We start from the raw sequence: 144,179 nt of genomic DNA, 5'->3' as shown, positions 1-144,179 counted from the left end.
TCTCTACCTTTTATTCTGACATTTCACATTCTTAAAATGTGGTGATCCTAACTGACCTAAAACAGGGAATTTTCACTAGGATTAAATGTCAGGAATTGTGAAAAACTGAGTTTAAATGTATTTTTCTAAGGTGTATGTAACCTTCTGACTTCACCTCTACATAGTAATAAAACTCAAATAGTTGACATATGGAATGAGGGCCTGTAATTGTTCACTATAGTTTCAGAACAGGTGCTAATCTCTATTTAGAAGTTATTATGATTGGCTAAGACGGGGACATTTCCCCCAGGCCGTATTCGGTCTTCAACTAGGTACAGAGGGCCGCACTGAAAATTGCATGTATTTCCTCTGCAACAAAATGTTTCTAAAAATCCTATATACTCTGTTTAGATGTTATTATAATGGTCTGATGTTCTATTTAGATGTTATTATGATGGTCTGATGTTCTGTTTAGATGTTATTATGATGGTCTGATGTTCTATTTAGATGTTATTATGATGGTCTGATGTTCTATTTAGATGTTATTATGATGGTCTGATGCTCTATTTAGATGTTATTATGATGGTCTGATGTTCTATTTAGATGTTATTATGATGGTCTGATGTTCTATTTAGATGTTATTATGATGGTCTGATGTTCTATTTAGATGTTATTATGATGGTCTATTTAGATGTTATTATGATGGTCTATTTAGATGTTATTATGATGGTCTGATCCTCTATGTAGATGTTATTATGATGGTCTATTTAGATGTTATTATGATGTTCTATTTCGATGTTATTATGATGGTCTGATCCTCTATGTAGATGTTATTATGATGGTCTGATGTTCTATTTAGATGTTATAATGATGGTCTGATGTTCTATTTAGATGTTATTATGATGGTCTATTTAGATGTTATAATGATGGTCTGATGTTCTATTTAGATGTTATTATGATGGTCTGATGTTCTATTTAGATGTTATTATGATGGTCTGATGTTCTATTTAGATGTTATTATGATGGTCTGATCCTCTATTTAGATGTTATTATGATGGTCTGATGTTCTATTTAGATGTTATTATGATGGTCTGATGTTCTATTTAGATGTTATTATGATGGTCTGATGTTCTATTTAGATGTTATTATGATGGTCTGATGTTCTATTTAGATGTTATTATGATGGTCTGATGTTCTATTTAGATGTTATTATGATGGTCTGATGTTCTATTTAGATGTTATTATGATGGTCTGATGTTCTATTTAGATGTTATTATGATGGTCTGATGTTCTATTTAGATGTTATTATGATGGTCTGATGTTCTATTTAGATGTTATTATGATGGTCTGATGTTCTATTTAGATGTTATTATGATGGTCTGATGTTCTATTTAGATGTTATTATGATGGTCTGATGTTCTATTTAGATGTTATTTTGATGGTCTGATGTTCTATTTAGATGTTATTATGATGGTCTATTTAGATGTTATTATGATGGTCTATTTAGATGTTATTATGATGGTCTGATCCTCTATGTAGATGTTATTATGATGTTCTATTTAGATGTTATTATGATGGTCTGATCCTCTATGTAGATGTTATTATGATGGTCTGATGTTCTATTTAGATGTTATTATGATGGTCTATTTAGATGTTATAATGATGGTCTGATGTTCTATTTAGATGTTATTATGATGGTCTGATGTTCTATTTAGATGTTATTATGATGGTCTGATGCTCTATTTAGATGTTATTATGATGGTCTGATGTTCTATTTAGATGTTATTATGATGGTCTGATGTTCTATTTAGATGTTATTATGATGGTCTGATGTTCTATTTAGATGTTATTATGATGGTCTAAATCAAATTAAACATTATTGGTCACATACACATATTTAGCAGATGTTATTGCTGGTGTAGCAAAATGCTTGTGTTCCTAGCTCCAACAGTGCAGTAGTATCTAACAATTCACAGCAATAAACACAAATCTAAAAGTAAAAGAATGGAATTAAGAAATATATAAGTATATTAGGAAGAGGAATGTCGGGTTGGCATAGACTAAAATACAGTAGAATAGAATACAGTATATACATATGAAATGAGTAAAACAGTATGTAAACATTATTCAAGTGGCCAGTGATTCCATGTCTATGTATATAGGGAAGCAGACTCTAAGGTACAGGGTTGAATAACTGGGTGGAAGCCAGCTAGTGATGGCTAATTAACAGTCTGATGTCCTTGAGATAGAAGCTGTTTTTCAGTCTCTCTGTCCCAGCTTTGATGCACCTGTACTGACCTCGCCTTCTGGATGTTGCCGGGGGGAACAGGCCGTGTCTCGGGTTGTTGATGCCCTTCAAATCTTTTTGGCCGTCCTGTGACATTGGGTGCTGTAGGTGTCCTGGAGGGCAGGTAGTTTGCCCCCGGTGATGCGTTGGTAAGCCCTCACCACCCTCTGGAGAGCCCTGCTGTTGATGGCAGTGCAGTTGGCATACCAGGCGGTGATACAGCCCGACAGGATGCTCTCAATTGTACATCTGTAAAAGTTTGTGAGTGTCTTAGGGGCTAAGCCAAATTTCTTCAGCCTCCTGAGGTTGAAGAGGCACTGTTGCGCCTTCTTCACCACACTGTCTGTGTGGGTGGACCATTTCAGATTGTCAGTGATGTGTACGCAGAGGAACTTGAAGCTTTCCACCTTCTCCACTACTGTCCCGTCAATGTGGATCAGGGGGTGCTCCATCTGTTGTTCCCTGAGGTCCACAATCATCTCCTTTGTTTTGTTGATGTTAAGGCAGAGGTTATTTTCATGGCACCACTCCGCCAGGGCCCTCACCTCCTCCCTGTAGGCTGTCTCATCATTGTTGGTAATCAGGCCCATTACTTTTGTGTCGTCTGCAAACTTGATGATTGAGTTGGAGGCGTGCGTGGCCACGCAGTCACGGGTGAACAGGGACTACAGGAGGGGGCTGAGCACGCACCCTTGTGGGGCCCCAGTGTTGAGGGTCAGTGAAGTGGAGATGTTGCTTCCTACCTTCACCACCTGGGGGTGGCCCGTCAGGAATTCCAGGACCCAGTTGCACAGGGGGGGTTCAGACCCAGGGCCTCCAGCTTAATGATGAGCTTGGAGGGTACTATGGTGTTGAAGGCTGAGCTATAGTCAACGAACAGCATTCTTACATAAGTATTCCTCTTGTCCAGATGGGCTAGGGCAGTCTGCAGATCTGTGGATCTATTTGGGCGGTATGCAAATTGAAGTGGGTCTAAGGTGTCAGGTAAGGTAGAAGTGATATTATCCTTAACTAGCCTCTCAAAGCACTTTATGATGTCAGAAGTGAGTGCTACGGGGCAATAGTCATTTAGTTCAGTTACTTTTGCTTTCTTGGGTACAGGAACAATGGTGTACATCTTGAAGCAAGTGGGGTCAGCAGACTGGGATAGAGATAGATTTAATATGTCCGTAAACACTCTAACCAGGTGATCTGCGCATGTTCTGAGGACGCGGATAGGGATACCATCTGGGCCGGTAGCCTTGAGAGGGTTAACACGCTTAGATGTCTTACTCACGTCGGCCACGGAGAATGAGAGCCCACAGTCCTTGGGAGAGGGCCGCATCACTGGCACAGTGTTATCCTCAAAGCGGCCGAAGGTGTTGAGCTTGTCCGGAAGCAAGACGTCGGTGTCCGCGACGTGTCTGGTTTTCCCTTTGTCATCTGTGATTATCTGTAGACCCTGCCACATACATCTCATGTCTGAGTCGTTGAATTGAGACTCCACTTTGACTCTGTTCTGACGTTTTACCTGTTTGATTGCCTTTTGGAGGGAATAACGACAATGTTTGTATTCAACCATATTTCCAGTCACCTTTCAATGGTCAAATGCGGTGGTTTGTGCTTTCAGTTTTGCCCAAATGCTACCATTTATCCATAGTTTCTGGTTTAGTTAGGTTTTAATAGTCACCGTGGGAACAACATCCACTACACACTTCCTGATGAACTCAGTCACCGTGTCTGTGAACACGTCAATGTTATTCTCAAAGGCTACCCAAAACATATCTGTCAGCGTGATCAAAACAATCTTGAACTATGAATTTCGCTTGGTCAGACCAGCGTTGAATAGACCTTAGCACGGGTACTTCCTGTTTGAGTTTCTGCCTATAGGAAGGGAGGAGCAAAATGGAGTCATGATCTGATTTGCCAAAGGGAGGGTGGGGAGGGCCTTGTAAGCATCTCAAAAAGGTGAGTAGCAGTGGTCTAGTGTTTTTCCTAAGCAAGGACTACAGTCAATGTATTGATAGAGCTTCTGTAGCGTTTTCCTCAAATTAGCTCTGTTAAAATCCCTAGCTACAGTTAATGCGGCCTCAGGATATGTGGTTTCCAGTTTGCATAAAGACCCGTGTAGTTCCTTGAGAGCCGTCGTGGTATCTGCTTGAGGGGGAATATACACGGCTGTGACTATAACCAAAGAGAATTCTCTTGGTTGTCTGACCTGAAATAATGATCCTTTTCCTGCAGGCTCAAGATCCATCCTCTCCAACCAAGAGAGGAGGGAAACCATCCAAGGTAGGCAGAGGAAACTGGAGTCATATTGTGTTCATAAACTCCCAGAGTTGGCATGGCAAAGTGCAAGGTGTGTTTTACAAGGATTGTTTGTTTTGCTTGCAGTTAACGGTGGGTTGTTGTGGATGTTGTTCTTGTTGTTGCTGTTATTCAGGGGATAACATGGCAATATAACCATAACAATACAAACATTGAAGAATGTGGACATGTCTCCTTTCTCCGAGGACTGTGACTTATGGCACGGATTGTTTTGGAGTTCAGCAAACACATTGTTCTGGAGTTAAGCTAACAAAATGTTTTGAGTTCAGCAAACATAATTTTTGGAGTTGAGCTTATAGAATATTTGGAGTTCAGCAAAAACATTGTTCTGGAGTTAAGCTAACAAAATGTTTTGAGTTCAGCAAACATAATTTTTGGAGTTGAGCTTATAGAATATTTGGAGTTCAGCTAATAGAATGGGCAGCAGGTAGCCTAGCGGTTAAGGGTCAGTAATCTAAAGGTTGCTGGTTCAAATCCCCTAGGTGAAAGATCTGTCGATGTGGCCTTGAATGTCGCTCTGGATAAGAGCGTCTGCTAAATGAGTAAAATGTAGAATGCAACTTGGTTTATGGAAAGCTGTTTGCAAGCTGACCAACGGTAATGTATAAACCCCTTCAAGCATGGCTGTCCTCTCTGCGCATGGTTTTCTTTGAATTGGTACTTCCCTCAATGGAGACAATGACAACAATATCCCCTTTTGCTTTCCATCTAAGATGGCAGAGGTTAGCCAACAGAGGAAAGATGGTCTTCTTCAACCTGGTCCATCCAGACTTCACCAAGAGGCAGGACCCACTGTGAGAACATCCACCCAGCCATCCATCGCCTCTCCCACTCTTCCTTCCAAAGAGGCATTGTCAGCATTGTACCAACAGCGACAGAAAGTTGAGCTGCGGAGGCTCCTGAAGCACACCCACCCGGAGCTGAGGAGCCTGGAAAGCCTAGATGGGGTGGTGGATCAGGAGCTGGCTGAAGTGCTGTGTTTAGAAACCCAGCCGATAGCTGGCGAGACCGGATACGAGGGAGAGGTCCTGTCCAGGCGGTTGATATTCGAGAACTGTGTACAGAGCAATACTGTGGATCCCCACACTTCTAAAATGCACATCGCGGAGGGGGCCGGGAATAGAGTTGGGGCTGGTGTTGGTGTTTGGGGAGACGTGAAGAGAACATCAGCTTTGTTTGAACAGCCATGGTATAACCAGAACCTTCAGGAGGAGAGGGTTAAAGAAACCACAGACCAGGTGGAGAGGACTGATGCTATTCATGGGGAACTTACTGAGTGTGAGGAGGAGGAGATGGTCAGGTTGGACGTCCAGTCTGCTAGGAGGCTGTTTGAGAGCCAGCAAGTCGACACCCTGAGGGCCAACCAGGAGGACGTGACCCTGAACAAGGTTATCGTGTCAGAGGATGAGAGGGGAGCTGTTCAGAAGAGAAAACAAGTGTTTGAGACAGGAAGCAGTAAGACAGATCAGAAAGGGATCAAAAGCCAAATTTGTTTTAAAAATCTTGATGTGAGTTCTCAGTCTGAGGGAGAAGATCTGGGTGCCGGTGCTAATAGTGCAGACACTGAGGTTCAGCCACAGCATGAAGGGTTCTCCACAGTCAAACAAGTCTTTGAGAGAAAGTCACAGTGTGTTTCAAACGCAGATGTTGAAACTAGTCCAAGAATTCCAAAGTATCCGTGTACTTCTCTGCTTGAAAACCAAGCAATAAATAAAACTGGAAAACCATCACATATGCAGGAACCAAAGCCCCAGAACACTAGTTCACTCCCAGGCGACCTAGCTCCTGATAGAAGGGTCCAGGAGGACATGTTAGAGTTAGTGGCTAACGTAAGGAACAGAGCTCAATTGTTTGAGTCCACTCTGTTCGACCTGATTAACCACCATAACAGAGAGGAGATGGAGATGGTGACAGAGAGCATCAACGAGACATTGAACTCTCTCTATCACTTCAACGCCCTCCACTCCCACGGATCCATCATCAAGGCTAGCGAGACAGGAAGTGGTCAGAAGGCTAGGTACAGGCTGACCCCCGGTCTGAGACCAGAGATAGAACAGGAAAAGGTGGCTGAGGGCAGGGTTAAGAATTTTATACTCCAGCTGTTACCCCGGGCAACCCTTAAGCCTCAGGTGGTTTACCTGAAGGAGGACGCGAAGAGGAACGTGGAGGTTACCATGGTGATGGTACCTTTCCATCAGGTACGTCTGGCTTCAAACCAAGATAAAGAGTTCAGAACAGCTAACGTTGTCCAGCTCATTGAGGACATCCTCAGTCAGGACAGCTCTCTGAGGAAAGGAGTAGTTATACAGGAGGACGGTCAGGGACAGACTGAGGTCACCGTTTACTCCCTGTACAACAATTCTGAAGAAGAGGTGGAGAGGTACTATCCCCCACAGGAACAGAGGACGGAGACCAACGTCCTAGACATTGCTGCAGGCGATGAGATTAAAACTGAGACTGGTGAAGTAAGGAGAGGCGATGTGAAGTCAACCATCAGCTGTCTATTGGCCACCAGTCAGGACCACTCAGCCCCAGCCACTTACAAACATGAGGTCAATGTCATGGGGAATGTCAAGTTATTCAGGAGCTGCATTGAAAAGGGAGATCTGGAGTATCTGAAAACCTTGCAGGTCCAGCCAGAGGAGAAGGAACTCCCACTTCGGACTGATGTTGTAACAGGTGTCTTCACGGAGCCAAAGATACATAATCAACAACACCAACCAGAGGATCAGGTGGAGCAGAATGATCCGGATATAGTCCTTAAGAACATCTTCTTAGCCAACCAGAGCTGTGCCCAACAGAACGAGACTAAGGCAGAGAAGACCTCTAAAGCAAGAGTACAGGACCAGCACACCTCTGTGGAGAAGATAGAGACGTGCTCTGATTCTGTTATAAAGACCTCCACATCCCAGACATCCACAGAGCAGCACCAGGAGGAGGAGGAGGAGGTAGTGAGAGGTAATGTACAGGCAGCGCTCCAATCTCTGGAGAAGACTAGTGGCGTTAATGTCAGCCAAGGAGACTTCGAGGCTGCCATGATCTGCAGGAAATCTCCAAAATCTCAGAAAGGAAGCCATAAGAAGAAGACTAATGTGAGGTATGCTCCCCAACACAGTGAAGTAAAGACTGGGACTCTGACTGAAGCTCAACCAGCCCCTTCAGTAGTGATGAGTGAAGGACAAGCCATCTCTGTGAAGAGCAGTGACATTGTAGTAGATGTCCAGCAGACCTCTGTGCAGAAGGAAGAGACCAGCTGTAATTCTGTTATAAAGATCTCCACATCCCACTCCTCTATCACCTCAGAACATGAACCTACACCCTGCCGCCTCAAGACCGAAGAGGCTAGCTGTGCTGCTACGTCTTCTGAAGAACTACAAAATGCAGAAGCCTTGAGTGTGGAGGTCCTAGAGGGCACTGACGTGGTCCAGAGAGGACACTTAAAATCTGCCATGAAGTCGTTACAGAGTGCTACAACAGAGGAGGAGGAGGAAGAGGAGAAGGAGGAGGTACTGAGAGGTAATCTACAGGCAGCGCTTCATTCTTTAGAGAAGACTAGCGGCGTTAACGTCAGCCAAGGAGACTTCGAGGCTGCCGTGATATACAGGAACTCTGGGAAGTCTACATTTCAAAGCCAAAAGAAGAAACCTGATATGAGGAATGTTCCAAAACACAGTGAATTAAAGACTGGATTTCTGACTGAAGCTCAACCATTCTCTTCAGTAGCGATGAGTGAAGGAGAACAGGTGGCCACCAAGGAGCTGAGAGTAGCAACTGCAAACCCCCCCAGCCCAGACCAAACCACAAATAAACTAGCTACAGCCTCCACTTTGAAACATGAATCTCAGACTGGCTCTCAATCTCTAGCTCCCTCAAAGAAAAAGAAAAGACCTGTTGGCCCAAAACCAGGTCTTCTGCCGAAACCAGCAGTTCCTCCTAAACCAGGTCTTCTGCCGAAACCAGCAGTTCCTCTTAAACCAGGTCAGATGACAGGAAGCACAGCTAGTCAGTCAACAGAGACAGAGGTAGATATCAGTGACAGCCACACAATTTCTATAAGAACTACTAGTAGTATTTCTAGTATTGCTAGTACTAACAGTACTCAACTGAAAGAGTCAACCAAAAGTCAAACAAAAGAGTCAACCAAAAGTCAAACAAAAGAATCAACTAAATGTCAACAGAAAGAATCAACCAAAACTCAATCAAAAGAATCAACCAAATCAAAGGAATCAAAGAAATCAACTAAAAGTCAATCAAAAGAAGAGCAACCTCCCCAAACATTCACTATCAAACCAAAGTCCTACGCAGATGCCCTTTGCAGAGGCTTACAACAGACAGATAGTGTTCCAGAGGCACAACAGAGTAGGTACGTATCTGAGAGGCCAGCTGGGAGCTCAGTAGGAACAGCTGATACTGAGGCTGCCGAGGCCACCCAACACACTGGTGATGCAACCCAACTCAATGAGGAAATTACATTAAACCAGGAAGGTCAAGGGTCTGAGGTCATCCCTCAGAGACAGACTAGTTTTAACTTGGTTCCAGTGGAGGAGAGCAACACTAAGTCACCACAAGAAAGGACTCCTACAGAGCAGAGACAGGGACCCCAGGGGGCCCTAAAGGACAAAGAGAAGGTCAATGAGGACTTCATAGGGTTTCAAGCAGCACTTCAGAACTTTGGAGGGAAGAGTAAAGCCCCTGTGAAACCTAAACACGTGAAGATGACCCAGAGTGAAGAGAACCAGAAACACACCTCTCTCCCAGTTACACACACTGCTGTGGGACAGCAAGCCAGTGACCCTTCTCAGCCTCAACCATGCAGTAACCCAGAGAACAACATCCAGAAAGAAGAGAAGGAAAACACAGTGGTAATGAGGGAGAAGAAAGCGGAGATGAAAGCAGAGACAGAGGATGAGCGTGGCCAGAGGCTGTCGGTCCACATGGATAAGATCATGAGGGGTAACGTGACCATGGCCATGGAGATCTTTGACAACCTGAGGAAGCAGGAGGAGCTGAAAGAGATCTTGACCTGGGTGGAGGAGGTGGAGGAAGACACCAGACAGGTGGACGTCAGGGCCCTCAGGAAAATATTTGAGAATATACCTGACTGGGTCGTTGCCCCAAGAGACAAGAGACAACGTAAACAACAACAACAGACCAAGGTGGAACAGAATATCTCAGAAGTGAAGAGATCAGAGACGCTGAAAGATGATACTGAGACCTCAATGTCCTCCATGGCTCTTGTGTTCGGAAATCTGGAGAGAGCAAGTGAGGAGATCATGAACCTGAAGGAGCAGACTTTAGCCAGACTGATGGACATAGAAGTGGCCATTAAGAAGGCTTTGTACTCTGTGTCCACTCTTAAGTCAGACTCTGATATCACTGTTCTGTCTGGCCTGTTTAAGGAGTCCCTAAAGGGGACAGCAGCCCAGGAGTCCCTAAAGGGGACAGCAGCCCAGGAGTCCCTAAAGGGGACAGCAGCCCAGACCCAAGGCTCCACTAGCAACATCAGCACTATCAGTACCGGCTCCAGCAGCAGAGCTAAGACGGCCCAGGGAAAGGACAGCCCTACCACTAAGACACAAAGAGACCCAGGTCTGCCAGCTGATGAGGGACCTGTCATTAAGTCCCAGAGCAGTCCTCCATCCTCCTTCATCTCCATCCAGTCTGTAACCAAGCAGGAGTCAGAAGACAGACAACAGAAGTCTGCAGACAGACAGAAGGGTTCTGCAGCCAGACAACAGGAGTCTGCAGCCAAGCAGGAGTCAGAAGACAGACAGAAGGTTTCTGCAGCCAGACAAAAGTCCTCCCTGCAGCCTCCACTGTGCTCAGCCTGTCAGCTCAGCCTGAAGTGTCGCCCTTCTGGTAGCCCTTGTAGCAGAAGCCCTCTCAATCAGAAACATCAGGTCAGCGTACTCGAAGTGAAGATAGCCCCAGAGTGGAGTGAGGTCGTCGACACTAAGACAGTTAGGGAGAACTAGGAGAAGACAGATCAGTTTGGCAAAAAGGTCTTCTCCACCAAGACATTCACTGTGGTGATTCAGCAGACACCAGCACCTCTCCCAGGGGTTAGGTAGTGACCACCAGTCCAACCAGGTATTGGGTAGGTCAAGGTCATCTTGCCTATCAACAAACCGTCACCGCCTTTTTAAAAATGGTGCTTGCAACGGCAAGGGCAGTGGGTTCGATTCCCGCTGGGGCCACCCATACAAAAATGTATCTACTCAAGTCGCGTTGGCTAAAATGGCATATCTTATAAACTGTTTGAATGAATGAGAAAGGACACTTCAGGTTAAAAAAAATAAAATAAAAAAAATGACAGTCAGGAAGACAAGATTTTTTAAAGTGTGTGATTTCATGAAACATTTGTTTGGATAGAATTGTAATAAAATGTTGTTTGTATATTCTCTTGTTCAGCTGCCTATTATCTGTCCTGCTTATCAACAACAATCTGGATCTCCCCCCAGCCCACACACACACACACACCTCGCCCCTCTCCCTGAGGAGTTGTTCTTGCCAAAGCTACAACTGCAATAAGAGTCAGAACTCTTTCTTTCCTCTTTCCAAATATAACAAAAACACGAGATGAAATTCAGAGGCCCTTCATTGTTTTCAGTCATTAAACATGAGATGAAATTCAGAGTACATGAATTGTTTTCAGTCATTAAACATGAGATGAAATTCAGAGGACATTCATTGTTTTCAGTCAATTAACATGAGATGAAATTCATAGAGGACATTCATTGTTTTCAGTCATTTAACATGAGATGAAATTCAAAGAGGACATTCATTGTTTTCAGTCATTTAACATTTTGTCCCATTCCACCTGACAGAGCTGATGTAACTGAGTCAGGTTTGTAGGCCTCCTTGCTCTCACACACTTTTTTAGTTCTGCCCACACATTTTCTATAGTATTGAGGTCAGGGCTTTGTGATGGCCAAGTCAATACCTTGACTTTGTTGTCCTTAAGCCATTTTGCCACAACTTTGGAAGTGTGCTTGGGGTCATTGTCCATTTGGAAGACCCATTTGCGACCAAGCTTTAACTTCCTGACTGATGTCTTGAGATGTTGCTTCAATATATCCACATAATTGTCTCGCCTCATGATGCCATCTATTTTGTGAAGTGCACCAGTCCCTCCTGCAGCAAAGCTCCCCCACAACATGATGCTGCCATCCCCGTGCTTCACGGTTGGGATGGTGCTCTTCGGGTTGCAAGCCTCCCCTTTTTCCTCCAAACATAACGATGGTCATTATGGCCAAACAGTTCTATTTTTGTTTCATCAGACCAGAGGACATTTCTCCAAAAAGTAAGATCTTTGTCCCTTTGTGCAGTTGCAAACCGTAGTCTGGTTTTTTTTATGGCGGTTTTGGAACAGTGGCTTCTTCCTTGCTGAGCGGCCTTTCAGGTTAAAGCGATATAGGACCTGTTTTACTGTGAATATAGATACTTTTGTACTTGTTTCCTCCAGCATCTTCACAAGGTCCTTTGCTGTTGTTCTGGGATTAATTTGACCCTTTCGCACCAAAGTACGTTCATCTCTAGGAGACAGAATGTGTCTCCTTCCTGAGCGGTATGACGGCTGCGTGTTCCCATGGTGTTTATACTTGCGTACTGTTGTTTGTACAAATGAACGTGGTACCTTCAGGCATTTGGAAATTGCTCCCAAGGATTAACCAGACTTGTGGAGGTATACCATTTTTTCTTCTGAGGTCTTGGCTGATTTCTTTTGATTTTCCCATCATGTCAAGCAAATAAGCACTGAGTTTGAAGGTAGGCCTTGAAATACATCCACAGGTACACCTCCAATTGACTCAAATTATGTCAATTAGCCTATCAGAAGCTTCTACAGCGATGACATAATTTTCTAGAATTTTCCAAGCTGTTTAAAGGCACAGTCAACTTAGTGTATGTACACTTCTGACCCACTGGAATTGTGATACATTGAATTATAAGTGAAATAATCTGTCTGTAAACAATTGTCGGAAAAATTACTTGTGTCTTGCACAAAGTAGATGTCCTAACTGACTTGCCAAAACTATAGTTTGTTAACAAGATATTTGCGTAGTGGTTGAATAGGGAGTTTTAATGACTCCAACCCAAGTGTATGTAAACTTTCGACTTCAACTGTATCTAGGGTTGCAAAATGACGATAACTTAATACACTGTACTCCCTGTCCCACCATCTCTAAACAGGACATGTGTTCATCCTGCCTGAAACCAGTTCATGGAGAAAATCAGAAAAATGCATATATCACAACAAGAGTTTCTGCTGTATGCACTCAGAAAAGGCGAGAGACAATGAGATCTGCTCAACAGTGTTAACCAATCAAACCTATCCATCACCATATCCTTGATGAATGGAAATTCACACAAGTCACTTGTGAAGTGGGAATCAAACTCTTATTAAAATGATGTTTCCCGTAAAACTTTGAACGAAGAGTCTCAAATGGCCCTTTTAATAGCTGGTCAACAGGACACATTTCAGCAAATTAACGCCTGTTTTAAATAAATGCCTGATATAAAAAAAATAGTTTAGGGGGCTACCATGAATTGCCATGAATTATTTATGAGGTTTAATGTTTGATTTGTTACATTAAGTAATTTGGTAATGAATCTGAATACATATGGTTGTCATACGTTTTTATCGTCACAGCGAAACCGCTAGTCATTGGCTGCTAACAGCTGAGAACTGCTACCTTAACTGGCAAGTACAAAAACAGTCAACAACTTTCTGAGTACAAACCCCCAGATTATGACCGGTGAAGGTAGGAACTGCAGGAAATATAGAGGCTACTAAGACAAGAGAAACGTGACACAAACCTTTGTTTCAGTCAACCTATTTCATTCAGATGAATTACATGACTCGTGAAAAAAGTCACATCCGGGCTGATGGAAACATGAAAAAGGCTGGTACAATGTTATAATTGCAGACAGACAATTTGTTTGTTTAATTACGTGAGAAATTGGGATGGAAAGCAAATATTGACATAATAACCATAATACAGAAGTCAATGTGGAGTTTATGAGATTAGATTATTAGATGAAATAAATGATGATGTACTTCACAGGGTGGTGAAAGTGCACGGTGATGAGCTTGATGCTCCTTTCCAATAAATATTCAGGGTCTTAGTCTGGTGACATGATGATCGATGCTTGGCTGCAGTTTGACAAATACAAATAATATTGCTCTTATCCATAATAATCTCAACGTAGGTTGCCTATCTGCACTGTATGTGTGAGCTGTTGGCTAGAGTGCAGGCAGCAGACCAGACTGGGCACATTTTCTACATAAACACTAAAGTTTTTGTGACAAATCCATAAGTACAGTTAAAAATGCAATGGAAACCCATTTAACTTGTATTTTTCATTCGGTACCTGGGAATTCAACAACAAAAGGTATTTTCATATGCACTACATCATAACGCACAGTCTTTTATCCGCAAAAAATCAGTTTGATGAAAATGTGCATATTGTTTTCTACAGACATTAGAATATTTACATTAAAATCTGTCTCCAATGGAAGCCTAGCTACAGTGTGTCAATGACAACACAGAGCAGGAAATTAAGGCGTTTATTACAATCCTGGACATGAATGCTGGAATTAAACAATTAACTACGCAAATCAGCAAAATATGTATCCATTAAGGAAATAGACGCAGTGGGTCTGTCTACGTGTTGTAGCAGGAGCAACTATGCTCCACTGTGCCCGGGAGTTCTTCTGTGTATTCCACTAGCAGCAGCTGTTCAGCAGGAAAGGGAACTATGACGAGGGCTTTGGCCACAACCAATACGAAGACCGCTGGCTGCAGAGAACCAATGAGACGCTGGGGTCTAGCTGGTCCGACGTCATATAGAGCTCCTTGATGGTGAGTTTAGTGACCACACAGACACATGACAACACAGACACGTGCATATATAAAGTGTTCTTATAGCATTATCATTTCATTAAAGTAATGTAGTAACTTTATAGAAGCAATTACAGACAAATGTTATTAATGATTACTGAGAGACAAACGGATGATCCCAAACAGGATTCTCATTTCAAGTTTTCCATATCAGCAAAATGACTGTGATTTCACCTTTTTTTCTAGATCAAATCAAACGTTTATTGGTCATGTACACAGTGTTGCAGATGTTATCACAGGTGCAATTAAATACAGTCTACAGTAGATCCAACAGTCTACAGTAGCTCCAACAGCCCACTCCAACAGTCTACTGTAACTCCAAAAGTCTACTGTAGCTCCAACATTCTGCTCCAACAGTCTACTGTAGCTCCAACAGTCTGCTCCAACAGTCTACTGTAGCTCAAATAGTCTGCTTCAACAGTCTACTGTAGCTCAAAAAGTCTACTGTAGCTCCAACAGTCTACTGCAGCTCCAACAGTTGGCTCCAACAGTCTACTGTAGCTCCAACAGTCTACTCCAAAAGTCTACTGTAGCTCCAACAGCCCACTCCAACAGTCTACTGTAACTCCAAAAGTCTACTGTAGCTCCAACATTCTGCTCCAACAGTCTACTGTAGCTCCAACAGTCTGCTCCAACAGTCTACTGTAGCTCAAATAGTCTGCTTCAACAGTCTACTGTAGCTCAAAAAGTCTACTGTAGCTCCAACAGTCTACTGCAGCTCCAACAGTTGGCTCCAACAGTCTACTGTAGCTCCAACAGTCTACTCCAAAAGTCTACTGTAGCTCCAATATTCTGCTCCAACAGTCTACTGTAGCTCCAACAGTCTACTGTACCTCCAACAGTCTACTGTAGCTCCAACAGTCTACTCCAAAAGTCTACTGTAGCTCCAACATTCTGCTCCAACAGTCTACTGTAGTTCCAACAGTCTAATGTAGCTCAAATAGTCTACTGTAGCTCCAACAGTCTACTGCAGCTCCAACAGTCTACTGCAGCTCCAACAGTCTACTGTAGCTCCAACAGTCTACTGCAGCTCCAACAGTCTACTGCAGCTCCAACAGTCTACTGCAGCTCCAACAGTCTGCTCCAAAAGTCTACTGTAGCTTCAATAGTCTCCTTCAACAGTCTACTGTAGCTTCAATAGTCTGCTTCAACAGTCTACTGTAGCTTCAATAGTCTGCTTCAACAGTCTACTGTGGCTTCAATAGTCTCCTCCAACAGTCTACTATAGCTTCAACAGTCTACTGTAGCTCCAAAAGTCTACTGTAGCTCCAACAGTCTACTGCAGCTCCAACAGTCTGCTCCAACAGTCTACTGTAGCTCCAACAGTCTACTCCAACAGTCTGCTCCAGCTCCAACAGTCTGCTCCAGCTCCAACAGTCTACTGTAGCTCCAACAGTCTACTGTAGCTCCAACATTCTGATCCAAAAGTCTACAGTAGCTCCAACAGTCTACAGTAGCTCCAACAGTCTACTGTAGCTCCAACAGTCTACTGTAGCTCCAACAGTCTACTGTAGCTCCAACAGTCTACTGCAGCTCAAACAGTCTACTGTAACTTCAGCAGTCTGCTCCAACAGTCCACTGTAGCTCCAACAGTCTACTGTAGCTCCAACAGTCTACTGTAGCTCCAACAGTCTACTGTAGCTCCAACAGTCTCCTGTAGCTCCAACAGTCTACTGTAGCTCCAACAGTCTGCTCCAACAGTCTACTGTAGCTCCAACAGTCTACTGTAGCTCCAACAGTCTGCTCCAACAGTCTACTGTAGCTCCAACAGTCTGCTCCAACAGTCTACTGTAGCTCCAACAGTCTGCTCCAACAGTCTACTGTAGCTCCAACAATGCAGCAATATCTAGCAATACAATAACAATACACACATAATCCAAACGTAAAAAAGTAAAGGAAATGTATTTGGAACCGAAGCAGTGATTTATACAAACATATATTTTATCATTTGTATTTTTATTTAGAAATGTTCAACTATATCAAAATGTTTTTTGTGATATAAATAATGTATTTTATAATTTGATTAATACAAAATAAAGTAGTTATGTTTACAAAATGTCTCTCTAACAATATAGTATGAGATCTGAATAACAATCGAATGTTTTGATTGACCATTTAGTAGATCTACTTGATATTGATAATAATCAAAACAATCACATACTCTATGTAAAGCTCAAGATAATATAAAACAGTGATAATCATTTACATTTTTGTGATCATTGTTTCTTCTGTCTTATCCTCTACATGACTGAGTCCATTTTCAAGATTCAACTTCTCAGGAGTTCTAGAATCAAAAATAACAAGTAAGCAATCTACTTGCAGAAATACACCATTTGAAATAATTTATTACAGTGGATATGCTAAATCTTGATATCAACACAGTTGAAAGTACGACAATATAAGCACGCTGAACCAGACTGCTTTCAAGGAGGTCTCAAAAATATAACATCCTTCTATCCATTTGCTCTCTCATCCATCCATCCATCCATCCATCCATCCCCCTCCCCATCCCTCCAGAATGATACTCACACTGAGTCCTTCTCCTGTGGTTCAGTGTGGTCTTGTAGCTCAGTGTTGAGTGTCTCAGGCAGCATGAAACAGAGGCCTCCACCCAGGAAGGGCAGGATGCCATAGATCAACATAGGGATGGAATAGTGATACACCTCCAGCAGTCTAATCAAGGGGGCAAGGATGCCAGCCACACGGGCACACATGGAGTTCAGACCCACTCCGTTCTGTCTGCAAGACAATACACATATCAGGAAGTTCAGACCCACTCCGTTCTGTCTGCAAGACAATACACAGATCAGGAAGTTCAGACCCACTCCGTTCTGTCTGCAAGACAATACACAGATCAGGAAGTTCAGACCCACTCCGTTCTGTCTGCAAGACAATACACATGGAGTTCAGACCCACACCGTTCTGTCTGCAAAACAATACACATGGAGTTCAGACCCACTCCGTTCTGTCTGCAAGACAATACACAGATCAGGAAGTTCAGACCCACTCCGTTCTGTCTGCAAGACAATACACATGGAGTTCAGACCCACACCGTTCTGTCTGCAAACAATACACATGGAGTTCAGACCCACTCCGTTCTGTCAAAAAATTCAAGATGCTCTCCTCGGCCCGCTAGCTGTCTGAATCATCGTGTCTCCAGCTCACCTAGCTACTCACTGGACCCTATGATCACTCGGCTACACATGCATCTCCCTAATGTCAATATGCCTTGTCTATTGCTGTTTTGGTTAGTGATTATTGTCTTATTTCACTGTAGAGCCTCCAGCTCTGCTCAATATGACTTAGCTAGCCCTTTTGTTCCACCTCCACACATGCGGTGACCTCACCTGGCTTAAATGGTGCCTCTAGAGACAAAACCTCTCTCATCGTCACTCAATGCCTAGGCTTATCTCCACTGTATTCACATCCTACCATACCCTTGTCTGTACATTATGCCTTGAATCTATTCTTCTGTGCCCAGAAATCTGCTCGTTTTACTCTCTGTTCCGAACGTACTAGACGTCCAGTCCTCTGTTCCTCTGGTGATGTCGAGATTAACCCAGGCCATGCAGCCCCTAGCTCCACTCCCATTCCCCAGGTGCCCTCATTTGTTGACTTCTGTAACCGTAAAAGCCATGGTTTCATGCATGTTAACATTAGAAGCCTTCTCCCTAAGTTTGTTTTATTCACTGCTTTAGCACACTCCGCCAACCTGGATGTCCTAGCCGTGTCTGGATCCTGGCTTAGGAAGGCCACCAAAAATCCTGAAATTTCCATCCCTAACTATAACATTTTCTGACAAGATTGAACTGCCAGAGGGGGCGGAGTTAGAATCTACTGCAGAGATATCCTGAGTTCTGTCATACTATCCAGGTCTGTGCTCAAACAATTCGAGCTTCTACTTTTAAAAATGTCCAGAAACAAGTTTCTCACCGTTGCCACTTGTTATAGAACCCCTTAAGCCCCCAGCTGTGCCCTGGACACCATATGTGAATTGATTGCCGCCTATCTATCTTCAGAGTTCGCACTGTTAAGTGACCTAAACTGGGACATAATTATTTAACACACCAGCCATCCTACAATCTAAGCTACATGCCCTCAATCGCACACAAATTATCAAGGAACCTACCAGGTACAACCCTAAATCCGTAACCCTCTTAGATATCACCCTGACCAACTTGCCCTCTAAATACACCATTGCTGTTTTCAACCAGGACATCAGCAATCATTGCCTGCGTGCGTAATGGGTCTGCGGTAAACCGACCACCCCTCATCACTGTCAAACACTCCCTAAAACACTTCTCCGAGCAGGCCTTTCTAATCGACCTGGCCCGGGTATCCTGGAAGGATATTGACCTCATTCCGTCAGTAGAGGATGCCTGGGTGCTCCTTTAAATTGCTTTCCTCACCATCTTAAATAAGCATGCCCCATTCAAGAAATGTAGAACTAAGAACAGATATAGCCCTTAGTTCACCCCAGACTTGACTGCCCTTGACCAGTACAAAAACATCCTGTGGCGTTCTGTATTAGCATCGAATAGCCCCTGCGATATGCAACTTTTCAGTTAGGAAAGCTAAGGCTAGCTTTTTCAAAAATTTGCATCCTGTAGCACTAATTCCTAAATGTTTTGGGACACTGTAAAGTCCATGGAGAATAAGAGCACCCCCTCCCAGCTGCCCACTGCAGTGATGATAGGAAACACTGTCACCACCGATAAATCTACGATAATCGATAATTTCAATAAGCATTTTTCTATGGCTGGCCATGCTTTCCACCTGGCTACCCCTACCCCGGCCAACATCTCAGCACCCCCTGCAGCACCCCCCCCCCCCCCCCCCCACTTCTCCTGCACCGAAATCAAGACAGCCGATGTTCTGTAAGAGCTGCAAAACCTGGACCCCTACATGTCAGCTGGGCTGGACAATCTGGACCCTCTCTTATCCGCAGAAATTATTGCAACCACTATTACTAGCCTGTTCATCCTCTCTTTCATTTCATCTGTGATCCCCAAATATTGGAAAGCTCCTGCGGTCATCCCCCTCTTCAAAGGGGGAGACACTCTAGACCCAAACTGTGATAGATCTATATCCATCCTCCCCTGCCTTTCTAAAATCTTCGAAAGCCAAGTTAACAAACAGATCACCGACCCTTTCAAATCCCACCGTACCTTCTCCACTATGCAATATGGTTTCCAAGCTGGACATGGGTGCACCTCAGCCACGCTGAAGGTCCTAAGCGATATCAAAACCGCCATTAATAAAAGACAGCACTGTGCAGCCGTCTTCATCGACCTGGCCTGTATCTGTTTGTGTTCCAGCCAATGTGTTTTAGCAGTATGAACATCTCACCTCACTACAGTGGAATAGAGCTCAGCTGTAAAAAACATACCTCTCTACAGTGGAATAGAGCTCAGCTGTAATAAACATACCTCTCTACAGTGGAATAGAGCTCAGCTGTAATGAAAGTACCTCACTACACTGGGATAGATCTCAGCTGTGTAAACATACCTCACTACAGTGGGATAGAGCTCAGCTGTGTAAACATACCTCACTACAGTGGGATAGAGCTCAGCTATGTAAACATACCTCACTACAGTGGGATAGAGCTCAGCTGTAATAAACATACCTCACTACAGTGGGATAGAGCTCAGCTGTGTAAACATACCTCACTACAGTGGGATAGAGCTCAGCTGTAATAAACATACCTCACTACAGTGTGATAGAGCTCAGCTATGTAAACATACCTCACTACAGTGGGATAGAGCTCAGCTGTAATAAACATACCTCACTATAGTGGGATAGAGCTCAGCTGTGTAAACATACCTCACTACAGTGGGATAGAGCTCAGCTGTGTAAACATACCTCACTACAGTGGGATAGAGCTCAGCTGTGTAAACATACCTCACTACAGTGGGATAGAGCTCAGCTGTGTAAACATACCTCACTACAGTGGGATAGAGCTCAGCTGTAATAAACATACCTCACTACAGTGTGATAGAGCTCAGCTGTGTAAACATACCTCACTACAGTGGGATAGAGCTCAGCTGTAATAAACATACCTCACTATAGTGGGATAGAGCTCAGCTGTAATAAACATACCTCACTACAGTGTGATAGAGCTCAGCTGTGTAAACATACCTCACTACAGTGGGATAGAGCTCAGCTGTAATAAACATACCTCACTACAGTGGGATAGAGCTCAGCTGTGTAAACATACCTCACTACAGTGGGATAGAGCTCAGCTGTGTAAACATACCTCACTACAGTGGGATAGAGCTCAGCTGTAATAAACATACCTCACTACAGTGTGATAGAGCTCAGCTGTGTAAACATACCTCACTACAGTGGGATAGAGCTCAGCTGTAATAAACATACCTCACTATAGTGGGATAGAGCTCAGCTGTGTAAACATACCTCACTACAGTGTGATAGAGCTCAGCTGTGTAAACATACCTCACTACAGTGGGATAGAGCTCAGCTGTGTAAACATACCTCACTACAGTGTGATAGAGCTCAGCTGTGTAAACATACCTCACTACAGTGGGATAGAGCTCAGCTGTAATAAACATACCTCACTATAGTGGGATAGAGCTCAGCTGTGTAAACATACCTCACTACAGTGGGATAGAGCTCAGCTGTGTAAACATAGATGATGGTGAAGGAGGCAGCCAGGGCAAATTTCCCTGACACGGCTATGACTGTCGTCACTACTGGCATGTCTGAGGGAGGAGAAACAATCAGACAGAGAATCTGTTAAACGGATTGAATTACACAAAGTGTTACAGGTGCTTAAGAATTAAAACTAGCACATATTTTGTTTAAATAATAGTGTGTTGAGTGTCAAAAGTGTTTAGAAAATAACACTTAAAGCTAGAATCCTTAATTGGTGAAACAGTCGTTTGTGATATTACAACAAATAACTTGTTATGGCTGCAGGGGCAGTATTGAGTAGCTTGGATGAAAAGGTGCCCATTGTAAACGGCCAGCTCCTCAGTCTCAGTTGCTAATATATGCATATTATTATTAGTATTGGATATAAAACACTCTGAAGTTTCTAAAATGGTTTGAATTATGTCTGTGAGTATAACAGAACTCATATAGCAGGCAAAAACCTGAAAAATTCCACATCCTGTTTTTTTTTCTAGGGGTGGCAGATTTTCAACCAAGCTCTCATTGAAATTACAGTGAGATATGGATGAGTTTTCACTTCCTAAGCCTTCCAGATGTCAACAGTCAATAGAACTTTGTCTGATAACTCTAATGTGAAGGGGGGTCGAATGACACAGGAAATAGTCACCACTGCCACGAGTTGACCATGCATTCACCATGCGCGTTCACAGGGGAAGGACTTGCGTTCCACCGGTCATCTGAAGTCATTCTAATTCTCCGGTTGGAACGTTATTCAAGATATATGTAAACAACATTCTAAAGATTGATTCAGTAAATCGTTTGAGATGTTTCTACTTACTGTTACGGAACTTTTGGATATTTCGTCACATTATAGTGGACGCGCTTTGTGACTTTGGAATTGTTTACCAAACGCACTAACCAAAGTAGCTAATTGGACATAAATAACGGACATTTTCGAATAAATCAAGCATTTATTGTGGATCTGGGATTCCTAGGACTGCATTCTGATGAAGTTCATCAAAGGTAAGGAAACATTTATCATGTACTTTCTGGTTTTTAATACATGGCGGCTAATTTGTTACTGTTTGTTACTGTTTTTCTGGTGAGCTACTGTTCTGAGCTCCGTCTCAGATTATTGCATGGGTTGCTTTTTCCGTAAACTTTTTCTGAAATCTGACACAGCGGTTGCATTAAGGAGAGGTATATCTATGATTCCATGTGTATAACTTATATTATCATCTACATTTATGATGAGTATTTCTGTTGAAACGATGTGGTTATGCAAAATCACTTTATATTTTTGGAACTAGTGAATCTAATACGCCAATGTAAACTCAGAGTTTTTGATATAAATATGAACTTTATCAAACAAAACATGCATGTATTGTGTAACATGAAGTCCTATGAGTGTCATCTGATGAAGATAATTCAAGGTTAGTGATTCATTTTATCTTTATTTCTGCTTTTTATTAATGCTATATTTCGCTGGAAAATGGCTGTGCTTATTGTGATTTGGTGGAGACCTAACATAATCGTTTGTAGTGCTTTCGCTGAAAAGCATATTTGAAATTGGACACTTTGGTGGGATTAACAACAGCAATAGCTTTAAAATGGTATGAGACACATGTATGTTTTAGGAATTGTAATTATGAGATTTCTGTGGTTTGAATTTGGCGCCCTCTATTTTCACTGGTAGTTGTCATATCGATCCCGTTAGCGGGATTGCAGCCATAATAAGATAAGTAAACAACAACGTGTTTTACTTCCTCAGACATCACGATAGAACAGCAGAATATGTACCGCTGTGGATGCTCCTCTACTCTATTAATCAGAATATGTACCGCTGTGGATGCTCCTCTACTCCGTTAATCAGAATATGTACTGCTGTGGATGCTCCTCTACTCCGTTAATCAGAATATGTACTGCTGTGGATGCTCCTCTACTCCGTTAATCAGAATATGTACTGCTGTGGATGCTCCTCTACTCTGTTAATCAGAATATGTACCGCTGTGGACACTCTTCTACTCTGTTAATCAGAATATGTACCGCTGTGGATGCTCCTCTACTCTGTTAATCAGAATATGTACTGCTGTGGATGTTCCTCTACTCCGTTAATCAGAATATGTACCGCTGTGGATGCTCCTCTACTCCGTTAATCAGAATATGTACCGCTGTGGATGCTCCTCTACTCCATTAATCAGAATATGTACCGCTGTGGATGCTCCTCTACTCCGTTAATCAGAATATGTACCGCTGTGGACACTCTTCTACTCTGTTAATCAGAATATGTACTGCTGTGGACACTCTTCTACTCTGTTAATCAGAATATGTACCGCTGTGGATGCTCCTCTACTCTGTTAATCAGAATATGTACCGCTGTGGATGCTCCTCTACTCTGTTAATCAGAATATGTACCGCTGTGGATGCTCCTCTACTCCGTTAATCAGAATATGTACTGCTGTGGACACTCTTCTACTCTGTTAATCAGAATATGTACCGCTGTGGATGCTCCTCTACTCTGTTAATCAGAATATGTACTGCTGTGGATGTTCCTCTACTCTGTTAATCAGAATATGTACCGCTGTGGATGCTCCTCTACTCTGGTAATCAGAATATGTACTGCTGTGGATGCTCCTCTACTCCTTTAATCAGAATATGTACCGCTGTGGATGCTCCTCTACTCTGTTAATCAGAATATGTACTGCTGTGGATGCTCCTCTACTCCTTTAATCAGAATATGTACCGCTGTGGATGCTCCTCTACTCTGGTAATCAGAATATGTACCGCTGTGGATGCTCCTCTACTCCGTTAATCAGAATATGTACCGCTGTGGATGCTCCTCTACTCCGTTAATCAGAATATGTACTGCTGTGGACACTCTTCTACTCTGTTAATCAGAATATGTACCGCTGTGGATGCTCCTCTACTCTGTTAATCAGAATATGTACTGCTGTGGATGTTCCTCTACTCTGTTAATCAGAATATGTACCGCTGTGGATGCTCCTCTACTCTGGTAATCAGAATATGTACTGCTGTGGATGCTCCTCTACTCCTTTAATCAGAATATGTACTGCTGTGGATGCTCCTCTACTCCGTTAATCAGAATATGTACCGCTGTGGATGCTCCTCTACTCTGTTAATCAGAATATGTACCGCTGTGGATGCTCCTCTACATTGTTTATCAACAAAAGTGCTGGGGCAAAAGAGTGGCGCTGTTTCAACAAATGTGGATTCCATCTTCAAGTGTTAAAACAACCTTAATAATGTAAAAAGTGTTAAAATAACAGCATAAAAATCTACTTTCATAAAATACTGATTTTACCATCTGGAACAGCTAGAAGAACAAGACAGGCTGTGCCTCCGAAGAACAGGGCGATGGCCTGACACATCCTCCGTCCAAAGTGTTCTATGAGGGGCAGGGAGCCCAGTCGGGCAGGGAGCTCAGCAATGCCAAAGATCAGCTGGGTCAGATAGATGTCCAGACCAAAGTTACCCACGTTTAGACTCACCCCATAGTACACCAGACTGGTTACAAACCTGAGAGCGAGAGAGAGCAAGAGAAAGTGAGAGAGACCAAAAATTCCAAATGGCTATACTTATATATCATCCTCAGCTTTGGCATCTTCCCCAATATTTGGAACCAAGAACTGATCACCCCAATCCACAAAATTGGAGACAAATTTGAACCCAATAACTACCGTGGGATATGTGTCAACAGAAACCTTTGGAAAATCCTCTGAATTATCATTAACAGCAGACTCATACATTTCCTCAGTGAAAAGAATGTACTGAGCAAATGGCAAATTGGCTTTTTACCAATGACAGACCACGTATTCACCCTGCCCACACAAATTGACAAACAAACAAAACAAAACAAAGTCTTCTCATGTTTTGTTGATTTCAAAAAGCTATTGATTCAATTTGGCATGAGGGTTTCCTATACAAATTGATGGAAAGTGGTGTTGGGGGAGAAACATACCACATTACAAAATCCATGTACACAAACAACAAGTGTGTGGTTAAGTTTGGCAAAAAAACACATTTCTTCCACAGTGCCGTGGGGTGAGACAAGGATGCAGCTTGAGCCCCACCCTCTTCAACATATATATACACATATTGGCGAGGGCAGCACCCAACCGAACCCGACTAGAATCTGAAGTCAAATGTCTACTGTTTGCTGATGATCTGGTGGTTCTGTCCCCAACTAAGGAGGGCCTACAGCAGCACCTAGATCTTCTGTACAGATTCTGTCAGACCTGGGGACGGACAGTAGATCTCATTAAGACAAAAAAATAATGGTGTTCCAAAAAAGGTCCAGTTGCCGGGACCACAAATACAAATTCCATCTAGACACTGTTGCCCTAGAGCACACACAAAAACAATACATACCTCGGCCTAAACGTAAGCGCCACAGGTAACTTAAACAAAGCTGTGAACGATCTGAGACAAGGCAAGAAGGGCATTCTATGCCATCAAAAGGAACATAAAATTCAACATACCAATTACGATCTGGCGAAAGATCTTGAATAAGTTAAAGAACCCATTGCCCTTTATGGTTGGGTCCGCTCATTGAGACTCTGCATGCAGAATTCAGCAAAAAATATCCTCTATGTACAAGGTAAAACACCAAATAATGCATGCAGAGCAGAATTAGGCCAATACCCGCTAATGATCAAAATCCAGAAAAGAGCCGTTAAATTCTACAACCACCTAAAAGGAAGAGATTCCCAAACCTTCCATAACAAACCACAGAGAGATGAACCTGGAGAAAAGTCCCCTAAGCAAGCTGGTCCAAACACAAACTGAACCCACAGAGCCCCAGTGCAGCAACACAAAGGGGACCCAACCAAATCATGAGAAAACGAAAAGAGAATTACATGACACATTGGAAAGAATTAACAAAAAAAACGGAGAAAACTAGAATGGTATTTGGCCCTAAACAGTGTGTACACAGTGGCAGATTACCTGACCACTGTGACTGACCCAAACTTAAGGAAAGCTTTGACTATGTACAAACTCAGTGAGAATATCCTTACTATTGAGAAAGGCCGTTGAAGGTAGACCTGGCTCTCAAGAGAATAGAGACTATGTGCACATTGCCCACAAAATGAGGTGGAAACTGAGCTGCACTTCCTAACCTCCTGCCAAATATATGACCATATTAGAGACACATATTTCCATCAGACTACACAGACCCACAAAGAATTAGAAAACAACCCCAATTTTGATAAACCCCCATATCTATTGAGTGAGTGTAATGTTTGAGAGAGAGAGAGAGAGAGAGAGAGAGAGAGAGAGAGAGAGAGAGAGAGAGAGAGACTAACCATTTATAGCTAACCTCTCAGATACCAGTGAGTGAGAAAAAACACTTTTGGATTGAGTGTCAGTCATGCCATTGTAATTTCAATATGGTCAATCATGGGTAGTTACTGTAAACATTGATGATGGAGAGGGTGCCACAAACAGTCCCATACTGACCAGATACAGCAGAGAATGAGGTACTGACCAGATAGAGGAGATAATGAGGTACTGACCAGATAAAGGAGAGAATGAGGTACTGACCAGATATAGGAAATAATTGGGTACTGACCAGATATAGGAAATAATTGGGTACTGACCAGATAGAGAAGAGAATGAGGTTGTGACCAGATAGAGAAGAGAATGAGGTACTGACCAGATAGAGGAGAGAATGAGGTACTGACCAGATAGAGCAGAGAATGAGGTACTGAACAGATAGAGCAGAGAATGAGGTACCGACCAGATAGAGCAGAGAATGAGATTCTGACCAGATATAGGAGATAATGAGGTACTGACCAGATAGAGGAGATAATTAGGTACTGACCAGATAGAGGAGAGAATGAGGTACTGACCAGATAAAGCTGAGAATTAGGTACTGACCAGATAAAGCTGAGAATTAGGTACTGACCAGATAAAGCTGAGAATGAGATTCTGACCAGATATAGGAAATAATGAGGTACTGACCAGATAGAGCAGAGAGTGAGGTTCTGACCAGATAGAGCAGAGAATTTGGTACTGACCAGTTAGAGCAGAGAATTGGGTACTGACCAGATAGAGCAGAGAATGAGGTACTGACCAGATAGAGCAGAGAATGAGGTACTGACCAGATAAAGCAGAGACTGAGGTTCTGACCAGATATAGGAGATAATGAGGTACTGACCAGATATAGGAGATAATGCGGTACTGAACAGATAGAGAAGAGAATGAGGTACTGACCAGATAGAGGAGAGAATGAGGTACTGACCAGATAGAGCAGAGAATGGGGTACTGACCAGATAGAGCCGAGAATGAGGTACTGTGACGACCCTCCCACTCTGTCTGCCGTATTCTGTCTTTGTTCTTGTTTCCTTATTAGGATGCCGGTGGGCGGAGTTGGGAGGGTCGTCAGCTTCATGGGAAACACCTGGGCCAGGTGTCTCCCAGGATAAATAGACCTCTTCCACATTCATGGAGGAACTCTCTCCATGCAGACACCTTTGTAGATCGTGTTGTGGTTCTTGGTGGCCTTTTGTTTGTTTGCTTTGGCACCTTTCAATACCCTGCATTATCACATTCATGCATGCAAAACACTCACTTACACTACTGATTACTGATTACACACACCATTGTATATTTTCCTTAGTTGCTTTAGTTAATAAATATATATTTTGTTACTCCTTATCTCCACGTTGTCTCCCTTTGTTACGGGCTTTGAGCTGGTACGTGACCAGATATAGGAGATAATGAGGTACTGACCAGATAGAGCCGAGAATGAGGTACTGACCAGATATAGGAGAGAATGAGGTACTGACCAGATAGAGAAGAGAATGAGGTTCTGACCAGATAGAGCAGAGAATGAGGTACTGACCAGATAGAGGAGAGAATGAGGTACTGACCAGATAGAGAAGAGAATGAGGTACTGACCAGATAGAGCCGAGAATGAGGTACTGACCAGATAGAGCAGAGAATGAGGTACTGACCATATATAGCAGAGAATGAGGTACTTACCAGATATAGCAGAGAATGAGAGCCCGTTTTCTCAAGTAGGGGATCCTGAAGAGGTCCAACATACTGCCCGTCTTGGTCGAGCCCTCCTCCTCCAGCTGCAGAGGAAGATCAAATAAAATTAAATTGTATTAGTCACCTGACAAATACAACAGGTAGACCTTACAGGGAAATGCTTTCTTACGAACCCCTAACCAAGCAGTTTAAAAAAATACAGATAAGAATAACAGATAAAAGTAACAAGTAATTAAAGAGCAGCAGTAAAAAATAATATATACAGGGGGGTGCCGGTATAGAGTCAATGTTTATTATTTATTATTTTTTCACCTTTATTTAACCAGGTAGGCCAGTTGAGAACAAGTTCTCATTGACAACTGTGACCAGGCCAAGATCAAGCAAAACAGTGCAACACAAACAACAACACAGAGTTACACATGGAATAAACAACTGTACAGTCAATAACACAATAGAAACATCTATATACAGTGTGTGCAAATTAAGTAAGGAGGTAAGGCAATAAATAGGCCAATAGTGGTGAAGTAATTACAATTTAGCCATTTACACTGGAGTGATATATATGCAGATGAGGATGTGCAAGTAGAAATACTGGTGTGCAAAAGAGCAGAAAAACAAAAACAAATATGGGGATGAGGTAGGTAGTTGGTTGGATGGGCTATTTACAGATGGGCTGTATACAGCTGCAGTGATCTGTGAGCTGCTCTGACAGCTGACGCTTAAAGTTAGTAAGGGAACACCCCCCTGAAATGTACAAAAATGAATGGGAAGTCATTGACACTGTACAAACCATATACAGTACATGGTGTCCAATACCACTCAATTCAGCGTTGTTTCATTCAAAGTTGATTGCAAATGCCATATGGCAAATGCCAAGTGTAACACTGCAAAAATCCAACAGATGGCGAGTGCGCTCCACCATGATTTTTTATATTGCAAATGTAACACAAGTCAAGACCCAAAAGAACAATTTTGAAAAGCGGAAAAAAAATTCAAAAACTTATCACCCCCTTAAAAAAGTGCTTTCTGGACAATTTTTCGAAATTCTTTTGTTTTTCTTTTGTCAATTACACATGTGTAAGAACTGTATGAATATACTTTTGTCAAATTTTATTATCGTTATTTATTTATTTTATTTATTTTTTTGTATTATTATTATTTTTTTTACCTGTGCATAAGTCCATTTGCAATATGATTTCATAGGAAGTCAAAAGTCAAAAGTAACTTTTTGGGGGGGCCAAATGCCATAAGAAATGTCCAAATGCAATATGAAAGATTTGAAAGTGCCAAATCAGGATTTTATGTCCATTTGCCAAAATACTGCAGAAATGCAAAATTGACTGGCCTGATGAACTCGGGATGGCCGGGCAGTGACAGTGGTTCCTCTCCATAGCTCATTGTGTTGATTTCATCATGTCCATTTGGTGATGTTTTTCACTGTTGAAACATATTGCAAATGCACATGCATTTGCAATATGTTTCAATGGGCATTTACCATCACGAATTTGTCGTGATATCTATTCGATAATATATCCGTCGGGACAATTCGTTTTTCAGTAGGACCGATTGGAGTAATGGCTACCTCTGTATTTTACGCGAGAGTCACCCTGGGAGCCATCAGGTGACCACTTACGCAATGTAGCCACCTACGGCTATTCTTCAACATAAATGTGTAAAACTACGTCACAATGCTGTAGACACCTTGGGGAACACGTAGAAAGCGTTAGCTGGTTGATAGCACATTCACAGCTCAATAGGGACTTATTGGAACGCAGCGCTTTCAAAATATGGGGCACTTCCGGATTGGATTTTTCTCAGGCTTTCGCCTGCAACATCAATTCTGTTATACTCACAGACAATATATTTACAGTTTTGGAAACGTTAGAGTGTTTTCTATCCAAATCTGTCAATTATATGCATATTCTAGCATCTTGTCCTGCCAAAAATGAAAATACTGCCCCTAGAGTCGCAACAGGTTTCAACCCTTCGAAACAGCCCCTATGACACCAATTATGGCACTTCCGGTTGGCACAGGAAGCTAAACGTAAACACACATCCTCATTGGGGTATGCTATTACAGAATCCTGAGTTTTAAGTCTATACGTTTAGAATTGACTGATCTACACAGGGTTGAATGCAGTGATTTTCTTAATTGCAGGTTATGTATATCAAAACACTTTAAAGACACATATAAGGAGGGATGTCATTGTAATCTGTGAGATAAAAAAAAACAGATTTACTGTTACGGGTTAATGCCACATGGTCAAGGTTAGGCTTGCACAGATCGGGAGGACCTCAGGAACGTACCTGAGGTCGAATTGTGCTTCTCACCCTAACGGTTCTCTCTCTCTTCTGGTCAGACTCCGGAGACGGGCACATCGTGCACCACTCCCTAGCATTCTTCTCGCCAATGTCCAGTCTCTTGACAACAAGGTTGATGAAATCCGAGCAATGGTAGCATTCCAGAGGGACATCAGAGACTGTAACGTTCTTTGCTTCACGGAAACATGGCTCACTGGAGAGACGCTATCGGAGTCGGTGCAGCCAGCTGGTTTCTCCACGCATCGCGCCGACAGAAACAAACATCTTTCTGGTAAGAAGAGGGGCGGGGGCGTATGCTTTATGGTTAACGAGACGTGGTGTGGCCATAACAACATACAGGAACTCAAGTCCTTCTGTTCACCTGATTTAGAATTCCTCACAATCAAATGTCGACCGCATTATCTACCAAGGGAATTCTCTTCGATTATAATCACAGCCGTATATATTCCCCCCCAAGGAGACACATCGTAGGCTCTGAACAAACTTTATTTGTCTCTTTGCAAACTGGAATCCATATATCCGGAGGCTGCATTCATTGTAGCTGGGGATTTTAAGAAGGCTAATCTGAAAACAAGACTCCCTAAATTGTATCAGCATATCGATTGCCCAACCAGGGCTGGAAAAACCTTGGATCATTGCTATTCTAACTTCCGCGACGCATATAAGGCCCTGCCCCGCTCTCCTTTCGGAAAAGCTGACCACGACTCCATTTTGTTGATCCCTGCCTACAGACAGAAACTAAAACAAGAAGCTGTCGCGCTGAGGTCTGTTCAACGCTGGTCCGACCAATCTGATTCCACACTCCAAGACTGCTTCCATCACGTGGACTGGGATATGTTTCGTATTGCGTCAGACAACAACATTGACGAATACGCTGATTCGGTGAGCGAGTTCATTAGAACGTGCGTTGAAGATGTCGTTCCCATAGCAACTATTAAAATATTCCCAAACCAGAAACCGTGGATTGATGGCAGCATTCGCGTGAAACCCTGGGTCTCGACCCCGCCCTGTGCAACTGGGTACTGGACTTCCTGACGGGCCGCCCCCAGGTGGTGAGGGTAGGCAACAACATCTCCACCCCGCTGATCCTCAACACTGGGGCCCCACAAGGGTGCGTTCTGAGCCCTCTCCTGTACTCCCTGTTCACCCACGACTGCGTGGCCACGCACGCCTCCAACTCAATCATTAAGTTTGCGGACGACACAACAGTGGTAGGCTTGATTACCAACAACGACGAGACGGCCTACAGGGAGGAGGTGAGGGCCCTCGGAGTGTGGTGTCAGGAAATTAACCTCACACTAAACGTCAACAAAACTAAGGAGATGATTGTGGATTTCAGGAAACAGCAGAGGGAACACCCCCCTATCCACATCGATGGAACAGTAGTGGAGAGGGTAGCAAGTTTTAAGTTCCTCGGCGTACACATCACAGACAAACTGAATTGGTCCACCCACACAGACAGCATCGTGAAGAAGGCGCAGCAGCGCTTCTTCAACCTCAGGAGGCTGAAGAAATTCGGCTTGTCACCAAAAGCACTCACAAACTTCTACAGATGCACAATCGAGAGCATCCTGTCGGGCTGTATCACCGCCTGGTACGGCAACTGCTCCGCCCACAACCGTAAGGCTCTCCAGAGGGTAGTGAGGTCTGCACAACGCATCACCGGGGGCAAACTACCTGCCCTCCAGGACACCTACACCACCCGATGTCACAGGAAGGCCATAAAGATCATCAAGGACAACAACCACCCGAGCCACTGCCTGTTCACCCCGCTATCATCCAGAAGGCGAGGTCAGTACAGGTGCATCAAAGCTGGGACCGAGAGACTGAAAAACAGCTTCTATCTCAAGGCCATCAGACTGTTAAACAGCCACCACTAACATTGAGCGGCTGCTGCCAACACACCGACTCAACTCCAGCCACTTTAATAATGAGAATTGATGGGAAATGATGTAAAATATATCACTAGCCACTTTAAACAATGCTACCTAATACAATGTTTACATACCCTAGATCATTCATCTCATATGTATATACTGTACTCTATATCATCTACTGCATCTTCATGTAATACATGTCTCACTAGCCACTTTAACTATTCCACTTTGTTTACATACTCATCTCATATGTATATACTGCACTCAATACCATCTACTGTATCTTGCCTATCACGCTCTGTACCATCACTCATTCATATATCTTTATGTACATATTCTTTACCTACTTACACTTGTGTCTATAAGGTAGTAGTTTTGGAATTGTTAGCTAGATTACTTGTTGATTACTTGTTGTTATTACTGCATTGTCGGAACTAGAAGCACAAGCATTTCGCTACACTCGCATTAACATCTGCTAACCATGTGTATGTGACAAATACCATTTGATTTGATTTGATTTGACTGTCACCCAAAAGCAAATTAAATTTAGGGACATGCTTCATTTTGGGCATACTTTTTCTCATGGTCGCTGCGCTTAAACCGAGCGAGCTACGGTCAAGCGGGGCATCTCGTTGAACTCGGCACGGCCTAGAGAATATGGAAATGCCATTGCAGGCTCTGTGTGTCTTTAAGCACCGCACTTTGTCACTCCATCCTTGCTGTGTGTGTATGTGTGTGTGCGTGTGAGAGGTTTTTCTATGACATCTGTTGGGAGAAATGACTGATTTACAGATCATGAGGGTTACCTAGTCACACATATGAAGTTTTGGAAAGATGTGACTTTTTTAACCCTTCGAAACAGACACTGTGACCCCAATTAAAGGCACTTCCGGTTGGTACAGGAAGTTATAAGTAAACACATATCTTGCTTGGGCTTGCTCTTACAGAATCCTGAGTTTAAAGTCTTTATGTTAAGAATTGACTGATCTACACAGGGTTGAATGCAGTCATATAGTAATAGTGATGATAACCTGGATGCCAGTATGATAGTGATGATAACCTGGATGTCAGTATGATAGTGGTGATAATAACCTACTGGATGTTAGTATGATAGTGATGATAATAACCTGCTGGATGTTAGTATGATAGTGATGATAACCTGCTGTATGTTAGTATGATAGTGATGATGACCTGGATGTTAGTATGATAGTGATGGTAACCTGGATGTAGGTATGATAGTGATGATAATAACCTGCTGGATGTTAGTATGATAGTGATGATAATAACCTGCTGGATGTTAGTATGATAGTGATGATAACCTGGATGTTAGTATGATAGTGATGATAATAACCTGCTGGATGTTAGTATGATAGTGATGATAATAACCTGCTGGATGTTAGTATGATAGTGATGATAACCTGGATGTTAGTATGATAGTGATGGTAACCTGGATGTAGGTATGATAGTGATGATAATAACCTGCTGGATGTTAGTATGATAGTGATGATAACCTGGATGTTAGTATGATAGTGATGATAACCTGGATGTTAGTAAGATAGTGATAATAACATGCTGGGTGTTAGTATGATAGTGATTATAACCTGGATGTTAGTATGATAGTGATGATAACCTGGATGTTAGTATGGTAGTGATGATAATAACCTGCTGGATGTTAGTACGATAGTGATGATAACCTGCTGGATGTTAGTATGATAGTGATAATATCCTCCTGGATGTCAGTATGATAGTGATGATAACCTGGATGTCAGTATGATAGTGATGATAACCTGGATGTTAGTATGATAGTGATATAACCTGGATGTCAGTATGATAGTGATGATAATAACCTGCTGGATGTTAGTATGATAGTGATGATAACCTGGATGTTAGTATGATTGTGATGTTTATAACCTGCTGGATGTCAGTATGATAGTGATGATAACCTGGATGTTAGTATGATAGTGATGATAATAACCTGCTGAATGTTGGTATGATAGTGATGATAACCTGGATGTTAGTATGATAGCAATGATAATAACCTGCTGGATGTTAGTAGGATGGTGATGATAACCTGGATGTAAGAATGATAGTGATGATAATAACCTGCTGGGTGTTAGTATGATAGTGATGATAATAACCTGCTGGATGTTAGTATGATAGTGATGATAACCTGGATGTTAGTATGATAGTGATGGTAACCTGGATGTAAGTATGATAGTGATGATAATAACCTGCTGGATGTTAGTATGATAGTGATGATAACCTGGATGTTAGTATGATAGTGATGATAACCTGGATGTTAGTAAGATAGTGATAATAACATGCTGGGTGTTAGTATGATAGTGATTATAACCTGGATGTTAGTATGATAGTGATGATAACCTGGATGTTAGTATGGTAGTGATGATAATAACCTGCTGGATGTTAGTACGATAGTGATGATAACCTGCTGGATGTTAGTATGATAGTGATAATAACCTCCTGGATGTCAGTATGATAGTGATGATAACCTGGATGTCAGTATGATAGTGATGATAACCTGGATGTTAGTATGATAGTGATATAACCTGGATGTCAGTATGATAGTGATGATAATAACCTGCTGGATGTTAGTATGATAGTGATGATAACCTGGATGTTAGTATGATTGTGATGTTTATAACCTGCTGGATGTCAGTATGATAGTGATGATATCCTGGATGTTAGTATGATAGTGATGATAATAACCTGCTGAATGTTGGTATGATAGTGATGATAACCTGGATGTTAGTATGATAGCAATGATAATAACCTGCTGGATGTTAGCAGGATGGTGATGATAACCTGGATGTAAAAATGATAGTGATGATAATAACCTGCTGGGTGTTAGTATGATAGTGATGATAATAACCTGCTGGATGTTAGTATGATAGTGATGATAACCTGGATGTAAGTATGATAGTGATGATAATAACCTGCTGGATGTTAGTATGATAGTGATGATAACCTGGATGTTAGTATGATAGTGACGATAACCTGGATGTTAGTATGATAGTGATAATAACATGCTGGGTGTTAGTATGATAGTGATTATAACCTGGATGTTAGTATGATAGTGATGATAACCTGGATGTTAGCATGATAGTGATGATAACCTGGATGTCAGTATGATAGTGATAATAACCTGCTGGATGTTAGTATGATAGTGATAGTAAACTGGATGTTATTATGATCGTGATGATAATAACCTGCTGGATGTTAGTATGATAGTGATGATAATAACCTGCTGGATGTCAGTATGATAGTGAGGATAACCTGGATGTTAGTATGATAGTGATGATAATAACCTGCTGGATGTTAGTACGATAGTGATGATAACCTGCTGGATGTTAGTATGATAGTGATAATAACCTCCTGGATGTCAGTATGATAGTGATTAAAAACCGGGATGTTAGTATGATAGTGATGATAACCTGGATGTTAGTATGATAGTGATGATAACCTGGATGTTAGTATGATAGTGATGATAACCTGGATGTTAGTATGATAGTGATAGTAACCTCCTGGATGTCAGTAAGATAGTGATGATAACCTGGATGTTAGTATGATAGTGATGATAACCTGGATGTTAGTATGATAGTGATGATAACCTGGATGTTAGTATGATAGTGATAATAACCTGCTGGATGTCAGTATGATAGTGATGATAACCTCCTGGATGTCAGTATGATAGTGATGATAATAACCTCCTGGATGTCAGTATGATAGTGATGATAACCTCCTGGATGTTAGTATGATAGTGATAATAACCTGCTGGATGTTAGTATGATAGTGATGATAACCTCCTGGATGTCAGTATGATAGTGATGATAACCTCCTTGATGTCAGTATGATAGTGATGATAACCTGGATGTTAGTATGATAGTGATGATAACCTGGATGTTAGTATGATAGTGATGATAACCTGGATGTTAGTATGATAGTGATATAACCTGGATGTCAGTATCATAGTGATGATAATAACCTGCTGGATGTTAGTATGATAGTGATGATAACCTGGATGTTAGTATGATTGTGATGTTTATATCCTACTGGATGTCAGTATGATAGTGATGATAACCTGGATGTTAGTATGATAGTGATGATAATAACCTGCTGAATGTTGGTATGATAGTGATGATAACCTGGCTGTTAGTATGATAGCAATTATAATAACCTGCTGGATGTTAGTAGGATAGTGATGATAACCTGGATGTTAGTATGATAGTGATGATAATAACCTGCTGGATGTTAGTATGATAGTGATGATAACCTTGATGTTAGTATGATAGTGATGATAACCTGGATGTTAGTATGATAGTGATAATAACATGCTGGGTGTTAGTATGATAGTGATGATAACCTGGATGTTAGTATGATAGTGATGATAACCTGGATGTTAGAATGATAGTGATAATAACCTGCTGGATGTTAGTATGATAGTGATGATAACCTGGATGTCAGTATGATAGTGATAATAACCTGCTGGATGTTAGTATGATAGTGATAGTAAACTGGATGTTATTATGATAGTGATGATAATAGCCTGCTGGATGTTAGTATGATAGTGATGATAATAACCTGCTGGATGTCGGTATGATAGTGAGGATAACCTGGATGTTAGTATGATAGTGATGATAATAACCTGCTGGATGTTAGTACGATAGTGATGATAACCTGCTGGATGTTAGTATGATAGTGATAATAACCTCCTGGATGTCAGTATGATAGTGATGATAACCGGGATGTTAGTATGATAGTGATGATAACCTGGATGTTAGTATGATAGTGATGATAACCTGGATGTTAGTATGATAGTGATAATAACCTGCTGGATGTCAGTATGATAGTGATAATAACCTCCTGGATGTCAGTATGATAGTGATGATAACCGGGATGTTAGTATGATAGTGATGATAACCTGGATGTTAGTATGATAGTGATGATAACCTGGATGTTAGTATGATAGTGATGATAACCTGGATGTTAGTATGATAGTGATAATAACCTGCTGGATGTCAGTATGATAGTGATAATAACCTCCTGGATGTTAGTATGATAGTGATGATAACCTGGATGTTAGTGATGATTACCTGGATGTTAGTATGATAGTGATAATAACCTCCTGGATGTTAGTATGATAGTGATGATAACCTGGATGTTAGTATGATAGTGATGCTAACCTGGATGTTAGTGTGATAGTGATGATAACCTGGATGTTAGTATGATAGTGATGCTAACCTGCTGGATGTTAGTATGATAGTGATGGTAATAACCTCCTGGATGTTAGTATGATAGTGATGATAACCTGGATGTTAGTATGATATTGATGCTAACCTGCTGGATGTTAGTATGATAGTGATGATAATAACCTCCTGGATGTTAGTATGATAGTGATGATAACCTGGATGTCAGTATGACAGTGATGATAATAACCTGCTGGATGTTAGTATGATAGTGATAATAACCTGGATGTTAGTATGATAGTGATGATAATAACCTGCTGGATGTCAGTATGATAGTGATGATAGCCTGGATGTCAGTATGATAGTGATGATAACCTGGATGTCAGTATGACTGTGATGATAATAACCTGCTGGATGTTAGTATGATAGTGATAATAACCTGGATGTTAGTATGATAGTGATGCTAATAACCTGCTGGATGTCAGTATGATAGTGATGATAACCTGGATGTTAGTATGATAGTGATGATAATAACCTGCTGGATGTCAGTATGATAGTGATGATAACCTGGATGTTAGTATGATAGTGATGATAATAACCTGCTGGATGTTAGTATGATAGTGATGATAACCTGGATGTTAGTATGATAGTGATGATAACCTGGGTGTTAGTATGATAGTGATGATAATAACCTGCTGGATGTTAGTATGATAGTGATGATAACCTGGATGTTAGTATGACAGTGATAATAACCTGCTGGGTGTCAGTGTGATAGTGATGATAACCTCCTGGATGATAGCGATGATAATAACCTGCTGGATGTTTGTATGATGGTGATGATAACCTGGATGTTAGTACGATAGTGATGATAACCTGGATGTCAGTATGATAGTGATGATAACCTTCTGGATGTTAGTATGATAGTGATGATAACCTGGACGTTAGTATGATAGTGATGATAACCTGGATGTTAGTGATGATGACCTGGATGTTGTATGATAGTGATGATAATAACCTGCTGGATGTTTGTATGATGGTGATGATAACCTGGATGTTAGTATGATAGTGGTGATAACCTGGATGTCAGTATGATAGTGACATAACCTGGATGTTAGACTGATAGTGATGATAACCTGGATGTCAGTATGATAGTGATGATAACCTGGATGTTAGTATGATAGCAATGATAATAACCTGCTGGATGTTAGTAGGATGGTGATGATAACCTGGATGTAAGAATGATAGTGATGATAATAACCTGCTGGGTGTTAGTATGATAGTGATGATAATAACCTGCTGGATGTTAGTATGATAGTGATGATAACCTGGATGTTAGTATGATAGTGATGGTAACCTGGATGTAAGTATGATAGTGATGATAATAACCTGCTGGATGTTAGTATGATAGTGATGATAACCTGGATGTTAGTATGATAGTGATGATAACCTGGATGTTAGTAAGATAGTGATAATAACATGCTGGGTGTTAGTATGATAGTGATTATAACCTGGATGTTAGTATGATAGTGATGATAACCTGGATGTTAGTATGGTAGTGATGATAATAACCTGCTGGATGTTAGTACGATAGTGATGATAACCTGCTGGATGTTAGTATGATAGTGATAATAACCTCCTGGATGTCAGTATGATAGTGATGATAACCTGGATGTCAGTATGATAGTGATGATAACCTGGATGTTAGTATGATAGTGATATAACCTGGATGTCAGTATGATAGTGATGATAATAACCTGCTGGATGTTAGTATGATAGTGATGATAACCTGGATGTTAGTATGATTGTGATGTTTATAACCTGCTGGATGTCAGTATGATAGTGATGATATCCTGGATGTTAGTATGATAGTGATGATAATAACCTGCTGAATGTTGGTATGATAGTGATGATAACCTGGATGTTAGTATGATAGCAATGATAATAACCTGCTGGATGTTAGCAGGATGGTGATGATAACCTGGATGTAAAAATGATAGTGATGATAATAACCTGCTGGGTGTTAGTATGATAGTGATGATAATAACCTGCTGGATGTTAGTATGATAGTGATGATAACCTGGATGTAAGTATGATAGTGATGATAATAACCTGCTGGATGTTAGTATGATAGTGATGATAACCTGGATGTTAGTATGATAGTGACGATAACCTGGATGTTAGTATGATAGTGATAATAACATGCTGGGTGTTAGTATGATAGTGATTATAACCTGGATGTTAGTATGATAGTGATGATAACCTGGATGTTAGCATGATAGTGATGATAACCTGGATGTCAGTATGATAGTGATAATAACCTGCTGGATGTTAGTATGATAGTGATAGTAAACTGGATGTTATTATGATCGTGATGATAATAACCTGCTGGATGTTAGTATGATAGTGATGATAATAACCTGCTGGATGTCAGTATGATAGTGAGGATAACCTGGATGTTAGTATGATAGTGATGATAATAACCTGCTGGATGTTAGTACGATAGTGATGATAACCTGCTGGATGTTAGTATGATAGTGATAATAACCTCCTGGATGTCAGTATGATAGTGATTAAAAACCGGGATGTTAGTATGATAGTGATGATAACCTGGATGTTAGTATGATAGTGATGATAACCTGGATGTTAGTATGATAGTGATGATAACCTGGATGTTAGTATGATAGTGATAGTAACCTCCTGGATGTCAGTAAGATAGTGATGATAACCTGGATGTTAGTATGATAGTGATGATAACCTGGATGTTAGTATGATAGTGATGATAACCTGGATGTTAGTATGATAGTGATAATAACCTGCTGGATGTCAGTATGATAGTGATGATAACCTCCTGGATGTCAGTATGATAGTGATGATAATAACCTCCTGGATGTCAGTATGATAGTGATGATAACCTCCTGGATGTTAGTATGATAGTGATAATAACCTGCTGGATGTTAGTATGATAGTGATGATAACCTCCTGGATGTCAGTATGATAGTGATGATAACCTCCTTGATGTCAGTATGATAGTGATGATAACCTGGATGTTAGTATGATAGTGATGATAACCTGGATGTTAGTATGATAGTGATGATAACCTGGATGTTAGTATGATAGTGATATAACCTGGATGTCAGTATCATAGTGATGATAATAACCTGCTGGATGTTAGTATGATAGTGATGATAACCTGGATGTTAGTATGATTGTGATGTTTATATCCTACTGGATGTCAGTATGATAGTGATGATAACCTGGATGTTAGTATGATAGTGATGATAATAACCTGCTGAATGTTGGTATGATAGTGATGATAACCTGGCTGTTAGTATGATAGCAATTATAATAACCTGCTGGATGTTAGTAGGATAGTGATGATAACCTGGATGTTAGTATGATAGTGATGATAATAACCTGCTGGATGTTAGTATGATAGTGATGATAACCTTGATGTTAGTATGATAGTGATGATAACCTGGATGTTAGTATGATAGTGATAATAACATGCTGGGTGTTAGTATGATAGTGATGATAACCTGGATGTTAGTATGATAGTGATGATAACCTGGATGTTAGAATGATAGTGATAATAACCTGCTGGATGTTAGTATGATAGTGATGATAACCTGGATGTCAGTATGATAGTGATAATAACCTGCTGGATGTTAGTATGATAGTGATAGTAAACTGGATGTTATTATGATAGTGATGATAATAGCCTGCTGGATGTTAGTATGATAGTGATGATAATAACCTGCTGGATGTCGGTATGATAGTGAGGATAACCTGGATGTTAGTATGATAGTGATGATAATAACCTGCTGGATGTTAGTACGATAGTGATGATAACCTGCTGGATGTTAGTATGATAGTGATAATAACCTCCTGGATGTCAGTATGATAGTGATGATAACCGGGATGTTAGTATGATAGTGATGATAACCTGGATGTTAGTATGATAGTGATGATAACCTGGATGTTAGTATGATAGTGATAATAACCTGCTGGATGTCAGTATGATAGTGATAATAACCTCCTGGATGTCAGTATGATAGTGATGATAACCGGGATGTTAGTATGATAGTGATGATAACCTGGATGTTAGTATGATAGTGATGATAACCTGGATGTTAGTATGATAGTGATGATAACCTGGATGTTAGTATGATAGTGATAATAACCTGCTGGATGTCAGTATGATAGTGATAATAACCTCCTGGATGTTAGTATGATAGTGATGATAACCTGGATGTTAGTGATGATTACCTGGATGTTAGTATGATAGTGATAATAACCTCCTGGATGTTAGTATGATAGTGATGATAACCTGGATGTTAGTATGATAGTGATGCTAACCTGGATGTTAGTGTGATAGTGATGATAACCTGGATGTTAGTATGATAGTGATGCTAACCTGCTGGATGTTAGTATGATAGTGATGGTAATAACCTCCTGGATGTTAGTATGATAGTGATGATAACCTGGATGTTAGTATGATATTGATGCTAACCTGCTGGATGTTAGTATGATAGTGATGATAATAACCTCCTGGATGTTAGTATGATAGTGATGATAACCTGGATGTCAGTATGACAGTGATGATAATAACCTGCTGGATGTTAGTATGATAGTGATAATAACCTGGATGTTAGTATGATAGTGATGATAATAACCTGCTGGATGTCAGTATGATAGTGATGATAGCCTGGATGTCAGTATGATAGTGATGATAACCTGGATGTCAGTATGACTGTGATGATAATAACCTGCTGGATGTTAGTATGATAGTGATAATAACCTGGATGTTAGTATGATAGTGATGCTAATAACCTGCTGGATGTCAGTATGATAGTGATGATAACCTGGATGTTAGTATGATAGTGATGATAATAACCTGCTGGATGTCAGTATGATAGTGATGATAACCTGGATGTTAGTATGATAGTGATGATAATAACCTGCTGGATGTTAGTATGATAGTGATGATAACCTGGATGTTAGTATGATAGTGATGATAACCTGGGTGTTAGTATGATAGTGATGATAATAACCTGCTGGATGTTAGTATGATAGTGATGATAACCTGGATGTTAGTATGACAGTGATAATAACCTGCTGGGTGTCAGTGTGATAGTGATGATAACCTCCTGGATGATAGCGATGATAATAACCTGCTGGATGTTTGTATGATGGTGATGATAACCTGGATGTTAGTACGATAGTGATGATAACCTGGATGTCAGTATGATAGTGATGATAACCTTCTGGATGTTAGTATGATAGTGATGATAACCTGGACGTTAGTATGATAGTGATGATAACCTGGATGTTAGTGATGATGACCTGGATGTTGTATGATAGTGATGATAATAACCTGCTGGATGTTTGTATGATGGTGATGATAACCTGGATGTTAGTATGATAGTGGTGATAACCTGGATGTCAGTATGATAGTGACATAACCTGGATGTTAGACTGATAGTGATGATAACCTGGATGTCAGTATGATAGTGATGATAACCTGGATGTTAGTATGATAGTGATGCTGGATGTTAGTATGATAGCGATGACGGTGTAACTAACCTTGTCCAGCAGGGCTTCAGGGACCTCCCTTCTGTTGACTCTCGCTGCTCTGCGGACCTCCTGGCGAGCCTCCTCCTTTCGACCCTGGGTCATCAGCCACCGAGCTGACTCTGGGAGGATCCTAACAGATTATCAGGGATGGTTGAGTCAAGGATGGGTCCAGAAAAAATCAGTCATGAGTCTTTTTTTAACCTTTATTTAACTAGGCAGGTCAGTTTAGAACAAATTCTTATTTTCACTGACGGCTTAGGAACAGTGGGTTAACTGCCTGTTCAGGGACAGAACGACAGACCTTGTCAGCTCGGGGGTTTGAACTTGCAACCTTCCGGTTACTAGTCCAACGCTCTAACCACTAGGCTACCCTGCCACCCCAAAATAGATGGGTGGAGTAGGCTTCTCTAAAGCCAGACTGACGGGTCAGAGGTTAGAGGTAAAAGGGTTGGAGGTTAGAGACGTACCAATAGAATACCCCGAGGAACAGGACAGGGCTGCAGAGGATCAGCTGACAGAGTGACAGGTTAGAGGTCAGGGGTCAGTACATTCGAATAGAAAACCCAGAGGAACAAGACAGGGCTGGAGAGGACCAGCTGACAGACTGACAGGTTAGAGGTCAGGGGTCAGTACGTTCGAATAGAATACCCAGAGGAACAAGACAGGGCTGGAGAGGACCAGCTGACAGACTGACAGGTTAGAGGTCAGGGGCCAGAACGTACCAGTAGAATACCCCGAGGAACAGGACAGGGCTGAAGAGGACCAGCTGTAGGATCCTCCAGTCTCTGACCCCGTAGGCGATCCCAGACATCAGCATCAGACCAATGGCATAGAAACAGTGGGAGAAGATGGTGAACAGAGCCCTTTTGTTGTTACCAGTCCACTCAGCACCTGGTTAGAGGTCAGGGGTTAGAGGTCAGTGGTGAACAGAGCCCTCCTGTTGTTACCAGTCCACTCAGCACCTGGTTAGAGGTCAGGGGTTAGAGGTCAGTGGTGAACAGAGCCCTTTTGTTGTTACCAGTCCACTCAGCACCTGGTTAGAGGTCAGGGGTTAGAGGTCAGTGGTGAACAGAGCCCTCCTGTTGTTACCAGTCCACTCAGCACCTGGTTAGAGGTCAGGGGTTAGAGGTCAGTGGTGAACAGAGCCCTCCTGTTGTTACCAGTCCCCTCAGCACCTGGTTAGAGGTCAGGGGTTAGAGGTCAGTGGTGAACAGAGCCCTCCTGTTGTTACCAGTCCCCTCAGCACCTGGTTAGAGGTCAGGGGTTAGAGGTCAGTGGTGAACAGAGCCCTTTTGTTATTACCAGTCCACTCAGCACCTGGTTAGAGGTCAGGGGTTAGAGGTCAGTGGTGAACAGAGCTCTCCTGTTGTTACCAGTCCACTCAGCACCTGGTTAGAGGTCAGGGGTTACAGGTCAGTGGTGAACAGAGCCCTCCTGTTGTTACCAGTCCCCTCAGCACCTGGTTAGAGGTCAGAGGTCAGAGGTCAGTGGTGAACAGAGCCCTCCTGTTGTTACCAGTCTACTCAGCACCTGGTTAGTTACCTGGAGGATGGAAACACCTACAGTACATGCCAGAGGTGTCTGGCGGCCATGTCAGACATCTAGTATGGTAGTGTGCAACATGAGTCCTAGAGGGTTGCTGGGGTGCAGGATTTTGTTCCAGCCCAGCACTAACACAGCTTATTTCTGGGAAGTAAACAACTGTACCTCGCATTTCATTTCATTTCATTTGAAAGAAATTTGAGAGCTTTAGTTTTCACTACGTGAAAAGGTAGCTACGTACAGTTGAAGTTGTAAGTTTACATACACTCAGGTTGGAGTCATTAAAACTAGTTTTTCAACCACTTCACTTCTTATTAACAAACTATAGTTTTGGCAAGTCGGTTAGGACATCTACTTTGTGCATGACACAAGTAATTTGTCCAACCATTGTTTACAGACAGATTATTTCACTTATAATTCACTGTATCACAATTCCAGTGGGTCAGAAGTTTACATACACTAAGTTGACTGTGCCTTTAAACAGCTTGGAAAATTCAAGAAAATGTCATGGGTTTAGGAGCTTCTGATAGGTTTATTGACATAATTTGAGTCAATTGGAGGTGTACCTGTGGATTTATTTAAAGGCCTACCTTCAGACTCAGTGCCTCTTCGCTTGACGTCATGGGAAAATCAAAAGAAATCAGCCAAGACCTCAGAAGAAAAACTTGTAGACCTTCAAAAATGTCTGGTTCAACCTTGGGAGCAATTTCCAAATGCCTGAAGGTGGTACCACATTCATCTGTACAAACAATATTATGCACGTATAAACACCATAGGACCATGGAGCCGTCATACTGCTCAGGAAGTATACACGTTCTGTCTCCTAGAGATGAACGTACTTTGGTGCGAAAAGCGCAAATCAATCCCAGAACAACAGCAAAGTTTCTTGTGAAGATGCTGGAGGAAACAGGTACAAAAGTATCTATATCCACAGTAAAACAAGTCCTATATCGACATAATCTGAAAGGCCGCTCAGCAAGAAGCCAGACTACGGTTTGCAACTGCACATGGGGACAAAGATTGTACTTTTTGGAGAAATGTCCTCTGGTCTGATGAAACAAAAATAGAACTGTTTGGCCATAATGACCATCGTTATGTTTGGAGGAAAAAGGAGGAGGCTTGCAAGCCGAAGAACACCATCCCAACTGTGAAGCACGGGGGTGGCAGCATCATGTTTTGGGAGTGCTTTGCTGCAGGAGGGCCTGGTGCACTTCACAAAATAGATGGCATCATGAGGAGAGACAATTATGTGGATATATTGAAGCAACATCTCAAGACATCAGTTAAAGCTTGGTCGCAAATGGGTCTTCCAAATGGACAATGACCCCAAGCATATTTCCAAAGTTGTGGCAAAATGGCTTTAGGACAACAAAGTCAAGGTATTGGAGTGGCCATCACAAATCCCTGACCTCAGTCCTATAGAACATTTGTGGGCAGAACTGAAAAAGCGTGTGCAAGCAAGGAGGACTATAAACCTGACTCAGTTACACCAGCTCTGTCAGGAGGAATGGGACAAAATTGTGGGAAGCTTGTGGAAGGCTACCCAAAACGTTTGATCCAAGTCAAACAATTTAAAGGCAATGCTACCAAATAATAATTGAGTGTATGTAACCTTCTGACCCACTGGGAATGTGATGAAATAAATAAATCTGAAATAAATCATTCTCTCTACTATTATTCTGACATTTCACATTCTTAAAATAAAGTGGTGATCCTAACTGACCTAAGACAGGGAATTATTACTAGGATTAAATGTCAGGAATTGTGAACAACTGAGTTTAAGTATTTAACTAAGGTGTAGGTAAACTTCCGACTTCACCTGTTGTAGAACATCGCAGTGTACCCACCTAAGACATACGTGTTTATAGCGACGCCTGAGATGGTGGTGCCGACCATGAATCTGAAGGCTATGTAAACATAGATGTTGGGAGAGAAGGCTGCTCCCACGCTGAACAACAGCTGGACCAGCAAAGAGAGGAGGACCACAAAACGCCTACCATACCTGAGGCGAGAGAACAGGAAAAAAAGAGGGGAGAAGTGAGGGGGGAGGGGGGAGAGGAGAGGAGAGGAGAGGAGAGGAGAGGAGAGGAGAGCATCATTAACTACCTGTGGAGGAGAGGATAAAGGAAAGGAGGTGAGAGGAGAGGAGACAGGAAAGGAGGGGAGACAGGAAAGGAAGGGAGACAGCCTCTAACTACCTGTGGAGGAGAGGAGACAGGAGAGGAGAGACAGGAGAGGAGAGGAGACAGGAAAGGAGGGGAGACAGCCTCATTAACTACCTGTGGAGGAGAGAAGACAGCATGGTGGGCACTGGGTCCTCTTAAACCTGTAACCTCCAATACGACCCAGTGGGCTCGGATAACTGAAATATCTTCTAATAACCTCCAATAAGCCCCAGTGGGCTCGGATAACTGAAATATCTTCTAATAACCTCCAATAAGCCCCAGTGGGCTCAGATAACGGAAATATCTTCTAATAACCTCCAATAAGACCCAGTGGGCTCAGATAACTGAAATATCTTCTAATAACCTCCAATAAGCCCCAGTGGGCTCGGATAACTGAAATATCTTCTAATAACCTCCAATAAGCCCCAGTGGGCTCAGATAACGGAAATATCTGCGATAACTTCTAATAACCTAGAACTAGAATACCTTCTACAATTACAACTTGTGTTTGAATTTCCACAGTGAGACGTGCAATATGATACAGTTGCACTGATTAGATCAACAATCTGAGAGACGCACTGAGGGCATTGGTCCAAAGGTGCCTTTAGTTACAACAACAATACAACAGACTAGTGGAGTGATGTCTTTGGCATAACATATTGGCACTTGATTAGGAACATTCATTAACAGACAACTGAATAGAACCCATGTGTCATGTTTAAGAGCCATGAAAACAGACATTAGTCAGAGAAATGCCTAAAGGGTGAGCATGAGTTTCAGAACTCTGACAAGATGAGTCAGTGTTTCCCCAGGGGTGAACAGATGTGTCAGAGCTCTGATAGGATCATTTGAAATGAATAGTAATTGGCTCAATGGAAGTCTATGGGAACAGCTAGCTTGTAATTACGTTAACTCTAGTATCAATGCACCCCCCCACCACCACACACCCTGCTACCTTTGCCACCACCGCTGAAAAAAATCCCAAGGGAAACACTGGATGGGTCCATACCTGTCTGCCATTGGCCCAAACACCAGAGCACCGATCAGGAGCCCTGCCATGAAGATGGACTGGGACGCCTCGTTCAGACCACTGTTGGCACACACCAAGTTGAACTGAAGAGGATGGGAGGAAGAAGGAAGAGGAGAAGAAAGTAGAGGAGTCAGGGAGAACCATAATAGAGATTGCATAATAAGGACACGGCGTGCTGCAAAAAATATGTTCTGTTCTTAGAGACATATCTGTTCTGTTCCTGGAGACATATCTGTTCTGTTCTTAGAGACATATCTGTTCTGTTCCTGGAGACATATCTGTTCTGTTCCTGGAGACATATCTGTTCTGTTCTTGGAGACATATCTGTTCTGTTCTTGGAGACATATCTGTTCTGTTCTTGGAGACATATCTGTTCTGTTCCTGGAGACATATCTGTTCTGTTCCTGGAGACATATCTGTTCTGTTCTTGGAGACATATCTGTTCTGTTCCTGGAGACATATCTGTTCTGTTCTTAGAGACATATCTGTTCTGTTCTTGGAGACATATCTGTTCTGTTCTTGGAGACATATCTGTTCTGTTCCTGGAGACATATCTGTTCTGTTCTTGGAGACATATCTGTTCTGTTCTTGGAGACATATCTGTTCTGTTCTTGGAGACATATCTGTTCTGTTCTTAGAGACATATCTGTTCTGTTCCTGGAGACATATCTGTTCTGTTCCCGGAGACATATCTGTTCTGTTCCTGGAGACATATCTGTTATGTTCCTGGAGACATATCTGTTCTGTTCTTGGAGACATATCTGTTCTGTTCTTAGAGACATATCTGTTCTGTTCTTAGAGACATATCTGTTCTGTTCTTGGAGACATATCTGTTCTGTTCTTAGAGACATATCTGTTCTGTTCTTAGAGACATATCTGTTCTGTTCTTAGAGACATATCTGTTCTGTTCTTGGAGACATATATGTTCTGTTCTTAGAGACATATCTGTTCTGTTCTTGGAGACATATCTGTTCTGTTCTTGGAGACATATCTGTTCTGTTCTTGGAGACATATCTGTTCTGTTCCTGGAGACATATATGTTCTGTTCTTAGAGACATATCTGTTCTGTTCCTGGAGACATATCTGTTCTGTTCTTGGAAACATATCTGTTCTGTTCTTGGAGACATATCTGTTCTGTTCCTGGAGACATATCTGTTCTGTTCCTGGAGACATATCTGTTCTGTTCTTGGAGACATATCTGTTCTGTTCCTGGAGACATATCTGTTCTGTTCCTGGAGACATATCTGTTCTGTTCTTGGATACATATATGTTCTGTTCCTGGAGACATATCTGTTCTGTTCTTGGAGACATATCTGTTCTGTTCTTAGAGAAATATCTGTTCTGTTCTTAGCGACATATCTGTTCTGTTCTTGGAGACATATCTGTTCTGTTCCTAAAGATGTCTGTTGGATTACTGTCATTGATATTCCATTCAACCAGTTCAATGTAACAATTATAGGTTTAGGCTACAACATGATACTAGAATGTTCCTTATACCCATCATGAGGTTGCTACAACCTAGACTATGAATGAAAGTTTACAGCGTAGGTGCACACAGGTCGAGAGACAAATTTGAGAAGACAGACAGTGATACATGGACAGACAGTGACAACCAATACCACATTGTACACTGTTGCCTGCATCTAGCTGATATTGAGTGTAAACATTAGTCCAACAGTTGCAAACAATAGTTTCTATTGGACAAATTCAGGTATGTTTATCCCCGTGTTGTTCCATTTGCTTCCGTTTAAGAAATGTTTTTCAACAGAATCAGCGGAATGAATACACCCCTGATCACGTGTAAACACAGTTCACTTTCATAGCAGCCACGTTGTATTGCTTCTCTCATCTATGCGCTATCCTGTAGGGCAGGCTGTACTGTCTAGACTACATGTACTGTGTAGGGCAGGCTGTACTGTCTAGACTACATGTACTGTGTAGGGCAGGCTGTACTGTCTAGACTACATGTACTGTGTAGGGCAGGCTGTACTGTCTAGACTACATGTACTGTGTAGGGCAGGCTGTACTGTCTAGACTACAGTACAGCTATCCCCAGGTGAAAAAAAACTTTCCAAGCCAAACCGCCGCACACAGCCTATATCGTTGTCAGCATATTAGCTAAAGTAACGTCATAGTCAGCATAGCTAATATAACTAACTTGTTAGTAAACCCCCTACCTACAGTCATGCAGTAACGTTACAGTGTACAGTTAGTAAGCAGTTACACCGGCGGGTCCCAGTGGCAATACATTTGTAAAACCAAAAGCTTACCTTGACGTGGAAGAGTTCCAGTGTTGTGTTGGAAAGACATCGCCAGCTAGCTAGCATAGCATCCCCCTGTTTCAGCAGGGTATTTCAGTTTGTTTGAACTAGCTAGCTGCATTTGATAGCTAAGTAAGTGAAACTGAAAAATAAATGTCTCTCTCTCTCTCTCTCTCTATTTCTCTCTTGCTTCTCCTTCATTTTGAAATAAATGAATTTGTTCAAAACTATTCAACTATTGTCTTTCTCTCTCTTTGAGTCAACTACTCACCACATTTTATGCACTGCAGTGTTAGCTAGCTGTAGCTTATGCTTTCAGTACTAGATTCATTCTCTGATCCTTTGATTGGGTGGACAACATGTCAGTTACTGCTTCTAGAGCTCTGATAGACTGGAGGATGTCCTCTGGAAGTTGTCATAAGTACTGTGTAAGTCTATGGAAGGGGGTAAGAACCATGAGCCTCCTAGGTTTTGTATTGAAGTAAATCTATCTAGAGGAGGATGGAAGCTAGGTGTCCTCCGGCTACACCATGGTGCTACCCTACAGAGTGCTGTTGAGGCTACTGTAGACCTTCATTGTGAAACAGTGTGTTTTAATCAATTATTTGGTGACGTGATTATATTTAATACAGTTTAATATAAAAAAGGTAAACTTTTTAAATGTTTTAAAATGTATTTCTATGAAATTCACTGAGGAGGTTGGTCCTCCCAATCCTCCTCTGAGGAGTCTCCACTGGACTACACAGTACATGTAGTCTAGACAGTACAGCCTGCCCTATAGAGTACATGTAGTCTAGACAGTACAGCCTGCCATACACAGTACATGTAGTCTAGACAGTACAGCCTGCCCTACACAGTACATGTAGTGTAGACAGTACATGTAGTCCAGACAGTACAGCCTGCCCTACACCGTACATGTAGTCTAGACAGTACATGTAGTCCAGACAGTACATGTAGTCTAGACAGTACAGCCTGCCTTACACAGTACATGTAGTCTAGACAGTACAGCCTGCCTTACACAGTACATGTAGTCTAGACAGTACAGCCTGCCTTACACAGTACATGTAGTCTAGACAGTACAGCCTGCCCTACACCGTACATGTAGTCTAGACAGTACATGTAGTCCAGACAGTACATGTAGTCTAGACAGTACAGCCTGCCTTACACAGTACATGTAGTCTAGACAGTACAGCCTGCCTTACACAGTACATGTAGTCTAGACAGTACAGCCTGCCTTACACAGTACATGTAGTCTAGACAGTACAGCCTGCCTTACACAGTACATGTAGTCTAGACAGTACAGCCTGCTCTACACAGTACAAGTAGTCTAGACAGTACAGCCTGCCCTACACAGTACATGTAGTCTAGACAGTACAGCCTGCCTTACACAGTACATGTAGTCTAGACAGTACAGCCTGCTCTACACAGTACATGTAGTCTGCACAGTACAGCCTGCCGTACACAGTACATGTCGTCTAGACAGTACATGTAGTCTAGACAGTACAGCCTGCCCTACACAGTACATGTAGTCTAGACAGTACAGCCTGCCTTACACAGTACATGTAGTCTAGACAGTACAGCCTGCTCTACACAGTACATGTAGTCTGCACAGTACAGCCTGCCGTACACAGTACATGTCGTCTAGACAGTACATGTAGTCTGCACAGTACAGCCTGCCGTACACAGTACATGTCGTCTAGACAGTACATGTAGTCTAGACAGTACATGTAGTCTAGACAGTACATGTAGTCTAGACAGTACAGCCTGCCCTACACAGTACATGTTGTCTAGACAGTACAGCCTGCCCTACACAGTACATGTCGTCTAGACAGTACAGCCTGCCCTACACAGTACATGTCGTCTAGACAGTACAGCCTGCCCTACACAGTACATGTCGTCTAGACAGTACAGCCTGCCCTATAGAGTACATGTAGTCTAGACAGTACAGCCTGCCCTACACTGTACATGTAGTCTAGACAGTACATGTAGTCTAGACAGTACATGTAGTCTAGACAGTACATGTAGTCTAGACAGTACAGCCTGCCCTACACAGTACATGTCGTCTAGACAGTACAGCCTGCCCTACACTGTACATGTAGTCTAGACAGTACATGTAGTCTAGACAGTACATGTAGTCTAGACAGTACATGTAGTCTAGACAGTACATGTAGTCTAGACAGTACATGCTGGCCCAGTCGTTCTGTTATTAAACAACTATACAGTGCTGACTGACTAACGGACAAGACACACAGTCTGATTGGGAGGAACACTGATTTATGATGATGATTTATGTCTGACAGATGGCTGGCTGCCATCACTAAAGAAACAGCTGCCAAGTCTGATATCATTATGGAAACAGCTGCCAAGTCAAACATCATTATGGAAACAGCTGCCAAGTCTGATATCATTATGGAAACAGCTGCCAAGTCAAACATCATTATGGAAACAGCTTCCAAGTCTAACATCATTAAGGAAACAGCTGCCAAGTCTAACATCATTAAGGAAACAGCTGCCAACTCTGATATCATTATGGAAACAGCTGCCAAATCTAACATAATTAAGGAAACAGCTGCCAAGTCTAAGATCATTATGGAAACAGCTGGAAAGGCTAACATAATTAAGGAAACAGCTGCCAAATCTAACATCATTAAGGAAACAGCTGCAAAGGCTAACATCATTATGGAAACAGCTGCCAAGTCTGACATCATTAAGGAAACAGCTGCCAAGTCTGATATCATTATGGAAACAGCTGCCAAGTCTAACATCATTATGGAAACAGCTGCAAAGGCTAACATCATTAAGGAAACATCTGCCAAATCTAACACCATTAAGGAAACAGCTGCAAAGGCTAACATCATTATGGAAACAGCTGCCAAGTCTAACATCATTATGGAAACAGCTGCCAAGTCTGACATCATTATGGAAACAGCTGCCAAGTCTGACATCATTATGGAAACAGCTGCCAAGTCTGACATCATTAAGGAAACAGCTGCAAAGTCTGATATCATTATGGAAACAGCTGCCAAGTCTAAAATCATTATGGAAACAGCTGCCAAGTCTAAAATCATTAAGGAAACAGCTGCCAAGTCTGACATCATTATGGAAACAGCTGCCAAGTCTGATATCATTATGGAAACAGCTGCCAAGTCTGACATCATTATGGAAACAGCTGCCAAGTCTAACATCATTATGGAAAGAGCTGCAAAGGCTAACCACATTATGGAAACAGCTGCCAAGTCTAACATCATTATGGAAACAGCTGCCAAGTCTAACATCATTATGGAAACAGCTGCCAAGTCTGATATCATTATGGAAACAGCTGCCAAGTCTGACATCATTATGGAAACAGCTGCCAAGTCTGACATCATTATGTAAACAGCTGCCAAGTCTGACATCATTATGGAAACAGCTGCCAAGTCTGATATCATTATGGAAACAGCTCCCAAGTCTGACATCATTATGGAAACAGCCCACCAAGTCTAACATCATTATGGAAACAGCTGCAAAGGCTAACATCATTATGGAAACAGCTGCCAAATCTAACATCATTATGGAAACAGCTGCCAAGTCTGACATCATTATGGAAACAGCTGCCAAGTCTGATATCATTATGGAAACAGCTCCCAAGTCTGACATCATTATGGAAACAGCTGCCAAGTCTAACATCATTATGGAAACAGCTGCAAAGGCTAACATCATTATGGAAACAGCTGCCAAATCTAACATCATTATGGAAACAGCTGCCAAGTCTGACATCATTATGGAAACAGCTTCCAAATTAAATATCATTATGGAAACTGCTGCCAATTCTGACATCATTATGGAAACAGCTGCCAAGTCTAACATCATTATGGAAACAGCTGCCAAATCTAACATACCTTAAGGAAACAGCTGCCAAGTCTGACATCATTAAGGAAACAGCTGCCAAGTCTAACATCATTAAGGAAACAGCTGCCAAGTCTAACATCATCATGGAAACATCTGCAAAGGCTAACATCATTATGGAAACAGCTGCCAAGTCTGACATCATTATGGAAACAGCTGCCAAGTCTAACATCATCATGGAAACATCTGCAAAGGCTAACATCATTATGGAAACAGCTGCCAAGTCTGACATCATTATGGAAACAGCTGCCAAGTCTGACATCATTAAGGAAACAGCTGCCAAGTCTAACATCATTAAGGAAACAGCTGCCAAGTCTAACATCATTATGGAAACAGCTGCAAAGGCTAACATCATTATGGAAACAGCTGCCAAATCTAACATCATTAAGGAAACAGCTGCCAAGTCTGACATCATTATGGAAACAGCTGCCAAGTCTGACATCATTATGGAAACAGCTGCCAAATTAAATATCATTATGGAAACAGCTGCCAAATCTAACATCATTAAGGAAACAGCTGCCAAATCGAACATCATTAAGGAAACAGCCCACTGAGTCCAGTGCAGTCTGTCTGTCTGTCTGTGTGTCTGTCTGTTTGACAGAATAATAGAGGTAGTGTGGCATCACCAGATCACTGGTGGTGGAATAAGAGAGGTAGTGTGGCATCACCAGATCACTGGTAGTGGAATAAGAGAGGTAGTGTGGCATCACCAGATCACTGGTAGTGGAATAAGAGAGGTAGTGTGGCATCACCAGATCACTGGTAGTGGAATAAGAGAGGTAGTGTGGCATCACCAGATCACTGGTAGTGGAATAAGAGAGGTAGTGTGGCATCACCAGATCACTGGTAGTGGAATAAGAGAGGTAGTGTGGCATCACCAGATCACTGGTAGTGGAATAAGAGAGGTAGTGTGGCATCACCAGATCACTGGTAGTGGAATAAGAGAGGTAGTGTGGCATCACCAGATCACTGGTAGTGGAATAAGAGAGGTAGTGTGGCATCACCAGATCACTGGTAGTGGAATAAGAGAGGTAGTGTGGCATCACCAGATCACTGGTAGTGGAATAAGAGAGGTAGTGTGGCATCACCAGATCACTGGTAGTGGAATAAGAGAGGTAGTGTGGCATCACCAGATCACTGGTAGAGGAATAAGAGAGGTAGTGTGGCATCACCAGATCACTGGTAGTGGAATAAGAGAGGTAGTGTGGCATCACCAGATCACTGGTAGTGGAATAAGAGAGGTAGTGTGGCATCACCAGATCACTGGTAGTGGAATAAGAGAGGTAGTGTGGCATCACCAGATCACTGGTAGTGGAATAAGAGCGGTAGTGTGGCATCACCAGATCACTGGTAGAGGAATAAGAGAGGTAGTGTGGCATCACCAGATCACTGGTAGTGGAATAAGAGAGGTAGTGTGGCATCACCAGATCACTGGTAGTGGAATAAGAGAGGTAGTGTGGCATCACCAGATCACTGGTAGTGGAATAAGAGAGGTAGTGTGGCATCACCAGATCACTGGTAGTGGAATAAGAGAGGTAGTGTGGCATCACCAGATCACTGGTAGAGGAATAAGAGAGGTAGTGTGGCATCACCAGATCACTGGTAGTGGAATAAGAGAGGTAGTGTGGCATCACCAGATCACTGGTAGTGGAATAAGAGAGGTAGTGTGGCATCACCAGATCACTGGTAGTGGAATAAGAGAGGTAGTGTGGCATCACCAGATCACTGGTAGTGGAATAAGAGCGGTAGTGTGGCATCACCAGATCACTGGTAGAGGAATAAGAGAGGTAGTGTGGCATCACCAGATCACTGGTAGTGGAATAAGAGAGGTAGTGTGGCATCACCAGATCACTGGTAGTGGAATAAGAGAGGTAGTGTGGCATCACCAGATCACTGGTAGTGGAATAAGAGAGGTAGTGTGGCATCACCAGATCACTGGTAGTGGAATAAGAGAGGTAGTGTGGCATCACCAGATCACTGGTAGTGGACTAAGAGAGGTAGTGTGGCATCACCAGATCACTGGTAGTGGAATAAGAGAGGTAGTGTGGCATCACCAGATCACTGGTAGAGGAATAAGAGAGGTAGTGTGGCATCACCAGATCACTGGTAGTGGAATAAGAGAGGTAGTGTGGCATCACCAGATCACTGGTAGTGGAATAAGAGAGGTAGTGTGGCATCACCAGATCACTGGTAGTGGAATAAGAGAGGTAGTGTGGCATCACCAGATCACTGGTAGTGGAATAAGAGCGGTAGTGTGGCATCACCAGATCACTGGTAGTGGAATAAGAGAGGTAGTGTGGCATCACCAGATCACTGGTAGTGGAATAAGAGAGGTAGTGTGGCATCACCAGATCACTGGTAGTGGAATAAGAGAGGTAGTGTGGCATCACCAGATCACTGGTAGAGGAATAAGAGAGGTAGTGTGGCATCACCAGATCACTGGTAGTGGAATAAGAGAGGTAGTGTGGCATCACCAGATCACTGGTAGTGGAATAAGAGAGGTAGGGTGGCATCACCAGATCACTGGTAGAGGAATAAGAGAGGTAGTGTGGCATCACCAGATCACTGGTAGTGGAATAAGAGAGGTAGTGTGGCATCACCAGATCACTGGTAGTGGAATAAGAGAGGTAGTGTGGCATCACCAGATCACTGGTAGTGGAATAAGAGAGGTAGTGTGGCATCACCAGATCACTGGTAGTGGAATAAGAGCGGTAGTGTGGCATCACCAGATCACTGGTAGTGGAATAAGAGAGGTAGTGTGGCATCACCAGATCACTGGTAGTGGAATAAGAGAGGTAGTGTGGCATCACCAGATCACTGGTAGTGGAATAAGAGAGGTAGGGTGGCATCACCAGATCACTGGTAGTGGAATAAGAGCGGTAGTGTGGCATCACCAGATCACTGGTAGTGGAATAAGAGAGGTAGTGTGGCATCACCAGATCACTGGTAGTGGAATAAGAGAGGTAGTGTGGCATCACCAGATCACTGGTAGAGGAATAAGAGAGGTAGTGTGGCATCACCAGATCACTGGTAGTGGAATAAGAGAGGTAGTGTGGCATCACCAGATCACTGGTAGAGGAATAAGAGAGGTAGTGTGGCATCACCAGATCACTGGTAGTGGAATAAGAGAGGTAGTGTGGCATCACCAGATCACTGGTAGTGGAATAAGAGAGGTAGTGTGGCATCACCAGATCACTGGTAGAGGAATAAGAGAGGTAGTGTGGCATCACCAGATCACTGGTAGTGGAATAAGAGAGGTAGTGTGGCATCACCAGATCACTGGTAGTGGAATAAGAGAGGTAGTGTGGCATCACCAGATCACTGGTAGAGGAATAAGAGAGGTAGTGTGGCATCACCAGATCACTGGTAGTGGAATAAGAGAGGTAGTGTGGCATCACCAGATCACTGGTAGTGGAATAAGAGAGGTAGGGTGGCATCACCAGATCACTGGTAGTGGAATAAGAGCGGTAGTGTGGCATCACCAGATCACTGGTAGTGGAATAAGAGAGGTAGTGTGGCATCACCAGATCACTGGTAGTGGAATAAGAGAGGTAGTGTGGCATCACCAGATCACTGGTAGTGGAATAAGAGAGGTAGGGTGGCATCACCAGATCACTGGTAGTGGAATAAGAGAGGTAGTGTGGCATCACCAGATCACTGGTAGTGGAATAAGAGAGGTAGTGTGGCATCACCAGATCACTGGTAGTGGAATAAGAGAGGTAGTGTGGCATCACCAGATCACTGGTAGTGGAATAAGAGAGGTAGTGTGGCATCACCAGATCACTGGTAGTGGAATAAGAGAGGTAGTGTGGCATCACCAGATCACTGGTGGTGGAATAAGAGAGGTAGTGTGGCATCACCAGATCACTGGTAGTGGAATAAGAGAGGTAGTGTGGCATCACCAGATCACTGGTAGTGGAATAAGAGAGGTAGTGTGGCATCATTTGATTTTTCAAACTAGGGCATCAGACTGCAGGCTCAACAGATATTTAGTATCTCTACTGACCCATTGTCTGCCCCAACTACCCTATCCTACGACCCTACCTCAGTCACCAGGCTGGTGGTCCCTTGGGGAGCCTCATACTTCCATCCATCCCTGCAGGAGATGGTACTGTTTATCCCATACACTTCAATAGTCTGCAAGTCCAGATCCACCGGAGTGTACATCTTACAGGACTGGAACCCAGGGCCATTCTCCAGCGGTGGAAGGGTGAGGTTCAACAGCCTATCGTTGGTCAGGTTGGGTCCCTGCGTCCTGATCCAGTCGGTGTTACAGTGATGAGGGAAGTTCATCCCCGTAAACACCTGACAGAACATGTGGAACCCGTTGAAGATGTTCGGGAAGCATATCGCAGCCAACATTTGCTTCTGGAATGTTCCGAACTCCCCGACCGCTGTCAGTACCTGCCCGAACCCGGAGCTCATCTTCAGTCACAGGTGTTGGTGCAACACACAGGCTGGAAGTGTTCGATAGGAGATTGTTTGTCAAGTGGAGGTTTAACACCTTTCCATTGGTAGGAGGGCATTAGTGGGTAGATAAATTAATGTTTAATCTGTCATAACACACTCACAGGAGTGTTATCAGGTGTCACCCGGTCATCTGCGTGTGTAAAATAACTCCTTACTCTACAAACCTTTAGAAAATGAATAACTTCAATTCAAGGCCTCAACAAAATACTTAATTAGTTCAAGTTAATTGATCATCTAGTGCCTTTACAGTCTATTTCATCCATTCAACGCAGTTTTAGATGTTTCCCTTGTGCTTGTTTTTGCTTCCTTCAGCAGTCAGTGGGACTTTGTACCGAACGGAGAACGCAACTGCCAAATGGACCTTTAGACCTGCAGCAGATGTGTAGCCTGTTGCTCTGAGCCGGGAACCACGAGGACAAACATCTAGGACTGGGCTGTTCTAGGTCTGGGCTGTTCTAGGACTGGGCTGGTCTAGGACTGGCTGTTCTAGGTCTGTTCTAGGTCTGGGCTGTTCTAGGACTGGGCTGGTCTAGGACTGGGCTGGTCTAGGACTGGGCTGTTCTAGGACTGGGCTGTTGTAGGTCTGGGCTGTTCTAGGACTGGGCTGTTGTAGGTCTGGGCTGTTCTAGGACTGGGCTGGTCTAGAACTGGCTGTTCTAGGTATGTTCTAGGTCTGGGCTGTTCTAGGACTGGGCTGGTCTAGGACTGGGCTGGTCTAGGACTGTGCTGTTCTAGAACTGGGCTGGTCTAGGACTGGGCTGTTCTAGGACTGTGCTGTTCTAGAACTGGGCTGGTCTAGGACTGGGCTGTTCTAGGACTGGGCTGTTCTAGGTCTGGGCTGTTCTAGGACTGGGCTGTTCTAGGACTGGGCTGTTCTAGGACTGGGTGGGACAGGAACCATGAGGACAAACATCTAGGACGGGGCTGTTCTAGGACTGGGCTGTTCTAGGACTGGGTGGGACAGGAACCATGAGGACAAACATCTAGGACTGGGCTGTTCTAGGACTGGGAGGAGGGGGGCTATGAGCCCTGTTATGGGCTGAATCGTTTACCCTACATTCATGATGTAGAGATAATTCTCCATACATAGTGATGTATAGATAAGTCTCCATACATAGTGATGTGTAGATAATTCTCCATACATAGTGATGTGTAGATAATTCTCCATACATAATGATGTGTAGATAATTCTCCATACATAGTGATGTGTAGATAATTCTCCATACATAGTGATGTGTAGATAATTCTCCATACATGATGTGTAGATAATTCTCCATACATAATGATGTGTAGATAATTCTCCATACATGATGTGTAGATCATTCTCCATACATAGTGATGTGTAGATACTTCTCCATACATAATGATGTGTAGATAATTCTCCATACATAATGATGTGTAGATAATTCTCCATACATAGTGATGTGTAGATAATTCTCCATACATAGTGATGTGTAGATAATTCTCCATACATGATGTGTAGATAATTCTCCATACATAATGATGTGTAGATAATTCTCCATAAATGATGTGTAGATCATTCTCCATACATAGTGATGTGTAGATAATTCTCCATACATAATGATGTGTAGATAATTCTCCATACATGATGTGTAGATCATTCTCCATACATAGTGATGTGTAGATAATTCTCCATACATAATGATGTGTAGATAATTCTCCATACATAATGTGTAGATAATTCTCCATACATAGTGATGTGTAGATAATTCTCCATACATAATGATGTTTAGATAATTTTCCATACATAGTGATGTGTAGATAATTCTCCATACATAATGATGTGTAGATAATTCTCCATACATAATGTGTAGATAATTCTCCATTTAATTTTTTAAAATTTTTATTTCACCTTTATTTAACCAGGTAGGCTAGTTGAGAACAAGTTCTCATTTGCAACTGCGACCTGGCCAAGATAAGGCATAGCAGTGTGAACAGACAACACAGAGTTACACATGGAGTAAACAATTAACAAGTCAATAACACAGTAGAAAAAAGGGGAGTCTATATACATTGTGTGCAAAAGGCATGAGAAGGTAGGCGAATAATTACAATTATGCAGATTAACACTGGAGTGGTAAATGATCAGATGGTCATGTACAGGTAGAGATATTAGTGTGCAAAAGAGCAGAAAAATAAATAAATAAAAACAGTATGGGGATGAGGTAGGTGAAAATGGGTGGGCTATTTACCAATAGACTATGTACAGCTGCAGCGATCGGTTAGCTGCTCAGATAGCAGATGTTTGAAGTTGGTGAGGGAGATAAAAGTCTCCAACTTCAGCGATTTTTGCAATTCGTTCCAGTCACAGGCAGCAGAGAACTGGAACGAAAGGCGGCCAAATGAGGTGTTGGCTTTAGGGATGATCAGTGAGATACACCTGCTGGAGCGCGTGCTACGGATGGGTGTTGCCATCGTAACCAGTGAACTGAGATAAGGCGGAGCTTTACCTAGCATGGACTTGTAGATGACCTGGAGCCAGTGGGTCTGGCGACGAATATGTAGCGAGGGCCAGCCGACTAGAGCATACAAGTCGCAGTGGTGGGTGGTATAAGGTGCTTTAGTGACAAAACGGATGGCACTGTGATAAACTGCATCCAGTTTGCTGAGTAGAGTGTTGGAAGCAATTTTGTAGATGACATCGCCGAAGTCGAGGATCGGTAGGATAGTCAGTTTTACTACGGTAAGTTTGACGGCGTGAGTGAAGGAGGCTTTGTTGCGGAATAGAAAGCCGACTCTTGATTTGATTTTCGATTGGAGATGTTTGATATGGGTCTGGAAGGAGAGTTTAGAGTCTAGCCAGACACCTAGGTACTTATAGATGTCCACATATTCAAGGTCGGAACCATCCAGGGTGGTGATTCTGGTCAGGCGTGCGGGTGCAGGCAGCGAAAGGTTGAAAAGCATGCATTTGGTTTTACTAGCGTTTAAGAGCAGTTGGAGGCCACGGAAGAAGTGCTGTATGGCATTGAAGCTCGTTTGGAGGTTAGATAGCACAGTGTCCAAGGACGGGCCGGAAGTATATAGAATGGTGTCGTCTGCGTAGAGGTGGATCAGGGAATCGCCCGCAGCATGAGAAACATCATTGATATATACAGAGAAAAGAGTCGGCCCGAGAATTGAACCCTGTGGCACCCCCATAGAGACTGCCAGAGGACCGGACAGCATGCCCTCCGATTTGACACACTGAACTCTGCCTGCAAAGTAATTGGTGAACCAGGCAAGGCAGTCATCCGAGAAACCGAGGCTACTGAGTCTGCCGATAAGAATACGGTGATTGACAGAGTCGAAAGCCTTGGCAAGGTCTATGAAGACGGCTGCACAGTACTGTCTTTTATCGATGGCGGTTATGATATCGTTTAGTACCTTGAGCGTGGCTGAGGTACACCCGTGACCGGCTCGGAAACCAGATTGCACAGCGGAGAAGGTACGGTGGGATTCGAGATGGTCAGTGACCTGTTTGTTGACTTGGCTTTCGAAGACCTTAGATAGGCAGGGCAGGATGGATATAGGTCTGTAGCAGTTTGGGTCCAGGGTGTCGCCCCCTTTGAAGAGGGGGATGACTGCGGCAGCTTTCCAATCCTTGGGGATCTCAGACGATATGAAAGAGAGGTTGAAAAGGCTGGTAATAGGGGTTGCGACAATGGCGGCGGATAGTTTCAGGAATAGAGGGTCCAGATTGTCAAGCCCAGCTGATTTGTACGGGTCCAGGTTTTGCAGCTCTATGATGTGTAGATAATTCTCCATACATAATGATGTGTAGATAATTCTCCATACATAATGATGTGTAGATAAGTCTCCATACATAGTGATGTGTGGATAATTCTCCATACATAATGATGTGTAGATAATTCTCCATACATAGTGTAGATAATTATCCATACACAGTGATGTGTAGATTATATATAACTTTTGTTTTGTAAGGTATTTTTAGTGAACATTTTGTAAGGTTTGTAAGTGAGTAATTTGTAAGGTTTGTAAGTAAGTAAGTAATTTGTAAGGTTTGTTAGTGAGTAAATTGTAAGGCTTGTTAGTGAGTAATATGTTAGGCCTTTTTTGTGAGTAATTTGTAAGGTTTGTTAGAGTAACTTGTAAGGCTTACCAGTGAGTAATTTGTAAGGTTTATTCGTGAGTAATTTTTAAGGTTTGTTAGCGAGTAATTTGTAAGGTGTGTTAGTGAGTAATTTGTAAGGTCTTTTTGTGAATAATTTGTAAGGTCTTTTTTGTAAGGTATTTTTTGTGAGCAATTTGGAAGGTGTTTTGAGTCTAAGCTGTAGTGTAGGCCAGGCTTATCTATGAAATAGCTTGGATAAAGGTCAAGGTTAACCACCATGGCATGGATGAGTTGTATATTATTAACCCTTTATTTACCAGGTAGGCCTAGATTACACAGCCTCTTTTACTACAAAAAAACTGTGGGAGAGTTGCAGGGGAGAGGAGACAGGATGAATGAGCCAATTGGAAGCTGGGGATGATAAGGTGATCATAACCTAATGTACCAGGCATAAAAGAAACCCCTGACACTAATGCAGAGTTCATAACCAAGTGGGGTGGTGGTAATTACCAGTTGTGAAGTCATAAATACCAGTTGGGATGCATTCACGTTTTGAACTCCTTGAGAAAAACAGATTGGCTAATGGCCAACAAGCTGCATCAACCATAAACTAGAAGTACAGCTTGTAAACAAATAGTTTTTTTAAATAATGTTTTGTTTTGCATATAACTTGCTTAAGGTAATTTCAATAGTAGGTGATATCAGAGTAGAGGCCCTGGACCCATTCTGAAATGGACCTGGGGCTTTCCCACCCGGACCTGATATGCCTAAATAAATAAATAAATATAGAGAGATCTGTTCCGAATGGAACCGAGGACAAGTAGACCCGTTCCATATAGGCCTGGTCGGATTGTTCAATCCTAGTGAGGTAAGCAGCAGAAAGTCATTGTTTAAGCTACTTTATTATCCAGAGCTGATAAAGCGTGAGAGGAGGGAGAGAGAGGTGTCTAGAGAGGCTGTCTAGCAGGAGGGGGAGGGAGCGAGTGACACAGGAGAGCAGGGAGGAGCTTAGCATTCTCTCAACCAGCTTCATGAGGTAGTCACCTGCAATGCATTTACATTAACAGGTGTGCCAGATCAGTCAATGTGGAACATTTGAAGAAATTTGAACATTTCTTCAAGTGCAGTCCCAAAAACCATCAAGTGCTATGATGAACCTGTCTCTCATGAGGACCGCCACAGGAAAGGAAGACCCAGAGTTACCTCTGCTGCAGAGGATTAGTTCATTAGAGTTAACTGTCTCTCATGAGGACCGCCACAGGAAAGGAAGACCCAGAGTTACTTCTGCTGCAGAGGATTAGTTCATTAGAGTTAACTGTCTCTCATGAGGACCGCCACATGAAAGGAATACCCAGAGTTACCTCTGCTGCAGAGGATTAGTTCATTAGAGTTACCAGCCTCAGATTGCAGCCCAAATAAATGCTTCACAGAGTTCAAGTAACAGACACATCTCAACATCAACTGTTCGGAGGAGACTGCATGCCTAACCCTAATCATGCCTTCATGGTCGAATTGCTGCAAAGAAACCACTGCTAAAGGACACCAATAATAAGAAGAGACTTGCTTGGGCCAAGAAACACGAGCAATGGACATTGGACAGGTGGAAATCTGTCCTTTGGTCTGATGAGTCCAAATTTGAGATGTTCTGTTCCAACCGCCGTGTCTTTGTGAGACGCAGAGTAGGTGAACGGATGATCTCCGCATTTGTGGTTTCCACCGTGAAGCATGGAGGAGGAGGTGTGATGCTGCTTTTCTGGTGACACTGTCTGTGATTTATTTCAAATTCAAGGCACACTTAATCAGCATGGCTACCACAGCATTCTGCAGCGATATGCCATCCCATCTGGTTTGCGCTTAGTGGGACTATCATTTGTTTTTTAACAGGACAATGACCCAACACACCTCCAGGCTGTGTAAGGGCTATTTGACCAAGGAGAGTGATGGAGTGCTGCATCAGATGACCTGGCCTCCACAATCACCTGACCTCAACCCAATTGAGATGGTTTGGGATGAGTTGGACCGCAGAGTTAAGGAAAAGCAGCGAACAAGTGCTCAACATATGTGGGAACTCCTACAAGACTGTTGGAAAATCATTCCAGGTGAAGCTGGTTGAGAGAATGTCAAGAGTGTGCAAAGCTGTCATCAAGACAAAGGGTGGCTACTTTGAAGAATCTAACATATAAAATATATGTTGATTTGTTTAACACTTTTTTGGTTACTACATGATTCCAAATGTGTTATTTCATAGTTTTGATGTCTTCAGTATTATTCTAAAATTTAGAAAATAGTAAAAATAAAGAAAATCTCTCAAATTAGTGTGTCCAGGATTTTGACTGGTACTGTTTATCCAACGAGTCTCCAGCTTAACCAAAACATGGCCGCTTCTAGTCACCTTGATTGGATCCACCTTTCTCACTGCTCCTCGATATTACAAATGGATTTCCCAAATATATCTCCTTGTCCAAAAAACACAGTCCAATAAGAAATGCATTATTGGGCCGGTCCTCGTCTTCTACTACAACTTTTGCTCGTTTTGTTCCTTTCTTCATTATCACAATCTTCACTTGCCACACTTTCAGATTCAAGAGCGGTCACTATTTCCCCCCAGCTCAAGTTATCCTGCCTCTCTCCCGTCCTTAAAGGGTTCTCTGAAACCTGTGAAGCATGGGAGTGGGTAGATTTCCTCGTCCTTGATTTTGGGCAGCTCCATGGTAAGAAATGTGACTGTTCCTGGTGCAAAAACAATGTTCTATCCCGAAGCTGGAGTAAATAAACATTACTTAGCTGCTCCTGAATGTACTACACCAGGACATGGACAGTGATTCTATCGTAGTCCATGTGGGTTTTAATAACATTACTAAGCTGCTCCTGAATGTACTACACCAGGTCATGGACATTGATTCTATCGTAGTCCATGTGGGTTTTAATAACATTACTAAGCTGCTCCTGAATGTACTACACCAGGACATGGACATTGATTCTATAGTAGTCCATGTGGGTTTTAATGACATTATGAAGGGCAGCTCTGAACAGTTGAAACTGGATTTCACAGAGCTGATTGACTCTCTGCTAGATACTAATAAAAGACCCATCATATCTGGCCCTGTGCCATCTCTGAATCGTGGCATTGAACGCTTTAGCATGATTCTTTATCTTCACAACTGGCTATGTGATTATTGCAGCTCAATGGGTATAACTTTTGTTGACAATTTTGATACCTTTTGGAAACAGAACACTTTTTATAAGGAGGATGGGATCCACCCAAATCATGTGGGATCCTGGATCCTTTCACAGCACTATAAGGCTGTGTTGAGACAATGACTTATCAATGACTCAAGCCTAACTCATTTAATCTCTACCATTGTGTTGCTGAGTCATCATAATGCTTCAGGAAATGTACCAGGGGTGTTGGTAGACACAATGTAAGTAACCTAAGTTATGTCTCTCTAACTGTCCTGAATGCTTCTGCTGATCCTACAGCTATTGTATGTAGCAATCATGTGCCTATGAACCAGATGTATGCTGTTAAAACTGAGGCGGTGTGCCCTAGGAGGAAGTCCACTGTTAGAACTGAGAAAAGACAGAAATGCCAATGGTGGAGGTGTTGCTGTTTATATTCAGAACCACATTCCTGTAAAACTTAGAGGTTCTCGTGTTAAATACTGTTGAAGTAATATGGCTGCAGGTTCATCTGCCTCACCTAAGGCCCATTCTGGTGGGAAGCTGCTATAGACAGTCAGTATCTGGATAATGTTAAATACTGTTGAAGTAATATGTCTACAGGTTCATCTGCCTCACCTAAGGCCCATTCTGGTGGAAAGATGCTATAGACCACCAAGTGCTAACAGTCAGTATCTGGAAAATGTGTGAAATGCTTGATAGTGTGTGTGATAAACAGAGGTATATTTTCTGGGTGATTTAAATATTGACTGGCTTTCATCAAGCTGCCCACTCAAGAAAAAGCTTCAGCCTCCCGGGTGGCGCAGTGGTTAAGGGCGCTGCAGCGCCAGCTGTGCCACCAGAGACTCTGGGTTTGCGCCCAAGCTCTGTCAAATCAAATCAAATCAAATGTATTTATATAGCCCTTCGTACATCAGCTGATATCTCAAAGTGCTGTACAGAAACCCAGCCTAAAACCCCAAACAGCAGGCAATGCAGATGTAGAAGCACGGTGGCTAGGAAAAACTCCCTAGAAAGGCCAAAACCTAGGAAGAAACCTAGAGCGGAACCAGGCTATGTGGGGTGGCCAGTCCTCTTCTGGCTGTGCCGGGTGGAGATTATAACAGAACATGGCCAAGATGTTCAAATGTTCATAAATGACCAGCATGGTCGAATAATAATAAGGCAGAACAGTTGAAACTGGAGCAGCAGCACAGTCAGGTGGACAGGGGACAGCAAGGAGTCATCATGTCAGGTAGTCCTGAGGCATGGTCCTAGGGATCTGTCGTAACCTGCCGCGACCGGGAGGTCCGTGGGGCGACGCACAATTGGCCTAGCGTCGTCCAGGTTAGGGAGGGCTTGGCCGGTAGGGATATCCTTGTCTCATCGCGCACCAGCGACTCCTGTGGCGGGCCGGGCGCAGTGCGGCTTGGTTGGGTTGTGTATCGGAGGACGCATGACTTTCAACCTTCGTCTCTCCCGAGCCCGTACGGGAGTTGTAGCCATGAGACAAGATAGTAGCTACTACACAATTGGATACCACGAAATTGGGGAGAAAAAGGGCTAAAATTCAAATAAAATAAAAAATAAAAAGCTTCAAACGGTAACCAGTGCAACCTGGTTCAGGTTATCAGTCAACCCACCAGGGTCGTTACAAACAGCACAGGAGTGAAATCATCAACATGCATTGATCACAACTTTAATAATGCTGCAGAAATTAGCTTGAAAGCTGTATCCAGATCCATAGGATGTAGTGATCACAATATAGTGACTTATAATCATCAAGCTGCCCACTCAGGAAAAAACTTTGAGCTGTAACCAGTGCCTCCAACCTGGATCATGTTGTCAGTCAACCAACCAGGGTAGTTACAAACAGCACAGGAATTAAATCAACATGTATTGGTCAAATATTTACTAATGTTGCAGATATTTGCTACAAAGCAGTATCCAAATACATAGGATGTAGTGATCACAATATAAATAGCCATATCTAGGAAAACCAAAGTTCCCAAGGCTGGGCCTGATATAGTGAATAAGAGGTCAGGCTGGGCCTGATATAGTGAATCAGAGGTCATACAATACGTTTTGTAGTGATTCATATGTTGATGATGTAAAGAATATTTGCTGGTCTGTGGTGTGTAATGAGGAGCAACCAGACGCTGCACTTGACACATTTATGAAATTCCTTATTCCAGTTACTAATAAGCACCCATTAAGAACATGACTAAACTGTTCAATCCCCGTGGATTGATGAGGAATTGAAAAAGTGTATGGGTGAGAGGGGTGAGGCAAAAGGAATGGCAAATAGGTCTGGTTGCACAAATGATTGGCAAATGTACTGCAAATTGAGAAATCATGTGACAAATCTGAATAAAAAGTATTAGAAACTACACCATGAAAACAAACATACAGTGAGGAGAACAAGTATTTGATACACTGCCGATTTTGCAGGTTTTCCTACTTACAAAGCATGTAGAGGTCTGTAACTTTTATCATAGGTACACTTCAACTATGAGAGACGGAATCTAAAACAAAAATCCAGAAAATCACAATGTATGATTTTTAAGTAATTCATTTGCATTTTATTGCATCTATCATTAAATTGAAGACTTAGTTTTTTATCAAAGATTCTCTGTAATTAGTATTACGCGATCAAACTAATTAATCATGTAACTGTAATTAATTAGGAAGTCGGGGCACCAAGGAAAATATTCAATTACATAATTATAATTTCCTAAAATAACTTTTCAGATATTTTTATATCTGATCCATAGTCTTCTCATGAATGCATTATTTACTTTACCTCACGTTAGTCTCATTCCAAACGTCGTAAATTGTTGGTTATCTGCACAAACCCAGTCTTCACTATGAGTCATTCATACATCAATTGTCTTAAATCATTTATTTATTAACTAACTAAGTAATTCACAGAAATGCATAAACAAACAAACAAAGTCAATATGGTTACAAGAAATGATAAGGGAATGTGCCCTAGTGGGCTAAACCGGCATGGCGGCTTGGTGGACAAAACAGGGAGTGGGGGTCAGCTGAGAAGTCACTACAGAGTTGATCATTATAACAATTGGAATGCTAATTCGGGAACAATTGCAATCAATATATATATTTACGCTCAGTGTGTCGTCTTGATCGCTGGTGAAAAGTTTATTTATTTTGCAGAATTGTCCGTCTCTCTCCCTCTCGCTCTCTGTTGTGGTTAGAGTGTGTTGTTCAGAGTGACATTCATTCGTTATAGAATGGATGTTCCGGCGGTTGTCGTTCTTTGCGTTCAATGATACCGAATTCCTAGCTGCAGTAATTAATATCAAAGACTTGTTCTTATTCTGTCTGTATCGATAGTCTAAGAGTTTAACCACATGGTATGGTTAAAAGATTCAGCAATGGAGGAGAACATGGTCTGGTTGACAATTTCTCAAAGTTGGGGTTTTATTCAGGAGTTGCAGAAAAGGGCCTGTCCCAGGATGCCCAACCCTAACTGGGCTCAGGGGCGGTCCTCTGATTTAATTAAACTCAAAGGGGAATTGGAGTTTCCTTCATTAAACAGTCCAAAATCACATTGTAAAATTGTGTAACCAGTATCATACTCACTCATCTTATACAACAATTAGATGTAAACCTCATGGATGTTGTGTTGTAGATATGTGGCAGTGGAGTATGGGCCTGAGGGCACAGTGTGTTATGAATTCTGTAAGGAACGTATTGTAGTGTTTTAAAAATGGTATAACTGCCTTCATTTTGCTGGACCCCAGGAAGAGTAGCTGCTGCCTTGTCAGGAACTAATGGGGATCCATAATAAACCCTAGGAAGAGTAGCTGCTGCCTTGGTAGGAACTAATGGGGATCCATAATAAACACCAGGAAGAGTAGCTACTGCTGCCTTGTCAGGAACTAATGGGGATCCATAATAAACCCCAGGAAGAGTAGCTGCTGACCTGGCAAGAACTAATGGGGATCCATAATAAACCCCAGGAAGAGTAGCTGTTGCCTTGACAGGAACTAATGGGGATCAATAATAATCCCCAGGAAGAGTAGCTGCTGCCTTGTCAGGAACTAAATGGGGATCCATAATAAACCCCAGGAAGAGTAGCTGCTGCCTTGACAGGAACTAATGGGGATCAATAATAATCCCCAGGAAGAGTAGCTGCTGACCTGGCAAGAACTAATGGGGATCCATAATAAACCCCAGGAAGAGTAGCTGCTGACCTGGCAAGAACTAATGGGGATCCATAATAAACCCCAGGAAGAGTAGCTGTTGCCTTGACAGGAACTAATGGGGATCAATAATAATCCCCAGGAAGAGTAGCTGCTGCCTTGTCAGGAACTAAATGGGGATCCATAATAAACCCCAGGAAGAGTAGCTGCTGCCTTGACAGGAACTAATGGGGATCAATAATAATCCCCAGGAAGAGTAGCTGCTGCCTTGTCAGGAACTAAATGGGGATCCATAATAAACCCCAGGAAGAGTAGCTGTTGCCTTGACAGGAACTAATGGGGATCAATAATAAACCCCAGGAAGAGTAGCTGCTGCCTTGTCAGGAACTAAATGGGGATCCATAATAAATACAAATAGGAAACATTACAACCAGCATCAACATGTTTATTATGAACCATTATAAAGATATGGCTGCTTTTGTAGAGAGTAAAAAACAACCAATACAGGTACTACCTCAAATGGTTCTGTGATGTAACAAGTCAATAGAAATTGATAAAACATATGAAACATAAAAAAACAGTGTTAATATAAAACAGAAACAAAAGAGTTGTCTGTATCACACCACCCACTCAGCAGTACCTTCTCAAAACCATGTGTCACACACCCATCCACCCACTCAGCAGTACCTTCTCAAAACCACGTGTCACACACCCATCCACCCATACAAAGCGGGGATGGGTCAACCCATCCACCCATATAAAGCGGGGATGGGTCAAACCATCCACCGATATAAAGCGGGGATGGGTCAAACCATCCACCCATACAAAGCGGGGATGGGTCAAACCATCCACCCATATAAAGTGGGGATGGGTCAAACCATCCACCCATATAAAGCGGGGATGGGTCAAACCATCCACCCATATAAAGTGGGGATGGGTCAAACCATCCACCCATATAAAGCGGGGATGGGTCAAACCATCCACCCATATAAAGTGGGGATGGGTCAAACCATCCACCCATATAAAGCGGGGATGGGTCAAACCATCCACCCATATAAAGCGGGGATGGGTCAAACCATCCACCATACAAAGCGGGGATGGGTCAAACCATTTCCTTGCGGAAGCCCAACAGTTCTTTCAGTCTTTTCAGTCAGTCTGCTCCATCAGAAGTTCTTGCTCTTGGAGAAGTAGAAGTCTATTCCTCTGTCCTTGTGTTGTTTAGGGGTGTGGGATGGACCAGTCTTTCCTCTGGTCGAGGGCCCAGCACCAGTCTGCAGAAGACTTTACATTTAGAACCAAAACCTTGAAATTGATGTGTCAAGAGAGAATAGTCTTGAAGTACCTTTTTTATAAAGACAGGTTCAGGGTCCTTTGAATGTTATATAGAGGGCATTCGGAAAGTATTCAGACCCCTTGACTTTTTCCACATTTTGTTACTTTACAGCCTTATTCTCAAAAGTATTAAATTAATAGTTTCCCTCAAGCTACACACAATACCCCATGATTACAAAGTAAAAACTGGTCTTTAGACATTTTGCCAATTTATTAAAAACCAAAATTGGGAAGAAAAAAAATATTTAAAAAAAACTAAGGCTCTCCCATCTCCACAGAGGAACTCTGGAGCTCTGTCAGAGTGACCATCGGGTTCTTGGTCACCTCCCTGACCAAGGCCCTTCTCACCCGATTGTACATTAGTCATAACTGGTAGAGCCATTCTAGAAACGTAGATCTACATACACCACTAAATATCTGATCATAACCGGTAGAGCCATTCTAGAAACGTAGATCTACATACACCACTTCCTTTTTCTATGAAATTCACATCTTTAACAACACCCACCGGCTTCTTGTTGGTGTGGCGACTCCATTCTGGTGCCATGACAATGGGGGAAGGGTATGTGTCGTTGAGGGACACCAGTGCGTGAGACAGGGAGGCGGAGCTAAGGGTCCATGGGGCGTGGACCTCCCCCCCTCTGATCCCCTTGAGCTCTGGGATCCAGTGTCTAACATAGTCCCCCTGAAGAGGAGAGACAATCACTAGTTATTACAAACCTAGTGTCTAACATAGTGTACTTGAAGAGGAGAGACAATCACTAGTTATTACAAACCTAGTGTTTAACATAGTGTCCTTGAAGAGGAGAGTGTGAGGGCATTTTGAAGTTAAATCTTATTAATGCTTGTGAACTGAAATATCTTCTTTAAGCCTAGGCATTGGTCTTGAGATTGTTAAAGAAACTAATGCATATACAGATAGAACCGTGTGTGTGTGTGTGTATTAATAAGAGGCCTGTTCTAACTGTTCTGTGTGTGTAGCAGGACCCCATGATTTTTTTATTTTACCTTTATTTGACTAGGCAAGTCAGTTAAGAACAAATTCTTATTTTCAATGACGGCCTAGGAACAGTGGGTTAACTGCCTTGTTCAGGGGCAGAACGACAGACTTGTACCTTGTCAGCTCGGGGAATTGAACTTGCAACCTTTAGTCCAACTCGCTAACCACTAGGCTACCCCGCCGCCCCGGTCGCTTACCCAAGAGCTGACAGAAACTAACCGGTTCTTCTTCACTTAACTGGAGACAAAGTGTTATATTCTGCACACCAGTGATAGAGCTGTTATGTTTGGAGCCTGTTTCTGGGTGAAAGGTTCATGTTGTGTGTGTGTGTGTGTGTGTGTGTGTGTGTGTCTGTGTGTGTGTGTGTGTGTGTGTGTGTGTGTGTGTGTGTGGGTGTGTGTGTGTGTGTGTGTGTGTGTGTGTGTAGAACATACAGTTGAAGTCGGAAGTTTACCTACACCTTAGCCAAGTACATTTAAACTCAGGTTTCACAATTTCTGACATTTAATCGAAGTAAAAATTCCCTGTCTTAGGTCAGGAAGGATCACCACTATATTTTAAGAATGTGAAATGTCAGAATAAAAGTTGAGATAATTATTTATTTCAGCTTTTATTTCTTTCATCACATTCCCAGTGGGTCAGAAGGTTACATACACTCAATTAGTATTTGGTAGCATTGCCTTTAAATTGTTTAACTTGGGTCAAACGTTTCAGGTAACCTTCCACAAGCTTCCTACAATAAGTTGGGTGAATTTTGGCCAGAGCTGGTGAAACTAAATCAAATCAAATCAAATTTTATGTCAAGTTTGTAGGCCTCCTTGCTCACACAAGCTTTTTCAGTTCTGCCCACACATTTTCTATAGGATTGAGGTCAGGGCTTTGTGATGGCCACTCCAATACCTTGACTTTGTTGTCCTTAAGTAAATTTGCCACAACAATGGAAGTATGCTTGGGGTCATTGTTCATTTGGAAGACCCATTTGCGACCAAGCTTTAAATTCCTGACTGATGTCTTGGGATGTTGCTTCAATATATCCACATAATTTTCCTCCCTCATGAAGCCATCTATTTTGTGAAGTGCACCAGTCCCTCCTGCAGCAAAGCACCCCCACAACATGATGCTGCCACCCCCGTGCTTCACGGTTGGGATGGTGTTCTTCAGCTTGCAAGCCTCCCCATTTTTCCTCCAAACATAACGATGGTCATTATGGCCAAATAGTTATATTTTTGTTTCATCAGACCAGAGGACATTTCTCCAAAAAGTACAATATTTGTTCCCATGTGCAGTTGCAAACCATAATCTGGCTATTTGATGGCGGTTTTGGAGCAGTGGCTTCTTCCTTGCTGAGCGGCCTTTCAGGTTATGTCAATATAGGACTCGTTTTACTGTGGATATACAGTGGAGCAAAAAAGTATTTAGTCAGCCACCAATTGTGCAAGTTCTCCCACTTAAAAAGATGAGAGAGGCCTGTAATTTTCATCATAGGTACACTTCAACTATGACAGACAATATGAGAAAAAAAATCCAGAAAATCACATTGTAGGACTTTTAATGAATTTATTTGCAAATTATGGTGGAAAATAAGTATTTGGTCAATAACAAAAGTTTATCTCAATACGTTGTTATATACCCTCTGTTGGCAATGACAGAGGTCAAACATTTTCTGTAAGTCTTCACAAGGTTTTCACACACTGTTCCTGGAATTTTGGCCCATTCCTCCATGCAGATCTCCTCTAGAGCAGTGATGTTTCGGGGCTGTTGCTGGGCAACACGGACTTTCAACTCCCTCCAAAGATTTTCTATGGGGTTGAGATCTGGAGACTGGCTAGGCCACTCCAGGACCTTGAAATGCTTCTTACAAAGCCACTCCTTCGTTGCCCGGGCGGTGTGTTTGGGATTATTGTCATGCTGAAAGGCACCAAACTGTTCCTGGGTGTTTGGGAGAAGTTGCTCTCGGGGATGTGTTGGTACCATTATTTATTCATGGCTGTGTTCTTAGGCAAAATTGTGAGTGAGCCCACTCCCTTGGCTGAGAAGCAACCCACACATGAATGGTCTCAGGATGCTTTACTGTTGGCATGACACAGGACTGATGGTAGCGCTCACCTTGTCTTCTCCGGACAAGCTTTTTTCCGGATGCCCCAAACAATCGGAAAGGCGATTCATCAGAGAAAATGACTATACCCCAGTCCTCACCTTTTACAGAATATCAGTCTGTCCCTGATGTTTTTCCTGGAGAGAAGTGGCTTCTTTGCTGCCCTTCTTGACACCAGGCCATCCTCCAAAAGTCTTCACCTCACTGTGCGTACAGATACACTCACACCTGCCTGCTGCCATTCCTGAGTAAGCTCTGTACTGGTGGTGCCCCGATCCCGCAGCTGAATCAACTTTGGGAGACGGTCCTAGTGCTTGCTGGACTTTCTTGGGCGCCCTGAAACCTTCTTCACAACAATTGAACCGCTCTCCTTGAAGTTCTTGATGATCCGATAAATGGTTGATTTAGGTGCAATCTTACTGGCAGCAACATCCTTGCCTGTTGTCGCCCTTTTTGTGCAAAGCAATGATGACGGCACATGTTTCCTTGCAGGTAACCATGATTGCCAGAGGAAGAACAATGATTCCAAGCACCACCCTCCTTTTGAAGCTTCCAGTCTGTTATTCGAACTCAATCAGCATGACAGAGTGCTCCCCAGCCTTGTCCTCGTCAACACTCACACCTGTGTTAACGAGAGAATCACTGACATGATGTCAGCTGGTCCTTTTTTGGCAGGGCTGAAATGCAGTGGAAATGTTTTTGGGGGATTGCCATCATACAAACTGAGGCTGCAGACTTCGTGAAAATTAATATTTGTGTCATTCAAGACTTTTGGCCACGACTGTACATCATTTGGGCCGACAGTGAAAGGTGCTTGCTTGCCCATCTTGGGGGAACCGTTGAGCTGCTGTTAGAGGAAGTATGTCTGGAGTGACTTCCTGTCACCTTGGCACCTATTGTCCTCACTCAGTTGTGACAGACTGAGACAACCTTTTCATTATAGTCTGTACCCCGTAACACAGGTTCGTCTCTCCTTCTGTACACACACGTGCATAAGATCATGTGTTTGCATAAGATAGCTAGAGTATATGAGGCCTACGTACTCTTTGTACAGGAGGCTCTCACTCCATTTCACCTGCGTGGGTGGTGCGCCCTCCTCCTTATTATAATACCTTGATTGATTATTGAGTATGCCTCTCCTCATTATTAGTTTAAGGTAGAATTTCCACCACAAGAGACAATCACTTATTACAAACCAGTGTCTAACATTGTCTCCTATCCTCTTCAAGGGGACAATCACTAGTTATTCCAAACAGTTTCTCAAAGTTGCCATAGCAGAAACTTTCTGGGTAATTGTATGGTATATTGCTATAGCATCCTCCTCCCTTTATGTGTTAACCCCAAGGAAGCAGACATCATAACATCAGATAACTAGTTATGAAGCAACTAGCTTTGGAGACTGGATGATCTAATCTGACATGCCAATGTTGCAGGTCTTTCACCTTCAGGTAAAGCTGTGGTAGTTCTACAGTGTTTATTGGTCAGACTGAAACATACGTTGTTGTCGTAGTCGAGTCCTTGTTTGATCATGTTGAACTTCCTGTTTTCTCTCGGGTCATTTCCTATCCCCGCGCTGTATAGCCAGTTACCATAGTTACTGCTCACGTCATGGTCCACCTGGAAGTAGAGAGATGGAACTGATTGGTCAGACCTCCGGTAACTGTCCACTACTGGTCTCCTAACCAGCCTGGTGTGACCTGAAACCATTCAATAGGTATACCCACAGTCATACATTTATCTAAATAAAAGCCTTAGGATTTTAGTTCCATGTTGCCCTATCACAGGCTGGGTCTAGTTCCCAGCACCTTGGATACATCTGTCCTATCACAGGCTGGGTCTAGTTCCCACCACCTTGGATACATCTGTCCTATCACAGGCTGGGTCTAGTTCCCACCACCTTGGATACATCTGTCCTATCACAGGCTGGGTCTAGTTCCCACCACATTGGATACATCTGTACTATCCTTTCAGATCTAAGTGCAGAGGGAGGCTAGGGGTCAAAGGTAGGGGCTAGGGGTTGATTTAGTCTTGGGCACAAGCCTCACCAGTAAGTAGTGGAACCACTCGACCCCCATCCTCCAGTCTAGTCCCAGGTCCTAACCCAGGTCCCAACCCTAACACTAACCCTGGCCAGGAGCTTCACCAAAAGGTATTGGAACCACTCGACCCCCATCCTCCAGTCTAGTCCCAGGTCCTAACCCAGGTCCCAACCTTAACACTAACCCTGGCCAGGAGCCTCACCAAAAGGTAGTGGAACCACTCGGCCCCCATCCTCCAGTCTAGTCCCAGGTCCTAACCCAGGTCCCAACCCTAACACTAACCCTGGCCAGGAGCCTCACCAAAAGGTAGTGGAACCACTCGGCCCCCATCCTCCAGTCTAGTCCCAGGTCCTAACCCAGGTCCCAACCCTAACACTAACCCTGGCCAGGAGCCTCACCAAAAGGTAGTGGAACCACTCGGCCCCCATCCTCCAGTCTAGTCCCAGGTCCTAACCCAGGTCCCAACCCTAACACTAACCCTGGCCAGGAGCCTCACCAAAAGGTAGTGGAACCACTCGGCCCCCATCCTCCAGTCTAGTCCCAGGTCCTTGGTGAGGAAGCTGGCTACGTTTTGGCGACCCCTGTTAGACATGAACCCCGTCAGCGCCAGCTCTCGCATATTGGCATCAACGAACGGCACCCCGGTACGACCCTCTAGAACAACGAGACAGAGTAGTTACAACAACTCAGTAGTATGAGAGATGATAGTTTGAACATTGTTACGGTATATTTACCACAGTGCATCCCACAGACGTTCAGTTCCCTATACTTGCCTTATACAGCTCTGTGTAGTCACCTCGTAGATCAGAGTGGTATTGTAAAGACTATAGATTTGTAATGATTTCTCCCTAACCTTTCCATGCATTGAACAGATTCATGTCCTTCTTCCAAGGGATGGATTTGTCCTGAAGGCCTGATGAAAACACATAACCACCATGAGATAATGTGCAATAAGCTTCAGATGACAACATATACAACTGGCTTTCCAACTTTACCTTTGATGTCAAACAGTCTGTCTCCGTATTTGGCTCCTACAAACTTGAAATAGTCTCTCCAGAGCAGCTCAAATACTACCCTGTTGGAAGACATGTACAGTCAGTCTTGCTTAATAAAACCGCATCACTTCTTCTATTCAATTCACAGTCTATTCAGTTACCTGAACTAAGTACACTAAAAGGTGCATCTCCTACCCAGCCACCCTGCTAGCCTGGCTCATCACAGCTATAGTACAAGTTAAACATTTAGACACACTCATTCCAGGGTTTTTCTTTATTGTTACTATTTTCTACATTGTAGAATAGTGAAGACATCAAAACTATTAAATAACACATACGGAATCATATAGTAAGAAAAAAAAAAGTTGAATACAAATATATTTTACATTTTAGATTCTTCAAAGTAGCCATCCTTTGCCTTGATGACAGCTCTACTATGTAGAAAATAGTAGAAATAAAAACGCTGGAATGAGTAGGTGTTCTAAAACCTTTGACTGGTATTGTACATAACAGGAGATAAACATGGATTTAGTGACTGATCTCATCATGTTCCTGAAAACAACAGGATATGAGATAGCAGGAAGGAACTCACCAGTATGTGCTCTGATTGGCTGTTCGTTCACTCTCATACTTCTTGATCTGTTGGTAGATATACCTAGGGGAGATACAGCCTATAGCCAACCTGTAGAATACAGTTATAGATACAGTCTATTGTCTGCGAATACATTTTATAGTGAGTGCATACATTTTCATACTGGTCCCCTGTGGGAATTGAACCCACAACCCTGGTGTTGCAAGCACCAATATTCCCAAAAGAATGGTGTTGTTTTCCATGTTATTTGATCAAGAAAAGTATTTAATTTGATGTGGATGTTTTGTGTCTTTGCCCGTAACTATGGACCATTTGATGTAAATGTTTGAGGACAGGGTTTTGTTCTTTCTGGATTCTATTAGAATGACAATCACAGGGCAACAACTCTTACAAATCCAACTATTGAATCTTACAAGCTACTGTTCTTAATCATACAACTAAGTTTTTGCCAAAGTGAAGACGCTGAAAAACATTGTTGCCTGCGCTACAGACATCTATATCGGGTTGCTAATACTAGTAAAGGCTCAGTGAACTACTTTTACTTTATTCTGATTGTTCAGGGGGTGCTGCAGTACCCTCAACACCCGTACCTCCCGTGGCTATGCTGGTACTTACCATGGGGAAAATTTTGTGGAATAGTCCAGTCCTATCAGGCCGTTACGAGTCTCCTTGTAGGTAGCCACAGCATCCTGCATGAGACATATACCAGCTGTATCACAATATCCTACACAACAAACACATACAGTACCAGTCAAAAGTTTGGACACACCAACTCATTCAAGGGTTTCTTTATTTTAGTATTTTCTACATTGTAGAATAATAGTGAAGACATCAGAACTATGAAATAACCCATACGGAATAATGTAGTAACCAAAAAAGTGTTAAACAAATCTAAATATATTTTATATTCTTCAAAGTAGCCACCCTTTGCCTTGATGACAGCTTTGCAAACTCTTGACATTCTCTCAACCAGCTTCATGAGGAATGCTTTTCCAAACAGTCTTGAAGGAGTTCCCACATATGCTGAGCACATGTTGGCTGCTTTTCCGTCACTCTGCGGTCCAACTCCATCTCAAACATCTCATATTGGGTTGAGGTCAGGTGATTGTGGAGGCCAGGTCATCTGATGCAGCACTCCATCACTCTCCTTCTTAGTCAAATAGCCATTGTTCAGTTGAAAACAAATGATGGACCCACTAAGTGCAAACCAGATGGGATGGCATATCGCTGCAGAATGCTGTGGCAGCCATGCTGGTTAAGTGTGCCTTGAAATCTAAATAAATCACTGACAGTGTCACCAGCAAAGCACCATCACACCTCCTACTCCATGCTTCACAGTGGGAACCACACATGCGAAGATCATTCGTTCACCTACTCTGCGTCTCACAAAGAGAAGAAGGTTGGAACCAAAAAATATCACATTTGGACTCATCAGACCAAAGGACAGATTTCCACCGGTCCAATGTCCATTGCTCGTGTTTCTTGGCCCAAGCAAGTCTCTTCTTATTACTGGTGTCCTTTAGTAGTGGTTTCTTTGCAGCAATTCGACCATGAAGGCATGATTAGGGTTAGGCATGCAGTCTCCTCCGAACAGTTGATGTTAAGATGTGTCTGTTACTTGAACTCTGTGAATCATTTATTTGGGTTGCAATTTCTAATAACCCTAATGAACTTATCCTCTGCAGCAGAGATAACTCTGGATCCTCCTTTCCTGTGGTAGTCCTCATGAGAGACAGTTTCATCATAGTGCTTGATGGTTTTTGGGACTACACTTGAAGAAACTTTCATAGTTCTTGACATTTTCAGATTAAGACATGAAGGTGAGTCAAAGTAATGATGGTCTGTCATTTCTCTTTGCTTATTTGAGCTGTTTGTGCTATAATATGGATTTGGTCTTTTACCGAAGAGGGCTATCTTCTGTATACCCCCCTATCTATCACAACACAACTGATAGGCTCAAAGCATTAAGGAAAGAAATTTCACAAATTAACTTTTAACAAGGCACACATGCTAATTTAAATGCATTCCAGGTGAAGCTGGTTGAGAGAATGCCAAGAGTGTACAAAGCTGTCATCAAGGTGGCTACTTTGAAGAATCTCAAATATATTTTGTTTTGTTTAACACTTTTTGGGTTACTACATAATTCCATACGTGTTATTTCATAGTTTTGATGTCTTCACTATTATTCTACAATGCAGAAAATAGTAAAAATAAACCCTGGTATGAGTAGGTGTGTCCAAACTTTTGACTGGTACTGTATGTCTGCTATATTATCATTGGACCAAATGAAAGGTTTTCATGATGAATGTACCACTACTACTTTAGCACGAGTAACATGTTCCTATCCAAGGCTGTAGATCATGCAGTGACATCCACCACACTAAAGCAGCCAGGGCTCTGCTCCACTAAACAGCTGACTACACCTAACAGCTAACTATCTGCTCCACACCATTTAGACTGAGGAGAGCCCCAGTCCTATACACGTGTGACTAGGGAGGGGAGGTTGACGTGTGCCTAGGGAGGGGAGGTTGACGTGTGCCTAGGGAGGGGAGGTTGACGTGTGCCTAGGGAGGGGAGGTTGACGTGTGCCTAGGGAGGGGAGGTTGACGTGTGCCTAGGGAGGGGAGGTTGACGTGTGCCTAGGGAGGGGAGGTTGACGTGTGCCTAGAGAGGGGAGGTTGACGTGTGACTAGGGAGGGGAGGTTGACGTGTGCCTAGGGAGGGGAGGTTGACGTGTGACTAGGGAGGGGAGGTTGACGTGTGACTAGGGAGGGGAGGTTGACGTGTGACTAGGGAGGGGAGGTTGACGTGTGCCTAGGGAGGGGAGGTTGACGTGTGCCTAGGGAGGGGAGGTTGACGTGTGCCTAGGGAGGGGAGGATGACATGTGCCTAGGGAGGGGAGGTTGACGTGTGCCTAGGGAGGGGAGGTTGACGTGTGACTAGGGAGGGGAGGTTGACGTGTGCCTAGGGAGGGGAGGTTGACGTGTGCCTAGGGAGAGGAGGTTGACGTGTGCCTAGGGAGGAGAGGTTGACGTGTGACTAGGGAGGGGAGGTTGACGTGTGCCTAGGGAGGGGAGGTTGACGTGTGACTAGGGAGGAGAGGTTGACGTGTGCCTAGGGAGGGGAGGTTGACGTGTGACTAGGGAGGGGAGGTTGACGTGTGACTAGGGAGGGGAGGTTGACGTGTGACTAGGGAGGGGAGGTTGACGTGTGACTAGGGAGGGGAGGTTGACGTGTGACTAGGGAGGAGAGGTTGACGTGTGACTAGGGAGGGGAGGTTGATATTGACTTTTCTTACTAGCACTGACGTTGCTGATACACTCTCCAAAATGTACTGAACTGTACTCAAACACTTGTCCCTGTAGTGGTGCCCTGTGAGGTATAGGTACATAATTGTACCCTTGTAGTTCGTACCCATACCCATTCTTTCCAGCACCACCCCAATATCAACATATGTAAAAATGGTTCTCGTTTCTATGTTTGGTAGTAAACAGATAGAGGAAGATATGTTTCCAATGACATAATCAACCAATTAGTAGGAAATTAGCAGGCAAGCCTCGTCATAATTGGTTAAAATCACATGATACACACCGATGACATCATTGGAAACACATATCTTCCTCTATATTCTTTTTACCACAAAACCTAGAAATGTGCAATTATCACATACTGTGTGTTGATGTTGGGGTGGTGCTGGAGATTATGTTGACATTTTCCTTTAAAAAGAGACAAAAAGGTACAAAATGTGCCTTTTTAGAGTAGCACCACAGTGACAACGAGTTCTGTTCCTTTAAAGTTGCAAAACCTCATCCCTGACCAGCAACTGTTAAGCCAACACCTTGTTAAGGTCTCCCAGTCAGGTTAAGGTCATTACAATATGAATTAAAACTCTTTATTATTACATGCTCTTAACTAAACATTTATAAAGACTTCTGAACTAGCAGTGGACAAGCTTCAAACTGTAATTAGCATAACCACAGACCACTTAAAAGATGGGTACAACACTTTCACTCACAGGTGGTCAAAAATAACTACGTGAAAGCCACGCCCCCACTCAGTCACCGCCCTCCACCCCAATGAGTATACCTTTATATATGTACCATTGTACTAGTTCATCAGCACATGTACCTTAAGGCAGTGAACAGTACCAGGTGAGATCATTATGCGTAGCTTACCTCTGAAGGTACATGATGTGTATTTAGACTGTATGTACCTCAGAGAACAATACCGGACCTTAACCTACATTATAACAGCAACACTACTGGACCCTAACCTACATTATAACAGAACACTACTGGACCCTAAACTACATTATAACAGCAACACTACTGGACCCTAAACTACATTATAACAGAACACTACTGGACCCTAAACTACATTATAACAGCAACACTACTGGACCCTAACCTACATTATAACAGAACACTACTGGACCCTAAACTACATTATAACAGAACACTACTGGACCCTAAACTACATTATAACAGAACACTACTGGACCCTAAACTACATTATAACAGAACACTACTGGACCCTAAACTACATTATAACAGCAACACTACTGGACCCTAACCTACATTATAACAGAACACTACTGGACCCTAAACTACATTATAACAGAACACTACTGGACCCTAAACTACATTATAACAGAACACTACTGGACCCTAACCTACATTATAACAGAACACTACTGGACCCTAAACTACATTATAACAGAACACTACTGGACCCTAAACTACATTATAACAGAACACTACTGGACCCTAAACTACATTATAACAGAACACTACTGGACCCTAAACTACATTATGACAGAACACTACTGGACCCTAAACTACATTATGACAGAACACTACTGGACCTTAACCTACATTATAACAGAACACTACTGGACCCTAAACTACATTATAACAGAACACTACTGGACCCTAAACTACATTATAACAGAACACTACTGGACCCTAACCTACATTATAACAGAACACTACTGGACCCTAACCTACATTATAGCAGAACACTACTGGACCCTAACCTACATTATAACAGCAACACTACTGGACCTTAACCTACATTATAACAGAACACTACTGGACCCTAAACTACATTATAACAGAACACTACTGGACCTTAACCTACATTATAACAGAACACTACTGGACCCTAAACTACATTATAACAGAACACTACTGGACCCTAAACTACATTATAACAGAACACTACTGGACCTTAACCTACATTATAACAGAACAATACTGGACCCTAAACCACATTATAACAGAACACTACTGGACCCTAACCTACATTATAACAGAACACTACTGGACCCTAACCTACATTATAACAGAACACTACTGGACCCTAAACTACATTATAACAGAACAGTACTGGACCCTAAACTACATTATAACAGAACACTACTGGACCCTAACCTACATTATGAGAATGTAGCAGCTTTATTGAGGAAAGTGTCCTACTTGCTGTGACAGAGAAGTGGTCGTCTCACCTCGCCATATGAAGATGAATGCGCTAACTGTAAGTTGTTCTGGATACATGACTAAAATGTACTCACCGTGTCCCAGAAGTAGTGCTGTAGTCTGGCCAGGGCCTGAGTCTCTCCCCCGCTGCAGGGGAAGGCAGAGCGAGGGTCCCTCACAGTATCTGTCTGCTCCAGGTCTTCTGGGGAGGGGATGAGGCCTTCATCCAGACCTGACCCAGGGGGGAGAGGCTTCAGCTGGTCTAGGGTGGGCAAGACCGGCCTCACCCTGCCCTGGGTTTCCACTGCCTTCCTGAACTGGGTGTATACGTCAGGCAGCCTATCACAGGAGGGGATAGAGCAGGGTTACATGTCATGCAACCTATCACAGGAGAGAATAGAGCAGAGCAGGGTTACATGTCAGGCAACCTATCACAGGCGAGCCTGACTTCATATTGTAGTGATTATCCAGGCAGTGAGAGCCTGACTTCATATTGTAGTGATTATCCAGGCAGAGAGAGCCTGACTTCATATTGAAGTGATTATCCAGGCAGAGAGAGCCTGACTTCATATTGTAGTGATTATCCAGGCAGAGAGAGCCTGACTTCATATTGTAGTGATTATCCAGGCAGAGAGTCTGACTTCATATTGTAGTGATTATCCAGGCAGAGAGCCTGACTTCATATTGTAGTGATTATCCAGGCAGAGAGAGCCTGACTTCATATTGTAGTGATTATCCAGGCAGAGAGAGCCTGACTTCATATTGTAGTGATTATCCAGGCAGTGAGAGCCTGACTTCATATTGTAGTGATTATCCAGGCAGTGAGAGCCTGACTTCATATTGTAGTGATTATCCAGGCAGAGAGCCTGACTTCATATTGTAGTGATTATCCAGGCAGTGAGAGCCTGACTTCATATTGTAGTGATTATCCAGGCAGTGAGAGCCTGACTTCATATTGTAGTGATTATCCAGGCAGTGAGAGCCTGACTTCATATTGTAGTGATTATCCAGGCAGTGAGAGCCTGACTTCATATTGTAGTGATTATCCAGGCAGAGAGCCTGACTTCATATTGTAGTGATTATCCAGGCAGTGAGAGCCTGACTTCATATTGTAGTGATTATCCAGGCAGAGAGAGCCTGACTTCATATTGTAGTGATTACATGGGAAAGAGAGCCTGACTTCATATTGTAGTGATTATCCAGGCAGAGAGCCTGACTTCATATTGTAGTGATTATCCAGGCAGAGAGCCTGACTTCATATTGTAGTGATTATCCAGGCAGAGAGCCTGACTTCATATTGTAGTGATTATCCAGGCAGTGAGAGCCTGACTTCATATTGTAGTGATTATCCAGGCAGAGAGCCTGACTTCATATTGTAGTGATTATCCAGGCAGAGAGCCTGACTTCATATTGTAGTGATTATCCAGGCAGGGAGCCTGACTTCATATTGTAGTGATTATCCAGGCAGTGAGAGCCTGACTTCATATTGTAGTGATTATCCAGGCAGTGAGAGCCTGACTTTATATTGTAGTGATTATCCAGGCAGTAAGAGCCTGACTTTATATTGTAGTGATTATCCAGGCAGTGAGAGCCTGACTTTATATTGTAGTGATTATCCAGACAGAGAGCCTGACTTCATATTGTAGTGATTATCCAGGCAGAGAGAGCCTGACTTCATATTGTAGTGATTATCCAGGCAGAGAGAGCCTGACTTCATATTGTAGTGATTATCCAGGCAGAGAGAGCCTGACTTCATATTGTAGTGATTATCCAGGCAGTGAGAGCCTGACTTCATATTGTAGTGATTATCCAGGCAGTGAGAGCCTGACTTCATATTGTAGTGATTATCCAGGCAGTGAGAGCCTGACTTCATATTGTAGTGATTATCCAGGCAGTGAGAGCCTGACTTCATATTGTAGTGATTATCCAGGCAGTGAGAGCCTGACTTCATATTGTAGTGATTATCCAGGCAGTGAGAGCCTGACTTCATATTGTAGTGATTATCCAGGCAGAGAGCCTGACTTCATATTGTAGTGATTATCCAGGCAGAGAGCCTGACTTCATATTGTAGTGATTATCCAGGCAGTGAGAGCCTGCGCTGAGCAGCCCAATATCAGAGGACGACTTTCTCTGTCACATGAATAAAATCAAATGAACTTGATCTTGACCCCTGTGGTCTTCTCTCACCTGGATAGGTGGTTGAAAGGGAGGTCGTCTCGGTGGTATAGTGTCGACCCCCAGCAGGTGTGAACTTTAACCTTCATCTGAGAACAAATATCCCTCACTCCTCTCTCCACCTGCTGGTCCTCTGGCACCACCTACAGGAGTGGATAAGAAAGCCCAACACATTGATTAGGACGGAAGGAGTGTGATTCTGAATGGTCAGATCTCTAGCAACGATGACAAGCAACTGCCATGTGAGGAATCGTAAGTGACTCGTTTCAGCTAGTTCCATCTTGTTCTTGATACCATGACTTGTTTTGAGGCATTTGACTAAGATCTATACTAATATGGCTAAAATTCTCTAGCTAGCAAACCAACAACCTTAATGATGAATGAGAGACAATAAGTACTCATTCTGCAAATGTGTTGGAGACTAAATTTAGCTCACATCTTGTCCACAATTTAAGCCAACCTTGTCTGTTTGCCCCACAGTTGCGCACTCGTCAGATTTGTTGGTAAACTATCAACCCATGTATAAGTCTATACTCTCTGATTTAATTTAACCAGGTTAGTCTCATCGAGACAAAAATACCCATTTTAAGGAGAGACCTGGACTACTAAGGTGTAGAGATATATAGATATATACCTAGATATAGGCTGATAGAGTGACGGGAGATATAGATAAAGGATGATATAGATATAGAATGATAGAGATATAGAATGATATAGAATTAGAGATATAGAATGTTAGAGATATAGCATGATAGAGATGCGAGATAAAGGATTGGACACCTACTCATTCAAGGGTTTTCCTTTATTTTTAGTATTTTCTACACTGCTGAATAATAGTGAAGACATCAAAACAATGAAATAACAAATTTTATAGCCACCCTTTGCCTTGATGACAGCTTTGCAAACTCTTGGCATTCTCTCATCCAGCTTCATGAGATAGTTACTTGGAATACATTGCAATTAACAGGTGTGCTTTCTTAAAGTTGATTTGTGGAATTTATTTTCTTCTTAATGCCTTTGAGCCAATCAGTTGTGTTGTGACAAGGTAGGGTTGGTATACAGAAGATAGCCCTCTTTGGTAAAAGACCAAGTCCATATTATGGCAAAAACAGCTCAAATAAGTAAAGAGAAACAACAGTCCATAATTACTTTAAGACATGAAGGTCAGTCAATACAGAATAATTCAAGTGCATTTGCAAAAACCATTAAGTGCTACAATAAAACGGGCTCTCATGAGGACAACCATAGGAAAGGAAGACCCAGGTTTACCTCTGCTGTAGAGGATAAGTTCATTAGAGTTAACTGTCTCTCATGAGGACAACCATAGGAAAGGAAGACCCAGGTTTACCTCTGCTGCAGAGGATAAGTTCATTAGAGTTACCAGCCTCAGAAATTAGCAATTAACTGTACCTCAGATTGCAGTCCAAATAAATGCTTCAGAGTAGAGGTGGTTTATGGTTTTATTATGGTTTTTCAACGCCGATACCGATTATTGTAGGCCCAAAAAGCCGATACCGATTAATCGGCCAATTTAAAAATACATATATTTGTAATAATGACAATTACAACAATACTGAATGAACACTTATTTTAACTTAGTATAATACATCAATAAAATCAATTTAGACTCAAGTAAATAATGAAACATGTTCAATTTGGTTTAAATAATGCAAAAACAAAGTGTTGGAGAAGAAAGTAAAAGTGCAATATGTGCCATATAAGAAAGCTAACGTTTCAGTTCCTTGCTCAGAACATGAGAACATATGAAAGCTGGTGGTTCCTTTTAACATGAGTCTTCAATATTCCCAGGTAAGAAGTTTTAGGTTGTAGTTATTGTAGGAATTATAGGACTATTTCCTTTGACTATTGGATGTTCTTACAGGCACTTTACTATTGCCAGTGTAAGAGTATAGCTTCCGTCCCTCTCCTCGCTCCTCCCTGGGCTCAAACCAGCAACACAATGACAACAGCCACCCTCGAAGCAGCGTGACCCATGCAGAGCAAGGGGAACAACTACTAGAAGGCTCAGAGCGAGTGACGTTTGAAACGCTATTAGCGCGCACTAACTAGCTAGCCATTTCACTTCGGTTACACCAGCCTCATCTCGGGAATTGATAGGCTTGAAGACCTAAACAATGCTTGAAGCACAACGAAGAGCTGCTGGCAAAACGCACGAAAGTGCTGTTTGACTGAATGTTTACACGCCTGCTTCTGCCTACCACCGCTCAGTCAGATATTTGGATACTTGTATGCTTAGTCAGATTATATGCAACGCAGGACACGCTAGATAATATCTAGTAATATAATCAACCATGTGTAGTTAACTAGTGATTATGATTGATTGTTTTTTATAAGATACGTTTAATGCTAGCTAGCAACTTACCTTGGCTTACTGCATTCACATAACAGGCAGTCTCCTTGTGGAGTGCAATGAGAGAGAGGCAGGTCGTTATTGCGTTGGACTAGTTGACTGTAAGGTTGCAGGATTGGATCCCCCGAGCTGACAAACTGAAAATCTGTCATTCTGCCCCTGAACGAGGCAGTTAACACACCGTTCCTGGCAGTCATGGCAGACATAAATCTGTCCTTTGGTCTGATGAATCCAAATTACAGATTTTTGGTCCCAACCGCCGTTTCTTTGTGAAACGCAGAGTAGGTGAACGGATGATCTCTGCATGTGTGGTTCCCACCGTGAAGCATGGAGGAGAAGGTGTGATGGTGTGGGGGAGCTTTGCTGGTGACACTGTCAGTGATTTATTTAGAATTCAAAGCACACTTAACCTCTTGAAGCCAGGGGGCACTCTTTTTATGTTTGGAAAAATAACGTTCCCAAAGTAAACGGCCTATTTCCCAGGACCAGATGCTAGAATATGCATATAATTGACAGATTAGGATAGAAAACAGTGCCTCTTATTTTGAAACCTCTCTGTTCCTATGCATGCCTATCCTCAATTTAAAGGGATATCAACCAGATTCCTTTTTCTATGTCTTCCCTAAGGTGTCAACAGTCTTTAGACATAGTTTCAGGCTTTTATTTTTAAAAATGAGCCACAAAGATCACATTGCTTAAGTGGATAGGTGGGGGCTCTCAGAGTGAGTTTTGCGCTACAGAGTAAAGCGGCCATTGTTTCTCCCTGTCCTATTGAAAAACCTACACTCCTGGTTGATACATTATCGAATATATATTTTAAAAACAACCTGAGGAATGATTATAAAAAAGTTTTACATGTTTCTGTGGATATTACGGATATTATTTGGAATTTGTCTGCGTTGTCGTGCCGCTCTTTCCTGTGGATTTCTGAACATAACACGTCAAACAAACGGAGGTATTTTGGACATAAAAATAATCTTAATGGAACAAAAGGAACATTTGTTGTGTAACTGGGAGTCTCGTGAGTGAAAACATCTGAAGATCATCAAAGGTAAACGATTAATTTGATTGTTTTTCTGATTTTCGTGACCAAGCTACCTGATGCTAAGTGTACTTAATGTTTTGTCATGCGATCGATAAACTTACACAAACGGTGTAACGGTCCACAAGCTTGGATTGCTTTCGCTGTAAAGCATCATTTCAATATCTGAGACGACAGGTGGATTAACAAAAGGCTAAGCTGTGTTTTGCAATAAGGCACTTGTGATTTCATGAATGTGAATATTTTTTAGTAATATTATTTGACTGTCTTCACTATTATTCTACAATGTAGAAAATAGTAAAAATAAAGAAAAACCCTTGAATGAGTAGGTGTACTTTTGATTGGTACTGCATCTGTGAACAAAAATATAAACGCAACAGTTTCCTTTCAAATAAGGAAATCAGTCAATTTAAATAAATGTATTAGATACAGTATCTATAGTGGTGAGTAAGATACATATATTGATAGATATGATGTTGCTAGCTAAATAAGAGTTAATATGTTGTGTACTAAGTTACTAACCTCTTCATGGAAGGCCACAGCGCTAACAGAACCTAGCTGCTTAATGAGGTCACCAACCACCTCCTGTGGCCTGCCCCGTCTCACCACCAGGGTGCTGGAAGAAAAAACACACAGCAGCCCCAGTTAACAATGTCTGAGAGCAAGCTGCATCCTGGGTAGTGGATGGTCATCTCTCTCTCTCGTAGAAACAGAATGGGATGACGGCTCTGTTAATGTAAACAATAGTAACTAAGGCAATAGTATAGTATAGCGCTTTAAAGACAAGTAACAAAGTGTTTGAAATAAATGCTCATTTGAAACCATACATTAAAATAATCTTTATAAAAAATGTGTCTTCAACAGGGATATAAAAAGGCACTGAATCGGCAAGCCGTATCTCTGGCAGACCACTCCAAGAAAACCTGTAGAAGCCCAGGTGTGTCCTGAACCAGCCATTGTTATTATCACTATATATATAAATATATATATACAGAGCTGGAGAGATTAGGACAGGGGCTATACTACCTGCTATAGGTTAGGAGGGCTATACTACCTGCTATAGGTTAGGAGCATCAGCCATGCAAAGTATGACTTACTGACCTCAAAGTTGTGGCACATTATGGTTATGGTGTGGTACATTATGAGTATGGTACATTAAGGTTATGGTACAGTACATTGTGGTTATGATGTGGTACATCACGGTTATGGCGTGGTACATTATGGGTATTGTGTGGCACATTATGATTATGGTACATTACGGTTATGATGTGGTACATTATGATTATGGTACATTCAAGTTATGGTGCGGTACATTACAGTTATGGTGTGGTACATTATGGATATGGTGTGATAAAGTAAGGCTATGGTACATTATGGTTATGATGTGTTACATCATGGGTATGGAGCGGTACATAATGGGTATGGTGTGACAAATTAAGGCCATGGTACATTATGGTTATGTTGTGGTAAAGTGTGGTTATGGTGTGGTACATAATGGTTATGGTGCGATACATGAAGGCTACGGCACATTATGGGTATTACGTGGTACATAAATACAACAAGGTGGTACATAAAGGCAACGGTACATTATGGTTATGTTGTGGTACATGGTGGTTATAATGTGGTACATTATGGACACTGCATGGTACGGTACATAAGGTTTATGGTACATGGTGGCTTTGGTGTGGCATATAAAGGTTATGGTACATTACGGTTAAGATGCGGCAAATTGCGGTTTAGATGTAGTATATCAAGGCTACGGTACATTATTGGTATAGTGTGGCACATTATGGTTATGGTGTGGTACATTACGGTCATGGTACATTATGGTGTGTGACATTATGGTTATGATGTGGTACATTAAGGTTATGGTATGGTCTCAGAGATGGCTAATATGAATGTTATCTGATGTTAGCAAGTTATAGATTTCATGAACCTTATTTCTAAGGCCACATATATTAATATTGGCTATTTTCAGCCCTTTCCTGAGTAGCTGATCAGAGATAGACAACATGGAAAAGAGCAGAAAAAGCAAGAGAAAACAATATACATTCAGCAGTCCATTAATCAGTTGGCGTGTGTGTACTGCGGGGTTGAGGCTACAAACCCATAGGCTTGGCTCTCTCATCCCTTCCAGGCTTTTGGGAGGGAGGGTGGACAGGGAGTCTGTCGTAGCGGTTATAAGCAATGTCCCCACACGCTCTGGCAGCTTTCATGTCTGGGATCAGTTCTTTCCTCTTCTGGGGTACAGCTTCAGGATAGTCCTCGTTGAGGAATATTCCTCTCAAGTTCTTGGCTCTTTCCAGAACAGCTACCTTGTCCTTGAACCTCAGGAACTTGACCACCATCGGCCTGGGCCTGTCACATGGGCCTGTCACCTGGGCCCAGTGGTGGGTTTTCCAGTCCTGTGGGCGCGCTTCACCTCAATCTTCCTGTGGTCCATCTTCAATTTCTCAGAGATCATTTCCCCTCTCTTTGTCCTCAGACTCCACGCAGGTCTCATGTGGAGATTCTGCAATTCCGTCCACACCCATGTTGTTTCGCCTTGATTGTCCCTTGAGTCTGATTTAGCGGTCATTGTTATCATGGATTCACACACAGAACTGATGTCCTCTCTCACTGACTTCCAGATTGCTGTCATCTTGTCGTTCTCCCGTTTCAACTCGTCGAGCTCTGGGAGAACTGCAAACTGTTCTTCAGGTCCTGGACCCCTCTGGTCAGGTTGTTCATTCTTTTATAAGTGTGAATCCACCAGTATTTGGACAAAACACTTTAAACTTTTCTTGTTGTAACAACTTATAGGTCTCTTTTTGTTTGTTTAAAAGATCCTTCACATGTGATAGAGAGACACCATTGGCACTGTCCTCAACGGTACTCCCATCGGCTTTGGTCTTTGTCATGGTAGCTAGCAACGTATGATAGGCTTATACTCCTCGCAGTTCCAGACAGGGCAGGTCACATGGAAAATTGGGTCAGGTTACTAAAGACCACAATCCTACAGAGAGATCTCTCACACCCACTAGAGGGAAAGAGATGGAGAGGTATGGAGATGGAAGGGTTTATGACACCTCACGGCCATTGTAAATCTAAGGCAGCAGACAAAATTCCTTTGTCCTCTCACTATGGAGAACCGGCCTCAGAACATTAACATGCAATTAATGGACTTTGGGACAATAGGTTTTGTCAGCAACAATGATGGTAATGACGATAGATGGAATATGAAAATGAATGTAATTTTTTTATGTTATTAAAAGTTAAAGGACGACGTTATAACAAAAACATTGTAAATGTAGGAGTTTTCCTAATATATGCTTGATGTTTATACACTGCTCAAAAAAATAAAGGGAACGCTAAAATAACACATCCTAGATCTGAATGAATGAAATATTTGTATTAAATACTTTTTCTTTACATAGTTGAATGTGCTGACAACAAAATCACACAAAAATTATCAATGGAAATCAAATTTATCAACCCATGGAGGGTCTGGATTTGGAGTCACACTCAAAATTAAAGTGGAAAACCACACTACAGGCTGATCCAACTTTGATGTAATGTCCTTAAAACAAGTCAAAATGAGGCTCAGTAGTGTGTGTGGCCTCCACGTGCCTGTATGACCTCCCTACAATGCCTGGGCATGCTCCTGATGAGGTGGCGGATGGTCTCCTGAGGGATCTCCTCCCAGACCTGGACTAAAGCATCCACCAACTCCTGGACAGTCTGTGGTGCAACGTGGCGTTGGTGGATGGAGCGAGACATGATGTCCCAGATGTGCTCAATTGGATTCAGGTCTGGGGAACGGGCGGGCCAGTCCATAGCATCAATGCCTTCCTCTTGCAGGAACTGTTGACACACTCCAGCCACATGAGGTCTAGCATTGTCTTGCATTAGGAGGAACCCAGGGCCAACCGCACCAGCATATGGTCTCACAAGGGGTCTGAGGATCTCATCTCGGTACCTAATGGCAGTCAGGCTACCTCTGGCGGGCACATGGAGGGCTGTGCGGCCCCCCAAAGAAATGCCCCCGCACACCATGACTGACCCACCGCCAAACCGGTCATGCTGGAGGATTTTGCAGGCAGAAAAACGTTCTCCATGGCGTCTCCAGACTGTCACGTCTGTCACATGTGCTCAGTGTGAACCTGCTTTCATCTGTGAAGAGCACAGGGCACCAGTGGCGAATTTGCCAATCTTGGTGTTCTCTGGCAAATGCCAAACGTCCTGCACGGTGTTGGGCTGTAAGCACAACCCCCACCTGTGGACGACGGGCCCTCATACCACCCTCATGGAGTCTGTTTCTGACCGTTTGAGCAGACACATGCACATTTGTGGCCTGCTGGAGGTCATTTTGCAGGGCTCTGGCAGTGCTCCTCCTTGCACAAAGGCGGAGGTAGCGGTCCTGCTGCCGGGTTGTTGCCCTCCTACGGCCTCCTCCACGTCTCCTGATGTACTGTCTCCTGGTAGCGCCTCCATGCTCTGGACACTACGCTGACAGACACAGCAAACCTTCTTGCCACAGCTCGCATTGATGTGCCATCCTGGATGAGCTGCACAACATGAGCCACTTGTGTGAGTTGTAGACTCCATCTCATGCTACCACTAGAGTGAAAGCACCGCCAGCATTCAAAAGTGACCAAAACATCAGCCAGGAAGCATAGGAACTGAGAAGTGGTCTGTGGTCACCACCTGCAGAACCACTCCTTTATTGCTAATTGCCTATAATTTCCACCTGTTGTCTATTCCATTTGCACAACAGCATGTGAAATTTATTGTCAATCAGTGTTGCTTCCTAAGTGGACAGTTTGATTTCACAGAAGTGTGATTGACTTGGAGTTACATTGTGTTGTTTAAGTGTTCCCTTTATTTTTTTGAGCGGTGTACATTGTACGTTGTGGAAAATGTCCAGATGAAAGAGAATGTTTTTGTAAAGATGAAATGTGAAGTTAGTTGTCTAAATTGGATCTGAGTAAAATCCAGACCTTGCCTCGTACCTTGGTACGCCCAGAGAATTGCCCTAAAGGCGGAAAGCCCACTTCTGACTAGAGGTCGACCGATTAATCGGAATGGCCAATTAATTAGGGCCGATTTCAAGTTTTCATAACAATTTTTGGGCGCCGATTTCCGATTATCTTTTTTAAATATTTATTTTTATACCTTTTATTTAACTAGGCAAGTCAGTTAAGAACACATTCTTATTTTCAATGACTTCCTAGGAACTGTGGGTTAACTGCCTTGTTCAGGGGCAGAACGACAGATTTTCACCTTGTCAGCTCAGGGGTTTCAATCTTGCAACCGCACAGTTAACTAGTCCAACGCTCTAACCATTCCACTCCACGAGTAGCCTGCCTGTTACGCAAATGCAGTAGAAGCCAAGTTAAATTGCTAGATAGCATTAAACTTATCTTATAAAAAACAATCAATCAATCATAATCACTAGTTATAACTACTAATCCAGTTTAGCAGGCAATATTAACCAGGTGAAATTGTGTCACTTCTCTTGCGTTCATTGCACGCAGAGTCAGGGTATATGCAACAGCTGGGGCTGCCTGGCTCTTTGCGAACTAATTTGCCAGAATTAGTAATTATGACATACATTGAAGGTTGTGCAATGTAACAAGAATATTTAGACTTAAGGATGCCACCAGTTAGATAAAATACTGAACGGTTCCGTATTTCACTGAAATTTTGTTTTCAAAATGATAGTTTCCGGATTCGATCATATTAATGACCAAAGGCTCGTATTTCTGTGTGTTATTATGTTATAATTAAGTCTGATTTGATAGAGCAGCAGCAGGCCCGTAATCATTCATTCAAACAGCACTTTTGTGCGTTTTGCCAGCAGCTCTTCATGACTTCAAGCCTATCAGCCTAATGGCTGGTGTAACCAATGTGAAATGGCTAGCTAGTTAGCTGGGTGTGCGCTAATACTGTTTCAAACGTCACTCGCTTTAAGATTTGGAGTAGTTATTTCCCTTGCGCTGCAAGGGCCGCGGCTTTTGTGGAGCGATGGGTAACGATGCTTTGAGTGTAGCTGTTGTCGATTTGTTCCTGGTTCGAGCCCAGGTAGGGGTGAGGAGGGGGACGGAAGCTATACTGTTACACTGGCAATACTATAGTGCCTATAAGAACATCCAATAGTCAAAGGTATATGAAATACAAATGGTATAGAGAGAAATAGTCCTATAAACACTATATTAACTACAACCTAAAACCTATTACCTTGGAATATGGAAGTCTCATGTTAAAAGGAACCACCAACTTTCATATGTTCTCATGTTCTGAGCAAGGAACTCAAATGTTAGCTTTCTTACATGGCACATATTTTTACATGGCACATATTACTTTCTTCTCCAACATTTTTTTGCATTATTTAAACCAAATTGAACATGTTTCATTATTTATTTGAAGCTAAATTGATTTTATTGATGTTTTATATAAAGTTAAAATAAGTGTTAATTCAGTATTGTTGTAATTGTCATTATTACAAATACATTTTTTTAAATGTTATTTTTATTTTATTACATTGTCAGATTAATCGGTTCTGACTCGAGGGTATAAAACATGTGAGTTAAGAATTTAGATTTACATTAAGTGAACTGAACTGCAGGTCTGAGTCTCAACAAACCCAAAACACAACACTGCAGGTCTGAGTAGTCAACAAACCCAAAACACAACACTGCAGGTCTGAGTAGTCAACAAACCCAAAACACAACACTGCAGGTCTGAGTAGTCAACAAACCCAAAACACAACACTGCAGGTCTGAGTAGTCAACAAACCCAAAACACAACACAAGGTTGAAGACAAAGGAACCTTCTAGCTATGCTATGATGAGTAGCTGAGTCTACGAGGGTGAATTCAAATGGGACCACCCAGTCACCACTCTCCATCGAATTGTGTGTCTACACTGCTTTCATTCCTACACTGTGAGCCCTGAGCGACAGGGCTGGCTGTCCTCAGAAGTCCCCTTTCGGAAACAAGGGCGAGGAAACAGACCACTAAGACAAAGGACACTGACATCGTGAGGACAACCAGAGAGTTACACCCTGCAACCAGAGAAGTGCATCATCTGAGAAGCCGAAATGGTCCACGCAGAGACCCCTATCGGAGACCTTCGACACGTAATTACATCATTATATTCTGACCCACAGTCAGAGACCTTCGACACGTAATTACATCATTATATTCTGACCAATAAGAGCAGCAGTTCGGGGCAAGGTTAGGGTAAAAACAAGCATCCCCTGGCCTCCTGGGTGGCGCAGTGGTTAAGGGCGCTGTACTGCAGCCTCAGCTGTGCCACCAGAGACCCTGGGTTCGCGCCCAGGCTCTGTCGTAACCGGCTGCGACCGGGAGGTCCGTGGGCGACGCACAATTGGCCTAGCGTCGTCCGGGTTAGGGAGGGCTTGGCCGGTAGAGATATCCTTGTCTCATCGCGCACCAGCGACTACTGTGGCGGGCCGGGCGCAGTGCGTGCTAACCAAGTGCACGGTGGTGTTTCCTCCGACACATAGGTGCATAGGCTTCCGGGTTGGATGCGCGCTGTGTTAAGAAGCAGTGCGGCTTGGTTGGGTATCGGAGGACGCATGACTTTCAACCTTCGTCTCTCCCGAGCCCGTACGGGAGTTGTAGCGATGAGACAAGATAGTAGATACTAAAACAATTGGATACCACAAAATTGGGGAGAAAAAGGGGCAAAAAAAGATATTAAAAAAATACAAGCATCGCTAACAAATGCATATATTTCGTATATTTCTCTCTCTCTTAAATCCCCATGTTGTTTAACACGTGTCGTATTGTGTTGGTCCACTAGGGACCTGTTTCATTGTACTAAGTTCTAATCAATAGACTGTATCTTATATTATCTTATATTATCATTTTAGCTTGCTAGTAAATCTCAATTGATGTTGAGTGACTCATTGTGCAGTTTCCTCGATTATGCGACGTTCAGAATGAGGGGGGAAATTGCTTAAATAGCGGCTGTTGTACATTATGGTACGTATGGTTATAGTGTGTTATGGGACATTATGGTTATGGTACGGTACATTATGGTATAGTACATTATGGTTATGGTGTGGTACAGTATGGTTATGGTGTGGTACAGTATGGTACATTGTGGTATGGTATGGTTATGGTGTGGTACAGTATGGTTAGCTATGGTAAGGTATGGTACATTGTGGTATGGTATGGTTACGGTGTGGTACATTATGGTTATGATACATTATATTATATATTATGATGTGATATGGTACATTATGGTACATTATGGCTATGGTGTGATATGGTACATTATGGCTATGGTGTGGTATTGTATGGTTATGGAGTGGTATGGTACGGTTTGGGTATGGTGTTGTAATTATTTATTTATTATTATTATTTATTAATTATTTATTTTATTTAACCTTGCCTATTTAAATAGGCATGTCAGTTAATAACAAATTATTATTTTCAATGATGGCCTAGGAACAGTGGGTTAACTGCCTTATTCAGTGGCAGAACGACAGATGTATTGTATGGTGTGGTATGGTTATGGTGTGGCACATTATGGTTATGGTGGGGTACACGGTTATGGCACATTATGGTTATGGTGTGGTACATAATGGTTATAGGGTGGTACATTATGGTTATGGTGTGGTACGTGGTTATGGCACATTATGGTTATGGTGTGGCACATCATGGCTATGGTGTGGTACATGGTTATGGTACATTATGGTTATGGTGTGGTACATTATGGTTATGGAATGGCTACGGTGTGGTACATGGTCATGGTACATTATGGTTATGGTGGGGTACATAATGGTTATAGGGTGGTGCATTATGGTTATGGTGTGGTATGTGGTTATGGCACATTATGGTTATGGTGTGGTATGTGGTTATGGTACATTACTGTTATGGTACATTGTGGTTATGGTACATTGTGGTTATGGTGTGGTTATGGTGTGGTACATTACTGGTATGGTGTGGTATGTGGTTATGGTACATTATGGTTATGGTGTGGTATGTTATGGTGTGGTACAATATGGTTATGATGTGGTGCTGTATGGTTGTGGTGTGGTATGGTTGTGGCTCAGCTCAGCTCCTCTCACCTGCCTCTCTGTATCAAACTGGTCCTGAGGTCCTGGATGCTGTCCAGTAGGAAGCGCAGGCGGAAGGGGCCGGTACGGGGCAGGTTGTAGTTGGCTGTCCCCAGGTAATGACCAGGGTCGAAACAGTACAGGGGAACGATGTGTTCAGCATTCCTCTGGGCCCAGTGAAACACCTGGATAACACAGGGGTTACAATAGAGTAGGGGGCCCAGTGAAACAGCTGGATAACACAGGGGTTACAATAGAGTAGGGGGCCCAGTGAAACAGCTGGATAACACAGGGGTTACAATAGAGTAGGGGGCCCAGTGAAACAGCTGGATAACACAGGGGTTACAATAGAGTAGGTGGCCCAGTGAAACAGCTGGATAACACAGGGGTTACAATAGAGTAGAGGGCCCAGTGAAACAGCTGGATAACACAGGGGTTACAATAGAGTAGAGGGCCCAGTGAAACAGCTGGATAACACAGGGGTTACAATAGAGTAGGGGGCCCAGTGAAACAGCTGGATAACACAGGGGTTACAATAGAGTAGGGGGCCCAGTGAAACAGCTGGATAACACAGGGGTTACAATAGAGTAGGGGGCCCAGTGAAACAGCTGGATAACACAGGGGTTACAATAGAGTAGGGGGCCCAGTGAAACAGCTGGATAACACAGGGGTTACAATAGAGTTCCGGCGCCGACAGAGATGGCCGCCTCGCTTCGCGTTCCTAGGAAACTATGCAGTATTTTGTTTTTTTACGTGCTATTTCTTACATTAGTACCCCAGGTCATCTTAGGTTTCATTACATACAGTCGAGAAGAACTACTGAATATAAGATCAGCGTCAACTCACCATCAGTACGACCAAGAATATGTTTTTCGCGACGCGGATCCTGTGTTCTGCCTTACAAACAGGACAACGGAGTGGATCATATGCAGCGACCCAAAAAAACGACTCCGAAAGAGAGGGAAACGAGGCGGTCTTCTGGTCAGACTCCGGAGACGGGCACACCGTGCACCACTCCCTAGCATTCTTCTTGCCAATGTCCAGTCTCTTGACAACAAGGTTGATGAAATCCGAGCAAGGGTAGCATTCCAGAGGGACATCAGAGACTGTAACGTCCTTTGCTTCACTGAAACATGGCTCACTGGAGAGACTCTATCCGAAGCGGTGCAGCCAACGGGTTTCTCCACGCATCGCGCTGACAGAAACAAACATCTTTCTGGTAAGAAGAGGGGCGGAGGCGTATGCCTCATGGCCAACATGACATGGTGTGACGAAAGAAACATACAGGAACTCAAATCCTTCTGTTCACCTGATTTAGAATTCCTCACAATCAAATGTAGACCGCATTATCTACCAAGAGAATTCTCTTCGATTATAATCACAGCCGTATATATCCCCCCCCAAGCAGACACGTCGATGGCTCTGAACGAACTTTATTTAACTCTCTGCAAACTGGAAACGATTTATCCAGAGGCTGCATTAATTGTAGCTGGGGATTTTAACAAGGCTAATCTAAAAAAAACAAGACTCCCTAAATTTTATCAGCATATCGATTGCGCAACAAGGGGTGGAAAGACCTTGGATCATTGTTACTCTAACTTCCGCGACGCATATAAGGCCCTGCCCCGCCCCCCTTTCGGAAAAGCTGACCACGACTCCATTTTGTTGATCCCTGCCTACAGACAGAAACTAAAACAAGAGGCTCCCACGCTGAGGTCTGTCCAACGCTGGTCCGACCAAGCTGACTCCACACTCCAAGACTGCTTCCATCACGTGGACTGGGAGATGTTTCGTATTGCGTCAGATAACAACATTGACGAATACGCTGATTCGGTGTGCGAGTTCATTAGAACGTGCGTTGAAGATGTCGTTCCCATAGCAACGATTAAAACATTCCCTAACCAGAAACCGTGGATTGATGGCAGCATTCGTGTGAAACTGAAAGCGCGAACCACTGCTTTTAATCAGGGCAAGGTGTCTGGTAACATGACCGAATACAAACAGTGCAGCTATTCCCTCCGCAAGGCTATCAAACAAGCTAAGCGCCAGTACAGAGACAAAGTAGAATCTCAATACAACGGCTCAGACACAAGAGGCATGTGGCAGGGTCTACAGTCAATCACGGACTACAGGAAGAAATCCAGCCCAGTCACGGACCAGGATGTCCTGCTCCCAGGCAGACTAAATAACTTTTTTGCCCGCTTTGAGGACAATGCAGTGCCACTGACACGGCCTGCAACGAAAACATGCGGTCTCTCCTTCACTGCAGCCGAGGTGAGTAAGACATTTAAACGTGTTAACCCTCGCAAGGCTGCAGGCCCAGACGGCATCCCCAGCCGCGCCCTCAGAGCATGCGCAGACCAGCTGGCCGGTGTGTTTACGGACATATTCAATCAATCCCTATACCAGTCTGCTGTTCCCACATGCTTCAAGAGGGCCACCATTGTTCCTGTTCCCAAGAAAGCTAAGGTAAGTGGAGTGTGGAGTGTGGAGCTAAACGACTACCGCCCCGTAGCACTCACTTCCGTCATCCTGAAGTGCTTTGAGAGACTAGTCAAGGACCATATCACCTCCACCCTACCTGACACCCTAGACCCACTCCAATTTGCTTACCGCCCAAATAGGTCCACAGACGATGCAATCTCAACCACACTGCACACTGCCCTAACCCATCTGGACAAGAGGAATACCTATGTGAGAATGCTGTTCATCGACTACAGCTCGGCATTCAACACCATAGTACCCTCCAAGCTCGTCATCAAGCTCGAGACCCTGGGTCTCGACCCCGCCCTGTGCAACTGGGTACTGGACTTCCTGACGGGCCGCCCCCAGGTGGTGAGGGTAGGCAACAACATCTCCTCCCCGCTGATCCTCAACACTGGGGCCCCACAAGGGTGCGTTCTGAGCCCTCTCCTGTACTCCCTGTTCACCCACGACTGCGTGGCCACGCACGCCTCCAACTCAATCATCAAGTTTGCGGACGACACAACAGTGGTAGGCTTGATTACCAACAACGACGAAACGGCCTACAGGGAGGAGGTGAGGGCCCTCGGAGTGTGGTGTCAGGAAAATAACCTCACACTCAACGTCAACAAAACTAAGGAGATGATTGTGGACTTCAGGAAACAGCAGAGGGAACACCCCCCTATCCACATCGATGGAACAGTAGTGGAGAGGGTCGCAAGTTTTAAGTTCCTCGGCATACACATCACAGACAAACTGAATTGGTCCACTCACACAGACAGCATCGTGAAGAAGGCGCAGCAGTGCCTCTTCAACCTCAGGAGGCTGAAGAAATTCGGCTTGTCACCAAAAGCACTCACAAACTTCTACAGATGCACAATCGAGAGCATCCTGGCGGGCTGTATCACCGCCTGGTATGGCAACTGCACCGCCCTCAACCGTAAGGCTCTCCAGAGGGTAGTGAGGTCTGCACAACGCATCACCGGGGGCAAACTACCTGCCCTCCAGGACACCTACACCACCCGATGTCACAGGAAGGCCATAAAGATCATCAAGGACATCAACCACCCGAGCCACTGCCTGTTCACCCCGCTATCATCCAGAAGGCGAGGTCAGTACAGGTACATCAAACCTGGGACCGAGAGACTGAAAAACAGCTTCTATCTCAAGGCCATCAGACTGTTAAACAGCCACCTCCAGTGAAACAGCTGGATAACAGGGGTTACAATAGAGTAGAGGGCCCAGTGAAACAGCTGGATAACAGGGGTTACAAAAGAGTAGAGGTCCCAGTGAAACAGCTGGATAACACAGGGGTTATAATAGAGTAGGGGGCCCAGTGAAACAGCTGGATAACAGGGGTTACAATAGAGTAGAGGGCCCAGTGAAACAGCTGGATAACAGGGGTTACAAAAGAGTAGAGGTCCCAGTGAAACAGCTGGATAACACAGGGGTTATAATAGAGTAGAGGGCCCAGTGAAACAGCTGGATAACAGGGGTTACAAAACAATATTTGTGTCTTTATTTATTCCACAGATAGAGGACGCTCTACGAGCTGCTCATTGAACATCGTTCAGCCTGTAAATCACGACGAGTGAATCACGACGAGTGAGTGGGCATGGTGGTTTGACGGTGAGTAGCTCGCCACAGCCAATGACAGCGTATTTTAAAAAGTAAATAATCACAAGTAAACTTCACCTAGCAAGCAGCCATGTCCTTGTCACATGCTCACTTAATTATCTTTAGCTGGCTAGCTAACCAGCAATATAAATATATATATATTTTTTAACTATACTATGAAACAAAAATAAATTATATAAAAATGATAGTAAAAAGCTGTTGGAGCACAAACATGTAAACTCCATCAGATCAGATGGCTCATTCATCACAAAACCCAACGATATTGACAACTACTTTAATGATTGTTTCATAAAGTACGTGTGGAAGAGGTGAACAAATTAATGTTGTCTATCAACAATGACAAGCCACCAGGGTCTGACAACTTGGATGGAAAATTACTGAGGATAATAGAGAACGATATTGCATCTCCTATTTGCCGTCTCTTCAATCCAAACCTACTAGAAAGTGTGCCCCCTCAGGCCTGGAGGGAAGCTGAAGTGGAGGGAAGCTAAGCTAACAGCACCCCTACCTAATAGGAGAATAGTAAGCCCCCTTTACTGGCTCAAATAGCCAACCAATCAGCCTGTTACCAACCCTTAGTAAACTTCTGGAAAAAATTGTTTGAACAGATACAATGCTATTTTACAGTTAACAAATTGACAACAGACTTTCAGCACGGTTATAGGGAAGGACATTTAACAATCACAGCACCTACACAAATGACTGATGATTGGCTGAGAGAAATTGATGATAAAAAGATTGTAGGGGCAGTTTTGTTAGACTTCATTGTGGCGTTTGACATTATGGATCCTACATAGTCTGCCACTGGAAAAACTTGTGTTATGGCTTTACACCACCTGCTATATTGTGGATAAAGAGTTACCTGTCTAACAGAACACAGAGGGTGTTCTTTAATGGAAGCCTCTCAAAAATAATCCAGGTAGGATCAGGAATTTCCCAAGGCAGCTGTTTAGGCCCCTTACTTTAAAAACATTTTTACTAACGACATTCCACTGGCTTTGAGTAAGGCCAGTGTGTCGATGTGTGCAGATGACTCAACACTATACACGTCAGTTACTAGAGAGACTGAAATGACTTCAACACTTAACAAATAACTGCAGTTTGTTTCCGAATGGGTGGCAAGGAATAAGTTAGTCCTAAATATTTAAAAAACTAAAAGCATTGTATTTGGGACAAATTATTCATTATACCGTTAACCTCCACTAAATATTGTAATGAATAATGTGGAAATTGAGCAAGTTGAGGTGACTAAACTGCTTGGAGTAACACTAGATTGTAAACTGTCATGGTCAAAACATATTGATGCAGTAGTAGCTAAGATGGGGAGAGTCTGTCCATAATAAAGCGCTACTCTGCCTTCTTAACAACATTATCAACAAGGCAGGTCCTACAGGTCCTAGTTTCTACCTTCTTAACAACATTATCAACAAGGCAGGTCCTACAGGCCGTAGTTTCTACCTTCTTAACAACACTATCAACAAGGCAGGTCCTACAGGCCCTAGTTTCTACCTTCTTAACAGCACGATCAACAAGGCAGGTCCTGCAGGCCCTAGTTTCTACCTTCTTAACAACATTATCAACAAGGCATGTCCTACAGGTCCTAGTTTCTACCTTCTTAACAACATTATCAACAAGGCAGGTCCTACAGGCCCTAGTTTATACCTTCTTAACAACATTATCAACAAGGCAGGTCCTACAGGCCCTAGTTTATACCTTCTTAACAACATTATCAACAAGGCAGGTCCTACAGGCCCTAGTTTCTACCTTCTTAACAACACTATCAACAAGGCAGGTCCTACAGGCCCTAGTTTCTACCTTCTTAACAACACTATCAACAAGGCAGGTCCTACAGGCCCTAGTTTCTACCTTCTTAACAACACTATCAACAAGGCAGGTCCTACAGGCCCTAGTTTCTACCTTCTTAACAACACTATCAACAAGGCAGGTCCTACAGGCCCTAGTTTCTACCTTCTTAAGAACATTATCAACAAGGCAGGTCCTACAGGCCCTGGTTTCTACCTTCTTAACAACACTATCAACAAGGCAGGTCCTACAGGCTCTAGTTTCTACCTTCTTAACAACACTATCAACAAGGCAGGTCCTACAGGCCCTAGTTTCTACCTTCTTAACAACACTATCAACAAGGCAGGTCCTACAGGTCCTAGTTTCTACCTTCTTAACAGTACTATCAACAAGGCAGGTCCTACAGGCCCTAGTTTCTACCTTCTTAACAACACTATCAACAAGGCAGGTCCTACAGGTCCTAGTTTCTACCTTCTTAACAGTACTATCAACAAGGCAGGTCCTACAGGTCCTAGTTTCTACCTTCTTAACAACACTATCAACAAGGCAGGTCCTACAGGTCCTAGTTTCTACCTTCTTAACAGTACTATCAACAAGGCAGGTCCTACAGGCCCTAGTTTCTACCTTCTTAACAACACTATCAACAAGGCAGGTCCTACAGGTCCTAGTTTCTACCTTCTTAACAGTACTATCAACAAGGCAGGTCCTACAGGCCCTAGTTTCTACCTTCTTAACAACACTATCAACAAGGCAGGTCCTACAGGCCCTAGTTTCTACCTTCTTAACAACACTATCAACAAGGCAGGTCCTACAGGCCCTAGTTTCAACCTTCTTAACAACACTATCAACAAGGCAGGTCCTACAGGCCCTAGTTTCTATCTTCTTAACAACACTATCAACAAGGCAGGTCCTACAGGCCCTAGTTTCTATCTTCTTAACAACACTATCAACAAGGCAGGTCCTACAGGCCCTAGTTTCTATCTTCTTAACAACACTATCAACAAGGCAGGTCCTACAGGCCCTAGTTTCTACCTTCTTAACAGCACTATCAACAAGGCAGGTCCTACAGGCCCTAGTTTCTACCTTCTTAACAACACTATCAACAAGGCAGGTCCTACAGGCCCTAGTTTCTACCTTCTTAACAACACTATCAACAGGGCAGGTATTACAGGCCCTAGTTTCTACCTTCTTAACAACACTATCAACAAGGCAGGTCCTACAGGCCCTAGTTTCTACCTTCTTAACAACACTATCAACAAGGCAGGTCCTACAGGCCCTAGTTTCTATCTTCTTAACAACATTATCAACAAGGCAGGTCCTACAGGCCCTAGTTTCTATCTTCTTAACAGCACTATCAACAAGGTAGGTCCTACAGGCCCTAGTTTCTACCTTCTTAAGAACACTATCAACAAGGTAGGTCCTACAGGCCCTAGTTTCTACCTTCTTAAGAACACTATCAACAAGTCAGGTCCTACAGGCCCTAGTTGTCACACCTGGATTACTGTTTAGTCATGTGGTGAGGTGACAGAGGGACATGGGAAAATTGCAATTGTCTCAAAACAGGGCAGCACAGCTGGTCCTTGGATGTACACAGATAACTAATATTAATAATATGCATGTCAATCTCTCCTGGCTCAAAGTGGAGGAGAGATTGACTTCATCACTACTAGCACACAGCTCAGACACCCATGCATACCCCATGCCACCAGAGGTCTCTTCACAGTCCCCAAGTCCAGAACAGACAATGGGAGGCACACAGTACTACATAGAGCCATGACTACATGGAACTCTATTCCACATCAAGTAACTGAATCCGATTTTAAAAACAGATAAAAATATACCTTATGGATCAGCGGGGACTGTGAAGTAACACAAACATAGGCACAGACACATCCACACACACGATAACATACGCACTATACACACACGTACAGATAGATTTTTTTGTTGTCGATATGTGGTAGTACAGTAGTGGCCTGAGGGCACACACTTAAATGTGTTGTGATGATGTGTGTGTTTGGACTGCTCGTGCTGCTACCTGTGTGCACGGAGTGCTAGTGCACAGTTGGTTCTTATTATAACCTCAGTGCTGCCGTGTCTCCAATAACCAGATGTTCCGGTTTTCAGGGGAAATGGTCCGTGCAATCCGGTATCCTTGGGACGTCCCTACCCCATTGAAGTCTACATTTTAAATGGTAGAGATCCCAGATAGCACTGACCAATAGGAAAGAGGGCCTGTGACAGGACTTCCGCTTTTGGACTTTACACCTAAGACCGTATACTATGAAGATAGGCAAATACTGCTTCTCCAATAGAAATCCCTGATCACACTTGTAGGCGTTGTCTCATGGCGACGTTGGCTAGCGAAGCTCATGCACAGAAACACGTCATTGACCCGTGGTCTCGTGCCAAACTGTTTGTCAAATCAAAAGGCACTACTTCAATATAAAAGTTGTTTTTGATGAAAATAAAAATGTGTCAGTTTGTCACTTTCACAAGGTTGGAGTAATAACATGTTCAACTACTTAAAATATTGTAATCTAGGTTGTGCCTTTAGATTAAGAAAATTAACTAAAAAATAATTTCTCACTTCTCCAACCCTGGCCTGTTTGGCAAGCTTTCCCAGAAGACTCAAGTTGTTAAGCCTCTGGGTTTAGAAACTCTGTGGCAAAACTCCATCCGAACAACTCCTCCAAGTTTACCGAATTGAAGAGAACCTCCCATGACATTTCTTCTTCTTCAAGACCAGTGTGTAGTAGGGTGATCTATGTGCAGTCCAAACACACACACAAAAGACACACCCTATCCCCTGAAGACACACCTTATCCCCTGAAGACACACCTTATCCCCTGAAGACACACCCTATCCCCTGAAGACACACCCTATCCCCCCAGCCCTCAAATTAAGTTGACACTTCTGAAGACGTCTGACGAGTGTACACTTGCAGGGCGAGGGGCGAGGGAGGAAGGATTTTTTTTACATGGACCGCCACTGCCTGGAAATTCTTTACAGATTTATCCCACGGTGATTGTGTTTTCAGCCACCGGTAGCTTGTGAGTGGTTTATATGCTCTACAGTCAATTATGAGTGCATGTCTACTTACATTAAATATATAATGATTAATATACCCTTACTGTATGATAGCTAGTAAACTAATTAGATAAATAACAGCCTGCCTAGCTGGAGCTTCTGAAGGAGGAAAATGTGTTATAAGCCGTTATATGCAGCACAATTTCTAACTTATTTACATTCATTTTTACTTACACTTAAATTGACTTCTCCATTGATGTTTTTAACTTTTCGCGGACGTTGATGTACAATCATCGGAATTAAATTCTGGGGAGTTTCAGGCCCGGGAGTGAACATAACTGTACACTCGCAAAAGCGACTAAAAACGAGGTCTGAGGGGTTTATGTTGCAAACCTCCCTTGCTTGGTTAAATCATTTGGACCACCCGCCAAAGATGGTGACGGGGATTCCCCCAAGGACACAAGGCGAGGGTGTTTCTTAAGTGTTTGGACCTCAGCCCTAGTTTCAGACATGTATTTTACTGCCGCTACGTTACGTTAGACCGGAACAAGCAGTTTGGGGACCCAGGCAACTTTCTAGCTCAAGGAAACAGGATTTCACCCCGATCATGTCTATTCGTCTGGGATGGCCAAAAACGTGGCGACATCGTGTAGTGTATGACCGGCATAACGTTTGTTTGCGGACCGCCATTATACCACAAGAAGATTTTAGCATTTGTTTCTGTTTATTGGTGTCAGATGAGAAGAAATAAAATGATCAGAGAATGCACGATAAAACCCAAATATACTTTACATTAGTGAAGAGAAAGCGCAACATTGTATCGCATTGAACAAGTCAGCGGTACACATTTTGGAATCGTTTTGTTCCAAGACTACAAGACACATTTCTGATCTAATTTAGAATCAATTTACCTCATTGTCGTGAAGACGCAAGTCGTTTCTCAGCAAACATATGACTGTCCGTGAGGTAGACATATTCTACAGCTAAACACGTCTGCGATAGTAGATGTGTTGAGTGCACTACTCTCCCGGCGTGGTTATGTAGCCGATGCTGCCTGCCTGCAGACACAGCTGGGCTTGACTTGTGTGAAGCTAGCCACAATAAGGATGAGGCACAACAGCGGAACGTGTGGTTTGCCTTCAAAATAAAAGCTGATCCAAATGAATACAAATAGTGGAATAATGCCATATTATACAACTTTAAAAGATAAATACTATATTTAATCAATTTGACAAACAGTAAAAAAAAACAAAAAAACATTTTAAATCCCACTGGCTGTATTAGACTGCATAATTGAATTTAGGAAATACACACACTGTTTGTGTTGGATATTCATATTGGACTGTACAGCCTTACCTGTGGAGTGGACACCAATGAAATGGAGTGTCAGCCTACTCAGTGACACCCACAGATTACAATTCAAAAGAGTCTACACAAATATTAATGTCATGGTTCTTAAGTAAACTCTACACAGTTGTGTTCTGTGGGTGTCACTGAGTAAGTAGGCTGATACCTCTGGATTGTGCACGCATGAAACAGGGTAAGGCTGTAGAGCCCAATATGAATGTCCAATACACACAATAGACTGACTGGGAAGGGGATTTCCCCACAGTCAAAGTCCTGTAATAAGAGCTACGACACTAATATTTCTGTAGACTCTTTGGAATTGTAATCTGTAGGTGTCACTGTGTACATTTACATGCACAGTAATATTTAGATATTAAACTGAATGTAGCAGTCGGCAGATTGTGTAATAGTCATGTAAACATCTTACTCTGCTTATCTTAAGGTCAAAATCGAAGTAAGCATATGCCAATTAAAACACTTAGTTTTCTGAGCAATATTTCAAATTATTACGACATATAAACACTTTAATCTGCATATAGGATCTGTGCACCAGCCGAGAGCCTCCCTCTTTAGTGTGAAGTGAGTTCAGAACAACTAAATGTAGCATAGTAGAAGTAGTTTCCAAACTGTATATGTCCCAGCTCAGAATCAATATGCTTCCCAAAAATAACATTGTCACTGTGGTAGAATGTTTATTTTCATTGACAATTTTCTGCATTTATCAAAAGTCACATCAGGTAGCCTTATTTCAGATGTGTCATGTAAACTTCATTATTAACAAAATCGTTCTTCCTGCAAAACCTGTAAATATTTTAAAACAAAACTATTATATTAATCATTATTATTATTAATCATTATTATTATGACTATCCACAATAATCACATTATTGTGTGCATGTAACCGCATCAGAAGGCTGATACTGCACAATCCATTGGTAAGGCTGTACATACACAGAGTATATCAAACATTAGGAACACCTTCCTAATATTGAGTTGTACTCGCGTTTAGCCTCAAAACAGCCTCAATTCGTCAGGACATAGACTCTACAAGGTGTCAAACCGTTCCACAGGGATGCTGGCCCATGTTGACTCCAATAGTTCCCACAAGGCTTTCAACACTGTCCATCACCACATTCTTATCGGCAGACTCATTAGCCTTGGATTCTCAAATGACTGCCTCGCCTGGTTCACCAATTACTTCTCAGATAGAGTTCAGTGTGTCAAATCGGAGGGCCTGTTGTCCTGCGTGCTGTGTTAAGAAGCAGTGCGGTTGGGTTGTGTATCGGAGGACGCATGACTTTCAACCTTCGTCTCTCCCGAGCCCGTACGGGAGTTGTAGCGATGAGACAAGATAGTAGCTACTACAACAATTGGACACCATGAAATTGGGGAGAAAAAGGGGTAAAAAAAAAAAAAATAAAGTATTCATTATTGTATTATATAACATATAGCAGTTTTATAACATTCCAACTTTGTTTGTCATTATCTAGTCCAAATATGGCACCTTTCCACTCGTTGTATCCGTTTGGATCAGTTTCAATGTGCGTCTTTTATTTTGAAGGTGAACCGCAAATTCTTACTATTGTGGCTAGCCCCACACATCTTAGGTTTTATAACACACAGGCTGAAGTTAAGCTGTTACAAAACTGTTGCTTTTGTAACACTGTAATTAACTAACACACTTTTAGGTAATTGTTTGCTAATAATGTAGGTCTAGTAGATTTTTATTAGATGTTTAAATGTATTTTCAAATGATAAAAAATAATGAGTTTTGAAAAAGTGAGATTTCTGTAGGAGCCGAAAAGAAAATAGAAAAGGGCTTATTGTTAATACTAACAAACATGTAAGAAAGATAGACACATCATGGTCTTAGACATTTGATTTATTAGGCCTAACTACATGATACATGTACAAAATATCAACAGGAGGCTTTGTTTTGAGGCTTTGTCATCCTATAGGAGGATTCCATTACGAATAAGCGCCAATCTAACGCCCAGTCAGTCATTCCCAACAGTACATACATACTGCTCCTTGTCATGAGCCACTGTCTGGATCAGTACAATCTCTATAGCATGGGAATCTAACAGGTATAATTTTAATGTCATTTCATATAAAAGTGCAATAAGATATGTACTGTATATTGGGTAGTTGACCTGACTTTTCGTGTCCATGATGGCAAACACAAATATTATTTGACTTAAATTGGCTAAAATTGTGATATAATACTAAAAGCTTTGTTTTTAACTTGGATAATGAGTAGATTCATGCAGTGTATCATTTTGTATTCTTGCAGTTTTGAACCAAACATGACAATTGTTCAATGGTGTGACTGTCCCAGGTTAAGGTTGTGGAACTTTGACCTTTGAAATGAATGAAACATTTCATTTAATTCCCTTCACCTACTTCATAGTAATTACACAGAAATGTATTTCAATAAATAGTCCCCGAGTATATTCATGATATTACCAAATAGTTATGATTAATTACATTTTGTCCCTAAAAGCACAGTTCTGTTATTAATCATTGATCCAGTATTTGGGCACCATTGCGCTGGGGAGGGTTCTCCTGGAATGAGGAAGTACAGAAGACATGGCTGGATCACATGACCTGAATACACTGGAAGCTTTATAGAAATATTTATCAAAATATTGCACTTCATTGCCGTAAGAGGTCAGTTTCTTAGTCCTTTGGTGTGATGCCTTTTGAATGTTTATACTGAGTGTACAAAACATTAAGGACACCCGCTCTTTTCCTGACAGACTGACCAGGTGAAAGCTATGATTGCTTATTGATTGTTACGCACGCCTCTATGAAGAGGGAACGCAACACCCCGCTACAACTAAACTCTCTGTGAAGTGAAAAAGGTATGGACTGTAGGTGCGAGTAAGAATGACAACAGGCAGAAGGTGGTACCGTTTTACAAGGACTTTATTCCTGTACACGGTAATATGGGGAAAAGGGGTTGGACGGAACCAAAGCAAAGAAAGTAAATCTCAAAGCCCCCCCCCCCCTCTCCTATCTTACCTGCCTACCCACTACTTACCTAATTTAGCACCACCTGGTGCCCTAACCAAAATACAGGGGGTGGTCCGTCCAGGTCTTACCTAGTGTGCCTAGACAATGAATATACTACGGGTATATGTATGCCCGCGGGCCTCTTACCTAAGCACTCCCAAGGTGCCTTCCCCTTCCCCCCTGGGAACAAATGAAACAGAATATTAAACAATTTCAAACTAAGGACATCAAATAAGCTCTATCTGAGCAACAAACTCATAGAACATACCAACTCTCAGCAATGTACTCCCAGCAAAATCAACCTCTAGCAAAAACTCTCTATCACAAACAATCACTCTGCAATGACCTCAGCAAAGTCTCTCTCAGCAATCCCTACCTCCAAAATCTCTCTAGCAAAATCTCTCTCAGCAATCCCTACCTCCAAAAATCTCTCTCAGTAATCCCTACCTCCAAAAATCTCTCTCAGTAATCCCTACCTCCAAAAATCTCTCTCAGCAATCCCTACCTCCAAAATCTCTCTCAGTAATCCCTACCTCCAAAAATCTCTCTCAGTAATCCCTACTTTCAAATCTCTCTATGCAATCCCTACCTCCAAAATCTCTCTATGCTGAACAGAACACTGGCTTTTATATAGCTTCAGAATGAACGTAACTGGAGACAGCTGTGTCTTGACGAGGGGGCGGGGTCAGCTCTCCAATTAGCCCTGGAGTCGACCAATCAGCTGTTTGAGGATTTCAGGAAGCCATTTCCTGAAATAAAACACATGCAAATACACAAACTACAACACATAAACTGGGGAACGTAACATTGATGTCACTTCTTAAACCCACTTCTATCCGTGTAGATGAGGGGAGGAGACAGGTTATGGAATCATTTGTAAGCTTTGAGACAATTGAGACATGGATTGGGTATATGAGCCATTCAGAGGGTGAATGGGCAAGACAAAATAGTTAAGTGCCTTTGAACAGGGTATAGTAGTAGGTGCCAGGTACACAGGTTTGTGTCAAGAACTGCAACCCTGCTGGGTTTTTCCACACTCAACAGTTTCCCCTGTGTATCAAGAATGGTCCACCACCCAAAGGACATCCAGCCAACTTGACACAACTGTAGGAAGCGTTGGAGTCAACATGGACCAGCATCCCTGTTGTACGAAAGACTATTGAGAGTAAATATTAGTTAATCATAGGGGACTGTAGCTCCACCCACCGGTGATGTCGAGCAGAGCAGGCCGAGCGATCTCTAACTGAGGAAACGGAAGTAACTAGAGAAAGTACACAAGCAAAGTAATAAGTTCCAGCCATCTCCTGTGATGACCTTTTTTAGTTAGCATTCTTTGTTTTAGCCAAGGCCAGTGTGCGCCTGTCAGAAACGTGAGTTCATAATTCTTACTCTTCATGTGTTGTGGACACACTTGTCTTGGTTATGTTACATAGTGTTTTTACAGCAAGCTAGCATCTGTAAGCTTGCTGACCCTGTTGTTTATATCATCTCATTTCAGTGTATTGTATAATGTCCACCAGTGTCTAGTCTTATATGAGCTGTGGTTGTATGGATGCTTACTGTATAGATTATGTGGGTTTTGTGTTAGCAATGAGCCTTGTGGATGTAGCTATATACATTCAAGTTCATGCAGTTGTGTGAGGATGATGGTGCAGCTGGATAGTCCTGTGTAGTTGCACTCCTCTGATCATTCATTAGTGAAGTCACAGCCATGTTGTTAGGTTGTATTGCCCTGTGCAGCATTAAACTACCTCAACTGGAATCCTAATAGTCTGTCATCCGTGCTCTTACAAGCACCTGGGAGAGAACACATAGTGCTAAGAATAAACAGCCCAACAGGTCCTCCACTACAGAAACTGAGAAGCATTGTAGTCAACATGGGCCTGTGGGAAGCATTGTAGTCAACATGGGCCTGTGGGAAGCATTGTAGTCAACATGGGCCTGAGAGAAGCATTGTAGTCAACATGGGCCTGTGGGAAGCATTGTAGTCAACATGGGCCTGAGAGAAGCATTGTAGTCAACATGGGCCTGAGAGAAGCATTGTAGTCAACATGGGCCTGTGGGAAGCATTGTAGTCAACATGGGCCTGAGAGAAGCATTGTAGTCAACATGGGCCTGTGGGAAGCATTGTAGTCAACATGGGCCTTAGAGAAGCATTGTAATCAACATGGGCCTGTGGGAAGCATTGTGGTCAACATGGGCCTGTGGGAAGCATTGTGGTCAACATGGGCCTGTGGGAAGCATTGTAGTCAACATGGGCCTTAGAGAAGCATTGTAATCAACATGGGCCTGTGGGAAGCATTGTAGTCAACATGGGCCTTAGAGAAGCATTGTAGTCAACATGGGCCTTAGAGAAGCATTGTAGTCAACATGGGCCTGTGGGAAGCATTGTAGTCAACATGGGCCTGAGAGAAGCATTGTAATCAACATGGGCCTGTGGGAAGCATTGTAGTCAACATGGGCCTGAGAGAAGCATTGTAGTCAACATGGGCCTGTGGGAAGCATTGTAGTCAACATGGGCCTGTGGGAAGCATTGTAGTCAACATGGGCCTGTGGGAAGCATTGTAGTCAACATGGGCCTGTGGGAAGCATTGTAGTCAACATGGGCCTGAGAGAAGCATTGTAGTCAACATGGGCCTGTGGGAAGCATTGTAGTCAACATGGGCCTGAGAGAAGCATTGTAGTCAACATGGGCCTGTGGGAAGCATTGTAGTCAACATGGGCCTGTGGGAAGCATTGTAGTCAACATGGGCCTGTGGGAAGCATTGTAATCAACATCGCCCTGACGAATTGAGGCTGAGGGCAAAAGGGGCGGGTGCAACTCAATATTAAGAAGGTGTCCTTAATAATACTATATTGACCATTTAAGTATAAAAAACAATGAAAACATGTTGTGGTGGAATCATATGGAAGCCTTACTGTTAACAAAAAGACTGTGGTAAAATCATGTTTTTATTTGACCTTTATTTAACCAGGTATTTATATATATAACCCTAACCCTTTATTTAACCAGGTATTTATATATATAACCCTAACCCTTTATTTAACCAGGTAGGCCAGATCACCTTTATTTAACCAGGTAGGCCAGATCACCTTTATTTAACCAGGTATTTATATATATAACCCTAACCCTTTATTTAACCAGGTAGGCCAGCACAGAACAAGTTCTCATTTACAACTGAGACCTGGCCAAGATAAAGCAAAGCAGCACGACAAAAAACAACACAGTCAATAATACAATAGAACATCTATATACAGTGTGTGCAAATGGAGTAAGGAGGTAAGGCAATAAATAGGCCATACTGGAACAAATTGCAAAAATCACTGAAGTTGGAGACTTTTATCTCCCTCACTAACTTTAAACATCAGCTATCTGAGCAGCTCACCGATCGCTGCAGCTGTACATAGTCCATCTGTAAATAGCCCATCCAATCTACCTACCTCATCCCCATATGGTTTTTATTGACTTTTTTTGCTCTTTTGCACACCAGACCCATCCATTCTAAATAATAGCGGGGCGATTTCGATGGAATACGTTGTCTTGCTTAAATGGTCCGCTGGAATAACGTATTGGTTTCTCAGTAAGTACCATATTAACAATGTACAGGGGTACTGGAGTGATGGAGGTAGATATCTATAGGGGGAAGGTGACTATATACAGGGTCAGTACCATATTAACATGTACAGGGGTACTGGAGTGATGGAGGTAGATATGTATAGGGGGAAGGTGACTATATACAGGGTCAGTACCATATTAACAATGTACAGGGGTACTGGAGTGATGGAGGTAGATATGTATAGAGGGAAGGTGACTATATACAGGGTCAGTACCATATTAACATGTACAGGGGTACTGGAGTGATGGAGGTAGATATGTATAGGGGGAAGGTGACTATATACAGGGTCAGTACCATATTAACATGTACAGGGGTACTGGAGTGATGGAGGTAGATATGTATAGGGGTTAGGGGACAGGTATACTGGAGTGATGGAGGTAGATATGTATAGGGGTTAGGGGACAGGTATACTGGAGTGATGGAGGTAGATATGTATAGGGGGAAGGTGACAGGGATACTGGAGTGATGGAGGTAGATATGTATAGGGGTTAGGGGACAGGGGTACTGGAGTGATGGAGGTAGATATGTATAGGGGTTAGGGGACAGGTATACTGGAGTGATGGAGGTAGATATGTATAGGGGGAAGGTGACTAGGCATCAGGATATATGATAAACAGAGTAGCAGCAGTGTATATGATGATTATATATGAATGTATGTGGAGTCAGTATAAATGTGTGGCAGGTAGCCTAGTTGTTAGAGCTTTGGGCCAGTAACCTAAAGGTTGCTGGATCGAATCACCAAGGTGAAAATCTCTATCTGAACAAGGCAGTTAACCCACTGTTCCCCAGTAGGCCATCAATGTAAATGAGAATTTGTTCTTAACTGACTTGCCTAGTTTGATAAAGGTTCAATTAAAATGTTCAGAGTCCTGTGGGTGTGCATAGAGACAGTGTAAGTAAAACAAGGATCAACTCAGTCTGTGTTGCCATTATGTTAGCTTAGACTGCTTCTCCTGAGTGGTCTAAGCCACTGCATCTCAGTGCTAAAGGTGTCACTGCAGACCCTGGTTTGATTCCAGGCTGTATCACAACTGGCCGTGATTGAGAGTCCCATAGAGCGGCGCACAATTGGCCGGGGTAGATTGTCATTCTAAATAAGAATTGGTTGACTTTCCTAGTTAGGATAAGCTATTTAGCAGTCTTATGTCTTGGGGACAGAAGCAGTTCAGGAGCCTGTTTGTGTCAGACATGATGCTTTGGCTTGAGTCTAACAATTTTCTGGACATTCACAACGTGAAAAACAGTTGTACTGCACTAGTGCTAAAACATCGATATTCCCCAAGTTTAGCATGCATGTCTTTGCAGGGGGGACTCTTATTTTGAGAATAAAAAAATAATCAATCATGCTGGCAGCATAATATCCTGCTGCTAGCAGAACGGTAATAGAGTCCCCTCAGAGCACTGGGTCTGATGTCTGCAAGAACGTGAGCATCAAAAAATGATGACACTTTGAGGACTGGCTCCACGAACTGCTATCTGCTGCCCCCCGGTGGATACATGTCAGAGTAGAGACACGAGACAAACGTTTGAATTAAAGTTGATGTTTTTTTTTGTTTTTACCTTTTATTTAACTAGGCAAGTCAGTTAAGAACAAATTCTTATTTACAATTACGGCCTACCGGGGCAGAACGAGAGGTCGGGGTTTCGATCCGGCAACTTTTCTGTTACTGGTCCAACGCTCTAACCACCTGCCGCCACGTATTTATTTGATATGCTAGAAATGCATTTACATTTGGGACTGACACTGTTTATTACGTTTACTGAGCACTCCAGTCCTTCCCAAAAGTATAATGCAAACGGTACCAGACCCATCTATTTCGTCCCTCCATATTTTCCGTAGCTTATCGTAACAAGGAAATATGCCAAAGTTCAGGGTCGTCACTAGTTACCACAACCACAAAGTCCTAACCCCCCTTATTTTTTAAATGCATCTTAACGTTTAACTTTATACCTAAATTTAACCACACTGCTAACCTTATGCCTAATACTAACCTCAAATGAAGACCAAAAAGCACGTTTTTATTTTCATTAATATTTACGTTATAGCCCATTTGGACTTTGTGGCTGTAATAACTAGTGGAAACCAAAGTTCAATGGCTGGAGACGTTGGCCGTGTTCGAGAGCATCAACACCGTGATGTATCATAGGAAAATTGTAAATGACTGACTGATCTACAACTAACATTGACAAGTTATTTATGATGCGAGGTGACTCAGCCTCGACTTGCCTTTAAAGTCGGCTGAAATGTCGAACGCTCCCATTGTTGCAAGAGGCGAACTCTGGCCGCACAATACACTGTAACACATTCACCATTCCTGCGTAGACGCTTGCGAATAGACAGTGTTTGTGCATTGCACGGGCTTGATTGTGGTTGCATATCTGTGGATAGTTTAGCTTCAAGTATCAGTTTACTTACTTATTTTACCACCGCAATGCACAGAGTAAAGGTAGTTTTTGGTCATTTATCGCCACCGAACACGTTCAAAACCCACAGTGATCCTATTGTCTCCGGGGCAAAATGTAGTGCTTTATCCGCCAGTCCAGATGATATAGTGGTGGTCCACGGGCTGAGGACTGCTATCGGCAAGGCTAAAAAAGGATCTTTCAAGGTAAGGAGGACTAACGTCGCGTTCAAAACAACTGGGAAAAAGCTCAGATTGGGAAAAATCTATTTGAATGGTGCTTCTACACCTGCATTGCTTGACTACTTGCTTTGATATACCAGCTGATGTAAGAAGGGCTATATAAATACATTTGATTTGATCCAACTCGAATTCCAACTCCGGAACGCGTTTCTCTTTCTAGAGCTCCGACTTCCCAGACTGAAAATCACTGACGTCATGATTTGACCTCGTATTTTCCCGAGTTTCCAGTTGTTATGAACGCGGCATTAGCCCTTGATCATGACTCAATTCCATTACATTACACATACAGTACCTTCAGAAAGTATTCATACTCCTGACTTATTCCACATTTTGTTGTGTTAAAGCCTGAATTCAAAATGGATGAAAAAAAATAAAGAAATCTCATCCACCTACACACAATACCCTTTAACAGCGGTACCAAAACTAGGGGTGGGGTCGCCAGATATGAAAATGTGGTCAAAGGAGTATTTCCAAAATCCTTTAAAAAAAACAAAAAAACATTAATAAATAAATATATATATATATATATATAATAAATTGTGTGTGTGTGTGTATATATATACACACAATTTATATATATATATATATCTCAATCATTGTAATGTGGTTAACCTTAAAAATGTAAATTACAATTATTCTAATCTAAAATATAAAATTCAATGCGAGAGTGCCCTTAGATCATGGGAAAAGACTGCACTTGACCGTTGCACATAAATCATGGTGAACGGCTGGGCCTGCTATGCTATGAAATTAAAAAACTACTGCAGAGATATTGATATTATCAGCTGTAATTGATATAGTGAAACCAATGTGTGGGGAGGCAGAGGCAAAGAGAACTCACATCAATAAATGTGTCAGGTAAAACTGTTAAACAAAGAATTTATGCTCTGACTGAACGACTCAAAAACGGCCCAGCTGATGTTCTCCAAATGGACGTTAGCTTTGAGGGTCGATGCCCATGCATTGATTTTTGTTTGCTGTACATGTCGGGGGATGCTATTCACAAGGACATATTGTTCTGTCTCACGATTCTCAAGCATGAAACGGCACAGGGGATGTTCAGTGTGCTGCGTGACTATATTGATGAAAAACAGATTCCATATGGGATCAAATGGTGGGCTTTTGCACAGAAGGGGCTCCATCTATGGCGGAACGGCGGGCAGACCTCTGCACTCTAGTTATGAATGAGTCTCCCTCTGCCATATGGACTCATTGTATGATACACAGAGAGCAACTGGCGGAAAAAGAGCTGAGCACAGAGCTCTGATATACTGCCGTAAGTAACTTTGATTGTAAACTACATCATACCACATCCACTACGCACACACCTCTTCACAAAACTGTGGAGCTATGGGATCATAGTATGATGATGTTCTATTTCACAATGAGGCTTGGTGGTTATCGAGGGGGAGTGTTCTATTTCACACCGAGGCTTGGTGGTTATCGAGGGGGAGTGTTCTATTTCACACCGAGGCTTGGTGGTTATCGAGGGGGAGTGTTCTATTTCACACCGAGGCTTGGTGGTTATCGAGGGGGAGTGTTCTATTTCACACCGAGGCTTGGTGGTTATCGAGGGGGAGTGTTCTATTTCACACCGAGGCTTGGTGGTTATCGAGGGGGAGTGTTCTATTTCACACCGAGGCTTGGTGGTTATCGAGGGGGAGTGTTCTATTTCACACCGAGGCTTGGTGGTTATCGAGGGGGAGTGTTCTATTTCACACCGAGGCTTGGTGGTTATCGAGGGGGAGTGTTGGAAAGATGTTTCACATTGAGAGAGGAACTGTTGTTATTCACAATGGATGTAAAAAGAACAGACTTGGTTGATTTTCTGTGTAATGAAAAGAAAATAACAGGAAACAGCATCAGCAATTGTCCCACACTAGTGGTGATTGCTCATCTCCAATGCTTGGAAGAGCATTTTGGGACCTTCTTCCCAATCCGTTTGACTGTGATCCTGGCTCAGTTGACATAAGTGAAATTGAACAGCTGATTGAGCTGTCATGTGACCGAATGCTTCAGACAACGCATTCACGGGTCACTACGAAGGAGTTTTGGTTCCTGACTCAAAGGGAATAAATACCCTGCCGTCACCTCTGAGCATTAATGCTGAGTTCAAAACAACTGGGAAGTCAGAAAGAAACGAGCTCCGACTGGGAAAAATCTTTTGAACAGTCATCCAACTCGGAATTCCAACTCGGGAACTTGGGCCTTTTTCTAGAGCTCCGACTTTCCGACCTGAAGATCACTGACGTCATGATTTGACCTTTTTCAGAGTTTCCAGTTGTCTTAAAAGCACCATAAAACGAATGGTAGGCTACTCTTCGCCAGCTCATGTCTGTGTGAAGCTGGATTCAGTGCTCTCGTCTGCATTAAAACCAAAACCAGGTTGGATGTCAGCAGAGCTGCAGTGCACACTGTCGACTGTCTGCTCTGACGACGAGCTCATGTCTGAAGGAGACCACACCTGCGAGGGTAAAAAAAAAAACACGCCCTGTTAAGAACTCTTTTTATTTTTTTAAATATTTTTTTATATATATTGACTTTCAATGTCTTTGACTTTGAGAAGCTTTGAGACTTTGAGAAGCTCTGACGATCTGCATCAAGCACACCCATCTCATTAGTAAGATACGTTATGTTTGCAATCGACAAGGTAAAAATGGGTCATTCTGCCCCTGAGCAAGGCAGTTAACCCACTGTTCCCCGGGCGCTGAAGACATGGATGTCGATTAAAGCAGCCACCTGGGTTAAATGCGGAAGACACATTTCAGTTGAAGGCCTTCAGTTGTACAACTGACTGGGCTATCCCCCTTTCCCTTTCCAAATTGGCTGTCATAGCCCCATTTTAAAATTATGTGATGGTGAGTTGAGAAGACAATCAGAAATACTGTTAGAATGTTTTTCAATTGACTGCCATAGCCCCAAATAAAAAACGAAACATTGGCTGTTACTTAGGTAATTTTTTTCACATGATTGGGTTCGTGAGAATTTTCAGATATCAAAATGGGTTTGCGGGCCAAAAATGTTTGGGAACCCCTGCCCTATAATGACAGTGATAACATGTTTAAAAAAAAAAATTGTGATCTGTATTGAAAATGAAATACAGAAATATTCCATTTACATAAGTTTTCAAACCCCTAAATCAGTACATGTTAGAATCAGATTGAAGCAACTCCAGTGTGGATTTGGCCTGTGTTTAAGGTTATTCTCCTGCTGAAAGATTAATTAATCTCCCAGTGTCTGGTGGAAAGCAGACTGAACCAGGTTTTATTCTAGGATTTTGCCTGTGCTTAGTTCCATTCTGTTTTTCCCTAGTCCTTGCCGATGACAAGCATGCCCATAACATGATGGGCATACCCACCATGCTTGAAAATATGAAGAGAGGTACAAAGTGATGTGTTGTGTGGGATTTGATCCAAACATAACACTTCGTATTCAGGACATAAAGTTCATTTCTTTGCCCCATTTTTTGCAGTATTACTTTAGTGCCTTGTTGCAAACAGGATGCATGTTTTGGAATATTGTTATTCTATCTTTTCACTCTGTCAATTAGGTTAGTATTGTGGAGTAACTGCAATGTTGTTGATCCATCCTCAGTTTTCTTTTGCAATTTTTCATGGCCTTCCTCTGACACCGCCTGATAGCGATCTTGGATGGCATGGAGCTCGGCCCCAGTGATGTACTGGGCTGTCCACACCACCCTCTGTAGCGCTTTGCCATACCAAACTGTGAATCAGCCAGTCAAGATGATCTCTGGTGCAGCTGTAAAACTTTTAGGGTCCGAGGGCCAAATCTTTTCAGCCTTCTGAGGGGGAAGAGGCACTGTCATGCCCTCTTAACATGGTCCGCACAGTCGTTAAGTCCTTAGTGTTGTGGATACTAAGGAACTTGAAGCTCTCGACCCGCTCCACTACATCCCTGTCGATGTGGATTGGGGCGTGTTCGGCCCTCCTTTTCCTGTAGTCCATGATCAGCTCCTTGGGCTTACTGCTAAATCTCTGACTCATCAGCATTGTTGATCAGGCCTACAACCGCTGTGTCATCAGCGAACTTGATGAAGGTATTGGTCATGCGTGGCCACGCAGTTGTAGATGAACAGGGAGTACAGGAGGGGATTAAGCACACACCCCTGAGGGGTCCCTGTGTTGAGGGTCAGTGTGGCATAGGTGTTTTTGGCTACCCTCACCACCTGGGGTCAGCCCATTAGGAAGTCCAGGATCCAGTTGTGGAGGGTGGTGTACAGACCCAGTGTCCTAAGCTTGGTGATGAGATTGGAGGGGACTATGTTGTTGAACGCTGAGCTGTAGAACATCATTCTCACATAATTACTTCCCCTTTTGTCCAGGTGGGAGATGTCAGTGTGGAGTGCGATTGAGATTGCGTCATCTGTAGATCTGTTGGGGCGGTATTTGAATTGGAGTGTGTCTAGGGTGTCTGGGATGATGGTGTCATGACCTGCATTTCAAAGCACTTCATAATTACAGATGATGAAAACATTGACAAAGTTGAAATTCATGCATGGCTAAACAGTGCATGGCTAAACAGAAAAGACATATGTTATGTACAACAAGCTGCACCATTAAGGCACCAACCACTGCAACTAGTCTCCAACCACTGCAACTAGTCTCCAACCACTGCATCTAGTCTCCAACCACTGCAACTAGTCTCCAACCACTGCATCTAGTCACCAACCACTGCAACTAGTCTCCAACCACTGCAACTAGTCTCCAACCACTGCATCTAGTCTCCATCCACTGCAACTAGTCTCCAACCACTGCAACTAGTCTCCAACCACTGCAACTAGTCTCCAACCACTGCAACTAGTCTCCAACCACTGCATCTAGTCTCCAACCACTGCAACTAGTCTCCAACCACTGCATCTAGTCTCCAACCACTGCAACTAGTCTCCAACCACTGCATCTAGTCACCAACCACTGCAACTAGTCTCCAACCACTGCAACTAGTCTCCAACCACTGCATCTAGTCTCCATCCACTGCAACTAGTCTCCAACCACTGCATCTAGTCACCAACCACTGCAACTAGTCTCCAACCACTGCAACTAGTCTCCAACCACTGCAACTAGTCTCCAACCACTGCAACTAGTCTCCAACCACTGCAACTAGTCTCCAACCACTGCAACTAGTCTCCAACCACTGCAACTAGTCTCCAACCACTGCATCTAGTCACCAACCACTGCAACTAGTCTCCAACCACTGCAACTAGTCTCCAACCACTGCAACTAGTCTCCAACCACTGCAACTAGTCTCCAACCACTGCAACTAGTCTCCAACCACTGCAACTAGTCTCCAACCACTGCAACTAGTCTCCATCCACTGCAACTAGTCTCCATCCACTGCAACTAGTCACCAACCACTGCAACTAGTCTCCAACCACTGCAACTAGTCTCCATCCACTGCAACTAGTCTCCATCCACTGCAACTAGTCTCCATCCACTGCAACTAGTCTCCATCCACTGCAACTAGTCACCATCCACTGCAACTAGTCTCCAACCCCTGCAACTAGTCTCCAACCCCTGCATCTAGTCACCAACCACTGCATCTAGTTACCAACCACTGCAACTAGTCACCAACCACTGCAACTAGTCACCAACCACTGCAACTAGTCTCCAACCCCTGCATCTAGTCACCAACCACTGCATCCAGTTACCAACCACTGCAACTAGTCACCAACCCCTGCAACTAATCTCCAACCACTGCAACTAGTCTCCAACCCCTGCATCTAGTCACCAACCCCTGCATCTAGTTACCAACCACTGCATCTAGTCACCAACCACTGCAACTAGTCACCAACCACTGCAACTAGTCACCAATATAATTTGGAATGTAGCAACTAGTGTTGTGCGGGTCAGCTGTTTGTTCACCCGCCTGCAATTTCTAATAACTCATCTGCAACCGCTGACTATATGTGATAAAGTGAAAATCAGAGGTCCAGACCCGACCATAACCCGCTAATATAGAACATGTGCTGTACAGTCAGAGACGGTGGAACTTTTTTTGACAGGCCTATGTTTCTGCTTATAATTTCTGACATTTTGGCAGACTATTTGTTAGTCAACTTGTCTATAATTTAGATGCATTGCAGCTTTTCTTCGGTCACTTGTTGCCCTAGAAGACTAAATAAACACAAATGTCATAAATCGATAGAATGGATGCTTCAATCTAGTTGACATCTGTAAAAAATGTCCCTCATCTCTGCTTCTCTTGCACACCAAATATGTTTAGAGACGCTACAAACTTCACATGCGTAGATCTATGGGCGTGCGCTAGGTGGAGTCAGATTTTATTTTTAGAAACACACCTTTTGATAACGCGATACCTTGCTGGTCCAGACTCCCATATAGCAACATTCACAAGGGGGTGACAGAGGTTTTCTTATTGTCTTCTCATTTGTGGTGGAAGCAAAAGAGGAGTTTCTCTTTTTGCCTCGTCTTACCTTGCTAGCTATTTGGATTAACACTGCAAACTAGCTAGCCTTTTAGCTTCACACATCTCCATGTGAAATAATCTGATTTATAATGAAATAATATGCCCTGGCATATCCTGATTTGATATGTTGATTCAATGCATTCGCTCCGATATCAGCAAAAAAATAATCATATTTTTGTCACAGAATAAGAAGCACATCTATCTATTTTCACGTTTCAAAATAGACTTATCACTTCTAAACCACCTGTTTTTGGATTCTAATAAGGCTACATAATGGTACAGTGCCTTGCGAAAGTATTCGGGCCCCCTTGAACTTTGCGACCTTTTGCCACATTTCAGGCTTCAAACATAAAGATATAAAACTGTATTTTTTTGTGAAGAATCAACAACAAGTGGGACACAATCATGAAGTGGAACGACATTTATTGGATAGTGGCCGTCATTGAAAATAAGAATTTGTTCTTAACTGACTTGCCTAGTTAAATAAAGGTTAAAAAATAAATAAATGGGTGGCAGGCCATGTGAGAACTGGGACATTTTCAGCTTCCAGATATTGTATACAGATCCTTGTGACGTGGGGCTGTGCATTATCATGCATGAGGTGATGGCGGCGGATGAATGGAACGGCAATGGGCCTCAGGATCTCGTCACTGTATCTCTGTGCATTCAAATTGCCATTGTTAAAATCCAGTTGTGTTTGTTTATACCTACCCGTACCTACCCATAACGCCGTTGCCACCATGAGGCACTCTGTTGACATCGGTAAACCGCTCGCCCACACAACGCCATACATGTGGACTGTGGTTGTGAGGCCGGTTGGGCGTACTGCCAAATTCTACGTTGGATGCAGCTCATGCTAGAGAAATGAACATTACAATTCTCTGGCAACAGATCTGGTCAGCATGCCAATTTCTCGTTCCCTCTAAACTTGACATCTGTGGCATTGTGTTGTGTCAAAACGGCACATTTTTAGTGTGACCTTTTATTGTCCCCAGCACAAGGTGATGGGACATAAACCTAACCACTTCAATTACTCATTTATCTGAACAGGGGGGAAAAACACCACCAAATTCACTGAGAATACACACAGTATGTTGAACAAACAATGCTCCACGTCCCAGCTTTATAGTACTGGTCAAACATTGAGAACTGACACTGTGTACTGGCTGTTGGGGTTAATGTGGGGTTTGGAGGGTCCATTGGTGGCTTGTGGCCATGTTTTCTCTAATCATTGTTAAGGAATTTAGTCCAAATCAGACTTTAGCTACTATAGTTATTGAATATTATATGAATCCTATAAACAATTTGGGTGCAATCAATTAGCTTAATTTCTCAAAGTGTAATCTTTCAACAAAATAATGTTTCAGAAATGCTAATCGTATCTGTTTCTAACTACCGAAACAATTTCAGAACAATCTGAGATGGTGGGTGTCAAATCCTCTTCTCCTTTGTGAGGTGGAATGACCAATGTGTAACTCAATGTTCTGTCTGTCTGTCTGTCTGTCAGGACACCACTCCAGACGAGCTGTTGAGTTGTGTGATGACAGCGGTCCTGGTAGATGTGGGACTGTCACCTGAGAGACTAGGGGACATCTGTGTGGGTGAGTAATCAATGGCTACCTACCTCATAGAAGACCTATGATAAGGGTTTGTAAGTCATGTTTAATGTATACTTTAGCAGTAATATTTTTCTGACCTCTAGGTAATGTTCTACAGCCTGGGGCAGGTGCTCTCATGGCCAGAGTGGCTCACTTCCTCAGGTGAGTCTGCCTTACTGTTAGATATGACTCACAGGTAAATAGAATGGCACTGAATGGTTTTAACCAGGAATGTATGTCTTTCCTAGTGAGTTCCCAGAGACTGTTCCTGTCTACACCGTCAACAGGATGTGTTCCTCTGGACTACAGGCTCTGTTCAACATCGCAGGTAATAATCCCACATATTACAGTGTTAGTGTGTAGGCATATGTAACTAGATGAACTCTTTAGCCCTCATTTGTGGCTACAAACTCCATCTTTAGGAACTATCACACAACCATGATAGTTGATTTAGTTAACATGTGTTCTCTCTATGTTCCAGGAGCCATCAGGAGTGGGTCATATGATATGGGTCTGGCCTGTGGGTTAGTATAGTCTCCTGTTTTAACCTTGTATGCCTTAATAAGAATGGATCCTATTTCACTCTTAATATAAAGTACAGGTTCCTAAACAGTATAGAAGTTGAACCTTTAACCTGCCGAAACAGTCCAGGTTCCTGAACAGTATAGAAGTTGAACCTTTAACCTGCCGAAACAGTCCAGGTTCCTGAACAGTATAGAAGTTGAACCTTTAACCTGCCGAAACAGTCCAGGTTCCTGAACAGTATAGAAGTTGAACCTTTAACCTGCCGAAACAGTCCAGGTTCCTGAACAGTATAGAAGTTGAACCTTTAACCTGCCGAAACAGTCCAGGTTCCTGAACAGTATAGAAGTTGAACCTACAGTGGGGAGAACAAGTATTTGATACACTGCCAATTTTGCAGGTTTTCCTACTTACAAGCAATTACTTAAAAATCATACAATGGGATTTTCTGGATTTTTGTTTTAGATTCCGCCTCTCACAGTTGAAGTGTACCTATGATAAAAATGACAGACCTCTACATGCTTTGTAAGTAGGAAAACCTGCAAAATCGGCAGTGTATCAAATACTTGTTCTCCCCACTGTATAACCTGCCCGACACAGTCCAGGTTCCTGAACAGTATAGAAGTTGAACCTATAACCTGCCGAAACAGTCCAGGTTCCTAAATGGCTACAGTTATTTTGTCTTGTCTCCAGAGTGGAGAGCATGTCTCTGCGTGACGCTGGGGAACCAGGCGATGTGAGCTCCAGACTTATGGACTACGAGAAGGCTAGAGACTGTGTCATACCTATGGGGTAAGGTTGTGCATAACCATTTATATGAATTATGGCAAGGCTATATGAATAATGGCTAGGCTATATGATGCTATGTGAACAATGGCTAGGCTATATGATGCTATGTGAATAATGGCTAGGCTATATGATGCTATGTGAATAATGGCTAGGCTATACAAATCTAGCGGCAATGTCGTTGACAAAGGCTGATTAGAAAGTTTCACAGAGAATTGGAAATGTATGTTGGGTATTGCAAGTTTGCAACAACGTATCCAGTTAATGCTAGCTCAGTGTGTTATTCTCCTGTTCCTCTGAACACAGTACAGTAGCAGCAGTTAGAATATAGAATGTGTTCCTGTTCCTCTGAACACAGTACAGTAGCAGCAGTTAGAATATAGAATGTGTCCCTGTTCCTCTGAACACAGTACAGTAGCAGCAGTTAGAATATAGAATGTGTTCCTGTTCCTCTGAACACAGTACAGTAGCAGCAGTTAGAATATAGAATGTGTTCCTGTTCCTCTGAACACAGTACAGTAGCAGCAGTTAGAATATAGAATGTGTTCCTGTTCCTCTGAACACAGTACAGTAGCAGCAGTTAGAATATAGAATGTGTTCCTGTTCCTCTGAACACAGTACAGTAGCAGCAGTTAGAATATAGAATGTGTTCCTGTTCCTCTGAACACAGTACAGTAGCAGCAGTTAGAATATAGAATGTGTTCCTGTTCCTCTGAACACAGTACAGTAGCAGCAGTTAGAATATAGAATGTGTTCCTGTTCCTCTGAACACAGTACAGTAGCAGCAGTTAGAATATAGAATGTGTTCCTGTTCCTCTGAACACAGTACAGTAGCAGCAGTTAGAATATAGAATGTGTCCCTGTTCCTCTGAACACAGTACAGTAGCAGCAGTTAGAATATAGAATGTGTCCCTGTTCCTCTGAACACAGTACAGTAGCAGCAGTTAGAATATAGAATGTGTTCCTGTTCCTCTGAACACAGTACAGTAGCAGCAGTTAGAATATAGAATGTGTCCCTGTTCCTCTGAACACAGTACAGTAGCAGCAGTTAGAATATAGAATGTGTTCCTGTTCCTCTGAACACAGTACAGTAGCAGCAGTTAGAATATAGAATGTGTCCCTGTTCCTCTGAACACAGTACAGTAGCAGCAGTTAGAATATAGAATGTGTTCCTGTTCCTCTGAACACAGTACAGTAGCAGCAGTTAGAATATAGAATGTGTTCCTGTTCCTCTGAACACAGTACAGTAGCAGCAGTTAGAATATAGAATGTGTTCCTGTTCCTCTGAACACAGTACAGTAGCAGCAGTTAGAATATAGAATGTGTCCCTGTTCCTCTGAACACAGTACAGTAGCAGCAGATAGAATGTGTCCCTGTTCCTCTGAACACAGTACAGTAGCAGCAGTTAGAATATAGAATGTGTTCCTGTTCCTCTGAACACAGTACAGTAGCAGCAGTTAGAATATAGAATGTGTCCCTGTTCCTCTGAACACAGTACAGTAGCAGCAGTTAGAATACAGGTTTCTGACTTTAGCCCCATGCAGCATTTATTCTGACTCAGGTTAGTCTCACAGTGGAACACAGTGGTAACCATAGTAACAGGGGTCAGTCACTGCTCTCTGTACCACATTGTACTACTACTGTGAATATCAATTGAGCATCTCTCCGTGGGACTGACTGCAGTGGTGTCATGTTGTCTGTGTTGATAATGTGCCCGGGCTGTGGTGTGTGTCACCATATACTAATCTGTGTGTTTCGGCGGCAGCATCACCTCAGAGAATGTGGCAGAGCGGTTCGGTGTCTCCAGAGAGAAGCAGGATGCGTTCGCCTTCAGCTCTCAGCAGAAGTAAGAGAATTCTGTCATAATATTACTATGGAGCTGTCATCCACTGATATAATATGACCATGGAGCTGGTATCCTCTGATATAATATTACCATGGAGCTGTTATGATATAATATTACCATGGAGCTGTTATCCTCTGATATAATATTACCATGGAGCTGTCATCCACTGATATAATATTACCATGGAGCTGTTATGATATAATATTACCATGGAGCTGTTATCCACTGATATAATATTACCATGGAGCTGTTATGATATAATATTACCATGGAGCTGTTATCCACTGATATAATATTACCATGGAGCTGTTATGATATAATATTACCATGGAGCTGTCATCCACTAATATAATATTACCATGGAGCTGTTATGATATAATATTACCATGGAGCTGTCATCCACTGATATAATATTACCATGGAGCTGTCATCCACTGATATAATATTACCATGGAGCTGTCATCCACTGATATAATATTACCATGGAGCTGTTATCCACTGATATAATATTACCATGGAGCTGTCATCCACTGATATAATATTACCATGGAGCTGTTATGATATAATATTACCATGGAGCTGTTATCCACTGATATAATATTACCATGGAGCTGTTATCCACTGATCTAATATTACCATGGAGCTGTTATCCACTGATATAATATTACCATGGAGCTGTCATCCACTGATATAATATTACCATGGAGCTGTTATCCACTGATATAACATTACCATGGAGCTGTTATCCACTGATATAATATTACCATGGAGCTGTTATCCTCTGATATAATATTACCATGGAGCTGTTATGATATAATATTACCATGGAGCTGTTATCCACTGATATAATATTACCATGGAGCTGTTATCCACTGATATAATATTACCATGGAGCTGTTATCCACTGATATAATATTACCATGGAGCTGTCATCCACTGATATAATATTACCATGGAGCTGTTATCCACTGATATAATATTACCATGGAGCTGTTATCCACTGATATAATATTACCATGGAGCTGTTATCCACTGATATAATATTACCATGGAGCTGCTATCCACTGATATAATATTACCATGGAGCTGTTATCCTCTGATATAATATTACCATGGAGCTGTCATCCACTGATATAATATTACCATGGAGCTGTTATCCACTGATATAATATTACCATGGAGCTGTTATCCACTGATATAATATTACCATGGAGCTGTTATCCACTGATATAATATTACCATGGAGCTGCTATCCACTGATATAATATTACCATGGAGCTGTTATCCTCTGATATAATATTACCATGGAGCTGTCATCCACTGATATAATATTACCATGGAGCTGTTATGATATAATATTACCATGGAGCTGTTATCCACTGATATAATATTACCATGGAGCTGTTAGCCACTGATATAATATTACCATGGAGCTGTTATCCTCTGATATAATATTACCATGGAGCTGTTATCCACTGATATAATATTACCATGGAGCTGTTATCCTCTGATATAATATTACCATGGAGCTGTTATGATATAATATTACCATGGAGCTGTTATCCACTGATATAATATTACCATGGAGCTGTTATCCACTGATATAATATTACCATGGAGCTGTTATCCTCTGATATAATATTACCATGGAGCTGTTATCCACTGATATAATATTACCATGGAGCTGTTATCCTCTGATATAATATTACCATGGAGCTGTTATCCTCTGATATAATATTACCATGGAGCTGTTATCCACTGATATAATACTACCATGGAGCTGTTATGATATAATACTACCATGGAGCTGTAATGATATAATATTACCATGGAGCTGTTATGATATAATATTACCATGGAGCTGTTATCCACTGATATAATATTACCATGGAGCTGTTATGATATAATATTACCATGGAGCTGTTATCCACTGATCTAATATTACCATGGAGCTGTTATCCACTGATATAATATTACCATGGAGCTGTCATCCACTGATATAATATTACCATGGAGCTGTTATCCACTGATATAATATTACCATGGAGCTGTTATGATATAATTATTCTCCTGCAGTAGTTAAAGTTTGCGTCCCAAATGACCAGAGCCCTGTAGTGCACTACTTTTGATCAGAGCCCTGTAGTACACTACTTTTGACCAGAGCCCTGTAGTACACTACTTTTGACCAGAGCCCTGTAGTGCACTACTTTTGACCAGAGCCCTGTAGTGCACTACTTTTGACCAGAGCCCTGTAGTACACTACTTTTGACCAGAGCCCTGTAGTACACTACTTTTGACCAGAGCCCTATAGTGCACTAGAGATGTATTCAGTGCCCTGTTCATCCAGACAGCCTCTAACTCTCAGCCTCCTCCTAGGGCCAGCCAGGCTCAGAAGCAGGGGATATTTGACCAGGAGATCTGCCCAGTAACCACAAAGTTTGTTGACGAGGACGGCTCTGAACGTACGGTTACCGTAACCAAGGACGATGGGATCCGGCCCGGTACCACGCTGGCGGGGCTGACCAAACTCAGAGGGGCTTTCAAACCTGACGGCAGCACCACCGCAGGTGGGGAGATCACACACACACACACACACACACACACACCATCTCTCTGCCCCAGCTGATGAGGTCCTCTCCCCTGGTCCAGGTAACTCCAGCCAGGTGAGTGACGGTGCAGCAGCAGTGCTGGTGGGCAGGAGGTCCGTGGTGGAGTCCCTGTCTCTGCCAGTCCTGGGGGTGCTGAAGGCCAGTGCTGTGGTGGGGGTACCCCCTGACGTCATGGGTATCGGACCAGCCTATGCCATCCCTGCTGCTCTGGGGCAGGCCGGTGAGTACAGACCACTACAGATCTTTTAGAGCTTGGATTATGTCCACATGGACGTGTTCTGTATGTGACATTTGGTTCTGGGTGGTAGCGGCTCTGGGTGGTAGCGGCTCTGGGTGGTAGCGGCTCTGGGTGGTAGCGGTTCTGGGATGCCGGACACCTTTTGATTTATCTGTTCCGCTAAAAGGGTCTTTAACGAACTCCGTCATCTCCTCAGGTCTGACTGTAGCTGATATTGACGTGTTTGAGATCAACGAGGCGTTCGCCAGCCAGGTGAGTCTCTGTATAGAGTTGTAGTACTTTGGACACAGGCTGACAGACACAGGCTGACAGACACAGGCTGACAGACACAGGCTGACAGACTGACAGACACAGGCCGACAGCCACAGACTGACAGCCTGGTTCCTCTAAGGGCCTTATTGCTTTTATAATAACAGGTTTCAACCTATTTAAAAAAAGACACAATTTAAAACAAGTTTCAACTGTAAAAACGACCTTGTAATGGTTCAATAGATCAACACCTAGTCAGTTGTACAACTGTGAATGCATTCAACTGAAATGTGTCTTCCGCATTTAACCCAACCTATGAATCGGAGTGGTGTGGGGGGCTGCCTTAATCGACATCCACGTCGTCGTCGCCCGGGGAACAGTGGGTTAACTGCCTTGCTCAGGCAGAATGACAGACTTTTACCTTGTCAGCTCGGGGATTTGATCCAGCAACCTTCCGGTTACTGGCCCAACGCTCTACCTGGCTACCTGCCACCCCGAGACAAGAACTTCAACAATAAATGATGATTTATTAAATAATTTATAAATAAGCAACAAACTTCAGCAAATAATGATTCAATAAATGATTTATAAATAGGCAAAAGCCAGCTGATTGTCAAGTCAATAAGATAATTATGGAGGATAGCTAGGTTAAGACTAACATTACTTATCCTTTGCTAGCTAGCTTGCTAGCCAACTAACACACAATCACATCCAGCAGCTGAAATAACTGCAAATGTCTTTGTTTTACCTTTGTTTCTATTGCCATTTCTTTGGATATATCCTTTAATCGGGGACGCAAACTAGTAACCTTTAGGCGAAATTCGGCAAAATGTATTTATTTTATTCACCTTTATTTAACCAGGTAGGCCAGTTGAGAACACCTTTATTTAACCAGGTAGGCCAGATCACCTTTATTTAACCAGGTAGACCAGTTGAGAACACCTTTATTTAACCAGGTAGGCCAGATCACCTTTATTTAACCAGGTAGGCCAGATCACCTTTATTTAACCAGGTAGGCCAGTTGAGAACAAGTTCTCATTTACAACTGCTACCTGGCCAAGATAAAGCAAAGCAGTGCAACAAAAACAACAACACAGAGTTCCACATGGAATAAACAACTGTACAGTCAATAACACAATAGAAACATCTATATACAGTGTGTGCAAATGGAGTAAGGAGGTAAGGCAATAAATAGGCCAATAGTAACGAAGTATTTACAATTTAGCAAATTAACACTGGAGTGATAGATGTGCAGATGTTGATGTGCAAGTAGAAATACTGGTGTGCAAAAGAGTAAAAAAAAAGGTAAATAAAAACAATATGGGGATGAGGTAGGCAGTTGGATGGGCTATTTACAGATTGGCTGTGTACAGGTGCAGCGATCAGTAAGCTGCTCTGACGGCTGATGCTTAAAGTTAGAGAGGGAGATAAGGGTCTCCAGCTTCAGGGATTTTTGCAATTCGTTCCAGTCATTGGCAGCAGAGAACTTTTTTTTTTATTTTTTTTTTTTTTATTTTTTTTCACCTTTATTTAACCAGGTAGGCTAGTTGAGAACAAGTTCTCATTTGCAACTGCGACCTGGCCAAGATAAGGCATAGCAGTGTGAACAGACAACACAGAGTTACACATGGAGTAAACAATTAACAAGTCAATAACACAGTAGAAAAAAAGGGGAGTCTATATATACATTGTGTGCAAAAGGCATGAGGTAGGCAAATAATTACAATTATGCAGATTAACACTGGAGTGATAAATGATCAGATGGTTATGTACAGGTAGAGATATTGGTGTGCAAAAGAGCAGAAAAATAAAAATAAATAAATAAAAACAGTATGGGGATGAGGTAGGTGAAAATGGGTGGGCTATTTACCAATAGACTATGTACAGCTGCAGCGGTCGGTTAGCTGCTCAGATAGCAGATGTTTGAAGTTGGTGAGGGAGATAAAAGTCTCCAACTTCAGCGATTTTTGCAATTCGTTCCAGTCACAGGCAGCAGAGAACTGGAACGAAAGGCGGCCAAATGAGGTGTTGGCTTTAGGGATGATCAGTGAGATACACCTGCTGGAGCGCGTGCTACGGATGGGTGTTGCCATCGTAACCAGTGAACTGAGATAAGGCGGAGCTTTACCTAGCATGGACTTGTAGATGACCTGGAGCCAGTGGGTCTGGCGACGAATATGTAGCGAGGGCCAGCCGACTAGAGCATACAAGTCGCAGTGGTGGGTGGTATAAGGTGCTTTAGTGACAAAACGGATGGCACTGTGATAAACTGCATCCAGTTTGCTGAGTAGAGTGTTGGAAGCAATTTTGTAGATGACGTCGCCGAAGTCGAGGATCGGTAGGATAGTCAGTTTTACTAGGGTAAGTTTGGCGGCGTGAGTGAAGGAGGCTTTGTTGCGGAATAGAAAGCCGACTCTTGATTTGATTTTCGATTGGAGATGTTTGATATGGGTCTGGAAGGAGAGTTTAGAGTCTAGCCAGACACCTAGGTACTTATAGATGTCCACATATTCAAGGTCGGAACCATCCAGGGTGGTGATGCTGGTCAGGCGTGCGGGTGCAGGCAGCGAACGGTTGAAAAGCATGCATTTGGTTTTACTAGCGTTTAAGAGCAGTTGGAGGCCACGGAAGGAGTGCTGTATGGCATTGAAGCTCGTTTGGAGGCTAGATAGCACAGTGTCCAAGGACGGGCCGGAAGTATATAGAATGGTGTCGTCTGCGTAGAGGTGGATCAGGGAATCGCCCGCAGCATGAGAAACATCATTGATATATACAGAGAAAAGAGTCGGCCCGAGAATTGAACCCTGTGGCACCCCCATAGAGACTGCCAGAGGACCGGACAGCATGCCCTCCGATTTGACACACTGAACTCTGTCTGCAAAGTAATTGGTGAACCAGGCAAGGCAGTCATCCGAAAAACCGAGGCTACTGAGTCTGCCGATAAGAATACGGTGATTGACAGAGTCGAAAGCCTTGGCAAGGTCTATGAAGACGGCTGCACAGTACTGTCTTTTATCGATGGCGGTTATGATATCGTTTAGTACCTTGAGCGTGGCTGAGGTACACCCGTGACCGGCTCGGAAACCAGATTGCACAGCGGAGAAGGTACGGTGGGATTCAAGATGGTCAGTGACCTGTTTGTTGACTTGGCTTTCGAAGACCTTAGATAGGCAGGGCAGGATGGATATAGGTCTGTAACAGTTTGGGTCCAGGGTGTCGCCCCCTTTGAAGAGGGGGATGACTGCGGCAGCTTTCCAATCCTTGGGGATCTCAGACGATATGAAAGAGAGGTTGAACAGGCTGGTAATAGGGGTTGCGACAATGGCGGCGGATAGTTTCAGGAATAGAGGGTCCAGATTGTCCAGCCCAGCTGATTTGTACGGGTCCAGGTTTTGCAGCTCTTTCAGGACATCTGCTATCTGGATTTGGGTAAAGGAGAACCTGGAGAGGCTTGGGCGAGTAGCTGCGGGGGGGGGGGGGGGCTGTTGTCCGAGGTTGGAGTAGCCAGGCGGAAGGCATGGCCAGCCGTTGAGAAATGCTTGTTGAAGTTTTCGATAATCATGGATTTATCGGTGGTGACCATGTTACCTAGTCTCAGTGCAGTGGGCAGCTGGGAGGAGGTGCTCTTGTTCTCCATGGACTTCACAGTGTCCCAGAACTTTTTGGAGTTGGAGCTACAGGATGCAAACTTCTGCCTGAAGAAGTTGGCTTTAGCTTTCCTGACTGACTGTGTGTATTGGTTCCTGACTTCCCTGAACAGTTGCATATCGCGGGGACTATTCGATGTTAGCGCAGTCCGCCACAGGATGTTTTTGTGCTGGTCGAGGGCAGTCAGGTCTGGAGTGAACCAGGGGCTATATCTGTTCTTAGTTCTGCATTTTTTGAACGGAGCATGCTTATCTAAAATGGTGAGGAAGTTACTTTTAAAGAAAGACCAGGCATCCTCAACTGACGGGATGAGGTCAATGTCCTTCCAGGATACCCGGGCCAGGTCGATTAGAAAGGCCTGCTCACAGAAGTGTTTTAGGGAGCGTTTGACAGTGATGAGGGGTGGTCGTTTGACTGCGGCTCCGTAGCGGATACAGGCAATGAGGCAGTGATCGCTGAGATCCTGGTTGTAGACAGCGGAGGTGTATTTGGAGGGCCAGTTGGTCAGGATGACGTCAATGAGGGTGCCCTTGTTTACAGAGTTAGGGTTGTACCTGGTGGGTTCCTTGATGATTTGAGTGAGATTGAGGGCATCTAGCTTAGATTGTAGGACTGCCGGGGTGTTAAGCATATCCCAGTTTAGGTCACCTAACAGAACAAACTCTGAAGCTAGATGGGGGGCGATCAATTCACAAATGGTGTCCAGGGCACAGCTGGGAGCTGAGGGGGGTCGGTAGCAGGCGGCAACAGTGAGAGACTTATTTCTGGAGAGAGTAATTTTCAAAATTAGTAGTTCGAACTGTTTGGGTATGGACCTGGAGAGTATGACATTACTTTGCAGGCTATCTCTGCAGTAGACTGCAACTCCTCCCCCTTTGGCAGTTCTATCTTGACGGAAGATGTTATAGTTGGGTATGGAAATCTCAGAATTTTTGGTGGCCTTCCTGAGCCAGGATTCAGACACGGCAAGGACATCAGGGTTAGCAGAGTGTGCTAGAGCAGTGAGTAAGACACACTTAGGGAGGAGGCTTCTGATGTTGACATGCATGAAACCAAGGCTTTTTCGATCACAGAAGTCAACAAATGAGGGTGCCTGGGGACATGCAGGGCCTGGGTTTACCTCCACATCACCCGCGGAACAGAGAAGGAGTAGTATGAGGGTGCGGCTGAAGGCTATCAAAACTGGTCGCCTAGGGCGTTGGGGACAGAGAATAAGAGGAGCAGGTTTCTGGGCATGGTAGAATATATTCAGGGCATAATGCGCAGACAGGGGTATGGTGGGGTGCGGGTACAGCGGAGGTAAGCCCAGGCACTGGGTGATGATGAGAGAGGTTGTATCTCTGGACATGCTGGTTGTAATGGGTGAGGTCACCGCATGTGTGGGGGGTGGGACAAAGGAGGTATCAGGGGTATAAAGAGTGGAACTAGGGGCTCCATTGTAAACTAAAACAATGATAACTAACCTGCACAACAGTATACAAGGCATATTGACATTTGAGAGAGACATACAGCAAGGCATACAGTAATCACAGGTGTTGAATTGGGAGAGCTAGCTAAAACAGTAGGTGAGACAACAACAGCTAATCAGCTAGCACAACAACAGCAGGTAGAATGGCGATTGATTAGGCAGAGAGGGTCGGATTAACTGGAAGAAAAGGCGGCCAAAGGAGGTGTTGGCTTTGGGGATGACCAGTGAAATATACCTGCTGGAGCGCGTGCTACGGGTGGGTGTTTCTATGGTGACCAGTGAGCTAAGGCGGAGCTTTACCTAGCAAAGACTTATAGATGACTTGGAGCCAGTGGGTCTGGAGATGAATATGTAGCGAGGGCCAACCGACTAGAGCATACAGGTCGCAGTGGTGGGTGGTATATGGGGCTTTGGTGACGAAACGGATGGCACTGTGATAGACTGCATCCAGTTTACAGAGTAGAGTGTTGGAGGCTATTTTGTAGATGACATCGCCGAAGTCAAGGATCGGTGGGATAGTCAGTTTTACGAGGGTATGTTTAGCAGCATGAGTGAAGGAGACTTTGTTGCGAAATAGGAAGCCGATTCTAGATTTACTTTTGGATTGGAGATGCTTAATATGAGTCTGGAAGGAGAGTTTACAGTCTAGCCAGACACCTAGGTATTTGTAGTTGTCCACATATTCTAAGTTAGTGATGCTAGTCGGGCGGGCGGGTGCGGGCAGCGATCGGTTGCAGAGCATGCATCTAGTTTTACTAGCGTTTAAGAGCAGTTGGAGGCCACGGAAGGAGTGTTGTATGGCATTGAAGCTTGTTTGTAGGTTTGTTAACTTCTTTGGGACTGGGGGGCAGTATTGAGTAGCTAGGATGAATAAGGTGCCCAGAGTAAACTGCCTGCTACTCAGGCCCAGTTGCTAATATATGCATATTAGTATATTTGGATAGAAAACACTGATGTTCCTAAAACTGTTTGAATGATGTCTGTGAGTATAACATAATTCATATGGTAGGCAAAAATATTGGTCATATTGCACTTCCTAAGACTTCCACAAGATGTCAACAGTCTTTAGAATCTTGTTTGATGCTTCTACTGTGAAAGTGGGGGCGAATAGGGGCTGTTTGAGCCAGGTGTTTGGCAGAGTGCCATGAGCTCATGACGCGCGTTCACGTGAGAGTTAGCTCGAGTTCCATTGCTTTTCTACCGACAAAGAAATTCTCAGGTTGGAACATTATTGAAGATTTATGATAAAAACATCCTAAAGATTGATTATATACTTCATTTGACATGTTTCTATGAACTGTAATATAACTTTTCGTCTGAACTTTCACATGGACTTTCCTGCGCATCGTGATTTTGGATTGTGTACTAAACGCGCAAACAACAAGGAGGTATTTGGACATAAATGAGGGATTTTATCGATCAAATCAAACATTTATTGTGGAACTGGGATTCCTGGGAGAGCATTCTGATGAAGATCATCAAAGGTAAGTGAATATTTATAATGCTATTTCTGACTTCTGTTGACTCCACGACATGGTGGATATCTGTTTGGCTGTTTTGTTCTCTGAGCGCTGTACTCAGATTATAGCATGGTGTGCTTTTCCCGTGAAGCTTTTTTGAAATCTGACACAGTGGTTGCATTAAGGAGAAGTGTATCTAAAGTTCCATGTATAACACTTGTATTTTCATCAACATTTATGATGAGTATTTCTGTAAATTGATGTGGCTCTCTGCAAAATCACCGGATGTTTTTGGAACTACTGAACGTAACGCGCCAATGTAAACTCAGATTTTTTAAATATAAATATGAACTTTATCAAACAAAACATACAGTGCCTTGCGAAAGTATTCAGCCCCCTTGAACTTTGCGACCTTTTGCCACATTTCAGGCTTCAAACATAAACATATAAAACTGTATTTTTTTGTGAAGAATCAACAACAAGTGGGACACAATCATGAAGTGGAACGACATTTATTGGATATTTCAAACTTTTTTAACAAATCAAAAACTGAAAAATTGGGCGTGCAAAATTATTCAGCCCCCTTAAGGTAATACTTTGTAGCGCCACCTTTTGCTGCGATTACAGCTGTAAGTCGCTTGGGGTATGTCTCTATCAGTTTTGCACATCGAGAGACTGAATTTTTTTCCCATTCCTCCTTGCAAAACAGCTCGAGCTTAGTGAGGTTGGATGGAGAGCATTTGTGAACAGCAGTTTTCAGTTCTTTCCACAGATTCTCGATTGGATTCAGGTCTGGACTTTGACTTGGCCATTCTAACACCTGGATATGTTTATTTTTGAACCATTCCATTGTAGATTTTGCTTTATGTTTTAGATCATTGTCTTGTTGGAAGACAAATCTCCGTCCCAGTCTCAGGTCTTTTGCAGACTCCATCAGGTTTTCTTCCAGAATGGTCCTGTATTTGGCTCCATCCATCTTCCCATCAATTTTAACCATCTTCCCTGTCCCTGCTGAAGAAAAGCAGGCCCAAACCATGATGCTGCCACCATCATGTTTGACAGTGGGGATGGTGTGTTCAGCTGTGTTGCTTTTACGCCAAACATAACGTTTTGCATTGTTGCCAAAAAGTTCAATTTTGGTTTCATCTGACCAGAGCACCTTCTTCCACATGTTTGGTGTGTCTCCCAGGTGGCTTGTGGCAAACTTTAAACAACACTTTTTATGGATATCTTTAAGAAATTGCTTTCTTCTTGCCACTCTTCCATAAAGGCCAGATTTGTGCAATATACGACTGATTGTTGTCCTATGGACAGAGTCTCCCACCTCAGCTGTAGATCACTGCAGTTCATCCAGAGTGATCATGGGCCTCTTGGCTGCATCTCTGATCAGTCTTCTCCTTGTATGAGCTGAAAGTTTAGAGGGACGGCCAGGTCTTGGTAGATTTGCAGTGGTCTGATACTCCTTCCATTTCAATATTATCGCTTGCACAGTGCTCCTTGGGATGTTTAAAGCTTGGGAAATCTTTTTGTATCCAAATCCGGCTTTAAACTTCTTCACAACAGTATCTCGGACCTGCCTGGTGTGTTCCTTGTTCTTCATGAAGCTCTCTGCGTTTTCTGTTACTATCACAGTGCAGGTGCATTTATACGGAGACTTGATTACACACAGGTGGATTGTATTTATCATCATTAGTCATTAGTTAGGTCAACATTGGATCATTCAGAGATCCTCACTGAACTTCTGGAGAGAGTTTGCTGCACTGAAAGTAAAGGGGCTGAATAATTTTGCACGCCCAATTTTTCAGTTTTTGATTTGTTAAAAAAGTTTGAAATATCCAATAAATGTCGTTCCACTTCATGATTGTGTCCCACTTGTTGTTGATTCTTCACAAAAAAATACAGTTTTATATCTTTATGTTTGAAGCCTGAAATGTGGCAATAGGTCGCAAAGTTCAAGGGGGCCGAATACTTTCGCAAGGCACTGTATATCCATAAATGTCCATTTACATTGAATTCATGTTCAGAAATTACTCAAAAATGTCCGCAGGAAATCTAGGTAGCGCGGCAAGATAACGTAAATAGACATCATAAACTTTGACTAAATATACATGTTCTACATATAGTTAGAAAGATACACTGCTTCTTTATGCAATCGCTTTGTTACATTTCTTTTTAACGTTACAGAAATCGCACACTATTCAATATTCTGAGACGGCGCTAAGATATAAGCTACATTTCTCCGTAATGTTGGAGTCAACAGAAACACAGATTATAGCATAAATATTCCCTTACCTTCGATGGTCTTCGTTCAGAATGTTCTGGAAAGGTTCATACTTACCCAATACATCGTTTGGTTTCAAGTCTTGCGTCTTTGTATTAGCTACTGCTAATAACATCAGCTGAAATGCACCCAAAATGTCCTCTGGTCCGGAAAAGTTGCGCATCAAAACTTCAAAATTACATATTATATGTCGACTAAACTGGTCAAACTAAGTGCAGAATCAAGCTTTAGGATGTTATAGACATATAAAACAATTTTCAATTCAACTGGTCATTGCTTGTCCTTCCTCTGGGTGCTGGAACAAAGGAATGGCTGGGAACAATTCGCGCCCCAACGCACAACATATTTTCTCATGGCACACACTAATTTCACTCCCATAGGGCCAATTCTCGCGGGATTTGAACGATTAAAAGCTCTACTGAATGAGGACATCTAGTGGAAGACATAGAAAGTCTCCCCAGAATCATAACTGGTTGGGAAGGGTGGGGGCGATGACGTCAAAATTGCTCCAACTTTCATGACCACAAAAACTAGTTTGGAAGAATGCCTGCCCTGTGAGTTCTGCTATACTTACAGACATAATTCCAACGGGTTTAGAAGCTTTAGAGTGTTTTCTATCCAATAAAAATTATTATATGCATATTAGCAATTTTTGACAGATTTTTTTTTCAGTTTACTAGGGGTACCCAATTCCTCCAAAGGGGGCATAAGTCTGCCATATCCTCAACAGGTTTTAAGCATATCCCAGTTTAGGTCACCTAACAGAATGAACAATCAATTCATATATGGTGTCCAGGGCACAGCTGGGAGCTCAGGGGGGTCTATAAACAGGCGGCAACAGTGAGAGACTTATTTCTGGAGAGATTCATTTTTTAAATTAGAAGCTCAAACTGTTTTGGCATAGACCTGGAATGTATGACAGAACTTTGCAGGCTATCTCTGCAGTAGATTGCAACTCCTCCCCCTTTGGCAGTTCTATCTTGATGGAAAATGTTGTAGTTGGGGATGGAAACCTCTGAATTTTTGGTGGCTTCCTAAGCCAGGATTCAGACACGGCAAGGACATCAGGGTTGGCGGAGTGTGCTAAAGCAGTGAATAAAACAAACTTAGGGAGAAGGTAAAGTTAAATTGAATGAGTAGGTCTGTCCAAACTTTTGACTGTTTTGACTATGTGTGTCCCAGGCTGTGTATTGCGTGGAGAAGCTGGGGATCCCCCTGGAGAAGGTGAACCCTAACGGAGGAGCCATCGCCCTGGGTCACCCTCTGGGCTGCACCGGGGCCCGCCAGGTTGTCACCCTGCTCAACGAACTCAAACGCCGGGGCAGGAGGTAAGGATATGTCTAGTCCCATCGAATCCTCAATCGTATGACCTCTTGTGCTATATCTACTAAATAGTCTAGAAAGTAGTCTCATCGCCACCCCCTAGCCTTGCTCACAATAACCCATGTTCTGTTCCCCAGGGCCTATGGCGTGGTGTCCATGTGTATCGGAACAGGGATGGGAGCTGCAGCAGTGTTTGAGTACCCTGGACCTTAGAGGGAGCTGATCAATAATAATATTGATGAAGGGTTTACACTGTGATGCTTCTTACACCTTTGACAGAATCAGCCGATGATTAACCGTTGAGGTGTTCCTGCCCTGACTATTGAGTACTAACAGTTTGTCAGTTGTGTGATTCATCAGAGAGTGCATGTTTTTGGATTCCATATAAATGACGGCACGAGAACTGACTGGTTAATCATTCCGTAGATTACTGTGGTATGTTAATGCCTTGCCAAAGTCTGATAAATCTTTAAGTGCCTTGCATTTCAGGAAAGCAATGCATCATTGTGCTTTGATATAGCGCTGTACAAATCAATCTGTAAATATGTGATTTTGTTTGAAATGTTCAATGTTAGGGGCTGAAAGAGTGATATGGAATAACATGGGGTAGATTAGTTAGAAGGTGATATGGAATAACATGGGGTAGAATAGTTAGGAGATGGTGATATGGAATAACATGGGGTAGATTAGTTAGATGGTGATATGGAATAACATGGGGTAGATTAGTTAGATGGTGATATGGAATAACATGGGGTAGATTAGTTAGATGGTGATATGGAATAACATGGGGTAGATTAGTTAAGCACTATTTGCACGGGTCCTGTATTACTAGAGAACGTTGGTTATGTAATTATTACTCTAGAATGTCTGTTATCCCAGAGGATGACTGGGATGGGATTCATTTTTCCAAATTGACCCCTGTAATTCTTACTTTTTTTCAATAAATTCACAGTTATGATAGAAGCCTGGAGTTTTTTTCTAGGCTTAATAACACTGAGAACTCAAGCTTGGTTCTAAAGTTTCTAAACCATACCAAACCATCTATGGTATAATGTCGCCATAATATTTGAATTGAGGAAGTGTGATCATAATCTTTCAGATATTTTAGCGATGCGTAGTATATCCTAAATGCCCCCCAGCCTTCAGATGGGAGTAAACAGTACATCCTAAATGCCCCCCAGCCTTCAGATGGGAGTAAACAGTATATCCTAAATGCCCCCCAGCCTTCAGATGGGAGTAAACAGTACATCCTAAATGCCCCCCAGCCTTCAGATGGGAGTAAACAGTATATCCTAAATGCCCCCCAGCCTTCAGATGGGAGTAAACAGTACATCCTAAATGCCCCCCAGCCTTCAGATGGGAGTAAACAGTATATCCTAAATGCCCCCCAGCCTTCAGATGGGAGTAAACAGTACTTCCTAAATGCCCCCCAGTCTTCAGATAGGAGTAAACAGTACATCCTAAGGGAACCTGTTCCAAACGGTTAGGTCAGTTGTATGATGCTTTCCCATCTCAAATCAAATCAAATTTTATTTGTCACATACACATGGTTAGCAGATGTTAATGTGAGTGTAGCGTAATGCTTGTGCTTCTAGTTCCGACAATGCAGTAATAACCAACAAGTAATCTAGCTAACAATTCCAAAACTACTACCTTATAGACACAAGTGTAAGGGGATAAAGAATATGTACATAAAGATATATGAATGAGTGATGGTACAGAGCGGCATAGGCAAGATACAGTAGATGGTATTGAGTGCAGTATATACATATGAGATGAGTAATGTAGGGTATGTAAACAAAGTGGCATAGTTTAAAGTGGCTAGTGATACATGTATTACATAAAGATGCAGTAGATGATATAGAGTACAGTATATACATATGAGATGAATAATGTAGGGTATGTAACATTATATTAGGTAGCATTGTTTAAAGTGGCTAGTGATATATTTTACATCATTTCACATCAATTCCCATTATTAAAGTGGCTGGAGTTGAGTCAGTGTGTTGGCAGCAGCCACTCAATGTTAGTGATGGCTGTTTAACAGTCTGATGGCCTTGAGATAGAAGCTGTTTTTCAGTCTCTCGGTCCCAGCTTTGATGCACCT

At 42.7% G+C, this 144,179-nt stretch overlaps 4 protein-coding genes across 8 annotated transcripts in view; 2 read left to right on the top strand and 2 right to left on the bottom strand.

Moving 5' to 3' along the window:
• Positions 1–10,969, top strand: part of LOC110535149 (xin actin-binding repeat-containing protein 1) — a 14,054-nt gene extending 3,085 nt beyond the window's left edge. Inside the window, exons 2-3 of the mRNA XM_036934644.2 lie at positions 4,490–4,537; positions 5,287–10,969. Coding sequence (XP_036790539.2) covers positions 5,287–10,548 — 5,262 coding nt within the window. The 5' untranslated portion in view covers positions 4,490–4,537 and the 3' untranslated portion in view covers positions 10,549–10,969. The remainder of the gene's footprint in view (positions 1–4,489; positions 4,538–5,286) is intronic.
• Positions 10,970–16,414: 5,445 nt separating this feature from the next.
• slc22a13b (solute carrier family 22 member 13b) lies at positions 16,415–58,769 on the bottom strand. 3 transcript variants are annotated; one of them, XR_016484324.1, is made up of 10 exons: positions 58,027–58,769; positions 47,816–47,919; positions 46,489–46,643; positions 43,822–43,990; positions 43,109–43,229; positions 28,111–28,205; positions 24,428–24,642; positions 21,086–21,194; positions 17,005–17,444; positions 16,415–16,759 (listed from the first exon to the last, which is right to left on the bottom strand). XR_016484324.1 is itself a non-coding variant. In XM_036934642.2 (10 exons), the coding sequence occupies exons 1-10, from the start codon at positions 58,405–58,407 to the stop codon at positions 16,678–16,680; spliced, it is 1,641 nt and encodes a 546-aa protein (XP_036790537.2). In that variant the 5' UTR covers positions 58,408–58,769; the 3' UTR covers positions 16,415–16,677. The 3 variants fall into 3 exon arrangements, 2 of the variants coding, with proteins under 2 accessions (XP_036790537.2, XP_090045336.1); XM_036934642.2 differs by having other exon boundaries at positions 17,005–17,214; XM_090189210.1 differs by lacking the exons at positions 16,415–16,759; positions 17,005–17,444; positions 21,086–21,194; positions 24,428–24,642 and adding an exon at positions 27,396–27,662 and having other exon boundaries at positions 58,027–58,493.
• Positions 58,770–70,286: 11,517 nt separating this feature from the next.
• Positions 70,287–108,084, bottom strand: cry-dash (cryptochrome DASH). The gene is made up of 13 exons (XM_036934640.2): positions 107,888–108,084; positions 98,055–98,227; positions 89,496–89,589; positions 85,573–85,703; positions 83,481–83,724; positions 78,524–78,597; positions 77,909–77,998; positions 77,317–77,396; positions 77,175–77,234; positions 76,818–76,975; positions 75,780–75,899; positions 71,696–71,872; positions 70,287–71,126 (listed from the first exon to the last, which is right to left on the bottom strand). Exons 1-13 carry the CDS (start codon positions 107,948–107,950, stop codon positions 71,019–71,021), a joined length of 1,572 nt encoding a protein of 523 aa, XP_036790535.1. The 5' UTR covers positions 107,951–108,084; the 3' UTR covers positions 70,287–71,018.
• On the top strand, positions 106,839–143,035 carry acaa1 (acetyl-CoA acyltransferase 1). Of its 3 annotated transcripts, none has more exons than XM_036934641.2 (12): positions 106,839–106,999; positions 125,552–125,645; positions 125,747–125,804; positions 125,891–125,970; positions 126,124–126,166; positions 126,858–126,956; positions 128,716–128,796; positions 131,173–131,363; positions 131,446–131,625; positions 131,840–131,895; positions 141,932–142,077; positions 142,210–143,035. In XM_036934641.2, the coding sequence occupies exons 2-12, from the start codon at positions 125,585–125,587 to the stop codon at positions 142,283–142,285; spliced, it is 1,071 nt and encodes a 356-aa protein (XP_036790536.1). In that variant the 5' UTR covers positions 106,839–106,999; positions 125,552–125,584; the 3' UTR covers positions 142,286–143,035. The 3 variants fall into 3 exon arrangements, with proteins under 3 accessions (XP_036790536.1, XP_090045334.1, XP_021475683.1); XM_090189208.1 differs by lacking the exon at positions 106,839–106,999 and adding an exon at positions 112,559–112,708; XM_021620008.3 differs by lacking the exon at positions 106,839–106,999 and adding an exon at positions 116,505–117,564.
• The last annotated feature ends 1,144 nt before the right edge of the window (positions 143,036–144,179 follow it).

This window comes from Oncorhynchus mykiss, chromosome 11 (assembly GCF_057628025.1).
Source record: "Oncorhynchus mykiss isolate SJ-2025 chromosome 11, ASM5762802v1, whole genome shotgun sequence".
Classification (NCBI taxonomy): domain Eukaryota; kingdom Metazoa; phylum Chordata; class Actinopteri; order Salmoniformes; family Salmonidae; genus Oncorhynchus; species Oncorhynchus mykiss.
This window is presented reverse-complemented; position numbering and strand designations above follow the sequence as displayed.

Coding starts and splice junctions, on each gene's coding strand:
- slc22a13b (XM_036934642.2), bottom strand. CDS start 58,407: ATGAGCTCCGGGTTCGGGCAGGTACTGACAGCGGTCGGGGAGTTCGGA. Junction 47,920..58,026: donor CCACCAGCCTGGTGACTGAG/GTAGGGTCGTAG, acceptor CATCCTCTTCAG/TTCAACTTGGTGTGTGCCAA. Junction 21,195..24,427: donor TCTTCTAGCTGTTCCAGATG/GTAAAATCAGTA, acceptor CTCCTCCCTCAG/ACATGCCAGTAGTGACGACA.
- cry-dash (XM_036934640.2), bottom strand. CDS start 107,950: ATGTCTACCTCACGGACAGTCATATGTTTGCTGAGAAACGACTTGCGT. Junction 78,598..83,480: donor AGCACTACTTCTGGGACACG/GTGAGTACATTT, acceptor TGTCTCATGCAG/GATGCTGTGGCTACCTACAA. Junction 77,999..78,523: donor TCCACAAAATTTTCCCCATG/GTAAGTACCAGC, acceptor TGTATTCTACAG/GTTGGCTATAGGCTGTATCT.
- acaa1 (XM_021620008.3), top strand. CDS start 117,388: ATGCACAGAGTAAAGGTAGTTTTTGGTCATTTATCGCCACCGAACACG. Junction 126,957..128,715: donor GACTGTGTCATACCTATGGG/GTAAGGTTGTGC, acceptor TTTCGGCGGCAG/CATCACCTCAGAGAATGTGG. Junction 128,797..131,172: donor GCCTTCAGCTCTCAGCAGAA/GTAAGAGAATTC, acceptor GCCTCCTCCTAG/GGCCAGCCAGGCTCAGAAGC.